Source organism: Apostichopus japonicus, chromosome 3 (genome assembly GCF_037975245.1).
Source record: "Apostichopus japonicus isolate 1M-3 chromosome 3, ASM3797524v1, whole genome shotgun sequence".
In the NCBI taxonomy this organism is placed as follows: Eukaryota; Metazoa; Echinodermata; class Holothuroidea; order Aspidochirotida; family Stichopodidae; genus Apostichopus; species Apostichopus japonicus.
The window spans coordinates 15,898,000-16,020,978 of NC_092563.1; the positions used below are offsets into that span (position 1 = coordinate 15,898,000).

The following is a 122,979-nucleotide window of genomic DNA, read 5'->3' on the forward strand; positions in this document are numbered from 1 at the left end:
GAAATGTAAACGAAATGGTAACCTGAGCGAGTAGTCGAATATTTCTTACTTCCATTCTGACGAAAAAATTATCTAATTCATAAGCCTTTCTTCTGAAATAAACCCCCTATTAATCGAGGAACGCCCTAAAACATATACCAATAGAACGTCAACACTCCACCTTGCCAGTTCATAACAGCGCCAGAGACCTATGCATATACGTGCTGGTTTGTTTTGAATGGTTCGGAGTGATGCTACACAAACAAACCAGCGAAACTTTCTGAACTCCGGTCATCCTCGATCGCTTTTTAAAAAGAATATCTTGTCGAATTAATAATCGAATGGATGAAAGAGCGTCCTTTTTCGGTCCCAAATAATATCCCTGGTTGTTTTTATATTATTTAGACACTATTACCTAGGCCTACATGATTAATATTCGCTCAAGTGGTCGGTTGGTTATTTTATTTCAGCACCTGATCTTGGAAGAGGCTAATGACGCCTAGCAGCCGTTGCTAGCGCAACTTGGTTAAGCCGTCATTTTCAGGCTTGCCTTTCAGATAGACGCTGTGTTGAATTGTCTGTCGTGCTTTGCAGCTTAGTTTACCAGCTTTATCCTACACTTCTTGGAGTTAAACATGGTTATATGGATGTAATTGGAATTATTCTTCGATATTATATCGCAAGGAATGGAAATATTTGCTTGGATTAATTTGGGAGCGAGTGTTTTCGTTTTTACCTTGCGTCGCGGTGCGTCGATAAGTCACTGATCTGCCGGCACGTAGTCAACCTACATTGCCTTGGTCGAGAGAGTGCCTCGAACAGTATTATACTCCAACGAAGAAGGTTTTGCGTTTGAGACTGCCCTCTATAGCCGTGGGAAGGTGGTATACAGTCCAAAGCAAGACAAAGGTAGGGTAACTATTTGAGTTTTTCTTCTTTTTTGTCAAGTCTTTAGAGATTGTTGCAAAACTGAGCTCTTGGGCAAGCGATTAGATTTGCAAATGATTCGGGGTTTGTGAAAGTTAACGTTAAACAAAGTTTCGCTTCTTTGCTGGCAGGGCCCATGAAACATAGGGGTCCATGTAAAATTGTGCAGTCCATGGGTTGTTTGTAGACCAAATAAGTAATGTCGTGAATGATGTAAGATCTTCATGGTTTGCTAAAGTGGACATGTTGAGTTTCAAATGTCAGCTGCCATCTCCAAGAAATTGTGATCAATTCTGAAATTTAGAATTGGGCTACCTGGGGATTTCAATTTTGGGGGGGTTATCAATGACGGGCCCATCTGAGGGTCCATTTGTGGCTCTCGGAAACAGATGTAACACAAATGGCTTTAAGACTGATTAAAGATACATCTCAAAACAAACTCAAAAATATTTAAATTCACATGTGCTTTTTTTCCAAGACAACCGTTTGAACCTTGTATGCTGTGTTTAAAAGCAGACTTCAACAGCGTCATCACTATTTTAAGATATAGGTCCAAAAATTGATAGAACAAAATGAGCCCTACGTTGGAGTCAGATGATATAACAAATTTGTACGAAATAGTGTCACTTTGAAAAGCAGTTATAAAGTGAAAAAAAAGAAAGAAGCCCTTTAGTGAGACAAATCTTGAAAGATTAGAATGTATCAGGTTCCAATGCTCTTACAGAAATCGCTTGCTATTTTATTAATCTTGTAAAACTAGTGTTAAATCTGTCCAGAAAAAATGAGAGAACGGCGGGGGTAGGGTGGGGTTGGAGTGGGGTGGAGTGGAGTGGGAAACAGAGAATTGAAGGGCAAATAAGGGAGAATGCAAATAATGTGCTATCAAATTTAAAATGTAATATGTCTGCCTCTCCGAAACGTGGATCATAAGCTATGATCCTATCTTATCAGCTGACGTTGTTAAATTTCGAAAGGAACGTTGGTGGTAAACACGTATTTTGAGATTTGACCTTTGACCCAACATGTTCACAGTGGCATGTGGTATTTAGAGGGTAGTCAGTTACTATATGCGGTTAACAAAAGACACACATTTTCGTCTGAGAAAGATGTATGTCTTTGGGAAACCGTGCAATTTTTGGCCAAGATATAGTAGGCCTGTATATATGCCCTATATTTGGTTATATTCGCTTTTCTCTCCACCTCTCTCTCTCTATCTCTCCTTGTCTTGTAACATTTCAAGTATAGGCCTATATTGAAATCAAATTGTAAACTGATAACCACATTAATAATGAACCGGTTGTACCCACAAAAATATGGTAGCTTTTTTGACTGGTGTGCATCAGCCCAATGTGTTGTTTAATTTAACAAAGGGGACAAAAGATTTTAAGAAGAGTACAAAGGGACGCTGTGATAACGATGATAACAACTGATCAACACGTGTGTCATCGCTAAAAATTACAGACACTGGATAGATAACTGAACCTCCACATTGTGACCTCGACAATGAAAAGGTCACCCTATCATTGCCCCCCGACTGGTATTTAGCTTAGCGAGTCCGACCCCACGCCTCACCTGTTTCGCGTGTTCGCGTGGCATTGAGTCTAGTAGCAACAGTGTATGTATAGTTCTAGTGGCTTCAGGCTTCTGTAATCGTTTGTGACTTTTTGATAAAGGCAGCTCTTTCTCTTTTACAAGTTGGTCTAGTTTTATTCGGAAGATCGTGTGGTCTTTTGATATGAGTGAATGGTTAGTTCGTGTTCCATACCTAGTCAAACAGTATGTATGTATGTATGTATGTATATATATATATATATATATATATATATATATATATATATATATATATATATATATATATATATATATATATATATATATATATATATATATATATATATATGAAACTGTAATGATTTGGAAAATACAGAACAGTGAAAAACTTCCAGCCTCCACCGGGATTCGAACCCGGGCCTACTAGGCCATATACGCTGATTGCATATAAGTCCAGAGGTTCTAAACCAGTATATATATGGATTTTATATCACTGTTTTGTATCAGTTTCTAAAGTATTTGAGATCTCAGAAGAAGGTGGGGGGAGGACAAAAAAAAAAAAGAAAGACAAAAAAAAACCAGGATTTGGGCAAGATAAGAAGGAAAACAATAACTTGCATGAGGTCAGTTCATTATTTTCGTGAAACAAAAGGGAAAAATAATAATACGAGAAAAATAAAGAGAGGAGTCGAAATAGACATTTTTTTTTTTGAAATGTGAATCGCTTCAAAGTTTCAGACAAATCGCACAGATTGTGCTTGATGTGTTTTTGACATTATCGTATAGGGGACGCTTGTTTCTACTATAAACAGCGTACTATACCGATTTGAAAAGGGTTCTAAAACGGATGTAGTGAATGCGATAGTATCCGCTTGTTTACCTATGCGTGTACCTGGGAAAGAAGGTATTGGTAGAGCGTTAGCTTTTATACAAACTCCAGGGATTATGTTACCGGCAATGTGCAATTCATCTTGATGTTGCTGCAAAAAACAGAAAGTGATAGATATGTTTCTGCACAATGGGTGAGCTATAATTAATACGGTTATCTATGTACTAGGTATACTTGAAAACAAACAGCGTGATTTGGGGGAGACGGGGGAGGGGGTATCCGCTTGATGTACTTGCACGACAGTTTGAGTAACAGGGATAAAAAGGATCTACTTACGGACAAATGTTTTATTAAATATATTTATATAGATATCAAAAATGATTTCGAGTTGGTTAGCATCATGTTTGATCTCTAGAGTATGGGAAATATGTCACCAAAACAGAACTAGTATTGTTCGATACAGGTAACAAACGCCTACAGTGGAAGTACGACCTTCCTTACCGGTTTCCAACCTCTGGACATACAAACAATCAGCGTCCATAGCCTAGTGGTTAGGGTGTCTATGGTCTATTTGTTTAGGTTGTCCCCATATAAAGCGGGAATCCCGGGCTCGAATCCCGGTGGAGGCTGGAAGTTTTTCGAACTCATTGCAATTTCTGTCCATCGTGTGCATGTCCTACATATTTCTCATCATGCCTGACAAAAATGCGGCCAGCTAGTTCCTGCACTAGCATTCAACTTACTAGGTTTTGCTTTAAGTTTGATCAATTTTTCGATGTTGTTTATTATCTTTCATAATGATATTTTCCGTAAATAATGTTGATAAATAAAAATAAAAAGGCAACATTTAAGAACCTTTCGATATTGATTTGTATGTGTTCATGTAGGTGCCTGTTAAACCTAGCTTTTATATACCAACATGGGGTGAACGCTCAAGTAAAACCTTTAAGTTAACATGCCATTTTTTTCGAGCTCAAGCGATGAATATTCATAGTAATTACGTCAGCATGACGTAATTCTTTCTTTCTTTTCGGGAGTAACAAAGTCAGTTATAGACATACAGATACTTTGACAGCCGTACAAAACAAAATGTTATAAGAAAATGCCTCGATGAAATTCGGATACCTTCGTACGCCAATGCATGCGGTTAATTGGTGCATGTGTTACGTCATAAGTACGTTGCTAAAGCGGAAGCATCATATGTATGACCTTTGACCTTAACTTCCCCGGAAGTCACACAAGATCCTTAGAGCATTATGCAAGAGTTTTATCTTTGTATTTGTAATGAAATGATTTGATCGACGTTTGAGTATTGCCTCTCTTTGTATCTATATAGTTTCGACAAAAAGGAAGTTTCTTTTCTTGTTGTAGACTATATTCTTTCTTTTTTTCTTCATCTGTTTTTGTTACCATGCACGGAAACAAAACGGAATGCGTATGTTACACGACAGAGGCATTGAAGAAGATCCACATAATAATTTACCTCTGTGTCATGTAGTTCAATTTTTAATATTTTATGGTGTTGTTCGACGGACACTCGAACCGGATGTGATTCTCGACGACTTTGAATGACCCCAGCCTTTGCGGTGCGGTAAGGGGGGGTCGGAGAGGGGGAGGGGAGGGGGTTCGCAAGAGATATTCGCGTGGGGGCGCATTAGACGTCATTTTGAATCCTGTGGTTATTGACGTAGGAATCTAAACCGACGTAAAAAGGATTTAACATGGTGTTGTCCCAATTCAGTTCTTGTTTCATTCGCGAAAATCTTATTTTTTTTGTGTGTCATCGATGCAATTCTTGGCATGGTATATTTTTTACAAGAAAGGCAAAGCAAACAAAAATGAAAGTTTATCTTCTCAGGGGTATAAACATGTATGTCTATTCTCCTATAACATATGTGATACCACCTCTAAACTGTGTTTTCTTGAGGAAACTATTTAAAGCATGATAGAAGGTAATTGACAGTAAGTGAATTTTTATAGACTGCCCTATGTTTCCTTTGGAAAACAATATAAAGATTAATAAATTAATAATAATAATACATTAATATTTTCCAAGAAACATTATATAATATGGAATATTACCGTAACAACAAACACAACAAACACAACACTGAAAATATAGGTGAACGTTTGCCCTCTCGTATTTAATGTTACAATCGCTTTCTTTTTTTAATCAAACTGGCTCTTGAAAACTATTTTCTTTTCCTTATTATATATTTTTTTATTTAAAAATCGATGTAGATGGGCGGATGGAAGGAATTTCCTACATATTTAGAGATCAAACGTAACACACACGCTGATAATCCAAATTGGCGAACCCCTTTGTCAGACCTGACCCAATTATCCATCCTGTAATCTGAGAGATGTAGTCACGTGACCACCAAAAATGGTCCGGTATATAGAGCCTGGACATGAAAGCCCCCCCCCCCCAAAAAAAAAAAAAAACATTAGAATTGAACCGGTGCTCTCTCAGAGGAAGTTCCATTAGGTCAGAACTTTGATCACGTGATCACGACATGATTCCATTGACAAAACAAAACTTTAAAAAAGACACCTTACATATATTACACATAATATTAGTGAAGAAGGCCGTGATATGTATTTAACAGGATTTGTATGTCATACAAACAACACGATGTGCATGATATTCAAAACCATTGATCTCTGACACACTAATTGTGATGGATTGTAAGAAGGTGGTATTTGAGGATAAAAAAGTCTTACGCATAATTTTAGTGAAGAAGGCCGTGAGGTGTATTTAACAGGATTTGTATGTCATACCAACAACACGATGTGCATGATATTCAAAACCATTGATCTCTGACACACTAATTGTGATGGATTGTAAGAAGATGGTATTTGAGGATAAAAGAGTCTCAGGTTTTTAAGTGGTATAGAAAAAAAACTACGCCGTGAACTACTAACAGTGGCTTTGAGAGGTATGTATTGTATGTATGTATTTTAGATCCTCCTGCAAGCAGGAACTCGCGCAGAAAGCCTCATTGGCTTATCAAAGCCGCAAGCTGACCGAAGTCAGTAGATTCATATTTAACGTCCATGATTATGAATTGTCAATTTTCAACAACTCTGTAACCGGACGACATACATTTATCTTGGAGTGACTCGAACTCGGGACCTTATGATTGAAAGGCACCGGCGTTAACCACTGAGCTAACACTCCTCAACACCGCCCCTTTGAGAAAGAGCACAAAGTACTTTATTTTATTTATTTTATCCTCCCGTGTTTGGATATAACCTAGGCTATGACGCTCATCCATATATATAGGCCTACAAGACTCTATTACCTAGGCTTGAATGGGTTCGTCTAAATGTGACGTCACAGAGCTAATTGTGCTCAATGTGGTATATATATATATATATATATATATATATATATATATATATATATATATATATATATATATGTTGCTTTTCGATCATCAATGCTTTGTTCCTATATTCAACAAAGAAAACACATAGTGTCTATCTTCACCATGTAGCTATGAAAAGAAAAGTATAATTAAGGGAAAGAAACTGTTTAACCTTTTGCGACTACTGGTGTTTTTTTATTTATATGACATAACATAACGTGAACCATTGACAGTTTCCTGAAGTAAACAATCACGCCGTGGTATCTCGAAAATGGATCCAGATTTTCATTTTTAGCTTTTCTTTTAGCGAGGTTATTAAGGCAAGTATCTCTATCAGATAATGTGAAGAGAGCTAGATTTTTTTTCCTTTTCTTCTCTCAAATGAAGACGCTTTATACTCGATACACATTTGTAAGTTTCAATTTTAAAGGACGTTTTCATTTGCTCTGATTACAATTTCCTTAGCCTTCTTTTATTCCTCTCTCGGGGTCAAAAGGGCGATTTATATATCACGATAATGACGTGTTATTTTCATTTTCATCTCTTGTATACAAGTCAAAGATATAAATACATTTGTCAAGAGAAATATATAATAGATAAACGAAAATGGAAAGAAAAATACCAGCCTTTAAAACTTGAACGTTAAAGTTAAAGGCGTGACATATTATCAAGTTATAAATTTATTGGCCCTTAATATATTGGTCCAACCAACGTGGGACGCCATAACATCTCTCTATACCATTGGTGATCGAAAATGATTGAAGACCAACAACTTATCTGGGAAATGTTGGTGTTGACAGATATTATGGCCCCGTTGGCTTGCCATATTAGTTGGACCAAACCCATCAACAACAATAAGCCTATATAGGCTGACCACGTGGACAATTACAAAGTATAGAGAAACTGTTTAGAAAACGATTATTTATAATTGATGAATTTTAAACATAAACAAGAAAACTCCAACAATGGGCGGTATAAGCTTTCTCTCTTTCAGTCCCAACAAGGGAAGTCATTGGTATATACCGTAACGAACTGGAAGCCGCCATGTTTGTTTTAGAAAAGAAACTATTTGCATAAAGAGGCCGAAATTGAACTTACTGTCTATGTGAAAATGTTGAACATGATAAAGCTTAACAAAATATATTTAAAAAAAACCCTGTCCATTACTAGTTATATAGAGTGCGTATTGTATGCCCGGCGAAAGGAAACTATCGCTTCTGGGTGTTTGTATTTCTCTGTGTGTGTGAATGTGAAGTATCTTTTCACGTATTAATATCATATATATATATATATATATATATATAGAAGCAACCTTGGGCTATGTAATATAACGAGAAATACTGCGTTTGGTATACTGCACTACATAAGTTCACGTACATAGCAAGATAAACCTCAATGTATATAATATATACCCAAGTCAATAGGCCACGTTGAATAGAGACATTCCTTATATCTATTTTAAGTTGTGATTTAAAACATAATCCTTAGTATATGACGACGGTGTTAGATTTCAAGTCTGCCCTGTTCCAATATGTCATTCGGATGAGATACACGTATATATGGCTCGCCACTGTATATATGGAGAACATGAGCTTTGTCAGTTCTATTCTTTTCTCAGTGACAAAAGTTACTTGCGATTCTTTGCCAGTGGCATTGCCATACTCTATGCATAGAAACAATTTATTATAGATACATGTATATACATCGAATTCGAGATAAGACGTAAAAGCGGTTGAGATATCTGAAAAAGAATATTTATATGGATATCTCAATGCAAGATATCTGAAAATCAGAATTAGATATCTACACATCTCTATAAGAATTTCGGATATCTGAAAAAAAAACTTATTCCATCCTGAAATATCCAAGATGGTGCGGTAATTACTACAACCGTGACACGGGCATAGATTACGTAACATCTCAAGCAGAATTGAAGATTCAATTTTAGATTTCTGATAAAAAATTAATATTACATATTTCAAAACTAAAACATCAGATATCAATAAATCTTTGATATTTTCAGATAGCTGAAGTTCCCACTCCGACAGTTTGAACAATTCCTCTTATCGACACTTTTTAACATGACTGTACACGCACATGAACTTCATTCTTCTTATTTCATAATTTTTTACATTTTTTTTTAAATCAAAAGACAACGCAAAATGATGCCTCAGTAGAGGCCGACATTATTTCCTTCTATTTATAAATGGGAGTTGGAGGGGGCAACAATTCTCATTTCCTGTAACTTGTGAAGTTTTTGTACACATTATGCTGGCACAGATAAAGGTCACAGTAGTCTGCACTATTTTACTCTACCCCCTCCCCCTTCCCCTTCCCCATCCCCATGAACACTGAAATGAACATTTAACAGTTTCCTTTTAGTGGATAAAAACGAAGTTTGTTTTGGTTTGGGGATTTCACCACCTCGAGTTCAAATAAAGATATATGTGATTGGGGAAATGTAAATGCCCGATATATTATTTTCGTCATTTTATCGAGCCGTTCTATGGATTCATAAGATCGGTCGTCCTTTTGTCCAAATTTTCTGTCGCCTCTCTTTTCTTCCATCGACTCCCGTTGTTGACAACTTTCCACCAAGATAAGGCATATACAGACCTCTTCGTAAAGTGTCACACGCAGACTGAGCGATAGCACTACATAAATTTATGATCTATAGTTGTTGTTTTACTCTTCCTTCTCTTTTTTCTATCTCTTCCTATTTCTGATTTTTATGGCTACGGTGACCGCATGCCATTGTAAACCGAAGGTCACGCACGTCAGTCTGTTGGAAAAGTTCAAAGTCATTCATAGTACACAGTTACTACAATGGCTTGGTTTTTTTTTCTACTACTATACTATAACTACTATTAAAACTATCACTGCTACTATTTTTACAATTAATACTATTACTACTACTACTACTACGCTGAAACAGCTGATCTTGGCGAAGCGAGGCCACCACACTGACCGTTCAGTACAGTGATTTGTAAAGTTCGCGTTCCATGTGGGGGTTGGAGAGACACAGCGTCCCAACGCGGTTGTATATATATAGTGTAACCATTGTCTGGTAAAACAATATTTTCTACTTTGTTTGGGGATGTGTTTGTTATGTTTGTAGTTTTACATTAATGACATGGTAATTAATTAGGCATTGATTTTAGAAGAGTCGAAATCAATAAAATCAGGTAGCTACAAGAGTCCATCAGCTGGAAGTACATTGGAATACAAATTGGACAAAAATTCCTTTAACGTAGTAGGATAGTCGCAGTTATCTTACTTAGGACAAATGGTTGTTGGATTCGTATATTTGTACACTATCATTTGATATAAAGCTGTTTAATACAATATCCACGATAAACAAATTGCCGGACTTTATCAGACAATGGATTAAAACTTGACAATTAATGTCATGACTTGGAAACTGATTTAAATAATCACATCTGGGTTGGAAAAAAAATCATTTCAAGCGCTTGGCAAATTTTAAAGGGTGGACATCTTGAAGATCAATAATAAAATAAAAATTAATTAATTAATAAATGATGATGATACACTGTCAAATGAATTTTCTATGGCATAGTATTCGGTCACATATGCCGAGTTGCTGCCTTAAGGCAATGAACAAAAAGTCACCATCACATGAGGTTACAAGGCTGGCCAAGGGATGGTATGAATATTGGCCGTTTTTGCCTCTTAGCCCATTTTACCCCCCTTTTCGTTACACCCCTCCCCAACCCCCCCCCCCCCCCCCCGTCATGAACGAAGTAAATGAAACTGGGCAAGAATATAACAACAACAAAATCTATATATCTTGATGATCGCTGCACTGCTGCACTAAAAACGTAAGCAGGAAATGTTTAGTACTTAATGTTGGCTAGGTACATGAGATGTCACATGAATAAGCCTATGGGATTATGGGCCTACATAATAGACTATGTCACTTTCATGGCGAATGTTAATAGACTAGAGTGTATAGTGGTTTGACTGTCTATATAGTTCATACATAGTTTATATATAGTTCACATAGTTTACGTAAAGGCAGACAGACTCTTGCCTAGTGATAGAGAACTTTGAAGTAGGAATCATTCAATTAACGTGTTACAAAGTATTGGCGAGTCATGGACACTATAGATAAATGTGAAAGGCTGGGACGCAAAATATTGCCTACTTCCCATCACCCCAACCCACGACATGCCCCCCCCCTCCCCCTCATTAACCAACTGAAACTGACTATACAGTTTTATGCAAATATGTAGGCTACATATAAAACTAATCGAATTACAATGTTGTTGTTGTTTGTTTGTTGATGTTTGTTGTATCTAATGATCATGTTATTGTTTTTTCCCATTCATATATTTCATTGTCCAATTTTTGTCATATGAGAACGAACCCTTAATACTCCAAATTGAAAGTCCCTTCAGTTTGATCAAAATGTCAAAAAAGTATGAAAGCAATTATCACGTGGTTTACCATGAGTAAACGCTTGGTAAAAACAAAGGATTTGGGGTTTTTTTCTTTCTTTCTTTATCCCTCTCTATCTCTCTCTCGCTCTCACATTGAAAGTTTGTTAGAATCGGTGTCGGGTGTATCAGATGAAAAATATGTTTTGACAATATTTTGAAAAAGTGATATTACTATCGCCCTTGGGAACTATGTCCTTGAATGGGATTCCTTTCCAAGTAAGGACTTAAAAAACAAAAAAGATTGATAAAATAAAATAATAATAATAATAATACTAATAATAAAAGAAAAATCTGGCATCCATCTCATCTCTATTAATCCTATGTTTACTGACCTTCCCTTCTCATGAAAACAGGTGTAGGACAGGAAAGCGAGTCCTTCGCCTGTCTGTGACTTACAGGTGCCCCGAATCCAAACACTTCGCTAAGATTACAACACAAAGCTATACTTTGATTTATTCTTGGTTACCTAACATGACCTTAGCAGTGACTTCTTCACAGGGTTGTGTTTTGACAGTGACGGGGAGAATCGATTCTCGGAGGTATAGAGAAAAAGAAAATTCCAACCAGGGGTAAAAAGCGTGCCTGCCACGCGTCAATTCACCTCGGGCTCCACGATGCCATGTTGGAATGTCCACAGGTATTATTTTGACAATAGAAACAACCAGTGTTCGGTTTTAAGGAACAGCACGATCTTGCTTCAGCCCTGTGGTACCAGTGGTGGGTGTATGAGATGATTTCTGTTGGAACTAGTGGGTGCTAGTATAGAGGTTATAGGAAATAGATAGATGACGCTAACAAAACAAAAGTTTTTTTTTTTTAATTATATTTTCTGGTTCTGGTTCTGCTTCACCTTTTCCTCCTCGTCTGTTTTTCCTCTCCTTCTCCTCCTTCCTCTCCTTCTCCTCCTTCTCCTTCTCATTCGTCTTCTTCTTTGTTGCCTTTCGTCTCTCATATCTTGTAACAATGTAACCAACCACTGCAAGAAGATATGCACTGTCAAAAAGAAAAGTGCAATTGGAGAAATTGATACACATCATGACATCACAAGTAATTTTCATCAAATGAAATTTAAGTATCGGGTGGTTGTTCAATGTTGTTGTTGTTAACGTTGTTGTTACAATTTGTCAACGTGGATAAAAACAGTTGCTTCAGATATACCAATGTTCAAGAATCAGTCTGAGTCAATCTTTTATCATGCTGCTATATATATATATATATATGTGTGTGTGTGTGTGTATATTTCTGTATATATTCTCTGTTTCTATTTCTGGGTGGAGTGGGGTTGTAGGTTGAGGTAGACAGTCAACCTAGTATTTAATAAGATAATCCTGTGCACACACACACACACCCAAATGGTATGGATACAACGTAAGACTGAGATTAACAAACAACATGTTTTATGATAACAAACAAACAAGACAAGACAAGACTGGCAGACAGACAGGCAGTCAGACAATCAAAAAGATTGACAAAATTTCAATCAATCAGAAGGTGTTAAAAGCAAATGGTAAATCCTAATGGTCGCATGGTAATCCTAATGGTTGCATCCTAATTGTCGCATACCCAACCACAAAACTAAAGATCAATAAAAGAATGATTTTTCGCCAATAAATGTAATGTTTAAATTTTGTTGACTTGAGTACTATTAAACGGTTAGCTTTGTTGCTTAATACAACAGGTATAAAGAGCCAGTTCCACGAAAAGGCAACATCGTAAAACAACACGACGCCTTGTTTAAGTGAACAAAGAACCACGGTTAGTGTATAAGTTCTTTGTTATATCCAGTGTAGAATTTCTTAAAAATTTCCTGTCTCTTCCGTAATTGTGATGGAAGAAGGATATTTAAGTCTTTTTGACACAAATGTTAGCCCGGTGCTTCGCGATATATATATATATATATAGATTTTTTTTTTACTTTTGTTTACTACGTTTAATATAGTAACGTGTCATTGGCACGGTCTATTACTGGTATATCTTTACTATGAATGTCACATCAGGTCTCCGTCTGTATCCTGTCGTCTCCAATTAACTTCCTGTGGATTTTCTATTATGGATAAAACATGCGTCAAAACGATTTCCTTTACACAATATTTGTTCTTTTTTTCTCTCGATTTTTTTTTACCTGCACGGTATATATAACGCAAAATTGGTTACGTTAAAGGCTTTGGTTTCTTTGCATGGTTATGACATAACAAGTTGAAAGTTATAGGTCTTTGATCTATTTGTTAGATATTTCTAATTCCGGTTGTCAGAGGCACATATTGATAACATATTTATGATGACGTACAGAATGACTTTCTTGATAAATTTCAAGTTAAATAACAATTAAAAGCCATAAAGCTTTAGACAGTGTTTCGTGAAAACAAGTTGAGAGCAGGACCAATAAAGTGAGCTATAATGGATACCTGGCCATCTTTGACAATGAGTTGAACTTCAAAAGGAAATAGCACATGTTACTTGCAATGTATTATTACGTCTTAATTGCCTGTTTAAAATGGCGTTTGCACGCACATTAAAAGACGAGAAGGTTACATCGAACATCTGGGACCATGGCAACACTCGCTATTCCTGAAAGTAAAGTGAGTTCAAAGCATACGAGGAAACTTGTTGAATGTCATAAAAAAAGAGTTTTTAGGGGAGATTTTTTTTCTTGAAATTACCTATTGGCACTTGAAACCTTGCTTAGTATGACCCGACCAAAGGTCAAGGTTCAAAGGTCATCAGTATTGGTCCTAAATATGCTAGACAGTCAAATAATGGTCACGCGTGCTCCAAGTTCACCGTACATTTTTTTAAACTTCTACCAGTCTTACTGGTCTTTCAGACACACTTTCACTTTGTCTCACTGTCAGTGAGACGTTTAATTGTGTCATTAAATGTCTGGAATCTGTCGGAAAACTGTCTGAAACATAAAGAAAAGTACTTGATGAAAACGTGTAACAAATTTTTAGCTTGCTAAATTTTTTGGGGACAACACATCAAAAGGCTTATGACCTGTTAAGGTTGACCTTTTACATACCCTTCATTAAACACAATGAGATTAGTCAAAACTCTGGTAAAAACTTTTGTTACATTTGTTTTAATTTATATTACATACCACTACTTTTGTTGGGGTACATTTAAAGCTGTACAATTGTTGTCAAAACTATAAGTTGCATGAAATACGCAAATGATGAGCATCATTCCAAATTAAGTAATATGACAGATTTCTCGCGAATTATCAATAAAAGAAGTTATTCTATAGCGAGGAGTATAATTTGCATATGAAGCAAACCTTTTCTCTTTACTCACCGACCCCAGGAACCTACGGTATTTTCTGGGTCATTTTTTCCAGGGTCATGATGACAAACTTTAAGAATTGATGGAAGGCGGGGGGGGGGGGAGGAGGGGAGGAGGAAGGGCGGCTGGGATGCCGTAAGATCGAGGGAAAGGAAAGAATGATAAATTTTTGGTTCTCGTATGGTTGAAATGTTCTAACTTCTAATCCTATGCTTTCATGACACAAAGACCCCATACGAATGAGAATGAAGTTAATTTTATTTTTTATATTTTTTTTATAAAATTTTTGAAAAAGAATTTGAAATTTACAAAAGTGAAATACTGATCTTTTTTATAACTTCCATATTATATAAATATATAGATAGCGTCTTATACAAACAAAGAAAACAGTAACCGGATATTATAAAGTCCCGAAGGGGCGTGCACCGGACTAGTGACGCCAAACTCACGTGGTCCTATGGGACCCTATCTAATGTAAAGAGTAGTGACAAAGGTTTTAGCACTTGCACTAAAGCTGTTACTTTGTATATGACCAGGGAATACTCGAGTTATCCTTTCTTTTACCGAAATTTAAGGCGTATGTTGTATTTATATAGAGAATGACAATATGAATACTGTTATAAATGTGTTATTATTGTTGTTGTCGTATTTTTTTTATGAATATGGTTTAACTTACGAAGGTATTATATGCAAAGAAAAGTAAAAGTATAAATAAAAAAAAAGTTAGGAATAACGTAACCATTTCAGGTTGGCCATTGTTCGAAGCTTTGGTATCTTCCAGTCCAATCTTAAACTTTGTTATCGTTTGAATTATTATCCTTGTCAACAGCTCATACCCTGTACCAATTCCTTAATTCAACCCTTACACAATTCTTTTGCAAATTTTGTTTTCTTCTTGAATGCAACACTCGGTGTAGGGGGGGGGAGGGGAGGTGGCAAAGACATTTAAGGGGATGGTCAGGTGGGGAGGCCCTTGATCTCTTTTCCTTTGTCTGTTGATATTTGGGGAACAATAAAGAAAACGTCATATTGAAGCGGTGGTAACGAATAAACAAGTGCTGCATGGCCATGCATATACACCAACCAAATTTGACATGCATGAGTACCTTACCGTTTAGGAGTACTTTGAGATACGATTTTTTTTAAACCTTTTTACCTTAATGGCATTTTATATATTACGTTAATAGGGATGTTAACAATGACAGTGATATTTCCTACATGGACGTGGCTGTTCCACCCATTATGTCCTTTCTTTGCAAGCACATAATAGCCAAAAACAAGCTGGATATGACATCTGACCTTTGACCCTTTTATATGCTATGTGACACAATGACACATGCTGATATATGCTCCAACTGACGTTGAAAATCCACCAAGTTTATGCACAAGATTGGTTTTACCTTTTCCATTTTTCTTCCCTTGGAAAGTCTTATATCCAAGTTGACATTTTTGTGACATAAGCTTATACGAATCACGATAAATGTCTGTGTTTCAGATGAAGTACACGCCCCCCCCCCCCCACATTCATCTTACACATACATGTGCTTCCTGGTATGACTCTCGGAGAAGGATCCCTCCCCCCCATCCACCCTCTCCCCCTGTTTTCCATCTCAATTTTTTACGTGGGCTGCCCAGCATGTCACACACTCCCATCCCTCCCCTTTCTTTCCCCTGTGGTCACTAGTAGTATTGCCAAAACGAAGCAATTGATCAAGATTACGCTTATATCTCATATTCATACTCCAGTCCAATGCCATCTTTGCTACTGGTACCACCTAGCGGGGTCTGCGGGAAGCAGCCGTTAACCTTAAACCGATACCCCATTCAAACTAACTTGCACAAGTCTACACGGCGAAGATGAGAAGATCTCCATCCTCGTGCACACATAGGATGAGCAGGGCCGTCGATTGGGAGTTTGGATGTCATCAGGTTTTCATTTCAACATCCTAGCTATGGAATGATGTACGTTAATCAAATAATATTTAACACTGCTCATTGTTTAAATATACTGTTGATTGTCAGACCCTCTAAAAAAAGTGTTTCTTACAATAATTAAAAAAAGCTCTGATACAAAGTAGTGAAGAAAAAAACCCTTTCAAATAGTCATCACACATTTAACTACCTGGGTTCATATAAGAACCGATTTATCTTATTAAGCCATCTACTTGCTGATTTCAAAACTCCTACCTATACGTGAGGGATAAGTTGATGGGCAGTTGAATGGAAGTAAAAAGTGCGGCACTCTGGGGAAGAAAAAAAACGATGGACATGGTTACCTTCAAGGTATTTCATAACCTTGGTCCTATTATGAACTTGTATAGAGACCTTTTTCTTTACGGTCAGTAAGTTTTGGCTGAAAGTTTTAACATGCTGAAACTTAATACTGGAACGAACTCTTTCAGTGATACAGTGTGCTCCAAATGTAATCGCATTTTTTACATTGATTGAAGACGCGAGCAAAACGCGTGTCTCCTTGTTGAAAACGACCCCTCAACAATACCCTCTTCTCGTGGTTGCTTGTGGATTACAGCATCTCAGAACTTGAACCAGTCTAGCGTACAATTCTTTTCTTTCTTGGTTTTTGTCGCACGCGACCCTGTTTATTATGAAGGTTATACGGAAGGAAAACAAGGTCAACGTCTTTAACTTTGAAACATACTTTCCGCACTGTTCATGGACATCGCAGGACCTCGATATGTTTTAGACGAGAACACCAACAACGCCTGAACAAGCCCAAAACGACTTTGTAGCTGTTACCCGTTGTCTACACCAGGGCGGTGGAAGAGGTTTCACTCTGGCGAGGTAAGGATTGAGGGGATGGGGTTGGGGCGGGGGAGGCACAAACTTTCGAGAGGCAGTGGGACATGTGACTTTGATTCTAAGGGAGTGGGGGAACCAAACAGTTACATCAATACTTTCCAACAAAATGGATGATCCTCTTTATTTTCTTGCCACAAATTCCAGTATTTGAATGTTTTTCAACAAAAGGACACTTTTATTTACTTCATTTCTTAATTTTCAAACAACAGGGTAGTTTGTAATTAGAATATACTCTACTACAACTTTTCATCAAAAAAGCACATCAATAATGGGGAGGATGAGGGGGGGGGGGCTCTTTAATTACAACAAAAGAGCGCATTATGAAAAATGGCACTTTTAAACGTGTTTTCACAAAACTGAGGATGAGGGGCAGCTTGCTCTATAGGCTCATCCACTCATACGTTTACGTAATTTCCGCTCAGTCGAAGATGCAAGCTAGCTTTGTGTTAGAAGCTTTAGGTTAAAACTCATCCTAGCTACCTTCACACTCCTCTTCCTCTAAACATAAGACGCCTTTTTTGCTTCATCGCCGAGGTATTTAATTGTCTAATTTTAACACTCTTCGATAACCTGATGTGAGTCAATAAGGGTGTAAGATACTTTTAACATTTTCAAAAAGTTCAAGGGATTATTTTCTAAGAAATTTATCAAAAATAACAAATCAAAGGTGGCCAAAAGATCTTCAAAAGTACATCGGAGAGTAAAATTAGGCTATGGTTATATGTCGTCATGAACACGGTGTGTGTGTTTGTTTTGCTATCTGACCGAGGACTTGAACAAAAGAATTTCAGGTCCTCGGTTGTGATTTCTAAAGAATCACCACGTCCTCGGAAGAATTCTATTGTATGGGGTATTGTTAAAGTTAGGGTACGTGGATTTGAACAATGGAAAATACAATGGGGTCCTCGGTCTGAATGAAACACAAACATGTGTGCGTGTGTGTGTGATTGGGATGAGGGATGGGTAGGGTGGGGTGGGGGTGGGGGAAGAGCTTAAGATGAAGGCTATCATCTTCCTAGATTGAACTGCTATATGATACGAGTTACCCGATAATTAGCACCTTCTCGTTTTTTTTTTATTTGACAGAACAGCTTGGAGGTATAGTTTAGTCTTTCGACACAATTATTTTTATCGATTCATGATTGTATCCAACGATAGTTTATGTGTTTTCAGTATAAAGTTAACACCATTCTTCGTTAGTCTCTTCCGACAGCCATCCGGCAATACCAAAAACAAAACTCGATCAAGTTTAATATGGGGGAATCCCATATTTGAATTCGTTTAGATAACCCGTAAAACCTTTCATTTTCGATAGAAAAACTACTACACATAGGCCTATACCTCCCTGGTTAAAGACACCGTTGCGTAGGTGCGTGTCAATCTGAATTCATTCTTTCCTTCCACTGTTTGTTTGTGCTTTAACATTTGAATTTTTCGATGTCATTTTGCAACGCACCTATTAAGTGCTATCGTCCTATAAGTGTTAAGTGATATTGAGAGGATCGTGTATGTAAATCATTTGATTTGCTAGATTTATGACTGGGCAGAAACGTTTTTTTCTTTTAATCTTTTGGTCAAATCTTAAAAAAGAAATTGGAAATGAAACCGAAAATGCAAAAAGGATACATTATATGACTTTAACTGGTTGACACAAGAGGCCAATAAATCCCATGATTGGTCGAAAATGTACCGATGCAGTACTTCCGGTTGGAAGAACTTTTAATATTATATTATATAATATTTTATTAATAGCCAAAAGCTTATTTTGTCGATAGTAATTTTATCCAACGTAATCTTATACATCTGTTCAGGAAAACAGTGACACCGATAACCTTTCATTTCTTCTGGTGACCAGCAAATCACCATCCGGCAATGCTAATTATATAGACCAAATTAATATGGGGGAATCCCTTGTTACAATTCTTGGGAGAGATCCGTCAAGCCTTTCACTTTTACAATATAGATACCACCGGAAAAGCATCTTTCCCTGTTGAAGCTCTCGAGAAAGATAGAAATAGTGTGAACATGGTATTCATAGCACGATGCTATAGAGAGAACATTAAATTATGATATTTTAGAGGTTATTTTATTGTCATATAATAGATAAATAACTAATCATAGCATCACTGGTTCATCTTCAATCAATTCCTACATGCTATTTCCTTTAATATGTAGGTTATATGTTTTCAGTGTACCGAAAGATCATTTCAAAGGGTTTGAAATCCGTAAGAATTTTTAAATCCTTAAGAATTTTGAATTCAGTGGATGTCAAGGTATGGATACAGTTTTAGAGTTACAGTTTTTACAACCTTTGTTGTTAATTGCTTGAAGCGAATTCAATCCCAGGTGAGAGACACTATATTGCTTTGCTAACAGTGTCCACTTCAATTAATGATATTTGAAGAAGAAAAAAAAGGAATTAGGTTCCTCTCTCTTCCCTCCTCCCTCCTCCCTCCTCCCTCCTCCCTCCTCCCTCCTCCCTCCTCCCTCCTCCCTCCTCCCTCCTATAACCTCTCCCCCCCCAAAGCTACCCGTCTCTTATAAAATACACATCAAACGACTGGTAATACCACTTTGCGTCCACTTGTGTCCACTTCAATCAATGTTATTTGAAGGAAAACAAAACAGCATGTAGTAGGTTCCTCCTCCCTTCTCCCTCCTCCCTCCTCCCTCCCCCTCCCCTCCTCCCTCCTCCCTCCTCCCTCCTCCCTCCTCCCTCCTCCCTCCTCCCTCCTCCCTCCTCCCTCCTCCCTCCTCCCTCCTCCCTCCTCCCTCCCCCTCCCCCTCCTCCCTCCTCCCTCCTCCCTCCTCCCTCCTCCCTCCTCCCTCCTCCCTCCTCCCTCCTCCCTCCTCCCTCCTCCCTCCTCCCTCCTCCCTCCTTTAACCTCTCCCCCCCCCAACGCTACCCGTCTCTTATAAAATACACATCAAACGACTGGTAACAGCACTTTGCGAACAGCAAGTTTGTATTTCACTAGGTCTGTGGTGTCAATAGTGAGCTATTTCCATAAGTCGTGAAGATAAAACGTAGTCTTTGCTGTGATAGTTATAGTTTGTGAGTCCGGTATTGTCTCATTCCATACCTACTTGCGTTCAATACATGCTCATGAGTTGCAGAATGTATATTGACAATGCTGGTGTAACACTTCCGGTTATGATAGTCTATACAATGCATCCAGCGTTTATGTGGCAGTCAAACTTACTTTAGTTATATCCAGTAATGTAATGATCAAACAATGCCAGTTTTTTCTTTCAAATGTGTTTGCAGTTATGAAGTTCTGTTTATGCGTAAGTTTGGTCCATTTAGTCTGTTCCATTCTATAACACCCCGTACATCACACATGAAGGAAGATTGTAGTATAGCCTATAGCCTAATAGTTGTGTTAAATATGTGTAACCGTTTGGAAAGTTTTGGGTCAACGCAGATGTACCTTGACTTTTTTTTTCTATAATATGATCAAATGCCTGCCATGAAATTCCGATGTTTATCACATGGGCATTCTGTAACAGCAAACATTTCCGTGACATGAAAAAATAGACAAATATATATACTCTATGTATTGTCTATACTATAACTAATACACAATGTGTATATAAGCCATGTATGGTATCAGCCAACATCACACAATTCATAGGCATCATGCAATACCGAAAGCATATATAACACACAACGATAGAAGTTACATTCGGCCAAAGGTTACGGATGTGACAGCCAACTACTATCTTTCACGTTTTCCTCGTGTAGCAGTGCTGTGAATGTTCCCATACCGACGACAAATGCCGTAAATTACCTAGCCTATAGAATGTGGTTTACTTCTATTGCGATGTTCTATTCCACCACACAGTGGGCTTAGACTGTATTGTACCATGCATGATACCACACTCATATATAGACAATATTCACGTCTGCATTTTTTGCTACACATATAAATGATATAAGGAGAATGCACGCCCTGTCGTTATAGCTTTGCATCCTGGCACATGGGGATATTGGGTCCGTTTTCAATTTATGTGGTATAACAGGTATAAATGGTATAACAGACAACAGTTGTCTGTCTGTTATACTAGTTGATTGAGTCAGTGGTCTCTGTTTCTCACATGTTGATACTATGTAAAACTCAAAACAAGAACAATCCATGTTGTCGATTCGACCTGATCAAATTGGACGTTTCTGAGCATTCAGGAAATTGACAAATAATTTCGGTAGGGGAAATGGGAGGTGGGGTGGGTGGTTGGTTGATAGTGAAATCTTAAAACGTGATATGAGGCGTTGGGCACAAATTGTCTTCTTATCGTCACGAGCTGTGTTAAACTTTTTTTTGAAATTGTATTTGTCATTTTGTACTAAGATTTTAAATTCAATATAATCGAGGTTTGGCTATGTCAGTCACGTGTCACTAGAAAATAGCTAAGCCTAAATACAGGTCACACAGGTTTTGCTTGCGTCACCAAGGTAACTTTTTGTCTAGTGTGCCGTCCGTTTTTGTACATTTGCTGTAGACATTTTATGTCATGAAGTTATGATGACATTTCGAGAATTTTGATGGACTAGAACATTGAACTAATAAGTTTCTCTACTTTTCTTCCCTGTTTTCGTTTGCAAGGACTAGACGTTTAGTGGTATTAGCTGATATTACAATGTGAACGCAAAGGAGAGAAATATTTTTTGCCATATTTGGGCTAATACCTGTTACGACCGCGCTGCTGACTCGATCGCGTGACCTTTGACCTATAAGTCGCGATAACATTGATTAATGTCTTTGTGCGTTTACATTATCGTTTGCCCCCACCGTTGCAAGTTATAGATCTCAAATTTTTTCACTTGAGAATAAGAAGAACTCCTGAAGTCGACGACGAAATCCGTAACAACATATTACAAACACAGGGGCACGACGATCGTATCTTTTTGATGACGAGGAGCCGCACGGTATGTGGTATATCATGCCTATTTAGGTAATAGTGAGATGGCCTTTGTGGACCAATACTCTTTTGTCATTTACACACGTCATCACGTGATCTAATTGGTTACAATAATATATCATGAAATTGCCGTAGCATGACGTAAAACATACTGAGATAGCAAACTAGGTCGATCATGAGCAGGCCAAACAGTTGGTTGAAAGAGAAGCATTTGAGCGAATGTTTCCTTTATGTAGAGACATATCCAGGGTGATTAAGAGACATTTTATAGCTCAAACGACCTAAACCTATTTCAGAGGCCTGTAAAGGTATCTGGGTTACGAATTTTGATCAATTTTGTCTGCTTATTATCACACTACGATTCCATAACAATGCAGTTCATGCATTATCTTAACAAGAAATCATCCCTTATCCATCATTATACCTCCTTTTATTTCATATTTTTGTCCCTCGTCCCTCGTCCTTCGTCCTTTGTGCTCTATTTCTTATCCAGACGCCAGACGCCAGTCGTCCCTTGTCCTGCGTCCTCTATTTCTAATCTAGACGTCCCTCGTCCCTCGTCCCTCGTCCCTCGTCCTTCGTCCTTCGTCCTCTGTTTCTTATCCAGACGTCAGTCGTCCCACGTCTCTCGTCCTCTACTTCTTGTCCAGACGCTAGTCGTCCATTGGCCCTCGTCCTTCGTCCTCTATTTCTTATCCATACGTCAGTCGTCAGTCGTCAGTCGTCAGTCGTCAGTCGTCAGTCGTCAGTCGTCCCTCGTCCTTTGTCCTTCGTCCTCTTTCTTTGGATGGGAGAATGAGGAGTCACAATAAAAACTTTTTGATAATTTTGTTTTAATTCAGAATCCGTAACAATTTTAACTTGGAGCAAATACTGATGAATCTTACCCAGGTCATGTCAAACTTCCATCCTGCCATTATCTGCGCTTAATGTAGAAGAATACCTCAATGTGCATTCCTCAAATGCCAGTCTCCAAGAATAATGATATATAGTGCCAACAGCTTTTATTCTTGTTTATGGTGTTCCTAAGTATAGACGACCTTTACAGAAGGTCGCAGTGAACCCAAAGGCACGGGGTGTAATAGGGGGGGGTGTAGGTATGTAAAAAAAAACTGATTTGCAGCACTTTACAAATGATATGAATAATTTGATACCATGCAATGCATGTATTGTGTCTCGATGTATAAACAGTGAGGTATCATCGAAACTCATTCTCTTACATCTTATTGCAAACAACGGCGCGAGAGATGCTTGTGGTAAGTCTAAAAATGACGCTGTATCTCCCTCCAGACACGGGATGGCTTATTTGCTATTATTTGCTATTATTTGGGATGCAATTTCTATCTTCTCTACTCGTATATTCATACATATATAAGATGTAACCTTTGTGTGGTTATTTAGTCTCAGATCTAATCAATTTGATCACCGACGTCATCGGTCAATCCATAGATATTATGTCGCCGGCCTTAATAACCCTCAAAATAAGCAAACACATGTTTTATGTCATTGATTATACGACGAAATCATCGTGAAAGGTAGAAAAAAGAGAGGAAAAGAAGAGAAAAAAGTAAGCTTATTTGTAAGTGTTCTTTTAACGTAGAAACGGAAATGCCTTCATGTCGATTACAGGAAAGATTGGCTTCCATGTCTATATTTTGACATACTTATTGGTAAGTCCAAGACATCGCCGATTTGCTGTAGACCTAAAACAACATAAGCGACTTAACGTGGGTCACTTTCAAGTTCTGATTTCACTTTACGGTAGTTTCGAGTTTCGATATTTTAAAACAGATGGTCGTATTTGAAATGATAATTTTGTCCTCGCCATCAAAGACCTAGGTGGTTGGATGGGTGGGTGTAGTTGGGTGGGTAGGGGGATGGATGGATAGATTGATAAATGGATGAATGGATGGATGAAATAATGAACGAACGAACGAAAAAAAGAATGGATGAATGACTGTACCTAGCCTTTTTTTACATCAAAAAATCTGTCATCATTATTAATTGCCAAGGATAACCCGGGTAATGTTCCTTTTTTTCCCCTATAAAAACAGAAGGAAAAAAAAATTGGGATATTATTTTCTTTTTTATGAAGACTTTTATGGTTACCAGTATAGTTTCGCGAGAGAATCGAGTGAGAAAGTGGAATATGATTATACCAAACGCAAACATCTCCTTTAACTGTTAACACAGCGTGTAAGTAAGTGAATGTAGATATTTAATATCGGGGAATTTAGTTCAGTGTACTTTCAAGATGTATCAAGTGAATGTTTCGGTGTATCTTGAGAGTCGTAAACATCTACTTAAAGACGAGAACCTGATCAGGGATCTGGGCTCCGGGATCTGGTGTCGATGTCACCACGAAGCAGCAGCATTCTTTAGGCAGGACTTCGGGTTTTGATTCGTTCGAAAAAGTCCCCACATAAGACACATTCACAACGAGCAGTGTATGTAGTTTAGTAGTAAGTCAACATCATGGATTCTAATGCAAGTCTGTAGGCACGGTTTGATTTTTGAAAATTTATTTTCTCCTTTTCTAAGGGGGAGGGGGAGGGGGTGCACAAATGGTGGTTGATGTCCATCCTAGCGATGGGTCTATAAGGCCAGTGGAATGTTCTCTCTAAAGGAGATTTTTGGTTAGTTTGTTTCTTAACACAAGATTGAAGACTTGATCAAGTCTCAGGATGACGTAATCGAGACAAGTTTCGCTCCATTTTGTTAAATGTTTTTTTAATGTGTTTTTAATAATCTATTTACAACGCTTAGTTTCCATGGAGATGGGTATTGCAAATGCTGAATCTAAAATATTAAAGCTCTTGATAAAGACCTAGACTGATGATGACGTCATTGGTTCGAATGTCAACGCGGTATACATTCTACCTTTAATAATATGGAAAGAAAAACCAAAGAAAAAATGAAAGGGTTACAATAATTCCTAGTGGCACTTTACAAAGTAACATCTCCTAGACATGACTTTTAAACTAGAGAATGTCTCCCAATACGGAGCAAGATTTCTCTTCACTGATTAGGTGGAGTTGTTCTTCACAAATGTCTGTGTCATTTATATAGTAAGTTAAAGTTCAGTTTGTGTCTCTTGTATGCTTGTACATTAAATTGTTACATTCTGGTCAATGTCTCTCAATACCTTATGATGAGAATGGTATTGAAAAATAAATTATTAATATTCAACTAAATAATCTAATTTCACTAATGTCGTTGCAGGAATAATCACATATATAGAATAATTATCGAACCTCATACTGTTTTTTTTTGGTCTTTTTTTTAAGTGATAAACGCACTTTTTGAGTGATAAACTGCAGTAAACTTTGTTGCATTACTTTGCCAGCCTTCCCATCACCTTGCCCATTCTGTTACCCTTCCATATCAACCCCCCCCCCCCCCGCCCCCTCTATCGCCCTTCTTTCTCACTTCCCTTCTCTCGTTATAGCCTTCGTACTATAATGTGCAAGAGATATAACATATAGGATCAGTTTCCTGACCGGTTGTTGTATAAGTGCAGAAGGATGATTGCTTTAACTACATCATTCACAATTACCTTGTCCTTTCTGCAAGAGGCCACGGACGTAGATATCAAACTAGTAAATACTCGAGAACAAGATTACGTAATAATTAAGGAGTCATTCAGACAAGATGAAAAAAACAGAGGCGTACCAATTAAACCCTCTTTGCTTCTTCTTCCCTTCCGAAAGAAAGAATATAAAGAGAATATATATCTCCTTGAACAAATATAGTTTTATTAAGTTATATACTTTTCTTATTTCATTTGTTTGATACTACAATCAGGCCCGTAGTCAGATCGGGCACAATGGGACGGTACCACATCCCCCCCCCCCTCCATTGCAGAATACTACATGGACTCTCTCTCCCCCCCCCCCCATCAGTGCCACCCCTTTGTGTGCAAAAACTTCACAAGTTACAGGATATGAAATGAGTATCCCCCCTCCCCCTTACATTGTTGGTGCCCCTCCAAAATTGTTGGTCCTACTCCATCTCAGAACTCCTGGCTACGGCCTTACTTCCATCATTGACAAAAAAACAACGTATCTGTTAGCGTACAATGTTCCAATTAGTTAGCAACATGGGCCTCAGAGGCGGGCCGGGGTATACATTTCTACAAGACCATCCACCCAACCGGTAACGTTTGAGTCTTTAAATAAGCGGCGAATTTGGCTCTTCGGACGAAACTAATACCTTTTACGACCAAGAGGAAGTTTCGTCATAAGGATCTCAACTTAGCGGCGCACCGGATCCGAGTCGATCCAACCGATGGGCCAATCCGGGCACATTGAGATTTATAGTGTCTTAGCTTCCCAATTGTAGGCATATAATGGTCGCTGTAAAACCAACATGGATCCCACAGTTATCATGTTTGTTTTTCTGTATTTATAAAATCAGTATATGGAACCAACAGGTTAGCCGAATTAGGCCTTAATTTACCCGAAGTAATCTGGTTGGGCCAGTTGCATTATATTGATTGGTTGGAATTGCGAACTGCTATAGGATGAATGTACTAAAATGAGGCCGTTGCTATGTAAGAGATGCCAAATAAAATTTTAAATCCCTTTGCATGCTCATGCCGGCATGACGAATGTTGGTCACGGGGACGAGTCCATTAAGGGTCCCGTGACAATATTAGGGCGGGGGGGGGGGGGGAGGGTTAATAAAGGAAAAAGATTAGCGTATCCTCAAATGCAATGGATACCGTACTTAAGGAAAGGGCCCCGTGACAAAACTGTCGCCGGCCGCTGACAGGGCGCTCGCACGACTCCTCGGTGCATGTGACATAATATTATATGTTGTCTTGGTACGACTTACCATTTGATCCAAGTTTGCTCGTCTGAGAATAAAAAACCCCGTTGCAAAACCTAAGAATCATTCTTATTTCAGGACAAGCCTGTAAAATGACATTACACTCGTTCGATGACATGTCAATGTAAGTTGACCCTCAACTTCCCTCACATGCGGTCATTATATACAACCAACACGGGGGTAAAATAACTTCCTTTTTTAACATAAACCCAGATTTCTTCGAAGATTGTCTTTTCGGAAATACGAAGAACAAAAGTGAAGGCCAGATAAGAACCAGATATTAAAGCGGAACATCTCTGCTTGAATTACATGACAATGCAAGTATTGGAAGGTTTTAATGATACGTGAAATCCATGAAAGATGCAAGCGTTGATACAGAGTATACCGACCATGTAGTAGGTTTCTCTCATGTAAAGTGCTATATATATATATATATATATATATATATATATATATATATATATATATAAATATATATATATAAATATATATATATATATATAAATATATATAAATATATATATATATATATATATATATATATATATATATATATATATATATATATATAGCACTTTACACTTTACTTTACTTTATGTATATCCTTTGTTGGTGACCTATCTTATGTTTAATTGTACTATAATCACACAAAAATGACCACCAAAAGTTTAAAAAAAAACGAATCGTGAACATTTGAACATTTGAACATTTGAACTTTTAATCTAAACAAGGGAAATTAGAAAGACAATACAAAACAGTAAATTGAGAAAAGTACCGGTATTGATTTTTGTGTTTTGTTTTTGCTACGATGCACAAAGTACACACTTCCTCTGCACGGTCTAATGAAGAACTTTGGCAATGCATAACCTCATAAAATGTTCAATGAAATCAAACAGTTCACTTTCCTTTTCTTTTTTTTTGGAGATAAATTTAGGTTTTTGTCAGACGTAGACCGTTTGTGACCCCTTTTCTCTTTCTTTAGGCTTCCAATCTATGTCGTAAAATCATTTCCTGATAGTTCAACGTTAATAAAAAAATATATATAAAAAATAAAAGGTTAAAATAATTCAAACTGTCCTGAAGTGAACTTTTGCAGGAGACAAGAGGTACCGTATAAAGTTCAAATTGTCGATCAAATCCAAATTGTTTTGTTGAAATATTGTACAGAAAAACAAACAAAGGACATGTCATTTCAATAATTGACGTTGAAGTTAAAGTAATATGAATATCTTTTCATCAATGGAAGTACCTCCAATGGCTTGGTAAGTCATCTGGTTGAACTCTGAGAAGCAGTTTGTCACCGGGTGGGACTTTCTTCTGAAAGTTTCCACTTGTCCTTAAGAATATTATAAAAATGGAGAATATAATTCTTATTTATCCCATTTTCCTCCTGGCCCCCTAAATGACACAGGGTCCATGGGCTGTATCCCCCACCCCCCTCCACCCCAACCCTTTTCGTTTCAACAATTTGCAAGAAAATATTAGAATAGAGCTTAATTTAATTCAATGTAAATGTGATTTAAAATCGACCTGAGCGGATATATATTATTAATTTTTTGTATTTATCATTAATGATTCACTTCCTGCAGGTTGTCAAAATACTCACTTCTGTGTGAATGAGTAAGTGAAGGATTGATTTGGCAGAGCATTGTAAAATTGACAGACATTCTCACACCACCCACCAATCAGCCCCCACCCATCCTCAACCCTATCCCAATGTGATGAAATAAAGGAACTTGTTATTTTTACATTGCAAGATGTAAGTAGCTTAAATAGACCGATTCGACAATTTGTTTGTATTCTGTAAAAATATATAGTCTATACCGTATAGACCAACAATGAAACACTTCAAAGGTACTAGCTATCATATCTTAGCCCTATTGACGATTTTAACATTTCGATGGCACTTTGAAGATTCCATACTTTCCAGAGATTCAATCGGCTTCATATTCCATAGTGACACCAGGTTTTCATATTATCGTAAGGCTTGAAAAGATTCCCTTCTAGATTTTTAAGCATGCCAAGTCAGAGCTATACTGATACTTCAGAATATATTTCATCAATAATGCTCTCAAAAATGCTAGAAAATTCATAAAATGGTAACCAATAATAACAAAATCTAGACGTCAATTCGTCTAATAATTTATCATTCATAACCAAATAAATATTTAAATAGGACTATCTTTCGAAAATACTGGCTTTCAGCATTATTAAGAATATTTTCCCTTTCGCCTTCCCAACATAGGCCTAGCTTATATCCTATCGTATTCCATTAATACAAGCCTATACGCATGGTCATTGAGTAGTACACATTTATTTGGCTGATCTGTGAGCTTTGGCTATAATGCGGCAAGTTAGTAGTTGGCTGATAAAAGCCGAATCCTTCGTCTCACTCTAAAGTATCAGTTGGCCACACTTGCAACATGCGAGACGGAACTAAAATTCATATTTTTTAATTGTATTCTTCTGTTTTGTGATAGTGATGCCTATTAAAATAAATTTGCTTAAATACTGATTACAATTTACGATGTCTTCGGTTATCCCAATATCAAAATTATGCTAAACTTATCTTTTTATGGTCAGAGTTATATATGTTTGTATAATATGCTGCTACATACATCGAGTTTAACATATACAACACTTAATGAGCATCTCATATTACTTTTCGATCAGAGAACGTTTTGGCCCCTTCATGTGAATCGGTCCTAAATGTTAGCATTTTCAAATTACTCACAGCTCCTGAAAATATAGTACCCTTATTTTAATGGTTTGTGGCTGTGTATTTCCTGAGTTTTCATTATTTACGTTCTTGAAAAAAGAAGAAGAACAACAACAAGATGACATATACGTTACTATACAGTGTCTCTAGTCGTTGGAGATTATATGTGATGAAGTCCAATGCATTTCGGAAAAAAATGGAAAACCCGAATTAATAAGTAAAATTTCTCTCTCAAATGGCGTCCAATGGCCTCGGTATGTGCCCGGCGTAGCTTCTGGCCTAACAATCTATATCACAATTACTTCCTCAATGAGAAACCCTCTGCACTTGTGACATCAACTGGAACGCTTTTCATTGCATTATTCCTTTCAATCCGAATTTTTAATAGACATTTGGATTAATGCCATCTTTGAAATATTTTACCCCAGTGTATTAGTTTATAATAGGAACATTAGATTCACAATCATTAACATACGTTAAAACAAAATGTGTAATAGTTGATGCTATAGGATGGTCATCGGTTGAAATCTATTTTTGAGTAATATTCTGATAACATTGGCAAAACTTTCTTGTTTAGCTAACTGTTTATGAAATTGGATACCCGTATAAGTCTTTAATTTAATGTGAAAGTTCTTGGTAAAATAGGCTGCAGTAAGTATAGAACCTTAACTCTTTCCCCTCATTTTTTGTTTGTTTATAAGTAAGTACTTTATTCCATTCAAGCTGTTACGCTTCCCTTAAATTCCTGCAAAATTAGACACCACCAGGAAAAGAAATTGGTCGGGTATAAATGTTTCTTAATCAGGTCAAGATAATAGCTCTATGAAACAGTTTGAAAACTGATGATCTTCTGATAGCACCGACAAGTTTAAAGCTTAATTCTCGACATGCCTAGACTGACTCTTATTACATAATTCCAGGAATAACGGTTAATATTTTGTCCTAACTGGCTGCGAAATTCAGCTCACTCATTCAGCCATAGTAATGTAATTCGAAGTGGAGGGTGTAATTATAAGATCAATTGAATTTTCATGTTCCCTTTGGATGCACTAAACCTATATTCAGACATAGCCAATGTACATGGCTTGATCAGTTTGTACTGTGAATAAGAGACAACCGTTTATCAGTATAAACTAAAGTGTGTTATAACCCCCTTAACACATATTAGACCTGTCAGTAGATGCTACTGTGGAAAAATGACAAACAGACGAATTCATTACCCAAAGGCTTTTTCAACTAATGACTGATTAGGAGTCTAAACTACTATCCCTATTTTTGACTAGTAAGTATACCTTGTACCGATGGTTAAAATATGCAGATTTTTCAAGCGTTTTGCAGTCAAGTGTCATCCACTTTCTGTTAAAATGTGGACGAAATTATTGGCGAAACCTTTAGAGCATATTCTGGTTACTCGAGTCAATCATTAGACATAAGATTGTGTGTTTAATATATTTTCTGTTTGTACGTCGGTTTCAGTTAGCATCTGGTCAATAGTTGAACACATGGGAATAAGAAATTATAACACACATCAATTTAATACTGATTAACGGGTTCTCACCTTTACTACCAGTTTTAATTGATAAAGCCAAGAGAGTCGGATGCCAGATTCAACAGTCGAAACAGCCAATGCTAGGCAGGGTTAACTCCAAACATTAGCAGTTTCCAAACTTCTAAATTTAATTAGCAACGTCAATTCCTACAATATTTCAAAGATTTCGTCTGTGCAAACCAGGAACCAAAGCCCATATAACTGTATGATAATGTTCTATAGTTTCCAACCGAAAATTTCAAAGTTACCTCTGTTTTGGCGATGCTTTACCATTTTCTTGCATATTTTACCTATAACCTTCTATAGATGTTGGTAAAACAAAACTTTACAAAGGCTTAAACCTAAGACTCCATCCATTTTTCGGTATATTTCATGAAAATCAATTAGTGAGTGTTTAACACTTTCCATTTCAGTCAAGTAAATTATTTCTTTTGTTTCTTAATGAAATCATATATACGACACGAATATCCATTTTTAAAATTTTTTTTATTGTGAAATTATTTCTCACTATTTACAAATCAAGCTGTGGGGTTATGGTGTGAGGTATATGCAACCAAGTAGAAACGACATATTTAGTCGAAAAGTTTCGAAAAACGAAGCACGACCAAATTATGAAATGCAATGGAACTTTGAAAGGCAAAATAATGACTGAAAAGCAGTACTTTGTATAAATTGACCAATCTTGGTTAAAAACGAGAGAGACATTATCGGATAAACGACACGTTCAGAGGATATCCGAAAACGTCTGTAAATATTGCCATTTTATTATTTGTTTTGTTAATTTTTTTTTTTTTAGTTCATGGTTAGCAAAGTAAAATGTTTTGCTCGTGACAGAATTACTTCTAAGACCCCAAGTCTAAAAAGATTTTTTTATATTTTTTTATACCAGCACTGATTTGAACCCATTAACAAGATTTTGTCGTAAAAAAACATACGTTTCTGCTCTTGAACTTTCGAACCTGGGTATAAACTGTTTATCGTATAGACTTTAAACATACGTGGTGGAATAATCACGTTAGGACTCTGTGGGTTCCTACCTTTAAGGTAAGTTCGTCCCACAAACAAATGGCTATTTTACCACTCTGTACAGAGAAAGAGAACCGTGCGTTCACAGGTGTCTCAGTCGTTGGAAATTGTATACTCACCATTGTTAAGGCGAAGCTGTGTGTTGTGATTATAAACCACTTCAATATCCTTATACTATAGACTATACTACTATATATGTGTATATATATGGTATAGTTGTTGCATATATTTAAATTGATTCAGACATTTGGTGAAGAAACCGGAGTACATCAGTCAACCCCACAAATGGGTATATCGTCGATTCGTGATGGAACTTTTCTTTGGAGAATTATATCTTCACCATATTTTTTTGGCGGGGAAAAATACTTAATTTAAGCTGTTAGCATCCATGGCGGAGAGAAATTGTTTCGAACAATATCGTACGTAGTTAACGCTCGATTGAAATAGAACAAGTACGCAACATTTGTTGCTTAAACGTTACCAACAAAACTTTCGCAAACATCAAAGACGACCTAATTCTTTTAATTTGTTATGCCACAGCTTGGATGAATATTACTTCCGAAGCAGAAAGAGAGAGGGATTTTATCACTGTACAATGTGCTTGACGACAAAATAAAATCATTCTGGAATTTGTCTGAAAAAAAAGTTTCTCTTTGACTGGATCACAATAGTTGGAGAAGAGAAAGGTACGTTATTGACCATTTCATATTTTTGTATCTTTAATAAGTGTTTACCTTTATCAGTGTATAGGTTTATGCATGCTATCTTTATATCCGGCTCAATGTTTAGGCCCTTTCAACAACAACAAAAAATTCCACAAGAATATTTGAGCAAGAGGGGGACAGAACGATCTCACAAGAAGAATCGCTTTTAAGGTAGTTTACACTATAGACCAGACATAACGCCCATCAATTTCGATTAATTAAAAACCTAAGTAAAAACAAACAAAACGAGTACAGCACTCAATTCGACAAAGTAGTTTGGGCTATGACCTTTGACATCTAGGTTCTGAAATCTGGATAACCCGGTTATAATAAATACTTTAAACCAAAATTCCGGGATAGATTTGTACATTTGTCATAAAAACTATATCGACTTGGCACAGAAATACTAAAGACATATTTCCCCATTGTCATGTTTAGGTCTCTAATAATAAGGGTGTTCTGTAACGTACACAACAGACAGACATACGGTACCGTCAAAATTTATTGTGTTTCTGTTGTTTAACATGCCCTTTGACGTACACTATTCAACAGGTGTCAGCGTCGTATATATATTGTTGGTATGATATGATATGTTGGTACGTTGTTTTCGTGTAAATATATGTAAATGCTGGTGATAGAGAGATAGAGAGATAGAGAGGGAGGGAGAGTTAAAACTGAGTACAAACCAAAAATATATGAATTATCAGTATTTAAAGATCCGGTTTTGCCTATATATGGGAATCGTATCAATCAATACAATATCTTTGGTCGGATCTCCCACCCCCCCCCCAACCAACTTGGGTAAACTTAAAGCAGTAGTTTGCGTGCGTGCGTTTGGCCAGTCTAGATTGCATCATATGATATAAAGTGAATTTTCCGAGTTCGATTTGGATCAAAGTGACGTTTTACTATAAGAGATTTCATTTTGGTATATTTTGTGTTGAGGTTTGTTGTACATCTGGATGTACGACATGTGTGTGCAGACCCATTTAAAGCAGAGCCGAAATATTTCCATTCCAAAATATGTGAACAATCTTCCGTGACAAAAAAAATTTGACGCAGACATTGTGCTTATATTTTTCATCTGTATTATGTTGAAATATTCTATCACAGGTAGGGGTTATATAGGAATCTATTTTGAAGGAGAAAAAAATACAGATTACCTTTAAGTTTAAGCAGGATTACGGGATGCAAAACATTTTCAGAAAAATATTATTCTTCCTGATAAGGTATCCATTAATCATGCAGGGTTCCTGACATAAAATGATGACGTTTTGTTTACTGCAAACTTTATACCAGTTTTCATATATTGTATAATATATTATATATATTATACATTCTCTTATTTATCGACGAGGAGAGTGAGAGAGTAAGGGAGAGAGAGAGAGATAGCAGACTTTAGCAGAGGGCAAGTCATTAATAAATGCAATATAGAATCGTTAATTAACGTTCTTCGTATTGCACAGTAATTCATATACGGTTGATGTTAATATGACGATGTTCCCCATATTATATGTACACATTGTTGAACAGTGACTGATGCACTTCGTTTCATATCACAGGCCCTAAACACATACGGTGAAACGTTTAAAGATAGTTCCATACTGGGTAGTGTGTCACCATAATACTACGAAGGAAGCTGAACTTGAAATCGAATATAAACATATATGTATATATGCATATACACTAATTGAAATCTTTAGTATGTAACGCACACGTTGGAATATATATATATATATATATATATATATATATATATATATATAAATTTATATATATAAATTTATATATATATATATATATATATATATAGGCCTATATATATGTATATACATATACATATATAACATATCTTCTAATTTTTCCTTACGTGTGCGTTATACTAAATTTTTCAATTAGTGTGCGTGTACAACGTTACCAAATAACCACATGTATAGGCTATACCATATATACGTATTAACTTGTATTGACTAAATTTTAACTATGAAAACGTTACAACGGTTCCAGATAGTCATCAGATTTGGATAGTAATCCTTACTGAAGAAGCAGGAAAGTGTTTTACCGTAAACTGTATGTAATTTTCTATTCATGTTCGGTCGACGACTTGCATAATAGAGAGGGAGGGAGGGGGAGGGAGTGGGAAGGGAGGAGGGGGTAGGGGAAGGAAGGGAATAGAAGTAAAGGAGCATGGAATTGAATCTTAGAGAATAGGATATACCCAGAGGTAAGGTAAGGAAGCAGACTAGTACAGGAAAGGGGGGAACTGAGGTAGAAGAGTGGACTATCAATTTCTCCTTATTCGTCTCTATTGCCCTATCATAACTGTTCTTAGTGTTCCAATTCAGTACTTTTGATCACGTGATCGTTTTATTCGAAACTTTATAATACGACGGGCGTTAAACATACAAGATACCAACAGGGAATGCGAAAGATAGTTCACCAAAAAATAGGGTAATGTAATCTCATGACAATAATAGTTATAAACACTGTAGTCACTGAAATGGTCTACCCCATACGGGCCCGCTCTACGCTGAGCACTCACTCACACTGGGGAGGGGGTGGGTTGCTTGGGAGGCACGTGCCCCCAATTATCTCCCCAAGATTTAGATTTTATAACCCAAGTATAGGCAAAGTGGTATACACAAAGCTAGTTAAAATGATAGCACCATATTCCACTTACATGGCCTCTTACTCAAAGAACACATTTCTCAATGGGGGGCATCTCTTTCACCCCATCGTTAGACCCCTCCATAGGACGTACATCAGACAAATTATGTGTCCTTCCCACAGCCAAACCATGCCCCACCTCTAACAACCCCCCCCCCCCTTCCCTACACCCCCACGCAATCGAATACGGGCCTGTAGAATGCTTTCTTTTCAGATTTGATTAACCTATTAATGTACCAGGAAACAGCCGAATGGTTCTGAAGAGTCTTTTAATAGATTGCGGGTTTATACTTGTTAATATTACATGTCTCCATAGTTTGAGTGACACATTGCTAAATGCAGCTGTGAACTGCATCGCACATGAATTTGAATTTTGATATATACTTTAGGATGTCACAGCAAGCATTATTGAATTGCCGTAGGGCATGCATCCAGTCATATTACTATACACGCATAATGATTATGAGTTTTGATTATTATTACTAATGTTAATTGTTTTATTTCGTAGGAACTAGAATAAAGGATCGTAGCTTTGACAAAGGAGATGATTAAACCTGGCAGGGTCTCTGCCACTCATTCAGGAAATCCACACATAGTAAAAATAAATTAGGCCTATTATATATATATATATATATATATATATATATATATATATATATATATATATATATACAATTGAACATCTTGTCCACGAGGTACAAAATGACTTTCAATCCATACTATATACAACCATGGAGCTATAAACAGCTCCACGATACAACCTGCAGCATCGATATATACCATGCATGGTTTTAACAGAAGACAATGCCTGCAGTTTTCATTATAAATCGAAAGTTTAACCTATATACGGAACATTATGTTAAAACAGCGGCTATGCGATATGGTTGCCTACAAACATGGTTTACCCTGACGAACGGTAACGATAAAACCTGTAATGATGTACAGACTTTCAAAATGTTATATTATGTGTCGCAGTATATATGACGTCAGAAATCAAACGTGTATATATACAGGATACATATATAGGGGCTATACGATATGGTTGACTATGTACACGGTTGACCCTGATGAACGATAATGGAACTTTAGATCTGATTATGTCAAAATCATTGTCGTACAAGGAAGTCCGTTTCAGATATTATCTGTCGAGAAAAGCATGTAATATAATGCAGGCTTCCATAAACATTGTTTAATGTTGTAATTTTAAGCGCAGTGTGATGTCAGACATCTAACTGGTTCAAACTGTTTACTATACAAAAGATGAAAATAAAACAAGAGTAAGTACAAGCATCTGCATGCACGTATCTATCTTACGAACCAATTTGTGTATCTGATGGAGCCACATTTCTTTATCAATTATATCTACATTATATATACCAGGAAATCAGAAGAGTTGTGTTCCTGAATGTCTCCTTTATAAGGCCATATCTCTACGCACAAGTAAAGTTCTCATACACAAGCTTTCGACAAAAACAATACCTATATGAATAAAATGTTTCAATAATTACCCAAGTTTATTTCCGTAAATGTTGGCCGCATACTTGATATGCCATAGGGAGTATTAAAATAAGAACATTACATGTAATGCTGCTATATACTCCGCTGCTTTATACGACGGTACGTTCTAACTAAATCGATGCATCTCGGTTAGGGCCGTTTGCAGGGAAAGGAGTGCTTGTGTGTTTTAAGTTTTAATACCACTTGTGAACAACACAGTCACCGGGTGGGGCTTAGTATCATAGAGGGGTTTCCCTTGGGAATGGTGGTACCAGGTCCAGGCAGCCTCCCCACCCCCACCCCAACTCCCCCACCCCAACTACCCCAACTACCCCACCCCCACACCACCCCACCCCACCCCCACCCCCGGCCGAAGCCCTTTTCCACTTGCTTGTTGGTTTTAAGGTTTAATGTTTCATGTCTCGATTTGTTGAAGAAAAACACAAACAGTTTGTTGCCTTGGCGTTTGTTTTATTACTGTTCAATTATATTTCTGCTTTTTACAAACCTGGATGACCAGGACAGGTCCCCATAGCCATGCTGGGTACATGAGGACATTGCCCCCCCCCCTCTCACTACCCCTCCCCACCAAGCCCCCTTTGCTACCCTACTCAGAACAAAAGCTTCACAAATTATACCACACGAGTATTCACGTACTGTGCCCTCCTTGAAATTGTTGGCCCATGTCTCCCTTCCCACGGAACTCAGAATCCCTGCCTAAGGAGTATATCTCTCACCACATCCGGGCTCGTTAATAATATAGAGAAACCCCAGCATTGCACCAACGTAACCATTGTTGGAGATTACAGATCTTAGCGTTGAAGTCTAAATGAATAAATGAAAAATATAAAAAAAAAATATCTAGAGATACTACAGATGCATCTCCTTTTTATAAATGAAACTAAAACAGTAGCTTTTGAATGAGGCATTCATGAGGCAGTTCCTTCATCATGTGAATTCGAACAACGTATTATCCAGATCCCAGACAATACTTTCTAAAATGTTGTAATGCAAAAAAAAAAGAAAAAAAGAAGCAATCGTGTTTCATCGTGAATAAGAAAGCGAAAGCCATGTAATGGAAAACGCCTGTGGCTATCCCTCCTGATAACCTTTTGTCTAATCGGGTCGACACGGTTGTTTACGAATGAATTGAATGGAAGGCGGCGTTCTTTGTTGTTCAAATCATGAAAAGTTCGATCTATTTTGTGATGAAAATCTATATCTACATGGTAAACAAATTTCAGACAAAATGCACGAAACAAATTCGGTCTGTTTCTGAAAGTTCGGTTAAAGTATCCTTTTCAACTGCTTAATCAGTGTTTTTGCATTTATTATTGTAAATTATTAAAAAGTTGTTTTCCTCCCTCCCCCCCCCCCCCCACAAACACGCACAATAAAATACAATATGAGAGTACAGTTGATATTAGTATGGCTGATCACGAAGCTAAACTAAAAGTTCAATTGTGTTAATAAATTTCAAGACGCTTCTTAATGTCATGAAAATAATATGAAAAGTATCTGGGCTGCGGAATTTCTGGAATTAAAATGCAACATGTAATTTACCTTTCAAAAATGTCGATTACCGGTATCTGTAATCTAAACGTGAGCATAGCGCACCGGTTTGTTAAAAAAAAAAAAAAAACAGGAAAGTTTTCAACGGATGTAAGAGGATGGACTACATCTCAAATTGTAATCAATATTCGTGATGTCATATATATATATCTGTACACGGACAACACATCAAAACGTATTGTTTTTCAATATTTTTACGCTGATGTAATTAAGATACTTCAGTGCAATTGAAATTTGTGATTATTTGTGATTATTTAATTGTGATCAGATAAATATCCCCATCCCTACCCAACCCTCACCCACCCACCCCCACCTCAACCCAATCGCACAATTATTGAGTTATTTTGCGGTGATATAATAATTTATACAACGTCAACCTTCCTTATCCATTTAATTCGATATCACATGGATGCGAGTAATGTCAGTACGATGTGGGTTTTAAATAAAGATAGATAGAGAAAGTCAGAGGCAGGGTGGGGTGAGGTGGGAGTGGTGGTTGGGTGGGTGGGGTGACAGACATCCACTTGCAAAATGACGTATCGACGGTACTGTATTAATGGCCTGTCTCAGGACCATTTGTTTTGTTAAATGAATGTATTTGCTGATGCTTGCGTATGAGCTCTTTTGATGTAGCGCAAACACTCTTATGAAGCTCATTTAAAGATCATCAGTACTGGCCCCAAATCTGAGCACTCTAAAACAAAATTGCTATTTTCCTGGACGAACTGGATTGATGGACGGATGGACGGATGGATGGATGGATGGATGGACGGACGGATGGATCGAGTGACGGAGTGACGGATGGACGGATGGACGGATGGATGGATGGATGGATGGATGGATGGATGGATGGACGGACGGACGGACGGACGGAGTGACAGATGGACGGATGGACGGAGTGACGGATGGACGGATGGACGGATGGATGGATGATATCTCGCCAACCTTTTCATTTCCTCTTGTCCGCAATCTTACTGCCCTTTTGTTCTGTCACATTCTACTCTTTTCATTGTTCAATGGGTCCAAATTCGTTATCAGTCTATCTCTCTATATTAATTGTGTCCTTAAATCTGTTCTCGTTATAGTCTGCCTTTGACGGATCCTCCTGTTAGGTTCGAAATGTCATTCCGTCTATCTTTTTACATTTGTATACCAAAACATTAAACAAGTTGTACAGCATGGCTAGTCTGATGTATAGGCTGTACAAGACACTGTATCCTTCGCAGCCTTGTAGGACACCATCTAGTATGGTCATCCGGACGAATTGTACACTCTTAAACAGTTCCAAAGAATGAGGGTGACGCGGGAGGTACGGGGGGAGTGGGTAGAAGGGTCGGCTGATAAGGCACATCGTAACTGCAAATAAATTAGGACATTCCATGGTGATACAGCAAAGCAGTTACGCGAATCGATCAGACGACAAGTCAAACGGATACACGCGAATACACATGCTATAGTTTTGCTTCATCAGATTAAAGTGCCTACAAACGCGGTGCGCAAGCTGTATGAAGTCAAGTTGTGACAATAACAAGCGCGTGCCGACGCTTGCGCACTCGCATCACCGTTTTGGTTTTGTGCGTGTGTGTGTAGAAGTCGTAGATGTAGCAACTTTCAATGTTATATATATATATATATATAGAATATCGTTGCTGTTTCCTCTCTTATGTTACCCTCCTCTGGTGCCCGGCATTGATATATAGAGCCTCCGATTACGCGATTACCGTTGACGGGCAACGGGCATGTTCATATCAAGACAAACAGACAGCCGCACGATTTGGAAGCGGAAGATTACACCATTGCGTATATGGGCTATATGGCACACGTATATTCTCGTCGCCCGGAGATGGGCAAGTATAGCGGCTATATCATCTATCAATTAAGAGATGATAAAATTGTCGGACATTTTTGACATTGTCATAATTTATCTACTGATGCAGAATGAAAAGTATAGCATATAAGTGACTGACAATCCGGGATATTTTTGTACCTCACCGTGATGTTCCGCCAATGGCGGTGACTTGGTTATATAATGGTACAGAAAAAGACCCTTTAGGGTTGCACCATCATTTACGTTAAAAAAACGGATCACCAGAAACGTATAGAGGTACCCCCTTCCCAATTCCCCGCCCACCCACTCCCTCACCCCACCACACGTTTATTAATAGCGTGCGGGGTGTATAACAGTACTATTTTTTCTTTATCATGTTATGTCTCACAGTTAATGTGCAGTCAATACAATCGGTACCGCATATACAGTATACAGCATCGAACAGCTGGCGGTAACATAATTCTAATCTTTCCTCAAACTTTCTGAGTTATTCTTTTGTCTTGTTTTCTGCTGCTGTTTTTTTTTCTTTCTTTTTTACTCTATTGCTGGATTCCTTAATATTTTCTCATCCAAATTAGATAATGATCCATTTGACCTAATATAAATACTGTTTGATTCTCGATTGATTCTTTTTCATTGAGTTCATGAAAAAGTGAACGACTCGAAATATAAACCTATACTCGATTGTTCAATCGTATAAGCCTATCAGGTCACCCTTTTTTTGTGTGTGTGTGTGTGTCTTGTTTCGCTTCTTCTTTTTCATCTTCCTCTTCCTCTGATTTAAATAGTTCCCATGTGGACAGATTAACGAAATGACGCGGCGTTGTTTTTCTAACATTGCCATGATCTCGATATAGTGTTATTCTTTGAGAAGTGAATGTAATGGGGCGAACTTCCGTGATTCTCTGAAGAGATGAAAAAAGTGTGATGGTTTTTGCACTTTTGTATGTGTAAGTCTCATCTCAGAGTCAACAGCAAGGTACAATTATAACTCCATCATCCCACATTTAACCTTCCTCTGACCTGATGATAAAAGTATGTTGCAAAAACGATGTATCGAGATAATCCGAATTGGAATCGTTATACCGCTTTTGTTTTTGAGCTGCCTGTTGGTTCTATACTATGTAACGTTGATACAAACTAGGGCTAGGCTATATCTTAATGCAGTATTGATCCTTGCAAAATTCCAAGATGGATAGTATGCTGTAATTGCTAGAAGTTTTGAAAAAAAGTACTTTCCTGGAGGTTTTTACTATCCAAATTGTTCTCGGTCATTCTAAATGAACACACAAGATGTTTGAATGTCCCAGTGAGGTAAATTACCTCTAGGGTGATAAACAGAAATAGCTTAAGAATTTTGACCAAAGGTGACCATATTTGAATATTTGGCACATTTGGGGCCAATACAGCATACCGTTAAGTTATCAATTGAGATGAAATTTGGAGCCCTTTACAAGGCCAATTCTATTGTGTCCAGTACTGAAAGGAAAAAAACGGACGTAGCCTTCTGCATCTGCGGGTATCGGACGAATTCCGTTGCAGTCAAATAATGTGTGCACCCGTCAGAATAAGACTTTTAGCTTCAATATAGAACTTGGTATAGCCTACACTTTCAGCATACACGACGTGGGATAGGTGATATGATATGATTACACTTCCAGATTTGTCGATAGATATTAAATATGAAAAACAAAACAAAACAAAAAAGATTAAAAGGAGACAGAGAGGGGTGGGTGGAGAGAGATGTGGAGTGAGAAAAATAGTCATTGATGATGACTGTTATAACGTATTTAGCCTATACCAAATACCTCAATGATACCAGTACATGTAAACCTACACCACGTATCATCTAATCTTTATCATACAAACCTTGGTTATGACATTATATATAAGGATACCTCGGTAATGAAATATTTACAGTATTGCAAGAATTCAATCATTTCGATGAGATTCCCTGTTTTGTTTTTTTGTTGCAGCAACAGCATTAGCAAGGCCGTTCACTACGTTTAGTCATGTTTAGTCGTAAGTCTGTAATAGATTTTTATCATGGAGAAGGCACGCGAATCAAAATCCTTGATTGTTGTAGATGGATGGAATGGCTTCCGGTTATAGTGGTTGATCATACACATCGATAAGATGACCTTGTCCTCATAGCGCAGTCTTCCACGGCGGGTTAAAGAACTCATTTTGAGCAGTCAAGGTACTGACCCGGTTACAGCCATGTCATGGCATGCCTCATCGCAACTGGAGGGGTATATTAGCAAGAACGAATAACATACACAAACACAAAACATAACAGGTTATGTGCTTCATGGTTAATCGAAAACACACTATCAGGAATTCCAAGTTGGTATAAAGTTCATCTGATTAGCTTCCATTTTTTTTTAGCTTTCGACAAATTGCTATGAACGGTTTTTTTTTTTTGGGGGGGGGGTAGGCCTCCTTTTTTGGAGGTATAACGTCTGACCAAATTATATCCCAGACATTAAGAAGTATTATATATGTTACTTAAATGGCTGAAGTTGAGGGAGAGAGTATTTTGAGATTGATAGTGAAACAAGATGGTTAATGTTTGAACATAAGGCTATTAAGTTTTTTTGGACATATTTGAGGTTAATACACATGTACACCCTATCAAGCAAAAGTGTACATAGTTTATCTCTGGCATGCCTTCAACCCTTAAGGTAAAGTAAAAAAGCTTCTCCCCCACCCCCACCCCACCCCGACCCCTTTCTTTTTGTTAAAACTTGTTTGGCGATACTAAGATACTTTCAAGAATTTATTTAACCCCCCCCCCAATAAAAACAAAAGAAAACATTGATGCCAGAAAACGTCAATTTTATTTCTAAAGTGAACACGATACAATTGCTTTGCTTTTTAAATTATGACCCTTTGGTTTATAGCGCCTTCGAGATAAACGAAGGCTCTTTCTGTTCTCACGCCTATTATAACCAGATTATACGATCGGTTTACGACTGGCCGAAAAATAAAAATACATACATGAATGTTGGACAATTATGTATATATACATAGGAAAGAACTATCATTTTCAGGGATTTTTTTTTTGCATCTCTGACTCTCTCCACCCCTCTCCTTCCCCCCCCCCCCTTCACTTTCTCTCCATTCTCTCGTTTCTCTATCTCTCTTCTAACTCATAATACATCGATCGATGATATGTAAAATTAATAAAACAATTCATGGGTACTCATTTCTGACAAGTCTTTTTATACGCCTTAAAAGACGCGAGGTTTATTTGTCTTGCCTATAAATTGCTGATTTCGTACCGCTTTTCTACCGGGGATGTCGAACATCACCCTCCCTGGGAACCACGCCTGAAAACTTTCTCAGGGCAAAAAAAAAAGCCTGCGAAACTTGGCGGAATGGGACTCAATAATGTAAACACACGATCCACAGACCCCATTACTTCCTATTCTGGCCCCCACGTTGCCCGCGTTCCGGCTGAATCGTAAATTTCTCACTGTCCAACTGGTAGGTACATCGAACAATTAAATGACACTCGCCTACCTTTGGAATGTTTTCCAATGAAATGAACGAGTTAACGAGCTATATGGAAAGACATATTTCTCCGCGAAAGAGAGAGAGGTTGAGGGTGAGAGAGGTGGAGAAAAAAGAAATAATAATGATGGTAACGACGAATTGAGGCATGAAGATATATCGTAAACTGTACACCCTTAAACTGAATCGGAACATCAACACACTGACTTATGATGATATCGATAGACATCGTCAAAACTCGAAATAATTTCTGCAATGAAACAATGTTACTTTTTTATTTTATTTTTTTTATCTAAAGTTGTCAGAAAAGGGATTGATCTCTAAAGGAATTGGACAGACGTATATGCACATTCCTAAATAATAAATTAAAATATTAAAGCAATTTTGCCTGAAATTAGTTAACATGATCTTGGTTAACGTACTAGGCTTTCATCACGCAAAATTTACCTTATATCAATCTAAGATTGGTTAAATGTATTTCTACGAAATGTTGGGAAAAAATATCGCAAACGATTGATATAGAAATATATTTTAATCAGTCAAAGTTCTAGGAAGTAATTTTATTTTTCATCTGCGATTAAACTATAAATAGCTACAAAGTATTGATTCATCAAATCTAGTGAGTATACAACTATCTTTCTTTTTTATTGTTTCAAGAATGTAACGTTTAAGCTTCTTTTTATCTGACCCCCTCCCCCACCCCCATCCCCCTTTTTTCATTGACTCGGCCCAGTATAATTGTACGTTCATGACAGGAGATACAAACCCAACCTTTGTCATAAGTTATATGTGTGATGAACAAGTTACCTAAGAAACTAAAAGAAAAATCGTGTTTAATATCGGAGGTATTCAAGTTTTAATGTCCATTCACGAACAACACCTTAGGCTTGAGCAAGTCTAAATATGGCACCCCGTGTACATGCAGTTTTACCCCTTACCCCCCCCCCGGCCCCCATGTGAATCTCATGGGCTGAAATGTTTAATGGTTTTCTCGTTTATTACAACATGTATCTATCCGTACTAAAGATCATTATTTTGCAAATGCTAAATATGAAATGTAGCATAATTGAAGTTCTTCACTGCACGACCTAACACTGGCATTGGTTTCTCGAGTGTAAACACCGTTTATAATTCACCTTGGAAATATATCTTAAAAAAAAAAAACAGGGAGAAATGAAAAGGTTTGACCTCTTGTATTGACGTCACGTTGATAAAAATGACCGCCTCCTAACACACCAATTATCACTGATACCTAACAAACAAAACTAGATTTTCCTTAAATGTTTTTAGGGGAATTGTTTGGCACAAATAGGTTTATGGTATTATATAAGTCTAAAGTTGATGGTTGGATTTTTGGCTGTACTTGAAAGCATTGTGGTTTAACTATAGAAGAACTATAAAAGCGCATGCGTCAACTGTACCCTGTGCCTGAAAGTGACGCGTTTTGATGTTAAATATCAATTATAAATCATTTCTGAATCAAAACCTACATTACCCCTGGTCGTGTTTCATTTCGGCTAGTTTTTGTACTTGGATCACATTCTAAAGAGCTCAGCACTAGCTGACGAAGTATTTCTCATGTAAATCTTGATACATTATTTTTGATATCACCTGATTTTATCCATAAACCACGTCACACTGACGTGAACTGCTGTCACTACCACTGCTCATGTTCTGTTAACGTTGCATAAAGTACAAGGGGGGGGGGGGGTGCACATGATTACTACATGTCATTTAAACTATTAAAGATGGTTATCAGTTCTAGTACCCAGACTCCCGTAAAAATGAATTGATCCGGACGCGTCTAAATATATCTATATATATATCTAAATATATGGAAGTAAAAGTAGTCTAAGACTATGCACTACTTGATAAAATCAATCGATTTTTATATCATATTTCTATATCTCCAAACTGTACAAGGATATAACATTTCTCAGTTTTATTTCGTTTTTTTTTTTTTTTTTTTTTTTTGTGGGTAAAAACGCAATCATCCAAGTGAAAGAAATGTCTATTAAATTTGTCGTAAAAAAAAAAATCGGGTGGGAGTATTGTTGAGACTTAAAGATCTCCAGCGCGTATAAAATTTAATATATGATCTGAGATAATGATAATTTGATAACAATCCGTGGTGATTTGCGAAACTTTTTTCTGTATTGTCATACTTTGATTGTTCAGTCTTTTGTTCTCCGTCTCAGTCTGCATGCATGTGAATATCATTAAAAAACCATGGTCTCGTTTCACAGTAAATTGATGGGGAGTGGGTGTGGTAGGGGGGGGGGAGGGTGAATTTAAAGGGGTTTCGAAAGAGGCATTCGAAAATAATGTTGAAAATTGTTCATGTTTACTTTACCTTTTCAAATTTCAAAATTCTCTGCCTGTGACTTCTTCATTCAGAGATAAGAAAATCCCGTCGTACTTCAAAACACATGAAAGCTTTATATACTAAATGTTAAATCAATTTTATTTTATAATTTTCCTCATCGACACAACCCATCTCGCAATGAATATGACATCGCCGGGGAATCGATTCTCTAACCCCCCCCCCCCCTCCCACCTCCCATTGGTGTAATATCAAGCTTCCTCAGACCATTGACGTATATGACATCTATGTCAGTGAATAATAAGGCTTCCATACTCAGACTCTATAGGAAAAGAAAAGAAGAAAAAAAGAAATATTTATTGCATTATGATAACATAAATGACACTGACCGTATCACCTTATCGCTGGTGGTCCAAAACTTTGTCTCTGAAGCGTAAAATGTTGTTTTCTTGGCATAATGCTCCCCGAAGAATACCGGTGAGGGAATTACCCTTTAAAGGGGAGGTTATTCATGGCATCTATTTGACATCTGCACGATACCTTATTATGTATTGTGCGGGATGTTTGATTGTCCAGTAACAAAAATACAACAACAAAAATATGATTTTTTTTAATACAAATTCCATGGTTCTGGTTGGATAAAGGGTGTTTTAATATGTCATCTGTCGACGGATTTGATGGTCCTGTGAGAGTGTATCATCTTTTAATGTTAAGCAAACTTTTTTATTTTTTTATTTGTATGCATTGTTTGTGACTACGATATTGCAGTCATACAAATCAAGTTAAGAAAGGTTTTGTATATACGAATAATTCCCTGCTGATATCGCCTGCATGCCTATTCCAGTAGCCCACTTAACAAATAAGTAAAAACATCAATATGTCAACATTAACACAAATGTTTATTCCCAACCATCATGAATGTTTGAAATACAAGTTAATTAACCTGGGTTTTTTTTTAAACCGCCATTTATTCTAAAAATAATAACTTCCCAGAATTTCTTTAATGTTACTTTGCTACATTTAAAAGAACAGGATCTGGACACGTCGCGATTTTTGAACTTAGGTCAAAGGTCAGTGTACCTATAACTGTATCAAATGATTGTTTGAAATACTAGCGAAATTTTTACACGCCTTTGCAATAAAAGATAATTAGATTCTAAACATGTGGGTGAACCTTCAATTTGACACTCGAAACCGTTTTGTAGCAATTCTTGTAAGAACTGAAAACAAACGTTTCACAAAGACATTTGAAAGCCAAAAATGTTAAAGTAACTATTCCAGCACGCTCTGTGAGACATAGAGATAAATAATACTTTTTAACAGTATCCGGAAAAGGTTGCGCTCTGTCTCCGTTGATCGATAAGGAGATAACTTATAAGCTACCATATAGACTAAAGAAGATAAAATCATTTCTGCCGGGTCCTCCATCCGGGTCCTATGAAAATATATTAGTTCATTCTTTACCCATATACCCCTCCCGATGCCTAACCATAGTGCATTGTCAGTGATAAGGCACCATCGTGCTTCACGTCCAGTTTGGCGTTCCACAAATACCCCAGAAACCGTATGAAGAGGTCCCTTTAAATCTTCAAACCGGGCATCAACGGAAAATCGTCTCCCCGGAGGAATAAAGAAGCTGAAGTCATTTTCTGATTTGGGGCGTGATGCCTTGTCAATTCAATTTACTGTCTCGTCTGTGTTGTTTCTCTTAGTAACAATAAATTTTGGTAATTTTTAGTCAGGGCTTTCCAATCTTGATTCCCTTTTCGCCACTAGAGATTCCTAACAGGATCTTCTCAATTCAAAACATTCCCCTTTTCTTGAGGCCAATGACTCGATCAGACGAAAAGGTCATTAGCATGCCACCCTAAACTCTGCTAGAAAGTATAGGCCTATATCTATACGCATGGAGTCATGAAGTCCATGATCTACGTATAAAAAAATAACTAAAGGCGAGAGAAAGGTCACTGTTGCCTCTACCTGAAGAATAGACTCCTTAACAGGAGATCATCCACAAAACATTTTCCTTCTTCATTGAATCAATGACTGGCCTAAGTTTATCCTCATCAATGTATGGGAATAAGATATTGAATAAAATTACATGATTAGAAAGTGGAATTTTTATTACGTCCTCAAGCAAATGCGCAAACGATATTGTCGATAAGCTTACTATTTTTTTTTTTTAAACGAGTAGTTTTATAGTTCGACAGCTGTCCCGATAAAGTGCAAGGAGTCTTATCTCGTTACATATTTTTTAACGTTCAGAAATTAATGTGATGTAAGGTTTTGTAACAGGAGAACTTATTCTCAGGGACACGATGACATTTTCCATTAGATGCCTATCGGCCTATGTAAGTGTATTATTTAAAGTTCGGACGATTTACATGAAAAGTTGAAGCAAACAGTGTGATTTCATATGATGTGAATTGACTAACTAAAAATGGTGCTCTTTATTTTTCACACATTTTGTTCGAAAAAAAAATGTTGTTTTTCCTACTTGTTTGATTCTTGATTTGGCACGATTTAAATTGTAAAGCTTATGCAATATCAATGAAGATGACATGTTCATATCCTGATGTAGCCACTATTAAATTAGACAGGACTTGAGATTATCCTGATTTTAACCGACTAGCGGAACGATCTTTGGTTGAATGTAATCAGCAAAGAGACGGACTTACTTTTGTAGCTAAAATCATCTTTTAATTAGGAAAAAACTAGCAGTCGAATGAACATAAACAAACATTAGTTCCAAACATTACCCATGATTCATCTCACTTACGATTTCCTTCTACACAATAAGGTTTTTGCTGTCTTTTTCCGCTTTTTCCGGGCATTTTTCTCCCATTTGTGTGAATCTTTCTAACAAGTGGCTCTTCTAATACAAATGAAATGCTGAAAAGTTTTTTTTTTCTCTTTTGTAATAATCCAAAACGATTTGAAAAAGACTATCTGCCATTAACTCTCAATTTTCTTGGACTGGTTCGCTTCTCATAAACTCTCACTTAATGAATAGCTAAGACTAATTACATTGTATTCAATAATTCTGCCTGCCTTACAGATATAACGATTCCAATATATCTGTTAATGGCCAGAGACTTCCACGGGTCAATAAAACTAAATTCTTAGGTGACATTATTTACTGGAAACTAAGTTGGGTTGATGACATATCGTATATTTCTTCACAAGTTGCAAAGGGCGTTGGTATTATAGGCAGACGGAAGTATATTATCCGTAAGAATGGATTACTTGTCTTCCTTTTTTCTCATTTTTTTCTTCGAGCAAAATATTTCCATACACAGATATGGTGGCCGACATGTGCAGTTTTCCTTTTGTTTTGGCGGAACCCCTTATCACCCTTCTCACAAAGTTCATTACGTTACCAGGCTGTAAAGGTTTGGAACTCCTTTATACCAGCAATATTGATTTGCAATCCGAGTCTGTACACCATTTTAGGGTCAGCACGAACTATATGGTTAAAGTACTAAGGACAACTAGCCAAATAGTCCCGATATTCAATACATGTGTTGTGTGTGATAATCTCATTCAAAAATCTGTTGACATTTTCCCAAGTTTCCAAGATATACACATTTGAAGTTTTGATAAATCTGGGGAAACTCATTAAATATGTGCAAAACTATGAGCTGGTGTGTTGCGCTCATCAAAATTTCTTATTTTAGGTCTTAATTAAGTTTACCCCTTAATTACAAGCCCACGTATAATAATGTAATGTTCCTCTTTTCAATAAAATATTTCAAAAAGTCACCTTAGGCCACAATCCTGCATGCGGTCAGTACATGTCCTTGAAACGACGGTTGTAAAAACAAAGGGATAACATAAGAGAAAATTAGGGCCTTTACATCGTCAATGTGCATAATTATAGCTAATGTTTATTCATGAAACAAACTAGACTTGTATAATGGCCAATCTTTGATGGATTTTGATGGGAGTTGCAGCTATTTTCATGATTTCTAATGTCTGTTAGAGTGATAAGGACAATGTGGTTCATATGTGTCCGTTTGGATCTTTAAATCTGACTGTTGTAAATAGACGTACTTTTTGTAGTGAGGTCGGTGACGTAATTAATATGATCATAATAATTACATATTAGGTGATTGCATGAATGTATTCCACATATGTAAGTGATATGTAAATAAAATGGAGGAGTTGGGGGCATGGGCAAACTGGGACATGGGTATTGTTAGCTTAGGGGTGGGTTATTGTAACTGGTGCTTCTAATTTAATTGATAACTGTCTATTGTCTTTTTTCTGTTTTTGTTTTTTTCAGGGAGTAAGCTCTCGACAAGCCCTCAGGATTTTTTTCTGTTAGTTTACTTCCTTCACACCATGTTTGTATCCATGAATTTTTATTTCATTTTTATATTTAGATTATGTATTATATATGTAACACGTGATGTGGAAAGCAAATAGACAAAACGAATGTAATATGTATACACAAAGGATTGTACCGAGGCACACACACACTCACACAACGGGAATACTTCTCTATTCGCTCGTTAAAAAAAAAAAATCACATTTCATTGTGAAATCTTTTTGAATCAAAGCTTCGAATAGCAAAAGTCAATTCCTAATATTCATGACTTTTGACAGTATAAAGCGTTATAAGTTTTATTATATTTTTTTGTATCATTTCTTTTTTTTTTTAAATTTTGGGGTTGAAATGGTATATACAATACCAAAAACGTGTAAGCTCTGCCAATAAGTAATAAGACTTTATCCTCTCAATACTAACCCCCAGGCATGCAGCATACAAAGAGACGAAATATACGGGATGTAGTATAAAGAAAGTAAGAAAGAAGAAACTCGGCGTGTACCGTATACAGGATTAGTTACAGAAGACTTTTCGTAAATGTCCCTCGTGGGATTTCAACCATCAAATTTCATAATGTTTCGATTCGTGACAGGGTGTTATATATCAATTTAAGAACATAAAATTCAAAGGCTTCGATGAAAAAAAAAAAAAAAACATGGTGTCATAACATTCTTCGTGTTTCATGTTGAAAGAAAGTTTATTTTCTTTGACTCATGTAAGTAGTGACGACAAACAACGTATAATCGTGTTTTAGGCCTAGTTTTACGATTATATCTGTCGAGTGAATGTCATCTTGACAAATAATCTATATAATCTATACTTCAGATTTTTTTTTTAAATATAATTTTTAATGACAATGAAAATGTCAACGAGATTAGAAAAAGATATTCCATATCTCAATTTGGATGCAGGTGGTTGGGGGAGGGGGGGGGGGATTTATCTATTCATAAATTAACCAAGAAACAATACAAATAAACTCACCGTAAAGTACTGACGGCAATTTATTCTACGGAAACAGCTTCAATTTTCTCGTTCCATGATCACGAGGAAGTTACCTTTTCATAAACTAACAAAGATACCGAATTGCAGCTGACGTTACGTGATGGTAAAATATCTCTTTAAAGGTGGATCCATGATGGATTCAGATATAAAGTTACAACAATTCTGTAGTTACAATTGACTCTCTCTCCTTCTCTCTATTTATACACATATATTTGGTATACTGTTTCTCCCAAGTTGGATCCCAATGGATTCAGTTTCAAGCTCACACAGATACCTTAATTACAGTTGACTCTATATGATGGTAAACTAAATCTCTTGCAAGATGAATCCAGAGGAATTGAGCTATTCATAAACTAACAAAAATACCGATTTTTAGCTGACGTAACATATATGGGTGTGGGGGGGGGGGGGTATGTGGGTAGCAGTATCGTGTCCCGCTTTCCGTTACGGAGCCTGTGATATAATATGGGATAAATAAATTTTGTTCAGTTTCATAAGATACTGTACCGGTACTTAAAGGCAAAAATGCAGACTTCGAGAAGGGCCGCGATGTTTTTTTTTTCCCCAAGGGTCCGCCCTGGCTCTCAAAGTAACTGGCTTCACATTGAGGTGTCATAGAACTGAAATATATCTCCGTCTTCTTCTATAATGGATACGAACGTTGATTGGCTGCATTTAGTTAGAACTTATAGCATAAGTATAGACGGTCAATATGGACGTTGTTATAGTTGATAAGAGTAAACGCTAGGGAATCTATTTTCACAGTTGGAACGTCATTAAAAGAGAGGACGGTGTAAATATTAGATTATTTAAGGAGAGTGTATCAAACTTATTAAACGATACCAACTTATATTTTGGTGTTAAATGTACCCCAAGTTGGAGCTAGCAACCTCACTCAACGCCGGGGTGCTTTCTCGTTCCGTTGGTGACATAGGGATGTGTGATGCATGCAAATAAAACGTTTGGAAAGATGACCAAAAAAAAAATTATAAGGGTTGTTGTCTTTTCTCGAGCTGTCTCCCATACCCTTTAACTCTGTTTATTTTCGTCATCATTTATTATTCTATTTTCAATTAAGGTTTGTGATAAACGGACATTTTAATTACGTTGCAAAATGGAGGGGCCTAGTTTACGATCGAAAATATCCATCGTTGAAAATTAAATTGTGTGTGTGTGTGTATTTTGGTCTTGAATATTACTAAGCAAATACAATTATTTCCAGGCCCACCGAGTAGCCAGCTTGTGGTGCGACCGCCCCCTTATCCGTGTAGACATCTGTTCGCCCTCCCCCACCTGTGCCTTCATTATATGCACAGAAACTTCACAAGTTACTGGACACAACTATTCTCATCTTCTACTCAGAACTGTCTCCTCGTTTGGATTTTGTGCTTGTGTGTGTCAGTGATGCTAACGTGTCACGTGACAGCAAGAGAACAATAAAGTTTCTACATATTGCAAAGTAAATTGAGAATTTTGATTTTTCCAATCTCATTTCAGTGTTCATTTTGTATCAAATTCGGCTGTAAAGTTTGATCAGAACTCTCAATTAATATTTCAATTATTTTTACAAAAAAATATCTTGTTAAATACTTTCTAATCGTTTCTTCTTCTTTGGAGTGTTTGTAATTTGAGGATGAAAACAGGCAACTAGCTTCTGTTTGAAGCACTGTATCTCTCTTTTCGCATCCTATCGAGTCGGTTAACCACATCGACCCACGTGTTACACCTATACCATATACCACAGACCACACGCTGTCAATAAAGATTGTACTATTACCCTAAAATTTGTTTATATAGGTAGAAATATGGACAATGCCAAGATGGCCTTTGTTTGTTCCAAAAGGGAAAAGTATTTGTTATTGACTGACTTCTCTGTCTGTAAAGAGGAATGTATTCTGGAATCTGTATTTTATTCTTTGTTTACCTTTTTTTCCCAAAATTCGTTACTGAAAACTCTTTTATTCCATATTAGCTTCACATTTTACATAAGATGAAGAGACAAACGGAGAAAATAAAGTAAAGTGTCAAAGTTCATATATATATATATATATGCAATTTGATATCAACATGTTACAATTCAATATAATATGAACATGTGGGAAATATAAATAAAATATGACATTACGTCCATCAACATGACGTCAAATTCAACATAAGCGTGTCGAAAACTTGTAACAGCATGACGTTATTACATTGGTCACGTAAACATTGCTTGCTGGATACAGCATTGACGCCATGCTATAATTTTGGAACATCGGCGCATACGGTGAGCCAAACGTGCCATAAATTTCCAATTTGATATCAACATGTTACAATTCCATACGAACATTTAAGGAACGTTTGGCTCTCCGTAGAAACACGAATATAACATTTTCACTTATCGTGTATTGTCAAAACAATACTTGTAAGCATGTATATATCAGGTGCGTATCCAGGGGGGGGGGGGCGTTGGGGGCGCGCGCCCCCCGGGTAAGAAAAAGAGGAGAGAAAAAAAGAGAAGAAAAAAGGGAAAAGGAGGGGGAAAAAAGAAAAGGAGGAGAGAAAGGAAGGGAAAAGAAAAAGAAAAAAGAGAGAAAAAGGAGAAAAGGAGGGAGTAGAAAATAGCCAAGACTTCGGGAAGAGAAAGAGGAACAGTCATAGTTAAAGCGCTGATCCCTATTATATACACAGGGTAGCCAGTGACAGATCAAGGATTACGGAGGGGGTGTGCGCCTCACCCTACCCCTTACACCAACAACTCCATTTTTGACGTTTTTTCCCCTCTCTCACTAATGTATCTATATAAATACTATATATGATCTATCATAACGCGTGTGTGTATGGACGCCTTAAACAATTGTACAATTGTGCTATATGGAACCAACTGTGGCTGGTCTTGAACTCGACGGGGTCGTCGGGAACATGACGCATTTCGGGAAGGGGGCGACCGCCCCCCCCCCCCGAGCAAATTTTCTTTATGACATCGCTAGTAATTTCAAAATAGACAATGCTTAGGTGCAACTTACAAGGCCTGGGAAGTGTCATTTCCAGCGATCTGGGAGGCATTTTCGGCCAAAATTTTTCTTGTACGCTTCGCGCCAACCCATGGTGGCGCTTCGCTTAGATAGTTTGCATACAGGCTTCGCCTCTCCCTTGGCAATTACTCGCTACACGCCTGTTCGAATTTGTAAAGCAAAGAGCAGATATAACATCATATCAGTGAGCAATGAAATGCCTGTTCCACGATGAACAGCCTCAAAAACTGTCTATGTGTGTAGTCGAAGGCGTAGCCCAATTGGATTTGGGGCTGTAACGACTTGCCCGAAAAAAGCCAAAATTTTTCGCGCGCGAAGCGCGCGTTCAACATATCTATGCCAATATCATATAAGCAAGCATCGGTCATTACATTGCATGGCATCGTGTACCGCACGGTCCGTGAAAGTAGCACAGTATACCGCCGGATGCTAATGTAAACAACCAAATGTCTTATGTAGATGGAGAAAAAGCATACAGATCCATTTATGTCAAACTCTCTTTTACAGTAGTAATGTCGGCCAATCTTAGAACTTTATTTTTATTACCAAGGAGATCAATTTTAAGCTATTCATTGCTATTTATTTTTCTCTCAGTAGGTGCCCGAAAAAAATGGGGAAAAATTGGTTGCGGGGCGGGGGGTGGGGGCTGCAGCCCCGCCTCCTACGGGACCTACGCCTATGTGTGTAGTCTTCGGTTTCGATATACCTGATATCGGAAATATCTGCTATTTTTCATTTCTTTCAACCAAGTTTTATAATAGCCATAATAAGAGGTTGCAATATTTCTACACCAAGAAATTAACTGTGTCGGAATTTTAGAAAATTTCCTCACCAACATTCTTCATCATACTTTCCTCTACTCGTGCAATTTGTACCTGTCTATTAGGGGTTGAAGGAGGTTTTTCCCTATTGGTTGTCCATAGATTGAATTTTGTGCAACATTATGGGTATGTTTTGAAGTGATTTTTATTCACGAGAAATGTGAATTTTCAAATTCTCAACAAATAATGGGCTTAAAACCTTGAAAAGTGAGGGCTTTCGGATATTGTGGGCCGTGACGTAGAATCGCCTACAAAAGCAATGATCCATAGGACATGCAATGAGGTCGAACATGATGTGTGACTGGTGACAATCTTCAAAAAGGTTATGGATGGAAAAAAAATTGAGAAATGAGAAATACTTGGTTCTCAGGCAAAAGTGTACATTTGGTTGGTCATTTTCAAGAAGTGTCATTTCCGGTGATCTGGGGGTATCAAAACCAGAAATTTTCTTGTACGCTCCGCGCCAACCGATGGTGGCGCTCCGCTTAGATAGTAATTCGCGCCCCCCCCCCCCCCCCCGGGTTAGAAAATCCTGGATACGCGCTTGATATATATCTATATCTATATATATATATCTATATATATATATATATATATATATATAGGTTGGATTGTCACCAGGGTCGCTGTTCCAAACATGTTTCAATGGATGGGGTGTGGGGAACCATATAGCCTTACTCCTCCCTTATATTAACGTGAGAACATTTGTGAAAGGTCTAATATTGTATACTATGTTTCTTCATTAAATTTTGGAGGGGTTTGAAACATGTGGTTATAGTCTGGAGTGGTGGAAGGAGAATGAGTCGGCGAGGGGGAGACGGTTAGGGTAAGAGGGGGCATTAGAGCGTATGATTTTGATTCGAGGGGACCGCGACAAAAGTACATGAAAACGTCCAGACAACATGGATCTTCTAGGCATCCGTACATCAGAGTCCTTTACGATTAAGTGTATGAAACTTTTTTTAAGAGAAAGAACACTTTTTTTAAGTATTTACAAAATTTGTAAAAATGGTACTTTGCACTAACAGAAAACATGGTGAATTCTTAAGTATGAAAGGGGTCGAAGGTCGGTGAATACACGTGCCCCTGTGTACCAACCACCACCCCACCCCTCCCCACTCACACACCATCATCGCTACTGGCTCCGGCCGCTCCTGCATGCAACTATTACAAGTCTCGTTCAGAAGTTCAGAATTATACGCAAAATTTAGTCAGTAACGTAGAGGCTTTAATATCACCATTCATATCCTTTTTCGGACATTCTGTAGTATCTTTGATAGCCATTAAAGTAAATAACATACTTTGTCGATATATCCCAGCTACGTAAAGTGATGTATGGTGACGTAAGCATTTAACGGCACTGACCGCTATATGGTACACGGAAGCCGTTCATAATGGTGTACATTATGTTCGTACATACCGCGTCCATGCATTACCGTTAAACTAGAAGTTTAACTTTGAAGTTAGGTAATAGAAGACATTATTTACAGCTGCGATACAACTTGCAAAGACCATGCAATATGATCTTTCATGTCAGAATCAATACGTTACAATAAAAATGAATATTAAAAGAGGTTAACAATAGGAATGACTTTATAGTCGAGCTCATTTGTGTGATATCTTATTGTTTGATTAAATGTGATACGTCACGTCTGACAAACTCTAAACCAGCTGTGAAGGAGTTAATCATAAGTTGTACAAGGAAATATCTGTTCCCTTCTTTACTTACAAACCTTTAAATTTTAAAGCTCCAGTTTTTTCTTCTTTTGTGATGGAATCATGATCTGTTTATTTGCGACTAACTTTCAATATTATATCTTCTGTTTTCTTCAGAATAAGGATACTAAGGTTTACAATAACAACAACTATAGAATCACTCACGAAGAATATTAGCATTCTGAAGATAGATTACAACTCTTGCATGTAACATGCCACCAAAATCACTTGTAGTTCGTAACATAACTTGTGATCGCCTATAGGTCCGTTTGGGTCTCCTTGTAGTCTGGTCTTGTGTTGCATTGTCTGTGCTTGTACTGTCATTGTCCTATCTAATCTGTGTCAATCTGCTATCTCTTCTCTCCCAACCCACCCCCTCTTTCCTCTCCTATCTCCTTGTTCTATCATCTTCTCAGATTTCTTACTGTCCAGTCTAATCTTATCTTGTCTGTTTCATAATAATTTCTTCTCTTCCTCTCCTCTCCCCTTTCTCTCCTTCTCTTCTTTGCCTTCTTTCCTAACCCATTTACTCTAACATATCTTGTTGTGTGTTTTCGGTTGCTTTTGCTTTTACCCTTATTAACTTCTCTTGTCTGTTTCATACTTATATTTCACTACCTCTCCTCTCCTCTCCTCTCCTCTCCTCTCCTCTCCTCTCCTCTCCTCTCCTCTCCTCTCCTCTCCTCTCCTCTCCTCTCCTCTCCTCTCCTCTCCTCTCCTCTCCTCTCCTCTCCTCTCCTCTCCTCTCCTCTCCTCTCCTCTCCTCTCCTCTCTCCTCTCCTCTCCTCTCCTCTCCTCTCCTCTCCTCTCTCTCCTCTCCTCTCCTCTCCTCTCCTCTCCTCTCCTCTCCTCTCCTCTCCTCTCCTCTCCTCTCCTCTCCTCTCCTCTCCTCTCCTCTCCTCTCCTCTCCTCTCCTCTCCTCTCCTCTCCTCTCCTCTCCTCTCCTCTCCTCTCCTCTCCTCTCCTCTCCTCTCCTCTCCTCTCCTCTCCTCTCCTCTCCTCTCCTCTCTCCTCTCCTCTCCTCTCCTCTCCTCTCCTCTCCTCTCCTCTCCTCTCCTCTCCTCTCCTCTCCTCTCCTCTCCTCTCCTCTCCTCTCCTCTCCTCTCCTCTCATCTCCTCTCCTCTCCTCTCCTCTCCTCTCCTCTCCTCTCCTCTCCTCTCCTCTCCTCTCCTCTCCTCTCTCTCCTCTCCTCTCCTCTCCTCTCCTCTCCTCTCCTCTCCTCTCCTCTCCTCTCCTCTCCTCTCCTCTCCTCTCCTCTCCTCTCCTCTCCTCTCCTCTCCTCTCCTCTCCTCTCCTCTCTTTTCTCCTCTTGTTCTCCTCAGTCTCAGGTCATTCTGTCCTCGTTCTCTCATATTTCTCGTCTTTAACATTTTCTTGTCTGGTTTTATCTTATTTTGTATTGCTTTGTGTTTTATTGTCTTTGCTCGTTCTGTCTTGTCCTATCTTATCGTTATTGTTCATAACACAATTTGGCAGCATGAAAAGTTAACCTTCACATATTTGATCAAACAGACGTGTAAGTATGTAACAAACAATATAACTAGATTCCTTTTAGGGTTACCCTTTGTTTAAGCAGGTCACCAAAATAAAAATCCAATTTTAGGTCTCCTACTTTACCCAAGATTAATTTAGCTACGCAGACATTGTGTATCAAGCTACCCATATGTTAAAAAAGCGAAAATCTTGGTCACATCAAACTTAGTAAGTAAAAGTCATTTATATAGACCCCCGCATCCTGGGTCGACCTTTCACAGTATATAGAGAAATAACAACCATCCTTCCCAAATCTCAGCTACCATCAAATTATATCATTTCCCTTTTTATTATTCTTTACTATCATGTTATTTCTTGACATTGAAACCGCTTTCAAATTCAATGGGTAAATTCGATTTTTTTTTATATATTTTTTTATATTTTGTGAAATAAAACACCAATACATCTGCTATAGCACGTCTGGTAATCTAATCCCCAAGGCAAAAATACTAACGCGTAAACTTACTAAAAAACTATCATCTTACATGTAACTTTAACAAGCCTGATCACAACCGGTGGCTTTGTTGACAGCCTATATACCAACGTATAGGCTATACGTTCACTGTATTGTCAACTTCTAAAAAACAAAACTATAACCCCAGCCTGTACTTCAAAGAAAGGATTCTTTTCGGGATGTTTTATGCCAATTTTAAGCAATGCAAGCTTTAAGTTTTTCGTATTAAGATTCCATGTAAAGTAATTTAATGTAGGTTACAATAATGTCATATTTATGATCTTTTATTATTCAGAAGTACGTTTTGTTTTATTTTCATTTTACGTTTTTTTTTTTTACACGTTTTCATCATTAATATTTATGTAACCAGGGCCTCGGGATAGATTAGCTTGTTAGCTATAACCGAGTCTTTTAACCCTGTATGAAATGTATAATAATAAAAAAGGATATTATGAAAATCAAATAATTTTACATTCCCCAAGAATGTCAGCCTGTAAAAGAAGATGAAAAAGAATAAAATGATTGCAAAAAAAAAAAACATTTCTGAAATGTTGTTTGAACATTTTTTTGAACTTGTACGTCAGGAACTAAACTTTCAATCGTGTGCACGTGCTACTCACGCGATACAAAATCACATTGGTTTTCCGATGTCTTCGTGATGAATTATTCGGACCTTTTTTGGGCAGATATAGGAAGGAAATAGCTATTCAGGAAAGTGCGAAAGAATATTTATCGACTTTCACAAAAAAAATAAAGAACTTGTTTCCAAATAATTTAATTCAAAACACAAGTTTTAATGTGATCAAAAAAAAAATATCAGCTGCTGACCCAAATGTGTAATAATTGCTTAAAGACGAACGTCACAAGTAGTATTAACTCAATGTTGTCTCATTTCCCTTATCTTTTACATTTATTTAGTTTTTGGGACTGATTTTGGTCAATATCCCATATATTTCTAAACCTTGAAACTACCTAGACAAAAACAACAATTCAGGCTTGTTTAATAGACACGATTCCAATTTTATTTTAATTAATGAGATAACACATCGAATATATGTTGGTTTTCAAGTCTGAGTAATTTAGAAGTCCTACCCATATGAAAGTGTGTCTGCACGAATAGCTTTTTTTATTCAGAACGAAATGGGGTCAGTTAGGCTGCTCAACCAATAAATTGGACTTTTGGTTATGAATATTTAATTAATATAATGCAAATTCTTAGCCTTGAATAATTACATTACTCGTGTTTGAATCCTAGTGGAGAACAGATTTGTTTTGTATTTCTAACATTTCACGATTTTTTTCCTGCAACTTCATCTCTATGAAAACAGCTTCTTCCGGTTGATCAAAAATTGAACAAACCCATCTACCGAGCACTACTCAATAGTAAGATAGCACTTGACAAAACTTAGAAACCTTTATTGAAATTCTCCCCGTTTTTTTTTTCCATGTGAATGTTAGTGTGGTTCTATCTGATTCATATAGTTGTGTTAATTACTAACAAAAATAATAAAAATAGCAATATTTCGAAAATTGCTCTTCTTACTTTACTAGTGTAAAACAAAATGAATTCTATTGTTAACATTTTTTTGTTGTTTACAGAATGATATCGAAAATATACCAAATTCTGCTGAAAACGCTGCTTTAATGTTGTCACTTGTCACCGTTTTCACGGTTTTCCCGGTTTCAAGTCATTTAATATGTATACGTTGACGGAATGTATACAGCTCAAGAACTGAACAACTTTGAGACCTCAACATACCAAAGCTATTGTATGACTTGAAAAGCCTAAGATGACTTTTCTTATCATTATTTTCAACTTTTTAACAGATTCGCTATATATGAAGATGCCCCGGAAAAAAAATATATATCTATATTTTCCCCATAAGACATGAGAAAATGATTGAACCCCAAGAGACAGTTTACGCATTTTAAACATACACAGTGAGATCCAATTAGAATCTAGTCGTTTAAGCTTATCTTATCAAAGTCAATCTTGGCGTGGCCCATGCTGGGTTTTCTATCACCTTCCATTGCCCTCTCAGCTGTTCGATGGGTTTGCCAAGAATTCGCGAAACTGATCCTGGCAGTTGCAACTGATATAGATGTCAATAATCTTGACCACAGATTGGCCCTTGAAAATTACCGTATATATAATAAGAACGGTTCAGTTTCGACGGTTTTAAGTGGTCGACAGGTGGCACGCGAAAGTGATAACTATTTCAAACGACGTGTTACATGACATTTGTATAGTTCCCTTAGGTAGCTAGAGAGTGAAAGTGCGAATAACCTCTGTGCAGCAAGTATAGTCGGTTACCATGGTAATATATTCATTTCGTTCGAGAATGAAAACGGATAAAGGTGAAGATTACATTTCTAGCTCACTCTATATATATATATTTATATATTTATGTATGTATGTGTGTGTATATATGTATGTGTGTATCTATGTATGTACGTATGTATGTACGTACCGAGGATAGTATAAACAACAACAAAAACAGAGCTCATCTCAAAATGTCGCCATGTCAACAAACCGCCCGACCATGCTAGGAAGAAATAAACATGTTAAAGGTCACATACACGAATGTTTACGTCCAGTTGTCTGATGATCGCCGCACACTGCAGGCGTGATAACTCGAAGATCAGCTTTAAGATCAGCTGATGTTAAGAAAATTATCCTTAATTATGATCACACAGGTTGGTCGTTCTATAAAGGCTTAAAGCCGAACCAACCCCTTTTATGTTTCATTTCATTTCATTTCATTTTATTTGTTTCTTCACAACATTATTTACATATTTATATAACATATATACAAGAATATAGCATTGGTACAGAAAATTTACAATCATATAAATATAAGGAAAAAAATTAGAATGAATAATATTGTGAAAGGAAGTGTTGTACAAAAACTCTGGAGAGCTTAACAAGGTACAACACTCCCCGATACAAATAATGATATATAATTAATATATAGACATATAAGCCCCACCCACAAATACAACGTCCCCTCCCCTGCCGTCCCAACCAATGTAAAACGTCTTATTTAATAATGACAATCTAAGCATTAGACCACAAGATTTCTTTTGGGATTTTTGACCTACCGTATACCACTTATTATAGACTCTCACCTTGAATTGAACATGTGTGTTTTTTTTTTAATATTCTTCCCTTTTCATTCTTCTTGTCATTAAATTTCAAATATGTCGTTCAAAATTCAACTCCACCCCCCTTTTTTTTTTGGTATTTGCAACTATGTATATGCTATAAAAGACTGCAGAATGTATAAGCACAACATTTCTTCTTCTTCTAATTTTGATTTTAGCAATACTGCCAACATTTGTTATTCGACCACCAGCCTAGATGCCATGTATGTCCTTTCACATACTTACAAGAACACGATAACATATAGCGGAAAACATAACAAACATTGGTTCAAGACTGGATGCAACATTTCATGGAATGATCACAAATATTATGATTTATTCCTCTTACAAGTTTCGAAATTCCTTAAATTTGGGTAATTGTCACGCCAAACCGTTGTAAATAACCATAGCACCCCACCAACCTCTACCCTCATTTTCGACACGTAAACTAAACTTAACTAAACTAAACTAAATATAAAAAATATAATAATAATAATAATAAAAAAAACCTATAAAATACCCCCGCCTTTTTTTATAACCATATTAGGGAAAAACGAAGAAGAATTAGTATTCACATAGCGTGCATGTCTCAACATGTTGCTATAATGCCTGTATTATCTGTGTACTATTATGATGTTATTATGGGCTACTACAATTTTCTCACCACTAAAATGCTCAGACCACCTATATATATATACATATTTTTTTTAAACATTCTTCTAAGCTGGATTGTCAACCCCCCCCCCAAAAAAAAAAAAAAAAAAAAAAACGCGTTTTGACATCTTTTTGATGAGATAGACAAATTGTTGTTTATCCTATCCAGTTGATTTCGGTGGGCCGGTGTCTTCATATTGCCAAATTAGGAATTCATTCCGTGGTTCAATTTTTGAAGCCATTTTAACCTCTCCTCTTGGCCTTCCATCACAACTATATAGAAAGGCGGTGGTTTTTACGACAAAGGATATTTAGTGGAATGAAAACATTGTAACCAGACGTTCTTGTGGGTAAATATAGAAAAGTCCGCCCGCTTTTTTTTTCTTACATTATAAAACATATGACCTTGTAAATGGGAGGGTATAGCACTATTCGAAAAATAATAATAATCCTTATAGGAATATATCATACAAAAATGAGGCGTGTTTTTTCATTTTTTATTCTTCTTCATATGTTTATGATGTATACTTTACAACGTTAATATTTCGACCCAAACTGGCAGAAGTAAAACCATTGTGAACAAAATTGAAATGCATGGGTCTCAAACGTTTGCCTTACATAATTATTGCTGTGGGGTATGATTCGATTACACTGGGATATGTTTTATTATATAAGTAGGAGATAACATTATACTCAAGTGAGGCCAATGATAACTGAGAGAAAATGCACTTTATATACAGACGCATGTAAAGGTTATGTGGTTGTTGAGTGTTGAGATATTAAGGAGCTATAGATTGCACTACGCGGACCTCTCTCTACGACGAAAAGACGTCTCGTCTTTCGTTCTGCGCATGCGTCTACTTCACCATCTCGTTGTCCCTTTTACACCGGGTGTCAAGGTGTTTTCACGTTGTGCTCAAAACGACAACTTGAGGTAGTGTGTGACGTCATATGTCGTCTGACCAGGCCAAGATAACCGAATGACTGTCATTTTCCTCGTAGTAAGAATCTTAAGTGCAAAACCAACATGACGGGGGAGTCAGTGCGGCGAAGTACACTGTCGGTTAACTTCCCCGTTGCACTACTCTGCGTCGTGCAATCTAAAGCTCCTTATTATCTCACGACGACGGGGTGAAATGATTGCACGAAAAAATGGGGAACAAATTTGAAGAGTAATTATTACCACAAGCAAGCCTTTATACCTAATTATGGACTTAATTAATACTCTTAATATGCCTCAGACTGCATCAACTGCAGACTCCCAATTTGGAAATTAGGAAAAGGGAGGGTCACGGGGAGGGGGAAGGGGTAGGGAGTACTGGCATTCGAAAGCTGCGCATGACGATGACGATGACGAGGATGGTTTGATTTTAATTCTTATTAATTAATTTTTATTATCTATTTCTTCAATATCATAATTATGTATCATTATGTATTTCTGGAGATTCACAGTAATGCAGGTTGGTATGTATACCTCTTTGCGATTGGCAGTGTTTGCTGTATATCCAACACTTGTAGCATTTGAAGTGCTATATATATAGTGGATCCAGAAGAGACTCGGCTTCCTATTTTTGTTGTTTCATTGTTGTTTGTTGGTTGGTCTACAAATCTAGTCCGAACTTGAACTTACAAATTGTAAAGATTGCAGTTGTTATTGTTATGCCCGTAGCGGACTTAAGGATAAGCTTACGTAGAAAATTAATATTTCCGCCTGGAGTCTATAATAGCTTTGTTTGATTAAGTGAAGTCATTCTTTATTATGGAGGGACTTACCTTTCCCATCGGATTTAGCTATTTGATGTAATAAGTATTACATCAAATAGCTAAATCCGATGGGACGATAAACAAGAATCTACTTGATACTCGAAAGGTTCAACGCCTACAGGCATATATATACATGAAATGAAATAAGCACACAATTATTTTACATCCCCGATCGCATGTAGCCCATAGGATATCTTCTTGTTTGTAACTGAAGGTTAAACATGTAGGAAATCCATTCTTTGTTCTTGGAAATATTTTCTTTCGAATACATCCCTACCCTACCCTCCCCCCTCCTTTGAAATAAACCTAACTTTGAAATACCATGCTGACTTATAGATACTGCATGCTATAGATGTATAGTAATACTCTCACGACCTGTTATATTCAAAGGGAGGGAGGGGGAGGGAGGGAGCGATAACTTAGCAAATAGCGCCACGATTTCAGAGATGGGAAGACTGCGAAGCCCTGAATACGCTAGACCATGCAGGGCTTATCACATACCCAGGTACACGCACACGCGCGCACACACACGCACGCACACACGAAACAACTTATGTCATTGATGTTATGGATGATATTGTCGTTGTTTTCATGGCGAAGACAATGGTAAATTGCGGCGTTCGCGATGATGATGATGATGATGATGATGATGATGATGATGATGATGATGATGATGATGATGATGATGATGACGATGACGATGACGATGACGATGACGATGACGATGACGATGACGATGACGATGACGATGACGATGACGATGACGATGACGATGACGATGACGATGACGATGACGATGACGATGACGATGACGATGACGATGACGATGACGATGATGATTATGATAATGATAATTTTCGTTGTGATATTACTGTTGCTGTTTTGATAGTATAGTGGTAATATACTACAGGCAATAACCAAAACCGCTCCAAGCTTCATATGATGCAAGGCAGAAAATAGGCAGTAGGGTTACCATAACTACTTAAGATGGTTTGCTGGTCTGTGCTCTGTGGTGATGTTGTACTTGTTGCTGCTGTTGTTGTTGCTGTTGATGATGTTGTTCTCGTTCTTATTGTTACTGTTCTTCGTGATAGCAAGTGTACCGGACTGAATAATTTCCTAAAATAATCGCAAAACAGATGCTACTATAAAGCTATAGGATAATGCACGATACTTAAATATGACGACGAACTTAACAGTCGTCATGATTTCAGTCTTTATCGCTTGAATACACCCAAGATTATTGTTACAATTCAATAGGCTAATATTAATTATATTGATAACACAACAACTCTATGGCAGGTCTGACGAGAGAAGGGGCCTCCACTGTTGTGGGGCGGGGGGGGGGGGGGCAGCTACAGCTAGAGGTCAAAATAAGGGGCACCGAGAGAATTTGGAGTTGTCCTGGGAAAATATGGAACGTTCATAATATTCTTAAAAGGAAACATGAAGATTGCACAGAAGGGAGTCTGATGTGCATACTTGTCCTCGGGACCTTGTCTGGCTGTCGACGTCCATGTTGTCCCGGGGTAGTTTACTGACACGGCGTGTTGACGTCAAACCTGCAAGCACCGCCAACTGACAGCTTGTGTGATTATGTCGAATAGTTTATGTAAACATTCAAACACGCTTCTAGATATTGACGCGGTTTGAGAATGTAATCGTTGTTTCCGGGAATGAAGATCCTTATATTTATGTAAAAAAAAATCCTATTCGGTTGATTCTTTTCTTGAACTTTAGCATACCGATACTTCTTTGATTGATTAGCTAAGGAAATATTAACACATACCATACAAGGATATCGTCGTCCAAAGAGCAAATTTATTTGTGACTTGAAAAAAACGAATGTTGAATATAAAGATGCTTTGAATATGTTCCTCTTTACGTTCCTTCCCCCCCCCCCCCCCAACATAAATGATTATAAGAAATTTTACCCTGGACTATGTACTACTGCCATTCTCCGAATATAGGTCTGTAAAAAATAACTGAACTATGGAGTGATGTGAATAACGTGCGAAGTATTATTTACATGAGATAATCTTCTCAATATATAAACCGACCTAATTCTAATTCTAACCTATACTCATTGAGTTTCTATTTATTTATGTTTTTACGTGACGTCAGCATTGGTTGTATACAAGGATTTGATCTTAATGTCACAATACATTATTCCTTGGCCGTTCGAAGCTAAAACATATCGTCATTTTGTGGACGATAAATAGTAAATTGTAAATCCCAAAAAATAGAAACAAGGGGATAATGGTACTAAAGTAGCGTATGTATTCTTCCACGTTTAACACAGAATAATAAACATATAGGTCAGGGGGTAGGAAGCTTCCAAAAAGTGTGTGGGGGGGGCACAACATCAGAGGGGCACTTTCTCATTCCACAACTACCACTCGTTATGCTATAAACCGATACACACCGGCCATATCACTTGAATATACATGATGTGTTAATATGCTATCATTACTATTTATTGAGATTGCTTATTGTTAACCGTGCTACAAAAACGTATGGGATGCCATTTATAAAATAGCATGTATAGACTAAAAAGAAATAATTAAAATAAAATATTAAAATTAACAAAGGCTTAAGATAAAAGACACTTCTTCATCAAAGGGGCACATTTTATTTACCAGTAGGGCACATTTGCTATTTTAGAAAAAAGTGGGGTACGTGCCCCCAGTGCCCCCCCCCCGGCTCCTACCACCCTGATATAGGTTATAAAAGCGAATTTATATATATCGACATTGATGGTCATCACATCACAAGTGTTATTTTGGGGGTGGATGGGGTGACTGTTGGGGGGGGGGGGGATAAATGCATAAATCTAGGACAGAAAGCGAGACTTTATGGCTCGCGTGTCATTAAGGAACAGCCAGATTATCAAACGTACTGAAAGAAAAGTGCATTTTGTTTTCGCTTTTATATAGATGATATGCCGTGTGTTGTGTTTTAATCTTAGTCATGTTTTACAAAATATATATATGTAGCTGGTCTTTACAATCAAATAAATGTTTGTAAAATAACCACAATGAAAGTGGGTTTTTTCTTCTAATTTCCTTGCTTAAATAATCGATTGCGGTGGTCGAGTTCCTGCGTTGCACGTAACTTGACAGATATTCGGGTGTCGTAAGTGTTTTGGCAGCTTAGGCTCTCTTGTATAGTTAGAACATTGCAATGATTAGTAATATGTTAGGTATAACTGTGCAGTTTTATCGTCTGATATATGTGTGTGTACAAATATGCTAGTACTTGTTACTATACTCCATTCACCGAGATTCGACCTCGAATCACGAAAAAACAAAAACAGATGCCTGTGGACACTAGCTATGACGTAGTTTGCGTGCTTGTTCTCAATATTTAACTGGTTCGATTGTAAATTAGTATAACAGTTCATTATCAAATCTTCTGCTTCTTATTATTGTTTTTAATTGGTTTTTAATTAGAGCTATTGAAACTTTGTCCTAACATAAAAGAAAGAGGCTATAGCTGTCAAGTGGCTGTTTAGCTCAATTTTTAGCTCATACCAGCATGCTGGTGTGAGCTATTGTTACAGTGCAGCGTCTATCACTCTATCACTCTATCCGTCAACAATTGGTAAAACCGCTCTCACTCGCACAGTGTTTGATGGAATTTCATGAAACTTGGACACAAGGACCATTGGGTATAGGGCCATCAGAGATGGTCCGAAATTTGGGGTTATAGGTCACCTGTGGGCCGTAATGGGCCATTTTGTGGAAATAGGCAAAATGCTTCTTCTCCTACAGATTCCATGGTACAATGTTGAGGGTTTGTCACGATAGTACTATGGAAGTTTTACCTTCAGGGTGTTCATGAATTTGAGATCAAAGATCAACTAGGGGTCTTTTGTGGCCCGGGCCGCGGCCCTATATTTTCAAATTGCTCCTGTTCGTACAGTGTATGGCCAGTTATAATGAAACTTGGTCACAACGTTCCTCGGGATGAGAGTTACGAGGGGTGTTCGGAAAATTGAGGTCAAATGTCATTTAGGGGGTCATCGGGGGTCATTCTTTGTAATATTTTCAAATATCTCAATCTCCTCACGATTTTGATGGATCATATTCAAAGTTGAACTGATGATTGTTGGATTGTGTATGAATAAGGTGATGCCTAATAATTTTTGGTCAAAAGTTAATTAAGTACAATTAATCCCCATTGTTTAAAAAAATCTGAGCCTTCACCTTTTGCCAAAGCTCCTTTAATTTGTCTCCCAGTCTCTGCAGTGTTTGTTTACATTTGTGGTTAAGCTCTGCAGAGGCTGTTAGTGGAATTAAAGCAGGACTGGGAGTTGTTATTAACTGTTGAACTGTAAGCAGGAGAGCCCTATAACCAATCAGCACTTGCCGATTCTTAGAAGTCTTTGAGCCTGAGGTATGTACAGTAGGCAGCCAGCCAAAATTTTGGCAAGGAGTGCTTCAGGTCTGCTCAGGTACAGTAGAGGGGAGAAAGTTTAATAGGGTAGGTCAGTGGTATTGTTTGAGAGAGTGGGTAAAATAGGATTTAAAGGGGGGAAATAGGAATTATAGCCAGTGGTGTGGCCAGGATTGTGGGCCCTACATTTTTAAGCTCGAAAAGGTATGAGCTTCTGCACCATTGGTGCTCTAGTTTTTCTATTTGTACTCGAAGCCACTATTATTTTTATTTTTTGGGGGGGGGGGGCGGGGAAGGGCGAGGGTGAGGGGGAGCTTGGTTTTCTCTTTTACCATTCACCATTGTCCATAACTGGTTACCTTAAATACTTTAATTCAACGCGTCAGTTTGTCGACTCTTATTATTCCTATATATCTGACAACTTTCCCATTTATTGAAATTCCTTGTGTAATTAATATCCATCGGCAGATATATTTCCGGCGTCTTCATATAATAGAAAAACCAATAAGTTGTCCACGCTGATTAGGGTTAATGGAAGTCACAATTTTTGTGTTGTTTTTTTTTCTCCCCACTCTCCTGTACCGTGTTTTGTGTTTGAGGTATAAGTTTATTACTTATGAAGATGATCACCAGGGTAACCTACTTATATAGTACTCACGTTACTGATACTGATTAGGCCTGCCATTTATTAACTTACCATCGCGAATAATGTCACACAGGCTAAGTGTATAATTGACTATATATGGATGAACGTTTTCTGGTGATGAATTTTTATTGAAAACTGATGTCAGTTTCCTTTGAAACAAACAAATTGAAAAGAGAAGCCATTTTTTTTTATGTAACAAAAAATAACGGATTATTTCTTTGCCAAATTATCATGAACCCAACTTGAAAGATGTACTCATTTCTTGGTATTATTTGACATTAATCTGATGAAGCCATATCCTATTTCAGACACATAGGCGTATATGTAATCTTATTTGCATGGTTGTGGATATGGGGCGGATTGAGGGGATGTTGGGGATTGTTGGGGGGGTGTGGGGGATTCAGTACGAAGAAAGTTATACGATAATCATCATTTTTGCTTACCTTTTCGTTCACACTAACAATCTCAAAACAACCCCCCTCCCACCCCCCACCCATCCCACCCGTCTATCTCTCAACTTGGCTTCACTCTTGTTTTGTCACGTTAAGCCAATCTTTGTCAACTGGATGCACACTTTGGGACAGCTGGGGTTTACGTCTCGAAGTGCCTGGGAAGAAGAGAGAAAGAATTAAAAAGCACACATGTGTCCAATAATTTCTAGTAACGATGTGGGTGCATGTTAGCGAAGTTAAAACAATAACTGACTGTTAAAATACCTTAATTCTTCTTTGTGTAAGGTGTTTTTTTTCTGTATAAATCGCATTGACAATTCAGTATAACCACTTCTCCATGAATCTGTGGTCAATGACATCCGTAGTTGTAAGTTTTATTGGCGCGTATATAAATATCAAACTGTATACAAAACAATATGGCAATATTATATATATATACACTGCAGGTGGCAATTTCGTTGTATATTCATGTGCATGTGTAGGCACTATACAGACACACAGACAAACACACCAAATGAGTCTATAATCCTCGCAAGGTAAGACAAACAAAACTAGTCGGCGTTCTTTCAAATCAAAGCTTATATCAATATAGTTTTCTTTCCAACGAGTATTTGGTTAACCGAGTTATCGGTTAGTTCGATTAACGACAGGTTATTGGACCGTGGAGAGGTACATGTGGCGGTCAAATGTAAAAGAAGGACATTGATTATTGAAGTAGTTTCCGATAATTTTTTTTTTTTAAAGGAAAGGTTGATGTTTGAATAATTGGAAGCTAAGAAAATATGTCAAAGAAAAGTCAGTATACTTAAACGCAAATATTTTCTTTGTGTTAAGATATTGCTGACCTTTCCAGAATTAAAGTTTTTCTTTCTTTCTCTCTCGCTCTTGCTAACCGATTCTATGATGTTTATGCAACTTGTTGCCGACTTCTTCCAATTTATTGTAAAGTGATTTTTCGGTCGTCTTGTTGGACATTTCAGGGAGTATTTCTGGTTTGATTATGTTCTGTTTTTTCGCTCTGATTAAGCCTGAGTAATCTATACCGCCAATCCATGGCTCCAAGAAAGCTATTTATATCATCTTCAGAAAGGAGTATGAGCTTTCTAACAAACAAGCTTTTCGAAACGTGAGAGTGGATGTACCATGTCCACCGGAAGTCAATTACAAGCTTTACGGATCATTTAGCCTTAATATATTAAGTGCGATCCACTAAACAAAATTAACATTCATAAGCTAATCCTGGCAGATCTGGTTGAGCAAACGTTCTGTCTGTAAGTCTATGCAGTCTAGGTGGTATAGTCTCCCTGGTGAATACCCATTACCACCGCTACCCCCCCATCCCTACCTACCCCCCCTCAAAGAAAGAGAAATAAAAACAAACCTAAAGCAAAAAATATCTTATAGTAACATGAAGATGCAGTCCAGTCAAACACTTCGTTTCTGGTTTTGACGACTTTGACGACCAGCCTGTGTTCGGTGTTCTTGACACGAACTTGAAGATTGTGAAAATAAAAGGATAACATAACAGAAAATTAGGGAGTCACTTCCTTTGCATCAACAATGTGCATAATTAGGTCATGTTTATTCATAAATGAAAATTAAAATTAAAAAAAGACTTGTAAAATGGTCAGTCTTTGATGGATTTTGATGGAAGTTGCAGCTATTTTCACGATTTCTAATTTCTATGAGACAGAAGAGGACAATGTTGTTCATAGGTTTCCGTTGACCTTTAAAAAGAAAAGTCCAGGTCAAAATTTCCCTTTGATATGTTAAAAAGGAACATTATCTAAGCATTCTAGTGAAATTTGCATTCAATTCCTATGTACCGTCTTTGAGATATTGATAGTTGAAGTTATCTGATATGCTATACCGAAAGTGAACTTGAAGCAAACAGGTGTGATATCATAGTTGCACTATGACAAATAATGTTTTGTTTTTTCTTTATTTTTCAGTGTATTGATTTGACCTTGGATAGGATAGGGTTACTAGTTTGTCTAAAGAGGATGTGAAGATTTTTAATCTTTAACATATCAAAAAGAAATTTTGACTTGGATCATTAAACTATTTAAGGGATGCCTCAAGACACAATTTTTTGCTTTATATTGTTTCCGGCCATTAACAATCACCATAGTATCAATCCAATTTGCACTTCTATCAAACTTTTAAATTTTGATAAATGATCCTTTGAAATAGTCGAGGTTCATCTATTAAAGTGAGTGAACTGTGTAGTTTAATACGCAGACCATTAATAACATCAGTTCCTCAGATGTAACTTAAAGCTCATTGGGGGAAAACATATAAGACTTTTATGGTTTCGAATAACATCTTAATAATCAATGTATTCCACATTGTTCAAGGATATATATGGTTAAATGTCATCCAAGTATGCCCCTCTATGTATTTAAGCTAAAGATATAGAACATGTTTTGGTTGAGTAACAATGCATTCACATTAACGTTGGGGCCTTCACCTAAGGGCAGGCTGACGTCATCAACAAGTAAACATTAAAGGAGCATTCTAAATGATTTAGCATATTTTTTAGCTAAATATCTTGAAAATAGGAATTAGCTATGGAAGCATTACTACAACGCTCAAATTTCTCTCTCTTTTTTTTCTTGGACTTAAACATAATCATAAATTAAAACTCCGCCTGAAGTCATCCTTTAAAGCAGGGGGTTCCCTAACTGGGGTGCATGAACCCCCCAGGGGATTCGTGAGTCCATCCCAGGGGGTTCGTGAGACGTTTCTGAAAGTCAAAACTAGAATACTTTTTGTTGAACTCAATCTGATATATCATATAATTTAGTACTGTACAAAAGTCGTACCTATTGACAAACTCTTTTCGCGTTCCATACGCATATGTTGCCATAGTAGTACCGTAAACCGTGCATGTGATAAATAACTGAATTATGCAACAGACACAGGCCGCATGACTTTGGTGAAGTTGGTGTACGCATGACAGTACGGTACGTCGTGAAGATAAAGAGCTGATCTGATCTTGAAGTTTCCAAATAAATATTTGTTCCCTTGTTTTTTTTTTCATTACAATATAACTAATAATGACTCATATCGTGTCTCGAAAATTTGGGGGTTCGTGGACAACTCTGACATCCACATGGGTTCGTGGGGGATAAAGTTAGGGAAACCCTGCTTTAAAGTATTAAATTATATAGTTCTGCCTAAAGGATTTTCTTATTTAATTTCATACAAACAACAGAGCACCTAAAAATGACATTCAACATCTTTGTCCTAAAACATATTTTTAAGGAAATGTATCTATTTTTTTCTTCTGTTTTTTCTTCTTCTCTGGCGCTGACCTAATGATCTGTGAGCTAGACTAGACAATCCAGTCACTTTGATTAATGGGTCTCCTGTGTCTAACCGTTCTTTTTTTGGTGAAAATATGAAATAAATAAAAAAGAAACAAATTATATGTAATCTATAAAGATTCAACTTCACTGATGGTAGTTGCGGTTAAAAGTTAAATGTTATGTAAAGTTATCAAAATTAATTTTGCTATCAGACGAACATAGCTGACATGGTCCCTTCGTCTTGCCTAATAGAAAGGGAGGGGGGGGGGGTTCAAGTGCTGTTTCATTTCTTAAAAATGAAAGTATTCTGGTTTCGTTTCGCTTCGTCTGGGAAATTTGATACCTAGATTTATATGTAAACTTATAGATTCAACTTTTACGGTGCGTAAAGTTTGTCTCCATCTCCCCTCAGTGTCTGAAAATCTATTTTATGAGAACGGTGTTCTCATTGGATGAATAGAATAAGACATGGCCGTAAAACATAATGATAACGTGATGTGCCCTAATTCTATCATATTTTACATATTTTTTTTTTTTAATGTCATGAGTGACATATGTGACATGAGTGACAGTGTATATAATGACTTACTCTATAGATCAAACATGATGCTAACCAACTCTGAATCATATGTGATTCCTAAAGCCGGATCTCGAAAGAGATACTTTGAACAGACCTTATGTTAATGAAATGGAGGTAAACAACAAAGGCAAATGTATATAGATATAATTGAAATCGTAGTGAGTTGGAAAATCAAGAACAGTGAAAAAAAAAACATCCAGCCTCCACCTGGATTCGAACCCGGGCCTCCCGTTTTATATGCGGACACCCTAACCACTAGGCTATGGACGCTGATTGTTTGTCCAGAGGTTCGAAACTGGTAAGGAAGGTCGTAATTCCACTGTAGGCGTTTGTCACTTGTATCGAACAATACTAGTTCTGTTTATATTTTTGCCTTACTCTATAACATGATGCTAACCAACTCGAAATCATTTGTGATTCCTAAAGCCGGATTTTGAAAGAGACACTTTGAACAGACTTTATGTTAATGAAATGGAGGTAAACGACAAAGGCAAATGAATATATATATATAATTAAAATCGTAATGAGTTGGAAAATCAAGAACAGCGAAAAAAACTCCCAGCCTCCACCGGGATTCGAACCCGTGCCTCCCGCTTTATATGCGGACACCCTAACCACTAGGCTATGAACGCTGATTGTTTGTCCAGAGGTTCGAAACCTGTAAGGAAGGTCGTAATTCCACTGAAGGCGTTTGTCACCTGTATCGAACAATAATATATATATATATATGAAACGGAAAGAACATGGAGGATAAATTAACATATGCATTTCAATCTGAGGACGCAATGTAGGCTTAACTTACAACAACTCGGAAGTTTTAAATCTAATGTTACAGCTATATATACTTGTGAATGAAAGTGTTTGATTGTGAGAGTGTTGGTCATTCATGAAATGACACGTAAGTTTGTATGACAGTATATGTGTGTAACTGGGTCAAAAGATAAAATTACCACCCCTTTAACTTAGAAACTGCTCGTGGCATATTATTTGTCAACTTCATGATATATTTCACCTGTGTACATATGTATCTCACTTGTTTATGGTCCATATTTATGTCATGTACTCTTTAACTTTAAATTAAGACGTCACTATCACTGAGGCTGATGGTTAAATTTTACAACTGCACATTGTTGGGTCTTAAATTTGGTAACTATACCAGCAAAAGCGTTCAATATAATATATTCGTCATATGCTCGGACTGAATGGGGCATAAATTGCTAATGGTCAAGTGATCCAACCGGGGGTGCTGGAGTCTTGAAACAACAGAAACATGCGACGAATTTGGCGCCATGGGACAAACCTTTAGTACCTTTTATGATCAAGAGGAATTCGGCGCCAATGTATGAAACTATAATACCTTTCTTGATCAAGAGGAAGTCGGCGCCATCGAACGAAACTAAAATACCTTTCGCGATCAAGAGGTATTCGGCGCCAATTTATGAAACTATAGTACCTTTCGTGATCAAGAGGAATTCGGCACCATCGGACGAAACTATAATACCTTTCTTGATCAAGAGCAATTCGGCACCATCGGACGAAACTAAAATACCTTTCGTGATCAAGAGGAATTCGGCACCATCGGATGAAACTATAGTACCTTTCGTGATCAAGATGAAGTCGCCACCATCGGACGATACTATAGTGCCTTTCTTGATCAAGAGGAAGTCGGCGCCATCGGACGAAAGTAAAGTACCTTTCGCGATCAAGAGGAAGTCGGCACCATCGGACGATACTATAGTACCTTTCGCGATCAAGAGGAAGTCGGCACCATCGGACGATACTATAGTACCTTTCGCGATCAAGAGGAAGTCGGCACCATCGGACGAAACTATAGTACCTTTCGTGATCAAGAGGAAGTCGGCGCCATCGGACGAAAGTAAAGTACCTTTCGCGATCAAGAGGAAGTCGGTACCATCGGACGATACTTTAGTACCTTTCGCGATCAAGAGGAAGTCGGCACCATCGGACGAAACTAAAGTACCTTTCGTGATCAAGAGGAAGTCGGCACCATCGGACGATACTATAGTACTTTTCGCGATCAAGAGGAAGTCGGCACCATCGGACGGTACTATAGTACCTTTCGCGATCAAGAGGAAGTCGGCACCATCGGACGATACTATAGTGCCTTTCTTGATCAAGAGGAATTCGGCACCAATGGATGAAACTATAGTACCTTCCTTGATCAAGAGGAATTTGGCGCCATCGGATGAAACTATAATACCTTTCTTGATCAAGAGGAATTCGGCGCCATCGGATGAAACTGTAATACCTTTCTTAATCAAGAGGAAGTCGGCGCCATCGAACGAAACTAAAATACCTTTCGCGATCAAGAGGTATTCGGCGCCAATTTATGAAAATATAGTACCTTTCTTGATCAAGAGGAAGTCGGCGCCATCGGACGAAACTATAATACCTTTCTTGATCAAGAGGAATTCGGCACCATCGAACGAAACTATAATACCTTTCGTGATCAAGAGGAATTCGGCACCATCGGACGAAACTATAGTACCTTTCGTGATCAAGATGAAGTCGGCACCATCGGACGATACTATAGTGCCTTTCTTGATCAAGAAGAAGTCGGCGCCTTTCGCGATCAAGAGGAACTCGGCACCATCGGACGAAACTATAGTACCTTTCGCGATCAAGAGGAAGTCGGCACCATCGGACGAAAGTAAAATACCTTTTGTGATCAAGAGGAAGTCGGCGCAATCGGATGAAAGTAAAATACCTTTTGTGATCAAGAGGAAGTTGGCGCAATCGGACGAAACTATTGTACCTTTCGTGATCAAGAGGAACTTGGAATAATCTGGCGCTACCTTAACAACTCCCTACCTGAACCATGCGTCGAATCAGTTCAAAACTGGTATACCGGTAGACCAATCCTCCCCCTGCCGGAGGTGGGGGTGGGGGAGGGGTTCGAACAGAGACCCAAGCAATGTCATGACATACTGAATGATAAATAAACTTCGCATTTAGTTACTGCTTTGCTGTGTGATGTAAAAACGTCATGATACTGCCACACCCCTTTGGCGTTCTAAGGTATCATATAATAATTGCCTTGGCCCTATAAAGTTTTACAGGCATAACCTAAAAAATTAAGGTTGGATGTCTTGACTGAAAGTGTTAACCAAGCCCATTAGCCTTGAAGATCCCTATAGGCACTTGTACCATCTGCCTACCGAATAAACCGACATTTGATTCGTGGGCAGGATATTTCAGATTCATACATAACTAAACATGGTTCAAATAGTTGGCTGGTGATATGCTGTTTATTACAATAAAGAACATGCTTGTGTGATGTGTCTCATAAATTTAACGTAATACTTTCTTTCAATGACAATCCCTTGAATTGTTAACTGCTTCTATAGTTCGTGGTGCAACTTTGGTGGAGCAAAATTACATAATTATGCTTTCATGTATTTTACAGGTATCTTTCAGTTCCTGTTTCCTGTTTTGCATCAACAGGCAGCTTGTAACCAATTCATCATCTAACTTCAATTATAATATCTCATTTTTCATGCGAGGGATCCCACAGTCAAATTTCTCTTCCCCTCCACCCCATTTTGCTTTCTGTCATCGCTACGAACCCCCCCCCCCCTCCATCCCTCTCCCTGCTTCCATGCTGTTATATCATGTGTAGTTTAATGAACTATATATGACAGTAACTAGAACAAAGGGACATGTCGGTGATGGGGGTGGGGGGATACTTATAACAAAAGGTGCCTTAGTTATATCATATCTTATGTTATTTTTTCTTAATCATGTGGTATCAATTTGTCACATAGAAATCACTACGTGATTATGCTTTCATCCGCTCGCCGAATAAGGCATAACGTCACAACCGTCAAATAGGATTGTGTAACATTTCAACTCATATAACATCGTTGTCCTTCTCTTTCTCCTACTACCACATCTAACCACCCCTCCCTAAAACCCCAACCCACCCCCACATTCAATCACCCCCCCCCCCCCTCCTCTTACTTTCATGGCATGTTTTGTCGCTGTTTCGTTATCACCACTTTCAGCTGTCATTTGGTGTTCAAAATAGTTTCTACGTTGACAACAACTGTACGGATGAGTTTTCCTTGATTTAGAACAGTTTGTGTATCTACCAGACAACAATTACAGTAAAGTTATTATATTTTCTTTTTTCTTTTTTTGGGGGGTCTGTAAAGAAGTTTGTTTTGGGGACTCGTAAACATTTCCTCTACGATACCGCTGTTGACCTCATATCTCTTCAGATATAACAGACACTGATTCTGGAAAATAGTTGACCCGAACCTTTCAAAACAGGTAGCTTCTCCGATATCATTGTATCGTGTGCTATGATTGGTTATCTTGAGGGTAGCATATGACGTCATGTTTTTGTCCCACCGATGTTGTTGGAGTATTTGAATTTAGCGGGAGTTTTGAACACCATTGTTCAGTAACGTTCCTTAACGCAAAGCAGTTAAGATTACAAGCAGGATATGTTGAGGTATTGATTCACCCATAAAAATTACAATTCCTGGTCTGTGTAATTATATTCGGAAACACATCAAGGACACCGTCAGCCAAGATAATGGAACTAACTTAATGGATATATATTTGGATTATATGTTATCTTGAAGATGGAATCTTTTAATAATATAAGTGCATGCGGTGTATTTGTACACATTCTTGCGGTAAGTCGCTATCAGACCGCATGAGTATGAAGTTTCGTAAGAATATACTAGACAACAAGAATGATGTTATGGTAAAAATATAACTAAATGTTTCTCTTTATCTTTTCCTGTTTTTTCTCTCTCCCTTTTGTGATAGGGTAGAGCTGGTCTTTTACCATTCTAAATCATTTATACCACAATTGTTTGAATATACCTTTTAAAAATAGATTGGAGAATCAAACTTTTGTCTCATGTAATAAAATTACAATAAGTTAAATTTATTATCGATCCAGAGGTTATAACAATATGATAATTTAAAAATTAATCAAATTAATTAAGCGGTAAATCATTTTGGCCAGTCAGGGTTAAAACTTGGTGTCCTCGGTTAAGGGTGGATAACAGCAAGATTCGTATTATGGCCTATCAGCTTAAACTTTTGAAATTTAATAAGCTATTTTTAATTTAAGTTTACTTTTAAGGGTGAGACTCAAAATGTCACGCCAAGAGTTCTCTGAAGTGAGCATTTAGTTGTCTTTCTGGACATCAAGCAAACAATCTTGTATTTCTGATTAACCCTACAACTACGGTATGATATGTAGACTAACATATCTATATAAACCATTTTTTAAGATTTGCATTATTAACGATACAAAATGTTATTAATGAAATTACGTGTATAATTGATAGAAGTCAGAATTTATCAGAATTTCGTCATATGGCTGTAGAGGATAAAGGAGAGGTGTGGCTCAGTGTCCAAGAAGACTAAATGCAACAGGTGGTCTGGGAGGGGGAGGGGCAGGGCGGGGCGGGAGGTATACAAGGAGCACTCTTTAGTTATAACCAAAAAGAAGCACACGTGACACTTTGCTCCAGTGTACATGTTTCTGTTGTTTCTGATGTACAGTTAGGAGTCTTGCCTTGTCTGTACCCGCCCCTCCATGTCCAACCCACCCCTACCCCCACCCCCACCCCCACCCCCACAATGACTTAATTTTCTGAAAATGTCCGTATTCGAACACTCAGAAGAAAGACATTAAGAATCACTTTGCAAAGTAAACGAGAAGTGAATATTTTGTCCATTTAAAACAATGTTCATTTGTCTAAAGTTTAACAAGGAAATAATTGGACGAATTTCTGAATTTTGTCGATGTGTAATTGAATAAATTAAATATATTTGCAAAAAAATATGTTGACATAGTTAAATAATCATTTTAACATTTCGACGTCAACATTAATGTTTCCACAGATCGACGTAAATACATCTCTTGTACATAACATAATTTGTCTCATTTTCCACATTTTCAGGGTTTTTTTTTACTTTTGGGTGAAATCATCGCAAAAAAATGGTGTCTTCAACGCACGTCCGACCCCGAATCTGAAAGCCGGAAGCTTTGAAAATACAGATGAAGTTAAGCAACATTGACATGCGGCCCCTGCACAAAAACTGAGCGGTGAGTAAATTCGCATTAGCCCATTCTTTTCACGTCAAATTACTTTGGAAAATATGGAGTACCTTTACTTCCGACCAGGGACGAAACCAGGAAAGGGGTTGGACCCACATTCGATGCTCATCCAACAAGACAGGTAGGGTAGGGTAGGGTAGGGTTAAGTGTCACTTGAGTTTAAGGTCAAGTTGAGTCATTAACTCGGGTCATTCTACTATATGTGTGGGGGTGTGGGGTGGTTCACGAAGTTATTCGAGTCTCTTATCTCAGGGCCTTTTTTCCTTAAAACACTGACCTGGTCACTCAGGGACAGTAGAGCAGTTCTTACCAGTCCGGGCCTCAAAGTAAAGCTACTTAAATTTACAAAGACTAATAATTCTGAATTATTACCAATCTAGATCATAAATTTCTTAGTTTTTCCTAATTGTACCCAAATGTTTTACTGTGTTTGTGGATTAATCTGGACGACTTCGACTATCTTCCTTGTATGCACATTTTTATATTGCTTAATCCCAAATTATATATTCATTAATTACAATAAAGACCGCTATAAAAGGGTTCCGTCACAATAAACTGACAAAATCAACCACTTGAAGGGAAAAATTAAGGTCAATAAAATCTGCACATTAACATGAAGTTGCGTCAATTTAGGTGGCGAGGCTGTACAGCTGTACATTTCACAATCGCACGGGCCTTCCCCGTAATAACGTATATAATGTTATCACGTGAGTGAAGGTTCCTATTTGGAATTGCCCTTCCGTCAACCCCCTACGCCTACCCCTTACCTCCACTTGTAAATTCTTTCAAAACAAAATTGGGGCCGGGAGGGAGGGGGAGGCCTGACTTAACTGTCGAAATGAAGCGAGTTGAGTCATGTTACGTTACAACACTGAGGTGATGGCGGGGAATTAGGTGATTTCACATGCGTGACCCCACTCATAAAAGTCTTACGTTTTTCTGTTGCAGTTATATGTTTGCATCTGTGGTATAGGCCATACTGACCAAATACATGGTCTGTATATTATGTATGTATGTACGTATTTTAGATCCTCCTGCAAGCAGGTACCCGCGTAGAAGCCATCATTGGCTTATCAAAGCCGCAAGCTGACCGAAGTCAGTCTCTTAGATTCACAATTAACGTCCATGATTATGAATTGTCAACAACTCTGTTATACTGGACGACATACATTAATCTTGGAGCGACTTGAACTGGGGACCTTATGATTGAAAGGCACCGGCGTTAACCACTGAGCTAACACCCCTTAGCAAAGAGAAATTTTGCTTAGAATTAGTAGAGCAGCTGCTATGTTAATTGGTGAAACTCAAATGTTTCTCAAGACTTAAAATAAGTAATTACAACCTGACGTTCTGTCACATACAGACATTATTTTTTTTTAATAAAGTCATCACTTAAAGTTAAACAGCCTGTCATTACGGTTGTATAAGTTGTGTTCATGTCTATAGTAAGTGAAGCAAAATTTCTCTTCGTTGTGGCTTTACGGTGACATCTCCAATGACGTCATCAAAGACAGAGATATTTGCTGAACCTTCGAATGGGGGTCAGTTGAGAGTCATTTGAGGAGGAGCAAAGGGTGAGGAAGGGGGAGGGAGGCAGGGAGGAGAGGAGGGCAGTGCTTCTCACAAAGATGGTAATATAAAAAAAATTACTGAACGTACTTTGTGTATAAATAACAAAATACTACATGCATAGATTGTTTCAATACTATATAAAACTGAACTGCAAATTTCACTCAATATGCATTTTACTAGATACCGTCTTGGGTCATCCTTGATACAACCCCTACTTGGCCTTTTGGCTAAGATCATGTGTAGTATATGTTCTCTTTCGAGGGGAATGGTGATGCACACCCGACGATGATCACACAGTCACAGCCTCGCTGCAAGGGGACTGGGGTTGAGAGCGGATCAGTCGTTCGGTAGTTTGGTTTTCTTGCACAGGTTCTTTCCTGGGTGATTTTTCTTAAAAAAGTACCCTTACTCGTACATAATATTTATACGTTTATATATCATTTTAATATATAAATACTGTGGAACGAACCAAAAATTGCGAACAATTGCAAAAATACAACATAAAGGTGAAATTATATTAATATCTGTAATTTGCCCTTCGTAATGTTAATGTAAATGTTCCTGTTTAACCGAGCATTTATTTAGATCAATTGCTAAACAAGCATATAATTAGGGGTGGGGGAGGGGAGAAGGGGATATGCACGCAATTTGTGTTTATATGTTGCGAAAGAAGTTTAAATGTCTAGACTAGTAAGACTATTGTTGTTGTTATTGTCTTATAGATTTAACAGGAAGTATTTGAAAGGTCCGGTAGTAGTACATTAGACAGCTGTGTTTAATAGTACAACTAATCAGATGTAAAGTATGTTTTTCCAACTTATTTTGATCACAATGTAATTAGTTGTTTTTACAGTAACAAGACAGATGAGGATCGCAAAGGGGTATGGGGATAGCATGGCATGAGAGAAGAGTTGGGTGGGGGAGGGGCGGGCGGGGAGAGGTTAGGTAATGTACAGGATTTTGTGGTACCGGTGGCTCTCTCGTCTTTCACATCCCGACCATTTTGTTTCTAGAATCATGAATGTTATTAAGTACATAACCCTCCTTTCATATCCTCTTTTATGGAAGTCGTGTTATTTCAGTATACCAGGGAGATGTTATTTAGCCTCCCTGACTAGACTGACATAACACTGTCATGGTCACGTGGTCACAGTCTCAATTTAAAATTGAGCGGGAGCTGAGAATGTGTCAGACTGGCGATATAATGTTAATATCGTCTGAATTCACACCCATGCATATAAGACAGATAGAAGGTTCTATTTTGAGTGAATTTTCTTATAAAGTATTTTTTTTTTACAATCATGTGAACTCTATCTGGTTTATGTTTGTTTGTTTTATATAAATCGAAAATGTTGCCCTAGATAAAACATTATGATAAAGTGGTCATGATCCAAATGTAAAGGGGTTTGGGGCTGACAGTACGTGTATCTATTCTGTTAAGAATAGCCTTTGTTTGACCTGGTGTTATTTTTCTATAACTTTTTCAACAACAAAAAATGTAGATTGTTCAAGATGTTGAAATGGTTGTTCCGGTGGCAGATTATATGGCATGTATATATATGCAGGGAAGAGAACAATATATTTCAACACTGTTAAATGGAAACCCAATCTCAATATATTGTTCTTAACTCTGTAAATGCTTGTTTGAAATGTTTCACCAGATAAATCCTTAATTATTCCAGGAAGTAGATTATGCATATTATATAGAAGGTGATCTTCGACGCCACTTAGAAGGCATCTTAAGCTTTTTTTTACTTTCTTGTTGTAATGAACATGTTTGTTTTCATTTAAATGCTTGTTAAGTTGGTTCCCAATGTTCTTCTTGATCAGAATGCAACTTGTGTGTAAGAATATTATTATCATCAATTGATCAATGGATTGGGGAAATGTAACAAAGATATTTTCTCCGCTCTGTTGCCATGGTGACATAACTCTGCTGTTGCTAGTAACATTCAAAACGTTAACTTTAACGCAATTGAAAAAAATACTCCTCCGAAATACAAAATGCATTGGGATGTGGTTCCGATTAAACGATACAGAAAATTTCTAAAAATATTTTGCTAAATAATAATTGAACGTTAGCAACCGGAAAGTCCCTGTAAGAGCAGGGCGCTGCATCTCAGGATGTGGTCGTTAGGTCTAAAGTAATAACTTCAAGTCGGTCATTTGTCAGATATGCCCAAATGGTGCGGTGAGGGTGTGCATGTGTGTGGTAATAGGAGTATATAGGTAAGGAAGAGGGAAGGTGGGGGACCATGTAGGGAAGGGGTGTATGGGTAAGGAATGGACGAAGAGGTATGACAAGACAGATGCAGGCTGCGTCTTTGGTGACATTTGTAACTTCGTGTAGAGTCATTTGACTACAACAACTGTGTTTTTACCGACTTGAAAATACGAACACCCTACTAAACCTACCAAATGCGGTGCTTATATATACCTCTTGGTGTCAACTTGTAACGTATACCTTCCATCCGTACATGTATTTGTTTCTCTCCGAATTTCACATATAAATATATATTCATATTAGCAGTTTTGAATATTCTTCAAAGGAGCTTAAAAAGTTCAAATGGCAGGATATCAAACGATAAGTGAAGTCAAGATAATTTTATATGTAGAATAGGCTAAGAAGTAAGAAACCAGGTCTTCTTCTACAACTTACAGTTATACCCTCGTAAATACTAGGAACCGCCCCCATTTGTGTTTTGTTCAAAACCAGTTTCATTAGAGGCCACGCCCACAACGTCGCAGAGCAATCTGAGTCGAGTGAAACCAGTGACGTATGTACCTACATTCAGGGTCAGTTAATACAACGTGTATATGCCACAGCAGCGCCTTAATATTCTGGTAAGGCATGCATGCATCCTCATGCCGCGCTGTAGTTCTCAGTGTTTTGATTGGCTGATACGGACAGCGTCCTCGTTAATAATCATCTCTGCAACATGTGACAGAATGAGTTACCGGTAAACGGCATTCTGCCGTGAAAATGGCAAATGTAAAAACGACATAATGATAATGACTAGCGACAAAATGTTGTGATCATACATTAAAATAAGTACCTTTCTTCCTAACTTTCGACAGAATAAGTTGGCACAAAGGGCGCGCCATAGTTAACTCGAGGCGATGATCACACAGTCACAGTCTCAATGCCTGGGGACTGGGGGATTAGCGGATTAGTCGTTCGGTTGTTTGATTTTTCGTGCCCAAGTTCCTTCCTGGTTGACTTTTCTTAAAAAAGTAACTCCAGGCACTGTTTTGCCTGTTTCTTTGCAGTATGGGAGAGGAAATTACAATTTGATCACACTCCGGTATATCTTTCTCTCTCTCCACCTCTCTCTCTCAGTCTTCTTCTTTCTTGTTCTCTCTGCCTCTACACACATATACGAGAGCTCTGAAAGGAGAAAGTAAATGTCCTTTTGAAAAACACACTTTTCCAACAAACTTTGCTTTTCCAACCATCGAAAAATCCGTATCGAAACAGTTTTATGATACCAATTATCGCTTTTTACGGTCTGTCGTACACCTGCTTATAGTTCACATTTTTTTATGAGGTAAATTTTTTCACTGCCGGGAAATTCTGTTTTACATTAAAAAAAAATAAGTTAGTCTTTACTTTCCTCGACTTGTATATCTCTGTAACGTAAATAGAGAAAATTATTATCACTGACCCAAGCATTATTTTTTTGTTGTATATTTGATAAAGGTTTGTAAATTTATGGAATCTCTGTTTTGCTCTGACGTTTTGCTCTTTTATTATTTTCATATCTGCCGTAATTCCCTCACATTTTGAAATAATCTTTGCAACTATTTCGTACAGAAGAGGTCTAAATGTTTGTCAATAATTGTCATCATGTTATCTGAAAGGGAAAAAATAGAATGACTAAACAGAATTTTGTTTTCCGGTTTGTGTGTTAGACTGTATAGTCCAGTCGCTTTTATTGACGAACCTCAGCTCCTTAAAGGGGTATTTCTCATAAATTGAAAGTGTTATATAAATACAACCTGTGCTTGATGATAGTAACTTTTAAATGGTCTAAGGATATATGAAAACATCATTGTTGTGCCTCAAGTCATCCTTTAATACGTCAAAATCTATATAAAAATCATATACAAATCATATAAAAATCATATTTTTTCAAATATGTAGTAACAGATTGCGAAGTAGCGAGTTAGTTATCAATAGTTTGATAAGACGTATTATTGCTTAAACTATATGCTCTAATTGCAATTCGCGAAACGTATGAACACTATTCTACTGTTTAATCTGTTTTACTCAAAGACCACGGCCAATTGGTGATGCAAATAACCTTTCAACTCGATTTAATATACCCCAAGCAGGCATTATTATATTTTAGCAAAATGGAATCCTAGGCGAAACTGATTTAAATGTCATTTCTCCTGGGTATAATTATATATTGAAATAAACTTAAATTTGTGTCGTTGCATGGTGTAAAGCATTGGCGTAGGAAGGTACTTTTGAGTGGGGGGGGGGGGGGGGCTGAAGACTGATGGCCGGCCTGGGGAGGGGGTGTCCCCCTCCCCTTTGGAACTTTTTGCATTTCCAGGTGGCCTCAGATGGTGCAATATAGCACACTTCAACACCCACTCCATTTTGTAAACTTAATTTTGTATTTTCACCTGGCCTTAGATGCAATTTGGTGCTCCAAATGAGATATTTTTTCTCATTTGGAAATGAAAAAGGGGTTTTCTGACTTGCGAAGCGGGGGGGGGGGGGGCGGAATGATACTTCCGCCCCTCCACATTTTTCACTGGGGGGCTGGCGCCCCCCAGCCCCCCGGTTCCTACGCCCTTGGTGTAAAGAGTAGTTGAAAGATAATTTGACCAAAGTATAGATATAAAATTTGTAACGGTAGGCCTATTATACCCACGTGGCATCAAATCCATTTAAAATTAAATTTAAAAAAATTATTCCATGATTCATATATAATTTTAATATAAATTTCTTTACCTTGAGAATTTCCTTATTGCTTTTCTTTTTTGATATCTTTGATAGGATTTTGTTTTGACTTTGGACCTAACCTAACCGTATATGATAATTTCTGATAGATTCGGCCCATAAATAGGCTGGCAAAATAAACAGATATGTCTTTACGTGGACAAAGGTCATCCGTTTGATTCTCACATAATTTTTCGTCGCTGTCAGCGCAAGTTCTCTAATATTGTCGCTCCCTTATAATAACAAGAGTTAGAATTTAGTTTATATACAAATCATTCACTAGCTGTTTAATTTCTCATCAAGGAAGAAACGGTTCCCACGAACTTGGTCGTTAAGTTGTCTTTGTTGTATAATAACTGTGTACGTAAGAGGCGGGGAGCATGGGCTCTATACGCGTCCCTGTTTTTGGTCCCTCGTAAATTTATGTAAATGTGCATATTTTAAATCTCTTTGTCTTAATTGGACCTCGTTTAAAAAACGTTTTCTTTTTGATTTTATTATATATATATAAATTCAGCTGATAGGACAAAAGTGGGAAAAAGGTGTGAAAAGCAAATTATCGTTTTTTCTTCGGGGAAAATGACAAACAGTGTTGAGATCTTTGACAGACGGACAGAAAGTTCAGGCTCGTAAAACAAGTGTGTAATTCGGAGGGGTCACATGGTTTATGTCAGAGTTTGACTAAATTGGGGATTTTTTTGGGGCTTAACAAATGATTTAGAGATGACCTCATCACCAATCGGGTGTCCAGTTGGTTAACAAGTATCATAAACTAGATACCGTGTTGTTATAACGATATAAAACACTACAAATATGCTAGAATCTTTGGTGATCTTATATTTTGGACAGTTATTTCATTATTTATTTCATCTATTTCACCATTTTCAATTCAATACACAGCTTTAGGATCCTTTTTCGTTCAAATAAGTCTTTCGCCTCATGAAGTATCGTTCACAAATCTCCATCGACCAATAAGCTGCAGAGGAGTACCATTACCTATTCGCTTATAAAACATTATGGGAAGTTCTAGAGAATGTATAAGCGACATTGATTGGTGATCGAGAGGTATAAGCAATGATGGCGGAGAAAGGCTTATAGACGTGCCATCAAATCTCGCTGATCACCTCCTTCTAGCTCCTCCTCCGCATCCCCCTCCGCAACCTTCACCGCCTCTCCACCCACCCCCACCCCTCTCCCCCAAAAAGTTCTCTCCTCTCCCTGAAAAGGAGATTGGACAGTCACGAAAAGAATGAGCTGCTATGAATATATAGATAATAAAAGTTCCCAACCTTGAATACCGAGCAAACAGAAGGAGAGCAAACAATCACATTATATATTGCGTAGGTCTTGTGATTAACATATCTGTAGCTTTACCACCAATCAGGGGCGCATCCAGACTTCTTGTTTTACAGGAAGGCAGAGCAGGGGTGTCTTTCAGCTCCCTTTGCAAAGTACTACTTCTAAGATAAAAATATAAAAAAATCCCTGGCAGATTTACAATTTATTTTGTACGCGTGGAATGGTACTGCGACGAATCAATATCTCATGTTCATCTTGTTACGAATACAGTGAACTCACTTAGTATTCCTAAAACGGTAACCCCCGATATCAGTCTCACGTGGTAGCACCGTGGAGAGGAGGTCCTGTCGTGTCGCCATTCGATAGACCGATAACTCCGCGAAGAGGCTTATAGAAATATTTATGTTACCATCAATCATTCAGATCTGCGACTCTGACTTCAGGGTGCATGCCAGTAATTGAGGCCACGCGAACGTGTAACACATCAAAGGAGTAGAAAGAACGCGACCGGGAGTGAATCTGGAGGGTGACCCCGGATCACAAGATCGCAAGATATATATATATATGTATATATATATATGCATATATATATATATATATATATATATATAAATTACGACATATACATATATATATATATATATATATATATAAATATATATATATATATATATATATATATATATATATATATATATATATATATATATATATATATATATATGTATATGTATTAGTCGGGAAGTTGGTAGAGTCGTGTTACGACCGAGAGCAGGTGTCAACTCGAAACAAAATCAGTGATCCATCACTGGAGGCGAACAGATGTCTTTTAAATCAGGACGAAGAGAAACCTGTCGAAAGAGAAGCCTCAATTACAGATAAACGTCACATGAATGATATCTGTACATTCTTGAGTATAACGGACATGGAGTTCGCCCGTGGGCAAATGTCTCATTCTACGGGGGTTACAACTTCTGCCACAGTTAGGTATTACTTTTAGAACAGCTATAGCGATTCCCCACGAGTCGTGCAGGGAACCAAGTTACTAAGATACTTATAGTAGCATTTTGTATGCCGACAATATGATTTTTCATTTTTTTGGGCTACTTTTCTTTGTAATGCATCTGGCAACAGTAGATCCAATTGAGCTGTGAAAGTTTTGTTTAATTTAATTTTCATCAAATGTAAATCATTAACTTACAAACGAACATAGCAATTCAGAAATGGCTAAATAGAAATCGCCAACTGTTAACTTTAATGGCTGGAAAGCTTAGTTGATGCCCCCCCCCCCGCAACATTGGGTTTATAAATGAATAACATATACTGACTGGATAGCCCATTAAACGTTCTCTTCGTAAACTGAAGTTTGAGAGACTTTTAGCTCTCGCTTTTCTTGCTTCCATGTATTATCTCATCTCCCTACGTACAATGTATATAGGGAGATGAGATACCGTACTTCACCGAACATCGGAAATGTGAGGTAGTGGGTGACTGCATGTGTTTCTGCGGTCTGTGTGTGAGTGAGCAAGACCACGAACTCCTCCTAGACTGCAAGTCCGATCGAGTTCAAACTTGGTGAGTAGGTGCCTGACCATGAAAACTAGTGCCTGCGTGTTGATGACGTCATAAGTCACATGTCAAGACACCTAAACATTTATTTTTAGCCATTTTCTGCTTTTCAAAATTGTAGGAAAAAGGCATTTAACAAGAAGATATGTAGCGAATGATAAGAATTTTAAAATAGGACAAGTTTAAGGTCGGGGACAAAGGTCAATTAATGTCAAATGTCAAAATGGCCTAAATTGTGCGAAAAAGTATGTCGCGTACTCCTCCTAAACCGTAATTCCGATCAAGTTCAAACTTGGTGGGTATATTTGCCTGATCATGTAATATTGTGTCTGCGGGTTTGAATCCGTCATAGGTCTAAGGTCAGAGTTAACATGCCAACATGTAGGAATACTAAACTATATGCAAAACACTGCATGCCAATATTAACAAAGATATAAACCAGATGTATTCATGCATTCTTAAGTAACGCAACAATCACTTTCGTCATGGTGGGAGATGAGATCTGCGAACTCCATGGATTGCCCTCTTGTATTAACTTGCACCCGTACCAAAGAAAAAAACGGTTTCCCCGTGATCAATTATCCATCAACATATCAAGTCATCAACATGTCAAGTTTACGAAAACGTTTTCCAAACTTGAGATATCGTACTTACTAAATCTCGCACAACAAACGTACCTTTACACAGGAAATTGTCAGGGCGATGAAAGCACCTCGCTATATATGGCCAAAACCAAGAAATCTCAGCCCGAAAAGGTCAGAACAAGAAATCTAACATACCGGATCTGGTGGAAAGTGCACTAGGGGAGTGTACAATTATAGTACGGAGTTGTGACGGTGATCTTCTCCTGAGTATATTAATGATCGTAGTCGCTTTAAAGCAGTATTTTGATTTAAATTGAAATTTACTTTATATATATATATATATATATATATATATATATATATATATATATTTATATATGTATGTATGTATATATATATATATATATATAAATATATATATTTATATATATATATATATATATATATAGGCTATATATATATAGCCTATATATATATACAGCCTATATATATAGCCTATATATATATAGCCTATATATATATATTATCATTAAACCAACTGATATAGTCAACGAGAATTGTCATTGAAAGATGCGTAATTTTCTCTCAATCGTGATTATCTATGATGTATTCTATTACGAAATACCACTTGTCGTAACCGTACGTACGTTGCTTTAATATCGGAGGGTATCATTTATTCGTTCTAGTTTACGTGTAAGAATGGATGAATGTATATATATATGGACACACTGAACATGTATAGCTTATAGATTATGCCACTACTTTACTGTTCCTGGTGATGACCTTTAACCTGATAGTTATTTTACTGCTTCCAGGTTGATTTGCGTCCGTCTCGGTCTTATACCTACCTCTCAGTCCAAAGATAGGAATGTTTAACTTTAGTATGTTGTACGGAAATTGTCCATGTTTGTTTACGATAAAGTTCGTATCTGTATATCAAAATCTGTTATTTCTAAGGTCTGAACATCAAAGTTTAATGGGATACCCAATATCGGCTATGAAAATATTTCAGAAAGCTGCTGTTATTATGTCTGAGGAGAAGGGTAGTTATGTTCATTTAATACCATAAATGGATTTGCTTTTGTTATTTCTTGCTCACGAACTATTCCAGTCCTACTTTCCACGTGACCAGTCAGTCATCTATATGTCCCATCGGCCTAGATCCATTTACTTAGGAACTAAAAGGGTAACTTGTACTTTCAGGAGTCATTGTCCAATGACATAATTGCTACAAAAAAAGTATGGAATTGAAACTGTTTCGAAACTGTTCATCCCTGTAAGAGGTCAAGAACCAGCACAGTCATTGAGTTCGGGACCCGATAGTCCAAGCCACATTTCAAAATAACAAAGAAGGGCTCCAAAAATTAGGCAGAAAAGTAAATTAAATATTTCAATTTTTTTTACAAAATGCAAAACCTAGTTAATGTAAATCATTTACTGTTATAAATGTCAATATAAATATACGAACGACTCAGTTGAAAGTTTAGCTTTGTTTTTCGGTTTAGAATGCAATGTCTCATAAATTTAGAATCTATACTATGCATGCTGCCCTCTCAAGCAGGCTTATGTACAGTAACTGCCCTATACATTGGTGGGTTCTGTTACGTAATATATCTAATGCCTTCTTAAACCAGGCATGTATATTGCACTCTAAAGCAGGCTTATGTACATTCCTCGATGTCGGTGGGTTATGTGACGTAATATGTCTACTTCCCTCTTAGCAGCAGATGTACTTCCCTCTATATCTGTGAGGGCTATGACCTTATATGTTTCCTGCCGCCACCCCCCCCCCCAAAAAAGTAGTAATCCTCCACTGTAATCAACTGTCGGTGGGTTTTATGGCATAATATGTATACTTCCCTCTAAAGTCAATAATTATACAGTCCTGGTGGGGCCTATGATAATAATATGTCTAGTGTCCTCTAATCGACTTAGCTACTGCCCTGTACTTTCGGTGAACTCTATGACGTAATTTGTCTTCTTTCATTTAAAGACGGTGAGGTTAATAACATTATGTGTCTGCTGTCCTCTAAGTTGGCATATTTACTGCCCTCTACAACCGGTTAGTTCTATGGCCTAACATTTACTCTGCTCTCTAAATAGCAGGCTTATTTTCTGCAACATCAATGACACAATTTTGTTTGCTATCCTCTAAAGAATGCCTGCTTTATATCCTCTGAGGACGGTTCAGTATTTCGATGACATAATATGACTACTGCCCTCTAGTTGTGATACACTTTCCTGCTGTCTATTACCTGGTATATAGCTGTACCGCCAAACCTGACGAGAGGATGAATGTCTATGAGCTACAACCTCGAGGTCCGGGGGAAGTATGGGATAAAGCACAATGTATTATTCTCGTGTTCGTATAGTACACTAAGAGAAAACTGAAGTTTTCGAAAAGAGGCAGTGGTGACATAATTGTCCCGGGACCGTTGCCCTGGGTCGCTACGCCCCTGTTTAATTTAGTCAAGTGTCATCTTGCAAACGTTGTATTTATATGGATCAGCACGTGGGGAAGAGTTTAAGGTTCACCAAATTTACAAGCCGGCCACGACAATGGCATGATAAAGATGAACGACGAGTAGCCTATATAAGCACGACACACAACTGAGTTCTTGGCTTCTGAAAATAATGATTTGAAAGGTCTCATGACACATTTTTTTTTAAGCTGGGTGACCCCAGTTTCACATTGATCTTCTTGGCGACACTCATGCAGTGGCGGATGTTGTGGCCTGGGGCGGTATATCCCTCCTCACCCCCTTTGTGTAAGTTTTGTATGACTTGAGGGGGCTCAGTTGCAAATGGGATTATTTTATTTATATTTGTTATTAAAATTTTCCCCAAATTTTATAAGAAAAAAATCGTCTGTTTTTTCCGAATTTGTTGGCCACCCCTCAGTATGAATACCGGGGTTATCAACTATAAATAAGCTTTTTACTCAATGACTTGGCCAGAAATTGGCAAACCAAAAAGAAACATTTATTTCTTGAGTATTGTCTGACATTGGCTTTCAAGCATCACCCCCCCCCCCCCCAAACCCTTCCACCTCTTCCACCGTCGTCTCACATCAGCAAATAAGTAAAAAGACTATGGAAGTGAAAACAAAAAACAAAAACAGAGACTTGATCCAGTCGAAACTTAAATTTGCAAGCAACTTATCCATCTAAGGAAACTAAATTCAATTGTTCAACATATACGTTCTTAGTCCGGCTCAATAACAAGAAACGATATATTAACACATTGCAAAAATATAGTGTCACATGAAATATATTGAATGTCACTATTTTAACAGTTCCCCTACATAGTATACATCGATCAATGTTGCGATCGCTCTATTGATTGTTACACATTCACCCCCCCCAACACCATACCACCCATGTCACGCTACCCATATCACCCTCCCCCTATCACTTAACCCATGTCACCCTACACATGTCAACCTACCCATACCACTCTACCCATATCACCCTACCCATATCACCCTATCCACATACCGTACCCTACCCACATCACCCTTCCTCTGTCACCCTACCCATATCACCCTATCCACTCAACCCTACCCATGTCACCCTACCCATATCACCCTATCCACTCAACCCTACCCATATCACCCTTCACACATACCCTACCCATATCACCCTTCACACATACCCTACCCATATCACCCTTCCCATGTCACCCTATCAATTCACCCTCCCACATCACCCTACCCATAACCTCCCCAATTCTTTTTCTGTTTATCTACATATGCACACGTTGCCCTCTTAGAAGAAGATGATTTTTTTCCCCTGAATTTCCAGCTTTTTTTTTCGTTCCGAACAGGGCAACTTTTAGGGATTTGTTGGTTATTCTGCTAAAAGTTGACAGTGAATCTATTTGCCCAAGATGACAATCTTTGCGTCAGTGGGTGAAGCTAAACCATTTGAACAGTTATTTCTCCGTCGGGAATTCTTTCTCGCACCCTGGAACCAACTCTTCAGATGATGTCTTGCTTCACGAGTCAAAAGAAAGACCCTTGACTTTGCGTACTTGTTTGGTATCCTCTTGGTCGTGCTATACCTGTTCCGCTGGTCTAACTTTTAAAGGGACCATTTATTACTCGTGATAACGTCAGAGGTTGTTTCTCGTTCCTAAAAACGTCACAGTTTTATTGACCACTTGCGTTCACTTTGTGCGTTTCATTTGGCGGATGTCAATATATGTAACGCAATATTTGTAATGCAAGGTAGAAAACTTCATTTTAACATTGACGGTCAATTGAAGGAAAATCAATGCTAAAAAGTTCCCTGAATTTTTATTGTAAGTTTCACCCGAAAATAGTCATGGTTCGCATATGGGTTGCGTTTTTGCGACTGATTAAACATCAAAATCTCACCCTTTTTTTCTTTCTTTTTTCGATTGACCCCAAAAATCCCGGAACTTAAAAAGCAACACGATATCATTATTGAATATCTAATCGCTTTGAAAAACTTTCCCACAATTATCACAGTTATTCTTAATTGTTAGGATATAGCCTAGCCTATAGAAAGTACATTGCCATGCATGAACAAAAGAACAGACCTCCTACTTATATATCCTTCACACAACAAGATCATTTCCTTTGAATGTTTCCAATAACATGGAACATGTGGAAAATTGGCTGTTTTTTTTTTACAAAGGAATTAACGAGACTTTAAAAGTGTAGTGAAGCAAATAGGTACCTTCCCATTAATCGTAAAAAAATGTAATACTTTAGTATCTAACGTAACACTAGACATAGGCCTTAGGTCGTTAATTACTTCATTCATTCCGTTACTCCAAACATGGAGATTACACCTTCCTGATCCAATGCAAGAACGGTCGCCCATATCTTGTTATGTTAATATAATCCATTATATCGAGGCACTATCCATATTATAGCCCTGAATAGGCCTATGTGTAGTAAATGTTTTATTTCATTCTCCTTCCCTGCAGAGGTAATCTGTAATGAATCCACCTAAAAACATACCAAAAAAAAATCAATGACGTAAGTAGTCGAATGCCGAATTCGAACACTTTCTTGATCTTAAATACACACAAAGAAATAAATCGATATCACCCCACACCTCCCTCTCCCCACCCCCCCCCCCGCCCTTTAACTCAAAAATCGCTGCACAAAAACAGACTGTTGTGACATATTTGGCTTAGCTGTGCCTGTAAACACACTGGTTGAAAGTTATCCCCCTGTGGGATGGAGAAACACTCCGGCCGAGAGAATCGCCTCCGTGAAGCTATTGGACACGCTCGAGTAAATCCACAATTACAATAACTCATCGACTCGCCCATGAACTTGACACCACGACCAACCGGATCGGGCAAGATGACCACTCAATTAATACCCCGGTATTTGCAAACAAACCACCGCGTGAAATCCTTGGGCAATGTTAGGTCAATTTTTGAGTCGTCGTATGGCCACGCGCCTGGTGGAACTGTTAACAGGTATTTCTCGCTCAGTGATGATTGAAGTATAAGCCAAACTAATCTTTGATCAGTTAAATGCGTCAAAGTATATCGAGATTCTGGAATACAGATTTTATTATTCATGGTCAGCTTTAGCGTCGTATAATTTATCCCATATGTATCAACCAACACGTTGTCGTTCTTAGTTAGATGAAAAGTATTCACGATGGGGGTTTGGGGATTTGGGAGGGGGGAGGGTAGGTGCGGTAGTTCTGAAGGGACTACTAGTTAGTAAAACGCGACATTTTGACAAATTTGTATATTTTTCGTCGAGTTGACGAGTTACAGTATTCGTTACATTTTGACGAAATTTATCAAATTTTTTCAAATTTATGAATTTGTCAAGTTTCTGCTTTGCACTTAACAATATCGGCAATACGTCAGAAATATTAATTTTGTCGAAGTTGACAATTTACGCTGACGTTACATCCTGCTGACGAAAATGATCAAATTCTGAAGTTGTTGCGTTGCACGTATATAACTTGACAACTCGTCCAAAAATAGTGGTATTAGTACCACTACGACGAGTACAATGCTCTATTGGAGAGAGTACCAGTATTTAATATTACACTGTAGTGGTTTCTCTTATTGATTTACAACATATCTAGAGAACGAGTACAAACCTATGAAAGGTGAGTTTCCTCTACGAATACATGAGACAATGCTAGATGAGTACCACGACCAATACACTCGTCGTTCTACCCTGGGTCTTTATAACTGACATTGGCAATGGCTTTCTGTGCAGTACCGCATGTGTTGTACGCTGTTAGGAATATCTCTATGAGTAAACATAGCCAATGCTCCATGTAAGGCTTCTAAAAGAATTAGTTAAGCTAACAATGTTAACTGTTGGTATCAATGTTGGCATGTATGTTCGCAGCACTAGCACTAACACGATGCACCATTTTTACGTGTTAATTTACGCTGTGTGATCTCAGGTTTTGTTGGGCCTTCTGGCGTTCCATAGTTTGACATTTGTATTCTCATTAAGTTCATATCCTAGAGTCAGTCATGACAAGGGAAGTGGTGGATATATCACTACACTGACCCAATTGTAGACCATGTATACCGCCGTTATACCTTCACCACACCACAACCACCACGAATGATGTTCAGTTACCAGAATGATTCGCCCGAATACGGTCATTTTGTGGCCGTTTTACTCATTTCGTCGTGCCATTAACATGCAACTGTCAGTTTTATACAGAAGATCTACTATTACAATGTTTTGGGTTGACACGGCTGTCATTTTCATTACTATAAAATCATGTTGTATCCGGTTTATGTTAGTGTAATGTGTAAACCCATTTATGGCTAATGAAATTTAAACAACGGAGATTTCAAACTATATTTTTGATTTTGACTTCACTTCGTCGTCCTCAAGCGTTAGACACTAATTCATCGCTGCTCAGGCTGTCGTCTGCCAGTGAAGACGAAATTTCACCAACTGTTTCCATGGTGATTTTACTGTGTAGTAGGAAAATCAGTACAAAGTCTATACCTTCACAAAGTCTGTGTACCACGTCTATAAACAGTGAAGAAAGAAACAACATACTTTAAAGTATTTACCCAAATTCATAAGATTTAGGTTCCAGTAGCACCAAAAAATGAAGGAATATTAGCCACAAAATCCTGCAAAAACTAACGTGAAGTGCGACGGCAAGAAAGATGGAAAATAATGACCTGTATCAAATAAAGAGGGCACTCTTCCATTTCAACAAATTACGCGTATTTATGGTCATAAAAAAAAGGTGTGTGGAAATACATCGCTGTTGAATACAATGTGTGAAAGGTGGATTTGGGGTCATTCTCAATTCCTGTGCATTTAAATGATAGTGTATGCTGCGCTGTAGGTCCGTTCACTCTGTTACGAAACAAACAAATTTGTCATATTATTTCAAAGAACACTTTGGTAGGAAACAATTTAGAAATAAACCGTCTCTCTTTGAATATCAGTGAGACTTAACTAAAACTGTCAGTTTACAATGTTAACGTTAAATCGAACAACAAATATGTTATGGTTACTTTTGCACAATTAGTCTTTTGTGATGGTATACAAAACAAAACTGTTCTTGTAGCAGAGCAGCTGATAAAAATATATATATTTGAAACTGTATATATAAGTAAGTTGTTAATGAGACATATCATAAAAGACTTTAGCAAGTCTAAAAGTGTCACAATTCACAACTCTACGTCGGTTGCTTGATTTCCTTTCACTTCTTGATTTAACTTTCTCTGTGGTAGATGGTATTCGAAATGTTGTTTCTAAATAATCAAGTTAATAAGTGGTTAACATCAATTGAAATATATTGAAACAGAAAATTCAAGTGGTTAAATTTATAAAACAAATCTGCGAAATTAGAAGGACAGCTCTCCTTATTTCTAGGGTCCTTTTAAATAAATTATTTTAATGTTATTTAACATATTTTCAATAATTTTTACTCCCTAAATTTCCTGATTGCACTAAGGGAAAATATTTGTTTGTATATTAATGATGGGTTAAGCCTAACGTAAGCTTGTAACCATTGTTCTTTTTAAGTTCTTCTGTTTTATACAACCACCCTCACCCCTCCCCCTCGCCCCCCTCCCCATCCCCCACCTCGTCCTCTTCTCCTTTTCTATGTCGGTATAACAGGTTGTTTCGTCATTTTAAAACCACATAAAAGTTAAGCGTTACAAAATGGTGTCTGTCTTTGTTGTTAATGAGATTTTAACATGTATAGATGTGTTCTATCCACAATGCATGGCAAAGCCATTACACCATGCAGTATTGCGTGGTTTTAATACATGTGTATAAAAAACCACCGGCAATCGGGCTGTAAAATCACCACAGGTGTAAAACCACGCACGTGTGCCCCATGTAAAAAAATAATTTATAGCCAATGATTATCATTCTGAATTCTTTGTTAAATTGCTCATATGATAAAAAAAAACTTTCTTTAAGCAGCCAGGACACGCATATTTATCACTGCTTTAGTGTTGGGATGAGATGTTAGTGACCAGCGGAGGTCTAAAGAGCAAATCTATACCGGTAATTAAACTGCTGAATTAAGATCGTCGTCAGTAACCGTTACAAACAATGTTTTATGGCGGGGCTTCGTTACCCATTTTGTACCAGAAGGGATAGAGGGAAATTGAGAATTTGATCAAAACGATGGGCAATGAGTTGGAAAATCCTGAACAGTGAAGAAGAAGAAAAAACCTTCCATCCTCCACCGCGATTCGGACCAGGGCCTCCCGCTTTATATATGCGGACACCCTAACCAACGAGGCTATATGAGAATATATTGCATGTAAGTCCATAAGTTCGAAACCAGTAAGGTATTTTGCCATCGCACTGTAGGTATTTACCACCAGTATTGAACAATGTCAGTCCTGTTTTGGTGACATATTTTGCCTTACTCTAAAGACCAACCATAACCAACTCGATATCATTTGTGAATGCTTATGCCGGATTTCGAAAGAGATACTTTGACCAGACTCAGAGCACAATATAGCCTACTGCATCCAGAAGTTCAGTTGTTCTTCAATGATGTACACTAGTTATGTTACCGCATCACATGTGATTAGTTTGATTTGAATCACGCAAGCACTTTTGGGAAGGAAATTGAAATGTTTTGTGGCATATGTTGTGGTTTTAGATAGAGTTTATGAATGAAGCCTGATAAAATAATCTGAGGTTTACGTTACACAAACAGACCACATTCTTCAGTAACTTATATATCCATTAACATTACTCAAGCATCCGCAGATTGGTTAATTTGCAGAATCTCTGGAAGGTGGGGGTTTGTCAATCACTTACTAAGATAAAAATTCGCAAATCTGTCGGAAAGGTATGGCAGCCTTTACTGACCATTCGTGACCAGATTAATGCAGTATTTTTGGCGTCTCGTTCTCGAGTAAAATAACGACTTTCGGGTTTCATTGATAAATACCCTCAGATGATGTGAAATGTGATCAATTGATTATGTCATTAAAAAGAAAGAATTAGACCATTTAATGGAATTGTCGTATAGGGTACTAAACACTCGAATTATGTGGTTTCGCCCACAAAAAATAAATTCCTTATCTTTGTAATTTTTGTGTGTGTCTGTTTTTCGACTTTAACAATTTCCTTAATAAGTTCAAAATACGAATCGATTGAATTATCCAGTGGTTGGATAATAGCGTCTTTACTTCAAGGCTGAAGCAAATAACATTCTTGAGTTTGAAATCAATTTAACTCCTTACAAGCACTATTAAGTGTACTCGTGATAAATATAGTGTCTCAAAATCGCCTAGAAAAACGTTTCAATTGCGAAACTTTCCACACCAGATCAAAATGGTACCGGAAATACAACAAACTTATCACACGTTAGACATCTTGTATAATATCTTATCTATTACGAATTAGTTCACAGTACAGTTAACAATGTTCTAGAAAGCTTTTCAACTGAATTATCTAAATGTTTGAACAAAGAACTTTTAAAACATTAAGAAGAGTTAAATTAAGGGGACTGGGAAACGCTTCTGGTGGTCGACCTCTGAGCGACCCTCTTCTCATCCTCCCGGGCTCTTTAGCGACAACAAGGGAGACATGGCTAAGGATCGTGTAGGCCACGTACAGCATCATACCACAACCCATCCACTCATCCTCATGATAACTGAATACGTGGCACTATGAGGCGCTAGTCGCCTCACAAACTGTGTCTACGGAAGCTTTGAAAAAACACAATATTTCATCAAATGACTAGATTACGTAAATTAAATAGCGCCACCCGTTGTAAAATGTCACACGTTACATTATGAAATCCACAAACCAGGTATGCTCGCCACCAGGTACACCCACCACCATTCACTCACCACAGTGAGGTGAGTGCGGTTAAGGACATTACACTCGAGGCATTAAAAATAAATCAGCCCATATCGAGTACCACCGAAATTTTACCCAAATTCATCATAAGAAGTTGATTTAAAACTTTCAAGTTCAACAGGGTATAAAGTACCGTTGTTAAACACCATAGTAAAGAAAATCAACTTTAGCAGTTTATGGTACAATTGCCTTCAAATCCATTCCCAGCCCCTCTTCCATCCTCTACCCCGCAACCTTCCCCCACCCTCTTCGGATACGCAATCATTTCTCTGCAGTATTCATGCCACGTGGATCTGTGGTTATTAAATTTACTCTTGTTATAAGTTGCTTATTCATTTGCACATCTAGAATTAGGTAAAATGTGAATTCTATTTCTCTCTAATGTAGTCACAGCGTGGATGAAGCGAGGGGGGGGGGGATTAAAAATACAACACTTATTTCTTTCGTAACAGTGATGCGACTTTAAATTGTAAAAGAAGAATTGGTTGTGATAAAGGAACGCTTTTGTATATAGTCTGCCAGCGGGAAACATCAAATTAGCCTGTACTAGAGGGAGCTCTGTTAGGCCTATACTCTCTCGTTGAGAGACTTTCTATAAAAGACGTAAGTAAAAAAAAAAAAAAAAAAAAAAAAAAAAAACCATGTACCGTTTTCTTTGTCAAGAGTTCTGTTGTTTACAACCAACAGAATCATTCGTGACGAAGTAATGTTAAGCCCTTAGATGTTTAAGGTAATAAAAAACATTTCCCTCGACGGCATCTTGTCTCCTCACAAACAAGTTTTACAACCATTCTCGTCAATGAGGCACGCGCTCGGCAAGTTACACTCGACAAACAATTGTATGGCTGTTCATAACGCAACGCGCAGGCGTCGCGGTTCCATGGGGACGCTTACGGCGTGTGCGACCTTTGACCCTTCGTTGGTTTGCCTTGCACGTATATCACTCGGGTAATGAATCCAAAAGACAATGAAAATTTGGCAGGTTTGACATCAAATGTCGATTTCTTTTCCAAAACGTGCCTCTTTGGTGGTAGTATATGTTTTCCGAAGAGAGAGAGAGTGCGTAGGAAGGTACCGACTGTAGAGGTCAGTGTGTTAAACATGTGACTCGAACCGTGTTACGTTTAGTCACCATTGTGTCCTTGACATGTACCGAGGGACCACCGTCAAGGAAATTGAGAAGGTTTGCACCCCTTATTGACGTACTTTTCTTATGATTTACACACTACGTCAGAGACACTATTGTTATTACTTCATACACTTAATCCGTTGTCTTCTTGTCTTAAATAAGACCCAAAAAATTGAAGAACTTTATTCTTTTTTTTACTAAAAACAATTTAACATTTAACAAACGCAAACTCTCGGTTTGCGCGTGATGACCATTGTGTTAGAGAATTGCAGCCTTTAAAGTAGACCCATAAACTAGTACTAGTACTACTACTAGCATTAAAGAAACTTAGCCATGGCAGGCTACAAAAGTTTTAAAAAAAATTATTTTCTCATGTCTTGTTTAATGTTAGTGTGTCTACTTTTAATTCTCACAAAATCCCCGCTTTTCATTCTTAAATGGTTCAGGCTTTCAGGCATTTCGGATTCTGGTGTGGTTAAATAAAACTATATTATCGAACAATGATCTTTTGAGGCTTATGTCTATTCATGTCTGGAATTTTTCCAGATTTTAAAAGAAACCTTTGCGGCTAATTTTGACTAAAAATAGCTTTATGTTGTTCCAAGCTAAAAATGCCATCACGACAACGTATGTCATCAACGTGAATAAACAAGTTTCCTTTCAAATAGCACAAAGAATAAGGTAAGTTTCCTGTATAGACCTACATTTTACAGTTTACTTTCAAATAACCTATTTTGAGTACTAACATGAAGTTTGTCCCGGAGATGAACCTGTTGAGGTTCATATCATATCAAATAATTCCACTGCTCGCTGATTTAAACTTCATTTAGCTTTTAAAACCAATCTATATAGAATGATATCTTAATATGATATTGTGATCCGTTATTGTGAGTAATAGTCGGCCTGTTTGAAATAGGTTGCCGAGAAAAACCACAAGAAAACTGTTTTAAAATCGAAATTAAAATCCTTTCTCTCCATTCCATAACTACACATTTAATTTAAACCCACAGGTATAAAGAATAATATAAAAAATTTACAGTGTGCATACAAAATATACAACATAATTCAAGTGGAGCTGAGCTAACACATGCACATCTCATCAGGAAAAGATGAAGAGAAAAATATATATTATCAATTCTACTGAGGAATTAAGAAGGGTGTGTACGGTAATTAAAACTATTCACACAAATACTGTTTGAACAAATTCTTATTTTCTTTTCTTTTTAGAAATCAACCAGGTCAGTCATTGTGTTTTTACCAAGGCTTGCTTACCAAGCGTTCTGTTATTCGACATTTTTTACTGTAGGAAGGGAATGTGGACACGTCAATAAAAAAATCATTTTGTATTTAATATATAAGAAACCATTACTCCGAAGTTAATATCTTGTTACTTGCAAGTTGGAAACAGCTGGGTCGGAACACCATCCTATAGTCACATTTCAAATTAGTCCATATCGTGACATTTAGGCATCTTTATTGACATTTGATTCGAGATTTTATACGGGAAACTCCATTTTTTATTTATTTATTTTATTACCAAAGTTGTTGGTATTTAATATTCGCAGACAACCATTGGCTGTATCCGTTTATTCGCGCAGCTGCGTCGACAGTCTTATATTTTATTGCCATGGCGTGTTCCTAAACATTATGTCGTGACCCTGAAGAAACCTTAGGAAATCATTTCAATTTTAAAATGTCAGCAATATTATATAGCTGCCAGTTGTAAGTCTACTAAAACCATGGCTTGAAGTTCTCAAAAAAAAACAAAAAAAAACCCTGGATTTTGTTGAGTTATTCCCAAACGTTACATTGTAACTGTAAATTAGGCAATTCAAAAGCCCAGATTTGCTCTCAGATTGTAAGATGTTCGCAAAACCGAGCATCTCCCTGGATTACGGTACTCAAACCTCAAGTCATTCCCAGACTTGCAACAGTAAATACAATTACACAATAGATTATCTTAGATTGTCCCAAAATGATCTGAAATTGCTGAAAGCTGTATAGGTCTCAAAAGGGACTGACTGTCGTTGATTATATGATGTGGCTCGAAAAAAGTTATTTCCAGGAATTGAAGATCCTGAAAATAAGATAAGAAGATGTTTCGATGAGGAAAACATAGTTTCGGCTGCCATCTTAGAAATACAGCAAAGCAGTTTTACGAAACGAACAGCCAAGTCGAACAAATACCAGCGCGTTATACGCGCAAGTTGGACTTCGTTATTAGGTGCACGAACGCGCTGCAAGAAATAACATAGTCAAACACTGACAATCGCAGACTAAAATCAGGTTTTTTTGTGTAATAATATAGCAGTCGAGAAGCTAGCGCCGTTGGCGCTGAACAAATCTTTGGATTGACTCAAAGTTCCACTTCGAAAAAATAAAATATAAAAAAAAATAGGAAGGTGCTTAAAACAGTTTGTTTGCCAAAACGATCTCTTCTTTAGTAATTACGAATTAATTTATTCTGATTAACACATACAGTACCGATATATTACTGCCGTGTGTTCGCTACGGTACTAAAACCCATATGCAATATCTTGTCAAGTTTCGTGGAACTAGACAGCCACACTGGCAGCCACACAACTATACCATATTTATTTCACTTTTTTTTTTCTTCAAATGAATTCATTAAAAGCCTGTTTAATTGAAGCCCATGTATTCAAAACTGTCAGATATATAAATAGACAGAAACTAACATCATTTAGGTTTACTTCTTGATTTACTCTTTCTTTTTAAAGCTAATTTCATCATTTAGGTTTACTTCTTGATTTACTCTTTCTTTTTAAAGCTAATTTCTTTCCTTTCTCTTCTTAATTTGGTAAAGATCATAAACTTATCGCATACATCGTTTTGGGATTTCCAGACCGACTATCAATGATATGCAATACCACCGTGTTACAGTTGGTCATTCCGCCAGGCGTTCGCGAAATGAAGCCTAGGCGCAAAGTGAAATCAGTGGCGCTCTTTACAATTAGTATCTCCCCTTTTGCGGACGGTTTGATTTAACAAAAGTACACCAAAATACATCCTTGCAATCGTCATATACGTTTCACATGTGATCCTATACAGCTATCGTCATATCGAAAAATTTGATTATGCCTGATAAATGGAAAATAAAGGATGTGACGAGGGGTAGATTTTCATGTGTATACAAAAACGTCACTAGTTACAGGATATGACTATTGTGCTCCTACTTGAATTATTTGTGTCAAGTTCAATTCAGAATTATTGGCTACTGGTCTGGCTCTATATCACTAACGATTAAAAGCGATGATATCATTTCTACGTTCAGGGGTTACCAGTAGTCTCTCTTGTGTAGCACTGGCATTAGAGCCTTATAAAAAATCAAGTCGCCTTATGTAGTTACAATATTACAATAAGGCGAGTGTACGTCAGCCTGGAAGGTTTACCATTGTCGGAAAATGGTCCAAAAGTGACACTTACTGTGTAGTGACTTTTTATGCATTTTTCTGAGTTATCATTATTCTTGTTGAAACTTGGATGTTGAAGAGGATGAAATAAAATCTGGAGGATTGAAGGTGATTTAAGGCATTTTAGAAAACCCTGTGTGCAACAAGAAGATTCCGCAACGAAAGCTGGCAGATGGGTTGGGGAGCACTATGCTAACCTTTGAGCTCTTCTAGCTCAAAATCTAAACGGTCATGGTGGCAAAACTTGAATGTGTTGTAATAGCCCAAGCCATCAGCTATCATATGGTGGGTAGCATATGTCAGTTGAAACCTTCTATCTATGCTCTATCGGCATTGGAAATAGACATGTTTAGTGTGTAAGTCAATGGGAGCATTTAATTGTGGTACGACACCTTCAGCACACGACTCTGGAATATAGTCATAATGTATCCATTAATCAATTTCACTATAGCGCCCTCTTTTAATAAACTTTTTTCGCCTGGCACGCTCATGGAACAGGGTGCGGATGGATGCACGTCAAGCAATATATGATGAAGTACTCATACAATTATTGATGTTTTATCAATACAAGAAATAAAGATCCGTCATTTAATAAAAAAAACACTGCAGTTTTCTGCATTTTCATCGGTAATCTCAACAGAACGATTTTTAGTGGCAAATGTGCCTAATGAATCCCAAATAGATATGTCTCCCAGTCGTATTAGGCCTACTGTCGTCTGCATATGAATGCACATACCTAACGTTATAGGGTTATGACTACACCATACCGCCTTTCGTTTTGTTACCGACACAATTAGATGAATAAAATCACCCCCCCCCCCCACCCCATCCCTCGGCTTATTAATGAACATTTACGTTATATATAACGAGGGCTAGGTTCCTTGTGTTATCCTATACCCTCCATTATACTAACGTTACTTATATAGGCTACTTGTTTTCTTCGTATACTTTCCCTATAGACATACAAGAAGGGGCTAAATATCCTATACTCAAATGCGTAGGGGTTATGTACATAATGCAACACTACTGCTCAAAGACCATAGAACAATGAAGTAAATAATTTCCATGACCAGGTCTCTGGGCTTGCAGCCTAATAGATATATGCAGCATAAATGCCTCAGTGTTAACAATTTTCCCAAAGTGCACCAAAATTAAGACACAATTTATCACCTTTACACATTTTCCCCCCATTATTTTTTTACAAACGGGGTGAGACCAGATCCCTGAAAACAAAAATAGTTTACCATTACTACAATTATTCCATAATCATGATACACGTACCTATGTGTCAATCTCAGGTTCTTGGGAGTGAATCGTTCAAATTCATGACTTTTTGTAATAGTAACTATAGTACTGGGCATTTTTTAATGCAAAAAGTAACCCCTAAGAGTCTCCTAGTTTCTTGATATTGCAACTAACCCAGTGAATTTATTAACGTTATAAAGTTATATTATAGATGCAGGATATACTAATGTAGCGAGTATCACAATATGGCGACTTTGCATATCCTTGGACGGTTTCCTTTACGTGCATAGGCTATGACTATCAATGTGCTTACATGTGCACTGGAAGACATAGCTTGGCGTTTGCGAAGTATACAGTGCTTTTCTTGCCCTCCAAAACCAAAAATCATTCTCACCTTCTAAAACTGTTTTTTTTTACTGTCCATTATCTGACGGAACTGATTAATGGGAAAGAGCCGTTTGGCAATCACGTCGCCAGATTAAAAATGCGCTCCAATAAATGAAACAATGAATGAAACAACTATATACTAGCATAAGGTGACCATATTTGCCTGACTGGAATCAGGGACATTTATTGCGATGAGGAGGGGTCTAAGGGGAGGGGGTGGACAATTTTCAAGTGCCTAAGGTGCTAAGATGTAAAATAGTGATACTTAGAATCACTTTTAAATCAATTTTATATTCAAAAATGTAGCTTTTCTTAGATGAAATTTACTTAGTTTACGAAAGAGTGCTAGGCTAGATCGATCTAGCATATTCCACTTTACACTGGCCCACCTGAAATACTGGTTAGTTTCGTTCTGCGACTGCACACTTGACTAAATTTTGTTTTTCCAAATATTTTACTAATAATGTGGGATGTTTTCGAAATTCCTGAACATTTTGACGAATCGGGGACATTTTCGGGGACACTTGTTCATCGGGGACAGCACACTGTAATCGGGGACTGTCCCCGAAAATCGGGGACGTCTGGTCACCTAACTAGCATCACTTAACAGCGTGCGTTCTAAGATTTATCACGTGATTAGTGAATATTCATTGGTTACAAACAATGATATTTACATAAAATACGTTTAAGGCTAATCTAATCGACATATCACGGAAAGCGATTGTTATCATGTAGACTGATCTATGTAAAAATGCTCAGCAGGCTTATATCAGCACCAGCATCAAACTGCATGGCGCCATTTTTTAGAATATGTAAGTTGGACTATAAAATATGATTAGACATTTTCCCCACCTTTCTCTCTCTTCAGAAGAAGAAGAAAATGACATATGCGTGACGTTTGTGTAATTAAGTCTGTTGGCATAAACACCTTCTTTTTTTTTACAAATTGAACCCATTAATGCATAAATTGTGAAGGTCTAAAGCGGCTAGAATAGTGAAAAATGTCACTTTCACTGTAAAATAGGTATATAACAAGATGTCATCCAACTATATATGAATGACGCTAGGAGTTACATATAACCCCTAGGGTATGAAACAAGAATATGGTCTCGATCTTTCCAGTCACACAAATTTTGTGAGAGCCAAAGTAAGAAAAAAAAAAACGATTACCAACAAAAACCGTGAGAAGACGTTTCATACAGGAAGGTGATCCTGAAGGGACAGACGAGATACCTAGACTTGTCAAAGATTGATGTTAGTAAATAACTTGTCAACACGTCAACAAATATCACGTTTTTTGTTGACGTGTTGTCATGTTTTGTGTAACATCATCTCGACAACTTTGTAAAATTTTATTTGGACGAATGTGATGATGACATTAACTTGTTGTTTGTCATGTTTGACTTGTGATGGACAACCTCATTCCATTGGGTAAATGCAGCGTCTCGACCATTGTTGTTAAAGGAATTTCTTTAGGCGCAAAATTATTTTCGAAATGTTGTAAACACTTGCTGGTATAATGCAGGTTATATCAAGGGCGTAGGAACCGGGGGGCTGGGGGGCGCCAGCCCCCCAGTGAAAAATGTGGAGGGGCGGAAGTATCATTCCGCCCCCCACTTTGCAAGTCAGAAAACCCCTTTTTCATTTCCAAATGAGAAAAAAAATCTCATTTGGAGCCCCAAATTGCATCTAAGGCCAGGTGAAAATACAAAATTAAGTTTACAAAATGGAGTGGGTGTTGAAGTGTGCTATATTGCACCAAATTACATCTGAAGCCACCTGGAAATGCAAAAAAATTCCAAAGGGGAGGGGGACACCCCCTCCCCTTAGACCCCTCCCCCAGGCCGGCCATCAGTCTTCAGCCCCCTCACTCAAAACTACCTTCCTACGCCACTGGGTTATATATCTATAACACTCTTCATTTAATTTTTGAGAAATGATCCTTTAAATACGTGAGATTCATCAAGGAAAGTGGTTGGGTTCCTTGGTCTAACACACAGACCATTATAGGTAGTTCCGTAGATGTAAATTATTGGGAAAAATTATTGGGAAAATATAAAACTTATATGGCTTCGAATAACATGTTGACAATGCATTACAAATTGTCCACGGGCAAAAGCGATGTTTGATGTCATCCAATAGTGCTCTGTTGTTCTTTGAAGTTTAAACAACATACTTTGGCTGGGTTTTTAGAATTTAATAAACGGTGGATTAACATGAACATTAAGGCCCTCACAGAGGAGCTGACGTCATCGTCAAGTAAATCTTAAAGGAGCATTCCAGGGATACAGCTGAACATCTTCATAACCGGAGAAATCATAGAAACGTTACCAGCTCTCAAATATTTTTCTTTTTTCTTGGATTGAAGCATATCAAGACTAAAATTCTGGCGTTAGTTATCCTTTAAGGTGCCAGTCAAAGAAAGGGCTACCATAAAGGAATCTTTTGTGGAACTAATGGATGACTAGCTCATGTGGTAGAGTGTAGAGCTTGTAATCCTGAGGCCCCTGGTTCGATCCGCGTTCTGGCCAAACATTTCTATATATACTTCTTTTCACTGAAACTATAAAAATGGCCGATATCGTACACAGTAGACACTACGAGAGTCACATTGTGATCTGAGATGTGTTTACGTGATATTCGGTTGTACCCTAAAGAAATACCAACAACTGACGCTATGAGTGTAACACAATAGTTCAAAACACTGCAGTTGTGCCTAGTAGCATTTAGCTGTCTATTATAGCTGTGAGATGACCATGTTTGTCAAATTTATACATCTCTAATAAAGGTAATTGGTTCCATATGTCCTAAAAATTGTATATATTTTTTTATGAACCTATGTTCAATGGTCGAAGTCAATGTTGAAACTGACGTCGAAGGGCTTGAAATTCATGTTGACAATTATTTTGTCAACAAAGAGTCATCGTATTTTCTGTATCGTGAAGAGGTCCTCAAGTTTTTCAATCGGCACTAAAATCTTTCTGTTATGAATCACTCTTAAAACCAATTTTAAAATAGCCCCACATTTTGTGGCAGATACCGTAGGACTTTAAAATATTTACAACCTTAGTTACTGCGTTCAGTCACTCCATTTCCTTAATGATATTTCCTTCTCATAATCAAAATGCTCTATCTGGATAATTATGTAATGTATGGAAATATAATTATATTACATTGCATGTATACAATGTTAAACTGTAGAAACATTACCATTCCATATCAGCATGTCGTATGTGTCAGTGTGACACTAAAACGACAAGCAAACGTTCCTATGGTATAATCAGTATTGCGAAGTTCGCCATACTGCGAAGTTCGGGCACCCTAAGAAATACACGATTTTCACCATGAAAACCTACAGGAAGAGCCAAATTTCACCAAAAAGTACGAAGCTACAGTTATTTTCTCTCCAAAATGACCCGTGTGCAAGAAATTACTTACATATTTGTCAATAAAATGACGAAGATCTATGAAGTCTGTTATAATTACTGAAAGAGCAACAGCGCCACCAATTTTTACCAGCGCCACACTGTAGGTTGCGTGTCCGAACTTCGCAATACTCTAGCAAGAAATACCAGTTCCACAATCACGAAGAATTTTCTTGGAAAACAACGTGAAAACAGTTTGCAGGAAAGAAAGTTTGGCCGTGTATCGTACTATAACAAAATTCTCCCACCATATGAAGTATATTTTCAAATGATTTATACCAGAAGATTTAGTTTTGGGGTGTTTTAAGTCTTAAGTGGCCGAACTTCGAAGTCACCATCCTACTACTTTAAATCTCAAACCTTTTTGCATTCGATGTTTCATACATCATAGGTAAAAAGAGCTATGTGTGTGTGATAACGGGACGTCACAACTGATGTTAAGTTAGCTTGGCTTGTCTTGGGAGAAATGTATATACACTTACATGTATTATAAACGTTATAATACATTTAGTGCGGAGGAAGCGCAAATGATAACAATCTCTTCCAAAAGCTCTTATCGACAGTTACCGTGCATTTGATCTGTTATCGACACGTTTTATCTCAGAGAAGCCAGCAATTAGTACTCGGAAGAGATATAATCTTCTAGGAAGGGACCTCTGCGGAGAATTCCCTTATCACACGGATATTCAATAAGATAAATAGGAGGAATGGGTACTTATACCTGACTACAACCAAAACTCAGTGCAGACTGATCCGCGCAGTAAATTACGAAAAGGTGGTTTCTTAGGTCACATAACAACAGATCATGTTTGTTTCAGTGAAATCCTCTGCTCTTGTGGTGAGGAGAAGGAGGAGGAGGGGGCTGAGAATGAGAGGCGCCGGGAAAAAAATGACAGGGATGTTGTCTTTTTTTTTTTTTTTGAAAACTGCTTTACCTTCTTTAGTACCGACTTGTAAGTAAATGGTTAGGAAAAAATATATGACTATCTTAAAGGAGTATTCCGGTCCATAAAATTTATTTTTTAAACATATATTGCTGGAAATGATTTAGGGTCGAAACCACCATTCTAAAAGAATTTTGGTAAATTAAGATAAATTATTAAATAGATGGTGAATTTTTTTTTTATGGTTGCACCTGGCAACAGCAGATCTATTAGTATCATCATTGCAATTAAGCTGATTTGTTTTCTTGACTACTGCTTTTCTTTTCAAGTTTGTTTTGTTTTGTTGTTTTTTATGTACAAATCATGTATCCGATGAAAAAAAAGAAGTTTTTTCAAATGTTTCACGGTTAAAAGATAATTTCAACAACAACATTATAACATATAGGCAAGTGCAGCTTTCGAAAACCCATATGTCATGATGACGTCACAGACAACCTACCATTATCCAACTTCCCTCACCATGGAAATGTTTATCTGGCAAAAAATTAACGTACCTGCAAAAAAAAGCATTTTTTCTTGATGTACAATATGTCGAGATGGTGTTTTTCATTAAACAGTGAAGAATCATGCATGGTTCTCTTCCATTAACCAAGCACTACAGAGTCTGGCACCGCAATGTTCCTACAATAATACAAAATATGTATCAATGAGTACATATGACGACATAACCAAGTTATCATCCTCATTGATCATGTGCACATGTATATATATATGGTACCACATGATCATTTAGTATCCAACATCGATGAATTATTGTACAAATTTCAATGACGATATATCATAATGCCACCATTAGTGTCCTCTCGTTATATCTATTTGCTTCTATAGATACGGGAAAACATTGTTTCTGAAAAGTGTTAACTCGAGGAAATTATAAATAGCATGATGGGTACTTTTTAAGCAAAGTAATCCAAGATAGAGCCTGGACGTGAAAACTCAACCCACTTAACTGATCCACTGTCTCAACCCCATGCCAGTCCCCTTGCATCGAGACTGTGACCGTGTGATCATAACAATGTTTCGTCAATTTATGTGTATCACGAATCCCTTTGAAGAGATACTACCCAAGATGTTATCCCAAATGCCCGAGAAGCATTTGGGTAAAATACTATAGTCTGCCTCGTAGATATAGGTTTTTAGATTCGGCACCTCGTCAAGGGATACTGAAGGTCCTTTATCTTTCTTGAAATACATAGAACACATAGATACATAAATACGTAGATTAAACTATTTAGTGATAGATAAGTATCCATGTTTGCCCATGTATACGTACCAATAATTCAAGAAGCTTGGTTTCCTAAAACTATATTACTACATACTGTAATCGGTTTTCGTTAATTACGAAACAATATCAATTACATTTATACGAAAACCACTTTTTATTTATTTTAATTGACACATCACGCATCGATTCAATGGAGGACGTCTATGTAGTTAACTATATATAAGGTAGGTCAAGGGCGGCGGGGGGGCACAGGGGGCACGTGCCCCCCCACTTTTCCTCAGGTTAAAAATGTGCCCTTTTTCTACATAAAAATTGAGGTGTCTCAAGTTAGCAAGAGGCCAGGGAACCAGAATGAACACTCGGGAAGGGCCGTTTCCGGCCATCTGAGGGGTTTGTAAAACCAGAATTTTTCTTGTACGCTCCGCGCCAAACCGATGGTGGCGCTCCGCTCAGATAGTCGTGCATACAACTTTGCAAATCCTGGCTACGCCCCTGACTTCTAATAAATTTCTGTGGTCAAACTCAAAGCTATTTCGAATTGAAAAATTTGTTAAGATATTAACAAGAAATAAACTCTAATTCGAAGGATCCTACATTAGCAACTAGCATGATTTCACCTCATTTTGTCTCAAAAGAAAACTTGTTCCTTGTTTCCCAATTTGCACATTGGATATTGCAGTGCTAGTATGCATATTTTCCTTGAGGGGGGGGGGGGGTGAGGGGCGTTGATGGAGTGATGTGTATACGCAAATAAGATAATACAATAAGAGTTATAAAGGGTACTAAATGTAAGGCTGCATCAGTCCAATCGAATTTCTGCAAAGTGCCCTTTGATGTCGGTGCCCCCCCAGATTGAAAGTGCTTCCGCCGCCCTTGAGGTAGGTATAATTACAATATGACGTTACCCAGTTGGGACAATTTTTTCTATACTGTAGTGTTATGTCCCGCTTCAGAGCACTCATATTGTCAGTACGAGCAGTATATGAATATCATGTTTCTATCAGATCAAGGTTTGGAACTGTTTGTATGATTTGATTTGATTTGATTTGATTTGATTTGATTCGGCAAGATATCATTCTTCATCTACATACAAACAAAAATTGCACATAAAGATAAACATTTAAAATACAAGATGGGAATATACTTAAATGCATCAAAAAGAAAATAACATGCCAAGGATAACCCTTTAAGCTAAAAGCTTGTTTCCAAAGGGGTCCTTATAACCATAAAAATACAAAAGATAAGAAATTTACTATTAAAACATCTAAAACATGCATACAAACACTGTAAAAAAGAAAGATATTTACAAGCTAGACATTCATATGATTTAAAAGGTAGGCTTTGGCATCTTTTTTAAAATTGTATTTCAGCAGGATGGATTTTATGTTTTCAGGTAGCCTGTTCCAGTTTTTAATTGCATTGTAATAAAAAGACCCAGCACTGTGCGTTTTAATTTTGGGAAGTTGAAAATTAAAAATACTACCTCTTGTGTTATGGCTATGAACACTATTTACTCTAATAAAACTCTCCCTCATATAAACTGGAGAGGTACCATGGAAAACATTAAAAACATGATTCAGACGAAGCTGTTCAGCCCTAGTGTTGATGTTCAAAATACCAAGAGTTTTAAAGTCAGCATGGTTAATGTGATAATAAAAATCTTTACCCAGAATGAATCGGATAACTTTGTTCTGGGCACATTGTAATCTACGAGCGTGGTACTTAGATATACCTCCATACCAAGATGAGATGGAATAATCGAACAGACAAAGAACAAGGGCTGTACAGATGGTCTTTTTCACATTTTGATTAAAATAATTAGCTTGCCTGTAGAGTAATTTGAGTCGAGAATTTGTTTTACTAATAATGCCAAGAACAATTTGTTCGCCATCAAGGTATTGGTTTAACTCCAGACCGAGGTAAACAACAGAATGTTTGGCCTTTTGTTTGTACTGTCAATACCAGTGCTTTGAGACCATGATATTGGAGTACAGTTTAGAGAGGTATTAGCATTAGGACATTGTCCCAACTGGCTTTATGACGTATTTTTTTAAATGAATATTCATGTGGTAGACAGTGCACTACCCTTCCTGACTGTTGGTTGAATGCCCTATCTAAATGTCTTGTCCATTTCCTAATATAGAGGGCTGCGGTTAACTGAATGTAACCTGTTTCGGCTGGCGAAACAGCTCTCTTACTCCACGAAGTGAATCAGAGGACACTGTACTATTATATCATTGCAGATGTTTTCTTTACATTTGTGATATAGAATTCTCATCGTAAAGAGAAAAATACATGTAGCAAAGTTTGTTAAACAATCAACTTCAGACTGTACCGGAAATATCCCTTTCAAGCGAAATTCAAAACTGCAGAAAATTTGTTGCTTTGAAGAATTTGATTGCCATATTTTTTTCTGCACCAGTGTAGGTCTAAACTGCATCATTGTAATATATTTATTTAATCACACAAATATGCACTTTGAATTTTGATATTTTTGATGAAGTTTCTGGCAACATGAAAGTGTCAATGTCGCTATGGAAACTCGAGCTGAACATTTTTTGTATGTTATCGTGTGTGTGTGTGTTTCAAGTGATATATAGTGAATGCGTATGACAACAACAGAGCGAATGTCACTCCGTGGTTCTGGATGTTCTGACAATGTTTTGAATTATAATATTTAAATAATTAATCCACAGGAGAATGAAATTTCTACTAACAAAAGCTGCATTTTGAATTCTTAATGCGGAGAACTTTGACAGGAAATGTTTCACATGTCAGGGATATATCAAAATTAATCAACGAGAACAATTTAACATGGAAAATAAATTATTTGCAGAACTATTCTCACGATGACATCTCAAACCCCCTAAAACGTTGATCCTTTTTTCTGAAGCAAGGTGGATTGGGGGGGGGGGGGGTATTAGCCAGTCAAGAAATCAACCTTATCTCTAATTAATGGACAAGTTCTTGAGACATGGTTTTTAGCTTACCGTGTGGAATAGCGCTCTGTTAAGATTATCACTAATCCGTCTGCCACCGGTGTATCCCTTTAGAAACGACATCTGCCAATGGGTAACTTCCAGTAATGTTTCATCAGTACTGGGGAATTTACCCTATACACTCTTCAATTGAGCAAAAAGTAAAAAAGAAGGATTATCTCCTTCGTAATGTATACATGTTGTTTATACATACTTCCAATACGTAAACAGGTATGTACATGAACTGAGTGAGATTTTACATGATTTGCAGAGATTCTGCAAACGTGACTACCACGGAAAGTGTAAAAATATCTTTTATCCATTCTGGTGGGTCGGTACATATGTGGTTTATCTGTTTCTATTCTTGACTAGATAACACGGATCTTTATGAAAAAAGAAAATTCCGGGAGTACACTGGTTGACATTTTGTAAACACGATTGTGTCATGGGGTTTCACAAGTTGTTATCACTCCATCTATCTATCACGCAGTCTCCAACTGCACATGTCAGGTGACATCGATACTGAAACATAATAAATTCGCCTAAAGTATACATAAATTCAATGTTACCGGTTCTAAGAAATCTATATCCCTTACTTCAAGAAATGCGAGAAAAAAAAGCAGAATTAGAAACTCCTTTAAATTGACGCTTGTGCTTTATTGTATGGTACCCAACCCTATACTGAGGCATTCTCATTGTCCCCCACCCTCCCCGGGTAGATGTTTGGCACCAGTTATAAAGGTTAATGAGTCCATTTGATTTGTAACTTTTCGTCGTCCAAAATTACATACAAAAAGCAAACTGAAAAATTACAATTCGGATTTGGAGTCAACCAAATGATGAAAAACAATAGAGTTGCCAATACCGAAAATTCTCCCTGGCTTTTGACGTCATTTGAGACGTACTTTTGGTTGTATCACTCTCTCTGGCTTACCAACTGGAACCCACCACCGGAGCGTTCATGAACTCCAGTGTGCCTTGCACTCTAGCACGATATCTGGCCTTTAAAGGCCAGATATCGTGATTTTTGGTGGGAGGCGTACAAATAATTCACTGCCCATTCGCGGTTTTGGACTATCAAGCTCGGAAAACCGTTGCCGAAAAGTTTCTACAGACGGTGTGCGTAGGATATTGTACACACTGTAGTGTATACACTGTGGGTACCCATCTCAGCACCACTAGACCTTTATATGCACTCTCGCATAGTATAATTTTTCTGACAGGTTATACACTGTCCGTTATAGTTATGGAGAGTGTTGGAGCGGGTGCACCTCCTCCTAAACGACCAAGGGGAAGACCTCCGAGTGGTAATCCTCAAGCTTAACGTGCCTATATAGTCTCGATCGGCCAAACATGAGGGCACAAGAGTGTACCTTTTTGATTATTTTCCTTCTTGGGTACAACACAAGAAAGAATTTGAAACTTCATCTGGAGATGGTGAAGCTGGAAAGAAGTCGTCGCATGCGGGGTTTGCCAACCACCTTCTGAAATAAAGACTTCAGACAGGAGTAAGAGAAAGTGAAAAGAAGTATTGCGTAAACTAACTTTATAGTATAGGATTCAAGCCTGCAGGGACTCCATGTTACCCAGTCCATATAGCTCTACCCACCAGACTACAGTTACTTCACACTTGGCCTAAATCTATCTTGACGGTTCGACCAATGTGTGTTCATTGCAATAATTTCCGCTAATTTTAACAATTTTAATTCCAAATAACCTTCTTTCACATTAGCACAATGGATGAGAGTATACTTAAATGTAAAACAAGCTTCTAATGCTTCTTTATAACTTCGCAACACACATTGAAGGAGTTGGGTTTTCTTTGATTGATCTAAATGTACAATAGGCTTACATTAAAATGCTATTAATGACTTTGAAGCAAAGTATAATAATAAGGAAAGGATTTCGTTACAGTGCAATGAGTTTGATTAAATTGAAGCACGCTAAAGAGACTGTTGTTGTTGTTGTTTGGGGGTTGGTGGAGGGGGGGGGTGGGTTGACAGGTTTATATATTTACCAAATAGGCTTACGCCACAATGCTATTGATGACTTCGAACCAATAATACAGTATAACGCTAACGATGTGAATGCATGACATGCTGGTTAACTTGCTTGCATTAGGAAGACAAAGGTTTGATGTGAATTGACTAACACCATTAGCGTCCATCATATACTTTATTCACACTGAGAACTGTTGGAGGAGATTCTAATATTAAACGAACAATACCTTTTCACAAAGACGTAAAGTACACAAGGCGAATCCTGTTTCAAGGGTCTGAATGGTTCATGTAAATAATCGAGCGTCTGAGATAAAACGTCAGCTTGCAATACCAAGGAATACGTCGACACATCCGTATCATAATATTGTAGGACACAGTGGCAGTTTGTGGATAAAGTATTTGATTTCCTGAGATAAGCAAGCAACCGTTTGATAGCAAAGTCGAAAATTTGACTTAAAAAGTTGAAATTAAAAACAAAATGTTGAAATAAGTTGTTGTTACAAACCTACAAGAAAAAAGTCGGCATTTTGTGGTAAAAAAAGAGACCCAGTAATATCGGTATCAAATTCGAGAGAAAAGTCGAGCTTTATAAGAAAATTCAAAACTCATATGAAAAGTAATGTTTCGTGCAAAAGAGTCGAAATTTTGAGATTAAAAATGTTCAAATTTTCAACCATATATTCATCTGGGCCACAGTAGCATCAACAAAAGTAAAATTCGTTTAGTAGCAAGTTAATCTACGTCGCCGGCTGTCCGATTCACCAAGGAAAAACCGTACATACCATAATATCTAAAAAAAGTCTACATTTATATAGAGTGTATATCAGCCAGGCGTTACACTCAAAATTATACCTAAATACTACCGTGAAATAACGAAGCCATTTCACTCGCGTATAAGAACCGAATCGAAATTTATGCGTTGAAGTATTCTTCACTCGACGAAATGAAGTTCTTCAGCGAGATGGACAACCACTTTATATAACTAAATGTAATAATTACAAAAACAGTCAATGAATAACGGAAAACGGACTGAGTAGTATATAGTATGGAAAGAGAAAAGAAGAGAAAGTATAATTTCTTCATAAATCAAATGTCTTTGCTATTTACAACAACAATAATAGAAAAATAGAAATCAACAAATAAACTACAAGTTTGGTCTTTTCGTCTTTGATGTGCTTGTTGTGTTCTTATATGCATGAAACAGTCAAAAGTTGACGATAACTGAGCGCAAATTGTCAAAGTTCCTCTTAATTCAACACACGAGAAATATACCTTTTATTTCAAAACTCGAGGTACTCAAGTTGAAGTAGCAGTCATTGGGCTGCAGTTGCACTGACCACATAGACCTATGTAACTGTATATTAATTGATCTGACCATGAAACAGTTAAATTCTTTTGACAAATGATCAACAAATTAATTGGTCCTTAAACACAGTTTAATGCTCTATGAACGTCACTTATAGGCTAACAAACAAGACCATAACTAAAACAAATAAATAACCGTAATGTGTCCATTAATTTTAAGTAATTTCTCAATATCACGAGGTTGCTTTGGGGGCAAGAAATTCGTTCGCAGTTGGACAGCTGCAAGTTTCACGTCTTATCAAGCCGGTTTATTGAGAAGGGGGGGGGGGTCTCAGTATTTTATTTGTCACTTTCCTTCTAAACCAATTATATAAAACTCTTTAATAAACCGATGGGGTACTTGACTGACTAATTCGAAAACAGATAGTTTAACCTTCAGGGGTACATGGTTTGTGATATCATTGGTGTCCTTGTATACGTATAAAACTTTACACTTCAATCGGCAATTTGACCAAACCTATACCGATATTTCTGACAATAAGACATATGCCTTATAGTCTTTACACCAAAATGATGGCAAGAGTAGGGAACGGATTAATATACCGGTGTGCCGATGTACCAGTGTACCGGTGTACCGGCTCAAAACCGGTGCCCCGCTGGGTCCGAGTTGCCGAAATGGCCAATGACATCTTGGTCGCGAAATGCGATGCTTGTTACAGAAGGCTCCAGCGCCGCCGGTTGGAGCCATGGTACCTGCAGTAGCCAGTTATACCCCAGTTCGCCCCTGTTTATTAGTTCGTCTTTCTTCATGAATAATTAAATATGAATAACTAATTAATGATTTCATTCGCTTCTCACCATTTCTTCGTCCAGATTACAATTTCTTTTTGAGCAGTATTGATCAAGATATACGAACCTTTTAACTTTGTACTTGAAAATGGACACATGAAGACAGTGAAATATTTCTACCCTTAGATATCAAACATCACTTCTCTTAATGGTGATAAAATCAATTTTCCTTTGCAGCGACGTTTGCAACTGCCACAATGGGCGGACAATTATACTAAGAATTCCATATTATAAGCAACCCGTCATCACAAAGGTTGGTTTGAGACAAATATAAAAAAAAGAGTTTGATCAGCAGAAAAATGTCCGAAGCGTACACTTTCAGCTTTATGTAATATTTCCGAGAGTTTGATATTTTCTACATTTTTTAGTATGGTTAATTATTAGTTCAGCACCCTTCACCCTTCTATGCTGTCAACATTAATCCCTTGTGATTTTACTATAGGAACGTGGATTGTAAATGTATGTTGATATATAAGGAAGAAAATTTACAACAAAAATAAAAAATATATGCTGTTATATATTTATGTTGAAGAAAAAAAGGGGTTTTATATTTTTATTTTATGTTTTTGTAAAGAATGAGATTGTATCACGTTTCTCGAGATACTCTTATCAACGGTTCTAAAGGTTTTTTCTCTCCTTTTTTCCGTCTTTTTATAGATGAGTTTTCAAGGCAGATACGTGGCGTCGCTATGAGAGGTGCCTCTCAGCCTGAGAGATAAGATCAGTTACGATATACCATGGAACGCCAAAGAGGAAGAAATAATCCTATTATACGATAGAACCCGTCTCTGTTGATTGATTTGGATAAAGCAATCTTAAATAACTTCCGATAACAAACACTTGATCATAAATTGCCGGCAGTGTATCATCTAAAAGAAGAAGAAGATGATGAAGAAGAAGAATCAGAGAGATGTAATATCCCATCTCATGTGGTTGGGGCCAAACCTGAACTCACTAACGCTGAAGAATTGATAACAAAACGTTATTATGGTATAGTTGCTGCGTACGTACTGCAGATGATGCCGAAACAAAATAAACCTTCAGCTAGGCAAGCCTATATATAAGAAATGTCTCTAATTCATGAATGACTCGGGCTTGATTCGATTCGAAATCATCTTCAAGCATATGTGAGTAAAAAGTTAGGGTTCAGTCGAGAAATCGTTACCGGTATATTTACTACACTATTAATGTTTGTTTCGCCTCTAAGAATGAAAAAATACAAATACATGCTCGAACACACACAAGAACATCAACAACAACAAACGTATATGGCAGTAAACACAACGACACTCGCCACTGCCTATTACATTCCATATGTACACTTATTGCAACAACCAAAAATGTCATGTCGTTAGAAGTTGAAAGCTGCTTTTAGGCAGTAATTATTTTGCACATTTTTCCATATTGATTGTATCAAATATTTATCAGGACTTCATTTAAATAAATAGAAAGTAAACAAAACATGTAACAATCGTCTTCGTTTATTATATAGATGTATACTTTTGAACCCCCCCCCCCCTTCATCCCTGTACCTTCAAGATTTTAAAATCACTCAAAATAGTACTGTTTCTGCAGTTGGATCATAAAAATGTTACAATACTGAACCTTATTACTTTTCATGAAAATATGCTTTGTAAACTATTACTATTTCCAGAATCGTGACACCTTATAGAGAGTATCCCCTTTCCCTTGACTCCCCCTCCCCAGTGCGTTGCATTAGATTATAAATTGAACATGAACTTTTCACACATTTTTTTCTTGGGGAGGGCCGGGATCGGGCGAGTTCTTCCTGAGAGGACTGTATAGATTCCGCCTCCCATTTCCCAGCTGGCTACGCCACTGAAAACCATGCATGTAAAATCCAGATTTCTCTGCTAAACTGAGGAGTATAAAATAGTTATTTGGGATAGACGAAAACAGTTACAAGCCATGTACAGTATAATCAGATAATGAAATGTTTAACGGGGTTGTTTCATTCTGTTAATAATAAGATGATTTTATTAAACATTTCACAAGGTAATATCACATAATAAGATGGTAATATTGAACAATAAGAGGGTATATAATGTTGAGTATTTTTGTTTTGGCGGGGAGGTGGGGGGGGGGGGGGCTGCTATTTGATGGTTTTACTTTAAAGTAGCTTTTCGATTCGGTAATTATTCCAAACATGCCGAGAATTTTTCAGCATATATAGATTACAATTCATCCCACTTATAGACACCATACATGACGATAAACGTTCAATGTACTTGATTCATCCCAAAAACATTTTCGTCCCCAGACACTTCCCGTAGTAGTATCAAACACGCACACGCACACGCACACACATGCACCCATAGATACCCAAACGAAAGTCGAATTGTGTGAATTTCTTAATTTTACTTTTTTCGACTTGGTACTTTGTCCGAACTGCATCAAAAACTTTGCCTATATTAGAAGTTTTTCCAGTTTGAATGACACATGTAGTGGTTGATACCTTTATAGTAAGCAACATCTTGTGTATCAAAATATTTACTTCCATAACAGCATGTATGTTTTTCCAGTCGGCCATATACTTAAATGATGTCCATAAATATAGTTCATACAGTGAAATATTCTGCATACAGACGTAAACGTTGTATAAGGTACATTATGTTTGTATGACAAATACAAAGCATTCCTATTTTTTTTTAGGGTTTTTATTAGTGTTTACACGGGTCCAAAAATCGGGAACCGGGTACCCGAGGGCCGTTACCCGTCGGGTACCCGGGTACCCGGAAAGTTTTTGTTTACCCTCGTGTATCACGATTTTCAAGAAATTACATATTGGATGCTGTAATAAATGCATTATATTCTTTACTGACAATGTTTTCATGTTCAAATACGTAGGTGTAAGATAAGGTATAAAACCTCCCTCAATAATTTTTATTTGCTTCTGTTTCTTTCATTAACTTGTTAATAAATTAATTATTTAATTATAATTAGCATTACTACTAACATCGCACTGCCGCCGCAGCTTATGCTAGCTCGTGCACGTCTATTGGATCAAACCATATAAATATCCAATTTAGCTCTTAAACAGTTTTTAATACTACTACTATCTATTATGCAGGCCCAGGGTTCGCATTACAGTAGCCGCGCGATTCGCGCAATTTGATCGCATTTGGAATAAACGATTAGTAAAAAGCCACTTGCGATTACTATTTGTTAGTTATCCCGTCTATAACCCATAAACATCGCGTAAAATTCCTTGTCAGCCTTTCCTTCTTTGAAATAAACGAATGAATAAATAATAATTTCTTCCACATGGTAGCCTAACACCACACTAAGTCAATGAGAAATCTAGCTAAGCCTAACCATCTGTTTATCTGCTGGAGTTGTGACGCAGTTATAAGACATCCATGGAATACTTTCGTTATTGCTGTTACGTTCGACCACATGGTTGCCTAACACCACACTAAGTCAATGGGGGTAGTCT

At 37.4% G+C, this 122,979-nt stretch overlaps 1 long non-coding RNA gene across 1 annotated transcript; it reads left to right on the forward strand.

The window, feature by feature from the left end:
• Positions 1 to 32,228: 32,228 nt before the first annotated feature.
• Positions 32,229 to 120,993, forward strand: LOC139964859 (uncharacterized). The gene is made up of 3 exons (XR_011792112.1): positions 32,229 to 32,946; positions 80,136 to 80,281; positions 120,180 to 120,993. It is a non-coding gene; the product is annotated as an uncharacterized lncRNA (long non-coding RNA).
• Positions 120,994 to 122,979: the final 1,986 nt, after the last annotated feature.